Source organism: Lithobates pipiens, unplaced genomic scaffold (assembly GCF_037356315.1).
Source record: "Lithobates pipiens isolate NorthernLeopardFrog02 unplaced genomic scaffold, aLitPip1_a1.2 Scaffold_10, whole genome shotgun sequence".
Lineage (NCBI taxonomy): Eukaryota > Metazoa > Chordata > Amphibia > Anura > Ranidae > Lithobates > Lithobates pipiens.
Genome location: NW_027507686.1, coordinates 72,640,898 through 72,785,076, shown reverse-complemented (window position 1 = coordinate 72,785,076; position 144,179 = coordinate 72,640,898). Strand labels below are relative to the sequence as shown.

General features: G+C 44.4%; 1 protein-coding gene and 1 long non-coding RNA gene across 2 annotated transcripts; both read right to left on the bottom strand.

Annotated features, from left to right (window-relative positions):
• Positions 1 to 52,214: 52,214 nt before the first annotated feature.
• LOC143925464 (uncharacterized) lies at positions 52,215 to 94,876 on the bottom strand. Its single transcript, XM_077449995.1, has 7 exons — positions 94,792 to 94,876; positions 88,365 to 88,438; positions 80,678 to 80,750; positions 65,201 to 65,274; positions 61,624 to 61,696; positions 54,348 to 54,421; positions 52,215 to 52,259 (listed from the first exon to the last, which is right to left on the bottom strand). Exons 1-7 carry the CDS (start codon positions 94,874 to 94,876, stop codon positions 52,215 to 52,217), a joined length of 498 nt encoding a protein of 165 aa, XP_077306121.1.
• A 2,925-nt stretch (positions 94,877 to 97,801) lies between these two features.
• LOC143941869 (uncharacterized) lies at positions 97,802 to 128,876 on the bottom strand. Its single transcript, XR_013264499.1, has 4 exons — positions 128,801 to 128,876; positions 116,269 to 116,342; positions 114,025 to 114,097; positions 97,802 to 97,875 (listed from the first exon to the last, which is right to left on the bottom strand). It is a non-coding gene; the product is annotated as an uncharacterized LOC143941869 (long non-coding RNA).
• Between the last annotated feature and the right edge of the window lie 15,303 nt (positions 128,877 to 144,179).

Below are 144,179 nucleotides of genomic sequence, written 5' to 3'. Positions count from 1 at the left end.
AAATGGAGCAGGGGCAACAGATGTTGTGTGAGCAGGTTATTCTCCAAACCCTCAACATGGGTCTGTTGGGCCAAATGACACCAGAATCACACTTGTGTCATTTGGCCCATGCCCCTGCTCCTCCTCCTGCTCCTCCTTCTGCCACACCTCCAGCACCACAGCCACAGCCTGGAAGGAAGCGTGTAAGGAAGACCAGAGTGTGATGACCTGGGTTCAGTCTGGTCTGCCAGAAGATGCAGCCTATTGTAGTACCACAGCCTGGGAACATAGATGTCATCTGCTGCTGTTCCGGGTTTCATGGACTTCAGGACCAGACTTCTCTCCCTCAGATATGTACTCCTCAGGCCACCAATTTTTGCGTTGAAATATTTGATGTGTGCCCTGGGGGCCAAAGGCTTCACAAATCTCCCCAGTTTCAACATTGCTGCTTCCCTCTTTATCTGTTACTGACACCGAAATAAAGGTATTTTTTGTTTGGATGAAATACTTGCGTATGTGTTTTCCTTCCAAAAGGCCAGTTTATTTGTGAGCAGGCAGGTACATTTCCAAAAAACAAAGTTGAATAAATAACAAGGGGTGTTAACCCTAAACAACCTCCTGTAGATTAAAAAAGAAAAACAAAATCTCAAAAATCAAATAATGTTGTTGTTGTAAGTTTACCCAAAAGAAAAGAAAAAAATAAGGAGAAATGAGCAAAGTGTCTTTAAAGGAGATTTTTAGGCAATCCCCCCCCCCCCAAAAAAAAACATCCCAAAAATAAAAAAAACAAATCGTAGATGTGACGCAAACTAAAATTGTATTGCTGAAATTGTTAAAAAAGAGTAATGAAATCCGTTCGGGAGAAGTGTGTGTGACTATGAGCATCAAAAGAAGTTGGTTCTTGCAGCATTGTAAAGAACAAGAGAATGCGCTTGATGAATGATTTTTGAACATTGCAGCGTGACGAATGTGCTATATCGCTTACGAGCAGTAGTTTTACCTGGACGAGCGCTTCCGTGTCGGAATTTGAATGTGAGCATGCGTGGCACTTGGTCCGATGAAAATGCTCTACACATGATCGGATTAGGTCCGTCCGGCCCAGTTGGTCGGGAAATATTTCCAACATGTTGGAAAATTGGGTCGGACGGAGATTCGGACGGAATCAGTCCGATGCATACCACACACAGTCAGATTATCTGACGACACGGTCCGATAAGACGCATTCCGACAGATTCTCCGACCGTGTGTACAAGGGCTAAGAAACACAAAGTTAATTGGTGGAGATTAACAGCTAGCCAATTAAAATAACTTGGACTTTTTTAACAGAAGAACATTAATGGACTGCAGTTATCTATATATATATATTTCACATGTTGTTTTTTATCCTCACCTCTTTTTTATAATTTGTCACAGTGTCACTGTGCACAGATACTGTGTATTGGTGTATTTTATATGCATAATTTTTTACAAACTGATTTTTTTGCATTATTCTGCAGATATTTATTCTTGTAGGATATTTTAATTTTATTCTTATCACTGTGGATTTACTTTGATAACTTTAACTCCATTATAAATTTTTTCTTGTAAAACAGATATTTTATTTAACGAATATAGGTATTATACTGCCTAGTATGACAGCACCCCTACTACTCAACTGCCTCTGCATATAAAGCGGGTGCTGGCCCTGCATGCATCAGTAAACATATGGTAAAGAAAGTCCTGATGGCCGCACTCCAAATAAATCACCTTTATTGATCCATGTATAAAATGACAATCCATACAGCAATGAGGGTAAAAAAGTACAGCACAACTAATGCGTTTCACACCTTGTAGACAGTTTTCAATCCATGTACTTACCCTATGGTCCATGCTAACAGACTTTACTTTGTACAGTAAGCAATTATGGGGAACTGTGTCAAATGCTTGTACATCCTACACCATACACCATGTCTACGGCCTTCCTTTATCTAGATGACAGCTCACCTCCTCATAGAATGCTAATAGATTGGTTTGGCAAGAACTATTTTTCATGAATCTATACTGATTACTGCTAATGATACCGTTTTCATTACTAAAATCTTGTATATAGTCCCTTATCCTCCCCTCCAAGAGCTTGCATACTGTTGATATTAGGCTAACTGGTCTGTAATTCCCAGGGATGTATTTTGGCCCTTTTTTAAATATTGGAGCTACATTGGCTTTTTTCCAATTAGCTGGTACCATTCCAGTCAGTAGACTGTCAGTAAAAAATTAGGAACAATGGTCTGGCACTTACTTGACGAGTTCCCCCAGGACCCTCAGGTGCAAGCCATCTGGTCCCGGAGACTTATTAATGTTAGGTTTTCCAAGTCTATTTCTAATTCTGTCCTCTGTTAGCCATGAGGGTGCTTCCTGTGATGTGTCATGAGGCTAATCACTGCAGTTTTGGTTACTGAAGCCCCCTCATTCCCTTGTGAAGACTAATGAGAAGAATAAATGTAATACCTTCGCCATCTCCCCATCCTTTGTAACCAGATTTCCTTTCTCATTCTTTATGGGGCCAATATGGTCTGTCCTCCCTTTTTTTACTGTTTATATACTTAAAGAATTTCTTGGGATTTCTTTTGCTCTCCACTGCTGTGTGTCTTTCATGTTCTATCTTAGCCGCCCTAATTGCATCCTTACATTTCTTGTGTTTTTACATTGGAGTTAAGCTATCCAGGACTTTTGCTCGCTCTTTTACATTTATTTCTCAATGGGATGCACTGGCTAATGCCCCATCTCTCTGCCGTGTTCTTTTTTCCTAAGATTTTATCCCAATTTATATCTTCTAGCAAGGATCGTAGTTTAGGGAAGTTGGCTCTTTTGAAATTCAGTGTCCTGTTTTCTAAATTTCCCCTTATTTCCACATCCGTGATCAGGTCTGTATTGTTGGTAATCAGTAGGTCTAGCAAAAGGTTGTTTCTAGTTGGTACATCTACCATCTGACCCATGAAATTGTCCTGCAAGACATGTAGGAACTGGCGAGCCTTAGATGAATGTGTTGTTCCTTCTATGTCTGGTCAATTAAAATCCCTCACTATGATGACACTTCCCTTCCTTGCTGCTAATCCAAATTGTGATAGAATGTCCATCTCCCCCTCTTCCCTCAGGTTAGGGGGCCTATAGCATACTCCCAGTATTATTTTCCCCTTAGTTTCATCCATTTGGAGCTCTACCCATAAGGATTCCACCTCCTCACTAGCTCCCTTAGTCATGTCATCTCTCACATTCACGTATACATTATTCTTGATATACAGACATACCCCTCCCCCTTTTTTACCCTCTCTATCCCTGCGATAAAGGGAATACCCTTGAATGTTTGCTAGCCAATCATGAGAGCTGTTGAACCAAGTCTCTGAAAGTCCCACAAAATCTAAATCCTCCTTGTACAAAATTATCTCTAGTTCTCCCATCTTGTCTGCCAGGCTCCTGGAATTGGTGAACATGCCACACAGTTTAGACCGGTGGCATACTGTCCTCTTATTGTTTTTTTCTGAGATTGCAAATAGGACTTGTTACTATACTTACCTCGGGTTTATGTGCTTTAGCCAACCTACCACTAATGCCCTCAATACTATCCTCTGGAATATGCTCTGCGCAGACTAGCTCTACCTCTGGACCCCCTGTCTCCTAGTTTAAAAGCCCCTCTAACTTTTCAGCCATCTTCATTCCCAGCAGATCTGCACCCTCCTCATTTAGGTGCAGTCTGTCCCTTCTATAGAACTTGTGACTGACTGAGAAGTTTGCCGAGATCTCCAGGAACCCAAACCCCTTCTTACTACACCAGCTCCACAGCCACTTTACTTCCCTAATCTCCCTCTGCCTTTATGATGTGGCTCGAGGTACCAGTATATTTCTGAGAAAATTACCTTGGAGGTTATTTTCCTCAATTAGGTCCTAAGTCCCTAAAATCGTTCTTTAGAACACTCCATCTGACTCTGACTTTGTCATTGGTGCCAACGTTCACCATGACAGCTGGGTCTTCCCCAGCCCCTCCCAGTAATCTGTCCACCAGACCCCTGATGGGCCGAACCCGAGCGCTCGGTAGACAGCATACAGTTCGGCGCTCCAGGTCTTTGTCACAGATTGCCAGATTGCCCTAAACAGGCATCATCTGGGGAGGTCCCCATCTGATCCCCAGATGATGTCTGTTTAGGAGAAACGCGTAGGAAAGGGCTCGTTGATGCCACTGCGTTGCCAGATATTCTCAAGATATTGCACTTTGTCACCATATTGTTTCACTTATGGACTCTTAACACGTTTACCTTGGTGGATATACGTATATCAATTTTTTTTTGTATATTTGGATATAGTGTTGTCTAAAACATAGAATCATTAATAGTGTTAATTTATGCAGTTTTTTTCACTATTAAAGTTGATTATATTATTTACACTGGTAAAAGATTATATAGATATTGTCATAATCTAAGCGCTGCACCTTTTTTATTATTTCTCGTAAATATGAGATCTGGGGTCAATAAAGTCCTCAGACCTGATATTTGGACTAAAATGCAATAAAAAAAAGTGCCTTTAAGAGCTATGGGCGAAAGTGGCGTATTGACGTCGCTTTCGCCCTACTATGGTATGGAGACGGGTGGGGGCCATCTTAGCCTCACTCGTCTCCATACCCAGGCACGGAGAGAAATCGATCATCTCCGCCGCTGCCGATGGCTCCTGTAAGCGGAGGGCACAGGAGAGCGGCGTGGGGGCCGTATATGCACAGGAGCCGGTCAGCAAGTGGTTAAGATGTTTCATGCAAGCATACCTCCCAACATTTTGAGATGGGAATGAGGGACACCTACTAGGAAATGCATGTATGCATACGACGCGTCCCCTGACACACCACATATTGGCTTTTAAAATGTACAAATGCAGCAGTTTAGAAATCGGAGAAAAGGTTTAGCACTGGGAAACATTTTTTGAAAGATAAAAACTACTAGCAAATGTATGGAGGCATATGACACCCCCCTTGCCACACCCCCTTAAAGGAGCATTAACCCCCCAAAAAAGGTTAATTAAACCCACAAGTGCTTTTTTTACCACTACTATTCCTTTATATTGGCTTTTAAAATGTACAAATGCAGCAATTTAGAAATTGGATGAAAGGTTTAGCGCTGGGAAACATTTTTTTAAAGATAAAAAGTGCATTTTATATACAACTATATAGATCAGACCAAAATGAGGGACAAATGAGGAAGAATGAGGGACAGAGGGACATTGCTCCAAATCATAGACTGTCCCTCAAATTCAGGGACAGTTGGGAGATATGTGCAAGTACAGAAAAAAAGTATTTTGACTTACCTGTAAAATCTGTTTCTTGGAGTGGAGTAAAAAACACAAGCATAATCGTAAAAAACGAATGTAGATGATATTCTGCTATTTTTCAGGTGTCCATGTAACATCATGTAACCCAGGAGTCTACGACTATGCCTGTGCCCTGTACTATATGATCAAGACATAACTGTTTATTTTGCCAAAGTTCCAGAAGTGTCTTTGGAACCTCCTATGTGTTGAACTGATAAATCAAACCATCTTAATCGTATCAGTTATCCCACCCAGGGCCTTCTTTAAAGTGGTTGTAAACCCTTACAAACCACTTTGACCTACAGGTAAGCCTAGATTAAGGCTTACCTGTAGGTCAGAGAAATATCTCCTAAACCGTATATTTACCCGAAGACAGCATGCGCCGTAGACAGTGGCGCGCAGGTGCACTGGGCAGGCTGCAGCGATATGCCGCGAGTGTCAGCTCCCATGCGTGGGAGTGATATCTGTCATTCGCTGGAGCAGTGAGTCCCACCAAGAAGATAGACGCTCGGAACTACAGGGGACAGCGGTGACTTCGCTGGCTCCTGTGTCAGGTAAGTGACACATAATGGACTACTATGCGATGCATAGTAGTCCATTATGTTTTACCTTTGCAGGGAATCAAAGAGGAAGTAAACCCATCAGGGTTTACTTCCTCTTTAAGGCAGGGCAAAAGGGGCAGCTTGTTGTGGGGCCCAAAACAGCTGCCTATCCAGGTTTAAATTCCCTTGTCCCTTGAAGTTTTATTCCTGTGATGTGTCCCAATATCTCAGTGTGAAGTGCTGGTACTAATGCTGTCCAGCTCTTCCCTATTGTTGTGTGCAGATGACTCACCTGCAGACCCTGTGTTTACATGTAAATAACTGGCATTAGTATGTAAATAGGGGCGACAATACTAAGTAAATAGCTGTGGCTGGCGGCATTGATATGTAAATAAAGGCGGTATTCCTATGTATATCATGCTCCTCTGCTGTGAGGAGGTGATGTGCTGTAACCTCTAGCAACTAATCAGTGAGCCGTAATGTGTGCTGTAACCTCTAGCAACTAGTCAGTAAGCAGTAATGATATGCTTAACTGCTGGAAACCAATCTTAATTGCTGCCTGATACAGAAAACTGATTTTAAGTCTAGCTGCTATTTATTGTATGTCTCAGAGTAGGTGGAGAGGGAAATTGCATGGGGGGGGCCTCAAGAACATTTTTGCCCAGGGTCCAATCTATATTAAAGACGCCCCTTATCCCACCTACCTTCACCTTCCCAGCTGAACTTCAATAGAACATCTCCCAAAGTAATGGAGTGGATGATGAGTTGTAGTCTAAATCAGGAGAGCAGGTGACAACTATGGCTTCTTCCACAGGTTCTGTGGAGTGACTAAGCATAGCTACCTTAGAACAGCAAGTGTGGTGTTTACAGTATCACCAGGTGAAATTAAATGGGAAAAAAAGTCTGAGAAAGGGAATAATACAACCACCACATTGAAGGACTGGTAAAGCTGTAATATAATAAATTAGTTTTTGGGTTTATATATGCTTTAACTTTAATGTGGGAAAAATGGTGTTTAAAAGGCACAATAACTGAGAAACAAGTCAAACCTTACGACTATTCACAAGAAAAAGCCAATGCATTACCATAGGGAAACCAGATCTGAATGATTCCCAGGTCAAAGGTGGATTATCATGTTTCTCTGGAAAATGCACATTAGTATCCTGTCCTGTCTCATACATCCTGGTTGGAGTATCTAACTGTTTACAAAAAACAAATATGGTTTAAAAAGTGAAAATACCTTTATTATTGCAACTGAAAATATCAAAAATACTAAAATGGGTTACACTGTATGTGTCAGATTTATTTTAATCCACTCACGTAAACATATCAGTTATAAACATTTCTTTTTTCACCACTCTAAACCAAAAATAACATTTTCAATACAAGTCATATTAAAGGTAAATAATAAATTCAGACTAGACTCACTGTTTGTGATGTGATGCTTGCCCAAACAGGTGATGGCTTTGGTGCAACTAAAGACAAAAGATTATCTGATTATGTTATGATATAGAATCAATCAATAAATAATAAAAAATAAAAGTACAAAAATGGCCAAAACAAAACAAATCAGCTATGCACATCATTCATTTATAATACAGTTTTAAGCAATTTTCTTTAGTTCCTATAGTACCACTCCCCAATGGGTGTTTTAAAATTCAGACTCTTTTAGATTATGCATAGTGCCTTTCTAAATGTATTTAGTCAACACTGTCTCTAAAAAGAAAGCGTTACTGTCTTTCCTTAAGGTGCCTCCTCTGGGAATCTGCTCTGTATCCCCATACACACTATCAGTTTTGCTGCTGAGTTTTTCCTTCAGATTTACCAAAACCATATAATATGAGGTCAAACCTTAGGAGTTTCAATTTGTAAGCAATCAGGCAGGCCCTTGTACTACATGGTTTTGGTAAACCTGAAGGAAAAACTCAGCAGAAAAACTGATAGTGCTCATGGGGCTTTAGTTGTTGCATTTGTTTTTTTGTAATTTCTGTAAGTAACTTACAAATCTGCCTCTAAATGTGTTCTAATTCTGAAAAAAAAAAAACGAAATAAATAATAAAAAAATAAAAAAATAAAGTGTTAAATAACAGCTTCAATTCTTAGACCTTTTCACCCCCTATGAACCAGAGTAATTGTTACAATTCTGCTATGGACCTGCTGAAGAAGCCCATGAGGAGGTCGTAACGTGTATGGTTTGGAGGAGCCATTACCTGCGACGTCACTCACTATTCACCTTAGTATCAGCAAGGTGAGCTGAACACATGCTGTTTTACACATATTTATGTAAGTGTTTTTAGTCTTGTGATCGAATTTAAAAAAAATTGCAGCAGAGACCACTATGGTTTCTCCATTTTTATTTTTAGAGACTCAAGAAGTGGAGTAGTGGGACACAGGGATGCCAACTGAGGAGTGTTCCAGTACCATCCTGGGTACAGTTCATTGAGGCCTTTGTGACTCTGTGGTGGGGTCATACCTTGGAGGTGAGGTTTATCCAGAGATGGTGAGCACCAAACACATTGGATGTTTTTTTAGGACTGTCCTTTTAAGAATCTTGCTACAGTGGAATCCTGATATTGGGACTGTTACACTGTTGATATTACATTAGTTATTTGAGTTATGGGACATTGTTTATGTCTAATGTTTTATTTGTGATTGCGCTGCACTATTTTTGTATTGTTATTTCTTCTATGGACCTGTTTATTCAGCAATTTCTTCCTCAGGAGGAAGCTGAGGAAGTCCCGTAGGATATAATACGTAAAGGTGGAGCCTAATGACATCAGCATGCTGATTAAAATCCATTTGTGATCTCTGCAAAGGGGTACCTTGCAACACACACTGGCTGAGTATATTGTTGATTCTTCTGATTGCTGGATCCCTAAATGACTTTAACACACTGCATGGTGATCATTCTGTAAGTGTCCTATTTTGTGCTATAGCAGATGTAATAAATATTAGCAGTGAGCACCATCATTGTGGTCTTTGCTCTCTTTGCAATGTGAAGGTACAGTACATATTGAATATGTATGAATAGCAAAAAGGATCATCACAGCTCCAGGGGTAATACAGCAGAAATAGATAATAATTTAGGAGCCGGTATGGTAAAATCAATATCACCTATAGAATGTGACCCTTCAGAAACAAAGAGAACTGATAGGGGGATGTATCTTTCGCTCCCTTTTATGAACAGCTTAATTCCTGAAGTGACTTGAGGTTAAGCCTTTACTGCAACTATGTTCTGCTACATCTGAGTCTGGTTGTGGAAACCAGTATCTTCATCAAGGGCTGCTGGACCTCCTATAATACAAGGAGTCCATGCGTAAGGTGGGCAGTTTGAGCAGCACAAGGTGGAGGGAGAGCACTTGTCTAAGCACAGAGATGCCACGTACACACGATCGGAATTTTGGTCGGAAAAAGCTCTGATGGTTTTCCTGACTGAATTCCGACGAGATTTCACTCCAGCTGTCTTGCATACACAATAGAAACCTTTACCGTTGGAAAAATTGAGAACCTGCTCTCAATCTTTTGTGGGCAGAAATTTGGCCAGTAAAATTCAGATGGAGCATACACACGGTCGCATTTTCTGACGAAAAGCTCTCATCAGTCTTTTGCTGGCCAAAATTCCGACCGTGTGTATGTGGCAAAAGAGTGTTTTCAAGAAGATCACTTGTCTGTGCACAGCAAGAGTGCTCGAATGCCGTGTACATACGACCGGACTTCTCAACAGCAAAGTTCAGATGGAACAAATCCATTGGCAAATTGATCATGTGTGGGCTTCATCGTACCTTTTCTGTCGAAAAATGGCAGGGCGGCAAATACAAATGGACATACCTGTATGCCAGTTTGCCTGCTCGTGCCATTCTGTCAACGTACATCACCGTGCGCAGGTCGGGAAGTGGTTAATGTTATTATAGGTGAGGGAATAAGACAGAACAGAAAAGATTACACAGGCTGGGGGCAGAGCTGGAGAAGGAGAGCAGAAAAGAATACACAGGCTGGGGGCAGCTGGAGGGGGAGAACAGAAAATAATACACAGGCTGGGGGCAGAGCTGGAGGAGGAGAACAGAAAAGAATACAAAGGCTGGGGGCAGAGCTGGAGGAGGAGAGCAGAAAAGAATACACAGGCTGGAGGCAGAGCTGGAGGAGGAGAGCCGAGAAGAATACACAGGCTAGAAGCAGAGCTGGAGGAGGTGAGAAGAAAAGAATACACAGGCTGGGGGCAGAGCTGGAGGAAGAGAGCCGAGAAGAATACACAGGCTGGAGGCAGAGCTGGAGAAGGAGAGCCAAGAAGAATACACAGGCTGGAGGTGGTGAGCAGAAAAGAATACACAGGCTGGGGGCAGAGCTGGAGGAGGAGAACAGAAAAGAATACACAGGCTGGGGGCAGAGCTGGAGGAAGAGGGCAGAAAAGAATACACAGGCTGGGGGCAGAGCTGGAGGAGGAGAGCAGAAAAGAATACACAGGCTGGGGGCAGAGCTGGAGGAGGAGAACAGAAAAGTATACATAGGCTGGGGGCAGAGCTGGAGGAGGAGAGCCGAAAAAAATACACAGGCTGGGGGAAGAGCTGGAGGGGGAGAACAGGAAAGATTACACAGGCTGGGGGCAGAGCTGGAGGAGGAGAACAGAAAATAATACACAGGCTGGCGGCAGAGCTGGAGGAGAACAGAAAAGTATACACAGGCTGGGGGCAGAGCTGGAGCGGGAGAGCAGAAAAGAATACACAGGCTGGGGGCAGAGCTGGAGGAGGAGAGCAGAAAATAATACACAGGCTGGGGGCAGAGCTGGAGGAGGAGAACAGAAAAGAATACACAGGCTGGGGGCAGAGCTGGAGGAGGAGAACAGAAAAGAATACACAGGCTGGGGGCAGAGCTGGAGGAGAACAGAAAAGTATACACAGGCTGGGGGCAGAGCTGGAGCGGGAGAGCAAAAAAGAATACACAGGCTGGGGGCAGAGCTGGAGGAGGAGAGCAGAAAATAATACACAGGCTGGGGGCAGAGCTGGAGGAGGAGAACAGAAAAGAATACACAGGCTGGGGGCAGAGCTGGAGGAGGAGAACATAAAAGAATACACAGGCTGGGGGCAGAGCTGGAGGAGAACAGAAAAGAATACACAGGCTGGGGGCAGAGCTGGAGGAGGAGAACAGAAAAGAATACACAGGCTGTTGGCAGAGCTGGAGAAGGATAGCCGAAAAGAATACGCAGGCTGGGAGCAGAGCTGAAGGAGAACAGAAAAGTATACATAGGCTGGGGGCAGAGCTGGAGGAGGAGAGCCGAAAAGAATACATAGGCTGGGGGAAGAGCTGGAGGGGGAGAACAGAAAAGATTACAAAGGCTGGGGGCAGAGCTGGAGGAGGAGAACAGAAAAGAATACACAGGCTGGGGGCAGAGCTGGAGAAGGAGAGCCGAAAAGAATACACAGGCTGGGGGCAGAGCTGGAGGGGGAAAAAGAACAGAAAATATTACACAGGCTGGGGGCAGAGCTGGAGGAAGAGAGCAGAAAAGAATACACAGGCTGGGGGCAGAGCTGGAGGAGTAGGGCAGAAAAGAATACATAGGCTGTGGGCAGAGCTGGAGGAGGGTAGCCGAAAAGAATACACAGGCTGGGGGCAGAGCTGGAGGAGAACAGAAAAGAATACACAGGCTGGGGGCAGAGCTGGAGGGGATGAACAGAAAAGAATACACAGGCTGTGGCCAGAGCTGGAGGAGGATAGCCAAAAAGAATATACAGGCTGGGGGTAGAGCTGGAGGAGGAAAACAGAAAAGAATAGACAGGCTGTTGGCAGAGCTGGAGAAGGATAGCCGAAAAGAATACGCAGGCTGGGGGGAGAGCTGGAGGAGAACAGAAAAGTATACACAGGCTGGGGGCAGAGCTGGAGCGGGAGAGCAGAAAAGAATACACAGGCTGGGGGCAAATCTGGAGGAGGAGAGCCGAAAAGAATACACAGGCTATGGGCAGAGCTGGAGGGGGAGAACAGAAAAGATTACACAGGCTGGGGGCAGAGCTGGAGGAGATAGAGCAGAAAAGAATACACAGGCTGGGGGCAGAGCTGGAGGAGAACAGAAAAGAATACACAGGCTGGGGGCAGAGCTGGAGGAGGAGAACAGAAAAAAATACAAAGGCTGGGGGCAGAGCTGGAGGAGGAGAACAGAAAAGAATACACAAACTTATGGAGGTTGATAGAAGATAATGCAGGGAAGGAGAGCCGATAACAGAGCACTGAGCCATGCAGGGAGAGAATACCAGGAAGGATTGTCTGCTACACTTGAGAGACACTTGTCAGCTTCTGGGCCCCTTGATGTTCTTCCCGCCCACTAAACGCTGGTATTCTGCCGAAAACTTGGTTGTTTGTCTATGTACTGGGTTGTCTGACAAAGAGGGCAGAGCTCCGTATATCAGCCCCTCCCAGCACCGACATCAGAGTTTCAATTTGACAGTTCCACTCACTCTCTCTGCAACCATACGCCCCTGCCCCCAATCACTGTCTGCGCTGGTTCCATGGTCACGCTGCTGCATGTCCTGTTAGGCTGTCAGCAATAGGTATAGGAGCCACCCCTGAATCTGGGGACACAGAGGCTTCGGGGAAGGTGTCCTAAAAACAGGGACTGTCCCTGGAAACTGGGGACATCTGGTCACCCCACCTTAGTGGCTTTGGACTGCAATATTTTTTTGGCAATGGATTTTCTTGATGGATTGTATGGCACAGATTTTGAATGTTTGAGATAGAATGGTATACATTATTTTGCTATTTGCAAGTTATCATTAGTATATTTTGAATAGTGCTGCACTTTGTTCTTTGCTTTGATAGTTTTGGGTGTAAAACACTGTGGTCAGTGCTAGCTTAAGTGCTAGCTGGCTGTTCACCTATAACATACTGTATATACACAAATTAGCTGTATATACAGTTTTTTCTTGATTTAACAATCTGATGTATTATGCTGCGTACACATGAACGGACTTTGATGGACTTGGTCCGGCAGACAATCCGAGAGACTTTGCCGCTGAGGTCCGCCGGACTTTTAAATGAAGGGACTTGGCCAAACATGATCACTCCAAAAGTAAGACAGATTTGAACGTGATGACGTAAAATAAGTAAGTTCATAGCCAGTAGCCAATAGCTGCCCTAGCATCGGTTTTAGCACACAGATGACCGGATTTTTTCAACTGGACTCGAGTGCGATGGAAAGATATGAAGCAAGTTTTATTTCTAGGTCCGCCGGACTTTTGGGAAGAAAATGTCCGCTGGAGCCAACACACGATCGAATTGTCCGACGGATTCCAGTCCGCCGGACCAAGTCTGTTGAAAAGTCCGGTCGTGTGTACGCAGCATTAGAGTCACTGGCTTTCATAACTGACTGTGATGCCGCGTACACACTTCAGCGTAGGGACTTTTTGACAGCAAAGGTCCGACGGAACGAATCCATCGGACAATTCAATCGTGTGTGGGCTCCACCGGACCTTTGCTTGCCAAAAATCCGGTGGACTTTAGAAATAGAATATGTTTTAAATTTTCCCACTGGAACTCCGCCGGACTGAGAAATCCATTCGTGTGTATGCTTATCTGACGGACAAAAACCAACACTAAGGCAGTCCCGCTAGGTCGTACGTCATCACGTTCAAATCCGTTGGGTTTTGGTGTGATTGTGTGTGTCCAAGTCCATTCATTCATAAAGTCCGTCGGGAAGACTGTCGGACCTAGTCCGTCAAAAAGTCTGGTCGTGTGTACACGGCATCAGAGGTCATTCATAACTTCATTAAAAGTAAGATCTGCAATTACTGATAACAGCAGCTTTCCCTCTACAGTGTGTTACTGAACCAACCCCCACCTAATAACAAGATCTGCGGGGTGTGATATACAGTATCTCACAAAAGTGAGTATAGCCCTCACATTTTTTGTAAATATTTTATTATATCTTTTCATGTGAAGAAATTACACTTTGCTACAATGTAAAAAAGTGAGTGTACAGCTTGTATAACAGTGTAAATTTGCTGTCCCCTCAAAATAACTCAACACACAGCCATTAATGTCTAAACCGCTGGCAACAAAAGAAAGTACACCCCAAAGTGAAAATGTCCAAATTGGGCCCAAAGTCAATATTTTGTGTGGCACTGGCCACCATTATTTTACAGAACTGCCTTAACCCTCTTGGGTATGGAGTTCGTCAGAGCTTCACAGGTTGCCATTGGAGTCCTCTTTCACCCCTCCATGACGACATCACGGAGCTGGTGGATGTTAGAGACCTTGCTAGGAAGGGGGTAAAATCTTCCGGGGCTGACGTGCTTAATAACACATTGCTAGAACACCAAGTATGGACGCATTTCTTACAGCCCAAAGACAATACTGCTAAAACAGAAAAGATTTATCCTGCAGTGTTATCTTCCTATCCCCTGCTGAATAAGAAGAAAATAAGGCAGTGCGAATTTTTTCAGCTGTAATGTGCACCAGTAAACATCCCCTCCCTGAGGGAGTTTTGATTGACAGTCTTCCTATCTTCTTATAGCCTAGGACATCTTTATGTAGAGCAACAATTCTTTTTTTTTTTTTGATCCTCAGAGAGTTCTTTGCCATGAGGTGCCATGCTCAATTTTTAGTGAACTTTCAGTGACCAGTATGAGAGAGTGAGAGCGATAACACCACATTTAACACACCTGCTCCCCATTCACATCTGAGACCTTGTAACACTAATGGGTCACAATGGCTAATTGGGCCCAATTTGGCCATTTTTACATAAGGGTGTACTCACTTTTGTTGTCAGTGGTTTAGACATTAATTGCTGTGTGTTGAGTTGAGGGGACAGAAAATGTACGCTGTTATACAAGTTGTACACTCACTACTTTACATTGTAGCAAAGTGTAATTTCTTTAGTGTTGTCACATGAAAAGATATAATAGAATATTTAGAAAAATGTGAGGGGTGTACTCACTTTTGTGAGATACTGTAGGGGTGCTGATGTGTTATATTATATTTCAGCAGACACCCTGTTAATACAAGTCATTCTAGCTACATCTATATTTCCAGTTGATAGGGTTTTACAGTCTGACAACCAACACGTTATTGAATGGAATAAAATTACAATTTAAAAGACACCAAATATGATATAAATCCTATGTATGTTTTCCTGAGGAGATGTAATGTATCTCATCAGCATTTTGACGCTTGTAATATGTTTGGTACCTGATTATTATGTTCTTATACATCAGTAAAACAATGTTTTATGAAGGTACTGTATATTCATTACAGACTGAATTATATTTTCTTCCAAACTGTTTATGATGATGCTAGAAATTTACGAAAGCCTGCTTTGCTCTCAACAATCTCTGCTTTGTGTTACTGCTTCCAAGTTTTTTTTATGCAAGCTCAATTGGACAAGCTGAAGTTAGAAGCGGATTGACTGAACTGTGTCCTAGTGGGGCGGGGGGGGGTTACGTGGAATTTGTCACTTCTCCACCACAGTTATATTTAAAACGGGGTTCCACCCAAAAATTGAACTTCCAATTTAAGTCATGGTGATCAACTGACATGCCACAGTTGGCATGTCATTTTTTTGGGGGGAGCGGGTACCCTGTTTTTACAGGCACCCAGCTCCCACTTCCTCCCCTGGTGCTGGAAGGAAGATCACCTCTCCCCTCTGACTTCCTGTAATCTTCTGGGACATGTCACAGGTCCCAGAAGGTTGCCTGGCCACTGACAGCTAGCAGTGCGGCTCGCGCAGCCACAGTGCATGCCCAGCTGTGAAGCCACAGCCGTGCGACCACAGTTAGAATGCCGGCAGGAGAGGTGAGGGAGAGGAGCGGGGCTTCGTGCACCCGTATCGCTGGACCGTGGGACAGGTGAGTGTCTGATTTTTAAAAGTCAGCAGCTACACTTTTTGTTGCTGCTGACTTTTAAATGGATGGAACTCCACTTTAAAGCTGGCCTTTTGAGAAATAAGAGGGAACATTTAGTACTTCCAAATTTTGTCCACTCAGTTTGGGGTTTATCAAACCTCATTAGTGTCACACTATTTTCCACTAATCATCTGTTTTACTAGGATTCCACTGTGACATTTATCAAAGATATGAACAATGCTGGTGTCGTTTTTGGAGTAATTGCCATTTGCAAAAAAAAATTAGAACTGATTCACAAAGGTTTTACAGACTTGAATAAGATTCCATGGTCTCCACATTTGTGTACATGTGTACCCTTTAAGAAATGATAATGTTAAAAAAAACATACTTGGCAAAAATTCAGTATTTTCATTTTTTGCTGAACTTAGAAATGTGCAATGAAATGGGTCATTTGACGAAGATGAAATCTGGTACACCCTTTGTTCTGCACCTTGAGGTTCATTTACATGTATCAATTCATTATCTTTATTCTGATAGAGCACCTGAAATTAAAAAAACAGAAATGTACTATTGTTATTGTATGTTATGCTCCCCCTCATTCACAGATCATGTTACAGGCAGTAAAAGCAATGAAAGAACCTTTCTCAGCGGAGGAGGAGAGAGAGAAGAGAGCAGGTGCTCATAAATAATTTTTTCACAGCTGCTTCACAGAAAACCTGAAGCTAATAACCTCTGCATCAAAGAAAGTTCAGCAGTAGGAAGAGGACCGAGCATCCCTGCACAGAAGATTTATACAGGACATAGTCGCCTGCACAATGGGGTCATACTTCATTACGGGTACATTAGATCACTAAAGTTATAGAGATTTTTTTATGGCTAACTTTCAGTTTTATTTTCTTGCTACTATAATTGATTGTTAGGATTTGTATTGTACTCCTTTGTAAGTCTTTAGTTGTAAAGGCAGAAGGATTTTTATCTTAATGTATTCTATGCATTAAGATAAAAAACCTTCTGTGTGTAGCAGCCCCCCCAGCACCCCCCTAATTACCTACCTGAGCCCCTTCTCTCTCCAGCAATGTCCACGATCCCCTCAGCCATCCAGGACACTCCTCCTGATTGGCTGAGACAGAGCAGTGGCGCCATTGGCTCCTGCGGCTGTCACTCCAAGTCAGTCAGCCAATCAGGGGAGAGAGGGGGCGGGCCAGGTCAGGGCTCCATGTCTGAGTGGATACACGGAGCTCTGACTCAGGTTAGGTGCACCCTGTAGCAAACTGCTGGCTGAGGGACACTCAAAGGAGGGAGATGGACCCGAGAAGAGTAGGATCTGTGTTGCCCTGTGCAAAACCAACTGCACAGAGGAGATAAGTATAACATGATTGTTATTTTAAAAAAAAATGAGCCTTTACAATCACTTTAAGATTTACAAAATGCTGACATGCAAAAGATTAGCCCATCTAATGGTTACGGTGGGTCTAGCCTGTCCCTTTCCACCTTCTCTGTATAGGTTTTGACCCATGAATATGGTGGGTAACTCTCTAGCCGATGGTGAGGCACGGGGAGGCCAGATGGACAAAAGCCCTTTGCGCAATGAGCCAGTGCTAATAAGATACTGTATATTGGGCTTCGAGATACTTTATTAGTAGGGATGAGCCGAACACCCCCGGTTCGGTTCGTACCAGAACTTTCGAACGGACCCCACGTTCGTTACGAACGTTAGAACCCCATTGAAGTCTATGGGACTCGAACGTTCGAAATGGAAAGTGCTAATTTTAACGGCTAATATGCAAGATACTGTCCTAAAAAGGGTTTGGGGACCTGCCTCCTGCCCCAGGGGACATGGGTCAATGCCTAAAATGTTTTTAAAAATGGCCGTTTTGGCGGGAGCACTGATTTTACTGACAATGAAAGTGAAAAAAAAAAGTGAAATATTCCTTTAAATATGGTGCCTGGGGGGTGTCTGTAGTATGCCTGTGAAGTGCCACGTGTTTCCCGGGTTTAGAACAGTCCCTGCACAAAATTACATTAAACGGAAATAACACCATTTAAAACTGCTTGCGGTTTTAATGTTATATCTGGTTCCTGCAATATGGTTGAAAATCATTCAGAAAAATGGCATGGGTAGCCCTCCCTGCCCATTACCAGCCTATTTGGGTCTTGTACGCATATTAAGGGGAACCCTGTACCTATATTAAAAAAAGGAAATGTGTGTGGCCCCCAGGCCCTATATACTCAGAACAGCAGTATACAGGCGGTGCAAACAAGACAGGGACTGTGTAGGTTTGTTGTGTTAAGTTGAATCTGTTTGTAATTTTCAACTGGTACATTTTTAAAGTGTAGCTCCAGTCAAAAAAGCTATTTTTAAGCTTTTTGGAAAACATAGGGAAGGGTTATCACCCCTGTATAATTTGTTTTGTCGTCCATCTTTTTTCATCTCACTTGCTGCTGTCTCCTTGCGTTTGCAAGTAGGAGATGTTTGTAAGTTGGATGTTTGAAAGTAGGGGCCTGCCCTATATGCTCTGCAGAAATGGCGGAACAAGGTGTTGGTTTTGCCACAACATTGTAAGCCCTCAAAGTGACTCTTGGTGGGCGCTGGAGCGCCCTGCTGTGAACGATTATATCAAGAATTGTAATTACATGCCATTGTTGAACAGTGGTAGAAAAATTGACCTTTGGTGGTTGTGGTGCTGGTGCCACAACACTATAAGTCCTCACCGTTACTCTGGGTGGGCACAGGAAGGGGCCCTCCTGTGAAATATTATATCAAGAATTGTAATTACATGTCCCTGTTAAACAGGGGCAGAAAAATTTGGCCTTAGGCACTGCTGCTGGTGCCACCACACTGCAACCTCTTCCATATACTCTAGTTTTTTTGCTGGAATTAGCCCTGCTGCAAAGCATTGCATCAAAAATTGTACTTAAACGCCCCTGTTAAACAGGGGAAGAAAAATTGGGCCTTAGGCTGAGGTGAATATTGTGGTGTATACTGCGGTCAGGGCACGCAGACAATAACCAGAAAACAGCAGAGATAAAGGGGTATATACAGATGTATACTGTGCTGTGCTGGAGGCACATACAACTTCCAATAACTCCTGCAGATGGCAATTGGGCTCAAATAGAGAACAGCTATGTAGGTGGATTATAGCGGTATGTACTGGGTACAGAGCACGCAGACAGCACGCACTATCTCCTAACACTACTGACTGCAAGCTCTATTATTAAAGATAGATCACTAGCTATATAGGTGAGGTGAATATCGCGGTGTATACTGCGGTCAGGGCACGCAGACAATAACCAGAAAACAGCAGAGATAAAGGGGTATATACAGATGTATACTGTGCTGTGCTGGAGGCACACACAACTTCCAATAACTCCTGCAGATGGCAAGTGGGCTCAAATAGAGAAGAGCTATGTAGGTGGATTATAGCGGTATGTACTGGGTACAGAGCACGCAGACAGCACGCACTATCTCCTAACACTACTGACTGCAAGCTCTATTATTAAAGATAGATTACTAGCTATATAGGTGAGGTGAATATAGTGGTGTATACTGCGGTCAGGGCACAGACAATAACCACTACACAAGAGCAAGATAGGAAATCAGCCAAAAACGATCGGTGTGTACTGTGTTGAAGGTACACAGAACACCCACTGCTTCAGATGCCAACACACTACACGAGGCCGCCTCAATGGCGGCCTTATATAGTGTGGGGCGTGCACTACACAGCCTGAGCTATGATTGGCCACAGGCATCCTGCCTGTGGCCAATCATGGCTCTCCTCGCTGCTGGCGCTGCGATTGGCCAAGCATGCGGGGTCACAGTGCATGCTTGGCCAATCATGAGCCAGCAATGCACTGCGCCATCGCAGTGCATTGTGGGCCGTGAGCGCCACACGAATTTTGACGCGAACGGACCAAGAGTTCGGATTTCGCCGAACGGACGAACAGCCAATGTTCGAGTCGAACGTACGAAGCTCATCCCTATTTATTAGTCAAAAATCAACCAGAATTGGACCCGCAGCCAGTGACGCATGCTGGGCTTACATAAGAACTGCAAAGTGTTTCAGCACCAACCTCCCTTGTAGCTCCAAGATGTCATGTGGTGGAGCCAGGAGCCAAAAAAAGAGATGAGTGGAGTAATTTCAGTAGAAACTCCTCTTTGTGTTGATTAAGCAAAATTTGCTTGCATTTTCTCTCTTCATTCGAGGGTGTGGGTTTTTTGGTGTTGTTTATTTGACGAAGGGGTCTTTGTATAAAAAGTTCACTGTACAAATGTACCAAACATTAGCATAGCCCCAACAAAACCTGCGGTATTTCATATGAGATCATATGAGATAATTATTTTGCACGTTTGTCCTATTGTATAGCAAGGTGTTTGTACAGTACATAATGCTATTAGTAACAGTAGTTTTTCTTTAACTTTCTGTGAAAAAAACTTAAAGTAATAAAGCCTTTGAGGGGCCACATTTTGTCACAAGAACAGGTTCGGGATACTTGAAATGTGCTTCCAAAACCCTCAGGAGCTATTTAAAATGAAGTGCACTATAAGGAACCCCCATAAACTATCCTAATTTCATCTTCCAATTTGACTCTAATGCATTTTTAAAAAATGTTGAAATTTTTTCTGAAATCTCCCAATTTTGCAGAGATTTCTAGCCACAAAGGAAGCTGGTGCTGAAAAACATAAAAAGGTGTGTCTCAAACTATATTCTTTAGTCACACCCATCTTTCACCATGCCTACCAATCAGTGCAGCACCATGGCACACTTTACATGGTATATGCCCACAGAAGTCTGTTCCTTCCTGACAATTGGCTTCTAAGGCCTGAGGTCACATTCATTCCCATACCCAGAAGCCTCAATCCATGAGAACAATGAAGCATGGGCTCTGACAGAACTGGGAGCTGATGAAGAAGTATGGATAGTGAGCAGTGGCAGAACTACCAATGTTCGCAAAGGTCGCACTTGCGACTGGGCCCTGGCATTCTGCCACTGTCGGGGGGGGCCCCAGCAGGGTTGCTTGCCACAAGACTCTGCGCTAAGAGTGTCTCTCTCAACAGCTCAGAGCCTGCACTGACAGTTCCCCCTCCCCTCTGCCTTGCATGGATAGTGGAGAGAGCCAGCCTGCTCCTTCTCCTCCCGCCCTTCTCTTTCTGTGTGCACTGCAGGAAGTGTGAAGCTAAGCAGCTGAATTTGAGAATAATTTTGGGCTTCACAATTCCCACAGTGCACACAGGAGGAGAGGGGCAGGATGAGAAAGAGCAGATCAGCTCTCTTCTCTCCCATCCGTGCGAGGGAGGAGGGAGGGGGAACTGTTAGCACAGGCTCTGAGCTATATGGGAGAGATGCTCTCAGCTCAGAGTCCTGCTGAGAAGGCACTGTTATGCCCTGTACACACGGTCGGAAATTCTGCCGGAAAAGGTCAGATAGGATTATATTGTCAGAAAATCCGATCGTATGTGGGCTCTATCGGACTTTTTCCTTCGGAAATTCAGACAGAAAAAATTTTCAGACAAAAAAATCCGATCTGACTTTTTCCAATCGTTTGTAGAGAATTCTGACGGACAAAGATCAAATTACAAGACCCAAGCTATTGGCTACTAGCCTCTATGTAGTCCCGTCGTACGCAACAAACGTCACCACGTTCTGAACGATCAGATTTTCCGACAACTTTGTCCGACCGTGTGTATGCAACACCAGTTTTCGGACAAAATCAGTCGGAAAAAATTTGACGGATTTTGTGGTCGAAATGTCCGACCGTGTGTACAAGGCATTAGGCTGCACTGTTGGACTACACTGATGAGCACTGATAGGTGGCACTGATAGGTACTGATATGCGGCATTGATGAGCACTGATAGGTGACACTGATGGGTGTTGATGAGTACCGATAGGCAGCACTGATAAGCTGCACTGATGGGCACTGGTAGGTGGCATTGATGAGCACTGATAGGTGTCATTGATGAGCACTAATAGGTGGCACTGATAGGTGGTACTGATGAGTACTGATAGGTGAAATTGATTGCCCTGATTGTAAACAATGTACTGAAAGTCTTGCCGGTTAACGGCTCTCTTTTCCTCATACAGACACAGCGTGAGAAGAAAGGACTGCCGATAACCAGCAAGTCTGGTTAAATGTGATCAGCTGATCACATTATAAAGGGCCACTGTGATTGGCCCTTTACCGTGATCTGTGATCAGCTGTATCCGAAGGGGGCACGTGGGAGGCAGGGTTCTGGGAGGATGTCCATGGACGCCCTCCTAAAATTAAAAGACTAGGGCTCGGGTGGAAGAAGGGGGGTCTGGGGGGGGCCTTCATGGTTTCTTGCACTGGAGCCCCGAAGATTCTAGTTATGCTTCTGACAGTGAGTATAGCTTTCTGGGGTGGGGAGACACTGGGGTTGATTTATTAAAGAAGAGGAGCATATTCACTTTGCCAAGTGAATTTTAATTTTTCTAAATTCATTTTCACTTAGCTAAGTGGATACCCAATCATGTGTAAGGGAAAAAAAAATTTTGCTCATGCATAATTGGATGCTTGAAGTCATCATAGCTTTATTTAATTTACTGAACTAAAGCTGGCCATACATTATACCATTTACTTATTTGATTTCCTTTAGATTTACTTTCAAATATGTAGTGCAAGGGCCTGCCTGATTACATACAATTTGAAAGTGTTTAGGTTTCACCTCATATTTTATGGTTTTGGTAAATCTAAATGAAAATTGTACATTGTATGGCCAGCGTTAGAGAATGATAATGTTTGGGGTCAATTTTACTTTATATTCTGAAACTGATGTCTTAAATCTCTATTTAGATAAAATATCGGTTTCACAAGAAACCATTTAAAATGGAGTGCATTGATGACACAGCTTGCTAAAATCTGAAAGCATTTTCAATTTTCTCAAGAGAGAACATTGCAGAAGCTGTTTGCATTGAGGTTGGAGGGGGGAGGCGGTACTTCCAACTTTTCACTTGACCTTTTGCTACAGATTTTTCTAAAAACAGTACATCTATTAAAGTAGAACAAAAGGCAAACAATGTTTCATTTTGGACAGAGTAGGGGAGGTTTATAACTTCTGTCATGTTTGTTTTTTTTTGCCATCTGTGTCCTATTGTGGAGATTTCCTTTTACCCTATCTTATCCAATAGCCAAAGCAGGTAGTGAGAGGAAATCCCTCCAAAGTGTCAAAATGAGGGAATCCTGGAGTGTCACCAGGGTCAGCAGGACTAGTGTCCCTATTGGAAGATTTTCCCTCTATTCCTGTTCTGGTGTCAACCCAAATTTGTATGATTTCCTTTTACATTCACATTCGATGATAACAGTATATAGCTGAATCTCCATAATGTGGCACAGACAGCAATTACAGTTGTTCTAAATCCTCTCCAACAAAGTCCAAAAAAAATAGAAAAAGATAGCAAGTGCGCTGATCAGAAAAAAGTTCCTCTGGCTGGCTGATACTGGTAGTTTCATTGAGAATGATGTATCATAAGCTGACAGTATGCTGTAGCTCTCTATAATTCCTCTGGATGGCAGAAACATATGTAGACAAAAAACAAAAAACTCACATCTGCCCTATTGTAACACAGCTTTAATACACAATTCAATAAAAATAGGATTTTTGTACTGTAAAATCCTTTTCTCTGAAGTTCATTGACGGACACAGCTCCATTAATTTTGACTGTAGGGTTATTACGCCACCTTCAGGAGAGGACTAGGCAGAACATGTAATACATGTGAAAAACAACAGAACTGTTCTGTTCCGCCCAGGGGGTGGTCCCTCTGGCAATAACCCCTCAGCCTGCTTCCTGCAGCTCAGTATATCAACAAGCAGTATAACGTAAACTAATAGGAGGGGTGGGTGCTGTGTCCGTCAATGAACGTCAGAGAAAAGAATTTTACGGTGAGTACAAAAATCCTATTTTCTCTTTCCTTCATTGATGGACACAGCTCCATTAATCTTGACCGTAGAGACGTCCCCAAGCAGTGTCATAACGAGGGGCTAGAACAGAATACATAACTTCACCCACAAGCAGAGGTGCTTCCCAACGGAGGAGACACCATCTGAACCAAACTCATGAGAACTTGCGGCCAACATATGCATCAGAATGCATTGATAATCAAAATGTAACTTTCTCTAACAAGAAGAAAGAGTGTAAATTGCAACAATACACGGCCACCTGCAAAATTTTGCGGCCAAAGCAAGCATCAGAAGATGCACTTACATCAACTTTGTAGAACTTTGTGAAGGTGTGAACGGACAACCAAGTTGCCACCTTACACACCTGGGAGACTGACGCTTGATGCCGGAAAGCCCAAAAGGTCCCAACTGCCCTGGTGGAATAGGCCGTGACAGGAAAGTGGGGCACCTGCCCCTTCAGAGCGTAAGCCTGGACCATGATCTGTCTGATCCACCATGAGATGGTGGTCGACGAGAGCCCTTTTTCGGACCAGCTACCGAAACAAACAGAGAATCTGACTTCCGGAAAGGAGCCCTTAGGGCCAAGACCACGTCTAGGGAATGGAGGGCCACTAGGGTGTCGGTTTAGGACACAGAGATGGTAACACAATGTCCTGAGATGGAAGGACGGAACCACCTTCAGCAGAAAAGAAGGTTGCGGACACAACACCACCTTATTCTTGTGGATAACCATATAGGGCGACTTGCAAGACAGGGCCGCCAGCTCAGAAACCCTCCTGGCAGATGTAATAGCCACTAAGAAGACCACTTTCTGAGAAAGAGTCAACAAGGGAATTTCCCTGATGTTCACAAACGGCGGCTTCTGGACCGCCGATAGCACCAGGTTCAGATCCCATGGAGGTAGGGGGTGGTCGCAACTACATGCTGAACCCCTTGCACAAAGGTGCTCACTAATGAGTGAGATGCCAGCAGTCATTGGAAAAAAACAGCCAAGGCTGATATCTGTCCCTTGATGGTGCTCAAGGCCAGCTTCTGGTCCACTCCTCGCTGTAAGAACAGCTGGATCCTGGAAACGGAATAGGTGCGTGGACGCCACCCCATCTTCTCACACATGGAGATAAAAGCCTTTCACGTACGATGGTATATCTTCAGAGAAAAAGATTTTTAGGCCCTCAGCATAGTGGAGATTACTGAGTTCAACAGACCTTGGTTCCTTAGCACCTGGCTTTCAACAGCCATGCCGTTAAAACCATCGATGGTAAAGCAGGTTGGAGTATCGGACCTTGCGATAGGAGGTCTTTTCTCATCGGCAACCGCCAAGGTTCATCCGCCGCCAGGCATACTAGGTCGGCGTACCAAGGACACCGAGGCCAATCTGGGGCAATCAGTATTACTGGAATCCCCTCAGCCTCCACTCTGCAGAGAAAACATGGTAACAGTTTGAGTGGAGGGAAGGCGTAAATCAGCTGGTTCTGCTCCCATGGAGCCACCAATGCGTCTGACGCGTCCGCCCAAGGATCTCTTGTCCTGGACACGAACCTCTGCACCATTCGATTGAGACGAGAGGCCAGGAGATCCACATCTGGTGTGCCCCACTGCAGGCAAAGAAGCCTGAACACCTCTAGATGCCACAACCATTCTCCTGGGCCCAGCATCTGGTGACTTAGATAGTCCACCTGCCAGCGAAGGATGTGAGCGACCTCTCGTGTTGCAGCCGAGCTTCTTATTCCTCCTTGATAGTTGACATATGCCACGGCCATCGCGTTGTCTGACTGGATTCTGATTGGATGCCCTTGTAGTCTCATTGACCATGTGGAGAGGCATATCTTGATCGCTCAAAGCTTGAGCACATTGATCTGTAACTGGGATTACTCCCTCAACCAGAGGCCCTGGGTCGATTGTAGACCCAGTACTCCACCCCAGCCGGTCAGGCTTGCATCCGTTGTGATCATCGTCCAATGAAGAGGCAGGAACAATTTCCCGGACCGAAGGGCCAGAGATCTCAGCCACCAGAGAAGAGAGTCCCTGACTAACTGGCTCACTCAAATCTGCCGATCCAGGGATAACGGAGATCTGTCCCATTTGGACAATATCTCCCTCTGCAAAACTCTGGTGTGAAATTGGGCGTACGGTACTGCCTCGAAGGAGGCTACCATGAGGCCCAGAACTTGCATGCAGAAACGCAGCGACGACCACCTGCGGTTCATCAACAGCTTCACCGTGGCTCTGAGAGTCTACAGTTTGTTTGAATGGAGAAAGACTCTCGCCTCCACGGAGTCCAACAGTAAGCCTAGGTACTCCAGGTGCTGAGTCGGCACTAGTACCGACTTTTTGAGGTTCAACACCCACCCAAACTCCCATAGAGTTTGCATGGTGATTGTCACATTCCCCCTTAATTCTGAGGCGGAAGCTGCTCTCAGAAGGAGATCATCCAGATACCCCATGATTGCGACCCTATGTTGTCGCAACAACGCCAAAATTGGAGCCAATACTTTGGTAAAGACTTGGGGTGCTGAAGCCAGGCCAAAGGGGAGAGCCACAAACTGGTAGTGCTCTTCTCCCACTGCAAATCACAGAAACCTCTGATGTCTGAGGCATACGGGTATATGCAAGTACGCGTCCTGGATGTCCAAAGATGCCAGGGAGTCCCCCTGATGGAGTGTAGCTACTACGGAGTGAACTGATTACATCCTGAACTTTTTTACTTTCACAAAGCAATTGAGGGCTTTTAGATCCACGACTGGACGTACCCCTTCCTTTTTGGGGACTACAAACAGATTGGAGTAGAATCCCTGAAAACTTTCTGGTTTTGGAACAGGCACTATCACCCCGCAACTGAGCAGGTCCCTTACTGCACCAAACAGTTCCTCTGGGCGAGCCAAGAGTAAGGGTATGCTGGAGGTGGCCAAGAGAGGAACTCTAAAGCCCCGTACACACGAGCGGACTTTTCAACATCCAAAGTCCGTCAGACCGAGTCCGTCAGACTATCCGATCGTGTGTGGGCTGCAACGGACTTTAGCTTCGCAAAAGTCTGACGGACTTTAGAAATGAAGCATGCTTCAAATTTTCCCGACGGAACTCCGCCGGACCCGGTCCCCTTCGAAAAATCCGCTCGTGTGTATGCTACTCCGACGGACTAAAACCGACGCTAGGGCAGCTATTGGCTACTGGCTATGAACTTCCTTATTCGAGTCGGGTCGTACGTCATCACGTTCGAATCCGTCGGAGTTTAGTGTGATCGTGTGTGGCCAAGTCCGTTTGGCCGAAAAGTCTGTCAGAACTCCGGCGGAACTCCGGCGGAACTCCGGCGGAAGTCTGTCGGACATAAGTCCTCTCGTGTGTACGGGGCTTATCTTGTAGCCCGATTAAATCAGTTTGCAGACCCATTGGTTGGACAGCTAGGAGGCCCACCGAGCTGCAAACTCCCGAAGATGACCCCCCCACCCATGTGTTGGGTGGGGGCAAACCTTCATGGGGTAGTACTTTCGCTTGCAGGCTTGCTGGGCTTGTGAGACCAAGGACGCTTTTGTCCCTCTGCAGTCGTCCTCTGGGACTGGGAGCACTTACCTCAAGCCCCGGGTGGACAAAAAAGCCTCTTTTGAGTAGAAAAGGAGGGCCTTTGCCTGCGGCGTGGCTCCTTGCCCTTCTTGGACTGGGGGAGCCAGATTAGGCGCTGTAGGACCACTGCAGATACCAATGCTCTGGAGAGTAGTGGGAGTGTATCCAGGGCCGCATCACAGACGTACTTAAGGCCGTGCACCAACTGGTCTGCTAGTTCTATGCAGACTGGAGGGCAATGTTGCTTCTCCAATTCACGGTGCAATAGTTTTGCCCACTCAGTAAGGGTCTGCGACACTAATGCCGTGGCCAGTAGCGTTCGTAGCGTTGACCCCACCACTGTAAACATGGACCAGGCCACTGCCTCGGCCCTCCTGTCGGTAGGGTCCTTAAATGCTGGAGCCCCTTCTACCGGAATCGTAGTTACTTTATTTAACCTGGTTACTGGGGAGTCCACGACCGGGGGAGCAGACCATTTTTTAAGGAGGCTCTCTTCAAAGGAGTACTGCACCGCCATTCTTTTTGGGACCGAATAGGTCAGTTGCAGGCGTCCCCATTCCTTGTATATGAACTTATCAAAATAAGTCAGATACGGAAACACCTTAGGTGCACGGGCTGGCTTACAGGACCCAAAAGGGACCACCACCTCAGCAGAGGATCCTGCTGCATCCTGTATTTTCAGGGTATCACGCAGAGCAGTGCACAGCAGTGATAAGTGCTCCAACTAGCGCTTTTTCCTGCAGGGACCCGGACATGGAATCATCCTCACTGTCCGATCAGTCCTCTGACACATAAGAACAGGGACCGCCAGTCACCGTGGGGCCCGAGTCTGAATCAGAGCTTTCCCCGGAGGATGGGGGGCAGGGGCCGTTTTTTACCCCCCTTGTGCCCGCACGCCACCTCCACCCTGGCAATGAACGTTTCAAGGACCGCCGACAGAACATCCAAAGGCACTTCACTGTTTGCAGGTGAGCCGGTTGCAATTGCAGGGAGATCTGGGGAAGAAATGCCAGCTTCTGACGCCATGCTGACCCACCCTGTCTGCCACCCTTGGGGACTTCGGACAGGATGCTCAATCCCACCCTCCTAGCTGCTAACAGACTGAGGGGCCCCCCCGCAGGACTCACCACCCCGACCGAGTGCTGCGCCATGCTATCGCTTATCGCTGTGTCCTGCGTCAGCTCACAAGTGTCCAGGAACAAAAACTAGCTGTTCTGAGGCACAGGAACCAGCGATGGAGAGAAAAACCACACTGAGGCTACAAGAAAATGGCAGTCGGCCGTCCTTGTGTAGAAAAAGGCACAGGGAAAATGGCCAGTGGACTCCGAGAAAATGGCAGATGACCATGCTGTACACAGAGAGAACACTGAAAATGGCGGCGGTCAGCGCTATGGCGGCAGCACATGCAAAGCCCACAGACACCAGCAAAGAGACAGATGACAGCACAGGGACACAGTCAGCGCAGCCCGCAATTAAGGATCAGAGCCCCCCGGAGGACCCCAGGCCCAGGTACACACACTGCAGTACAGCCCAGTCATGCAGCATTCCCTATGGGGGGGAATACAGGGGCAGGGAGAGAGGAAAGGGAGAAGTTGACCTCCCAGGGAATGCCCAGCTGCTCTGTCCTACCGAGGCAGGGAGAGCTGTACTTACTGTCAGGACGAGCTGGAGGCATCCCATCACAGACTCACACCCGAGCAGTACGGGGTGGCTTCGGGCCATGGCACACTGTGACAAAGACATCCATAGTCCAGTCATATGTGTTCCCCGGAGCATTGAGCTCACCGGCCAACCTTGGAGCCTGAGGGGCATGTCGTGGCCAACCCAGCACGTAGCTAGGGCCTGCACACGCTCGATGGCCAGGCTGGGGGGACTACAAGGATCTATATTATCCAGCCTGTCACCCAACCAGCTGTTGATAGAAGATCAAAGGATCAAAATCTTGCGCAAAAGCAAAAATCCAGAAAAAACCCCAGGCCAGATTGTCCCGCAGGGAGCCTAGGTCCTTCTCCTTCACTAGGAAGAAAAAAACTGAGCTGCAAGAAGCAGGCTAAGGGGTTATTGCCAGAGGGACCGCCCCCTGGGTGGAACTGTACAGTTCTGTTGTGTTTCATTTTTTTTTTTTCATGTATTACATGTTCTGCCTAGTCCTCTCCTGAAGGTGGCGTAATAACCCTACGGTCAAGATTAATGGAGCTGTATCCGTCAATGAACAAAAGAAAAAAGACTACAACTATTCTACACACATTTTACAGAAGATAAAATCAGCACATAAAAATCTCTCTGGCTGCTCTCCTGCTTTCGCCGCTGTAAGATCCAAAGAGGGGGAGGAAGACCGCCAACCTCACTGGCTGGCTGCCCGAGTTTTGACAGCAGACACTTGACTGACTTGATAAAGGTGGCCATGCCTCTAAAACACCTGACATGATAAAGAAGGCAACGGCTCTAAAATGCATCATCATGGCAACGGCTTGTCATCAGCTCTCTCCCCCCTCCCCTCCTTGTATCGGTTTACATTGATGGTGCGTGGTGCTGGCTGGACCACTTTCACCTAGCAGCAATAGGGTCACTGACTCAAATATTGATCACAACACCATCTGCCTGGAGCTTGCACATTCTCCCTGTGCCCGCGTGGGCTTCCTCCAGGCACCCCGGCCTCCTCCCACACTCCAAAGACGTGCTGGTAGGTTAATTAGACCTTGTCTAAAAAAAATTGGCCTTAATATGTGTCTGTGTATGTCAATGTTGTATGTGTTTGTAAGCATGTCAGGACCTTACGGGGTAAAAGGGCAACACAAAGCCGCAGATGGTGGCACAAGAAAAAGCACCCTGAGGCAATTCAGTTTGCATAGGTAGCGCTATACAAGTCACTCACTCACACTTTATTGGGCCCTAAAATAGCTTTGGATAGGCTATGAGCTTTGTTATCCCCAACTACCTCAGTAAAGGATTTTTGTTTGTTTACTTGCTTTGCCTGGTCTGAAATCTCTTAAAGGGGTGTATGCACAAGGTATCAAAGAACAGAACTTGTGTGCTGATATATGCTTAATGATCGGCCCTTAGTTCCCATTGGCTCCATGGTTACGCATACTGCTCTCAGGAGTCATCCCTATTCCAGGTAGATCTCTGTGTTTATTGAATTTGCCAACTGGGGAAATGTACCTTTATTTTATTTTAAACTGTTTTATACTTTTCAATAAAAATGTATTACACACACACAAAAAAAGAACAGAACTTGCAACACAACAGGAGGAGCAAGTTAGTGGAAGATATCGAACATGAGTCTAAAACACAGAGTACTATCCAGAGGAAGTTAATGCGTTGTTGCTAAGGACTACAATGTCTGTGTCACATGCCAAGCAGCCAATCAGCCAGGAGAGGGGTGACATGGCAAAGGTGAGGCTAACTCTGGTAGTGGAGGGGGGTAAGTGCTTGGAACCTTCACTAGCGGCAGATTCCCCACTTTGTGACCAGACCCACGGCATAGAGTGCCTAGGGACCCAGCCTGGAGTCGCGGGAGAGAGAGATACAAAGGGGCCTCAGCAAAATGAGAGCAAGCACAGAGACTGGAAGGAGAGAATGTTCCTTATGTCCTGTATCCCATAGCAACCATAGGATTAGTCACTGGGAGATAGGTGACATGAATTGCTGGATTGGGGGTGACTGGTACAGGCTCAGCGGTACAAGTCCCTAAATGTTCCCTAAGGAGAGAAGTGTCATGTATAAACACCATGGAACAAGAGTGTTAACTATGCAAGTGCTACCCACTTTTAAGTTGGCATACCGTCCTAATGTTGATTTCACATAAAAGTGGCTCTGGGGCCGGTCGCTTTCCTCCTTTATCTAGCTCCAATGTCTCTGATGTGATATAAACACTCCGTCTTAATTCATTCACTTAATGCAACCAAAGCATGCATCTCCCTGTATTGGAAGCAACCTATGGCTCCACTAATTAGCTTATGGCTGACAAAGATTAAATACATTTATATGAGGGAGGAATTAATGGCCGTGATCCAAAATGTAGAAAAACGATTTTTTGGTCCTACTGGACTGATTTTACGTTCTCCACAGACTACCAGTCATTAGAGTCTTTCCAGAGTTAGATGCAGATCCTGCACTCCAGTTGCTGCTGGGACTTTCCTCTAGTTGAGAGTTGGGCGCTCTCCTCTTCTTGTATTTCTTCCCTCTCAGATTTTTCCCCTTGTTTCCATATACAGCTAAATACATTAATCATACCCATAAGATCATGATATTTCCTCACTTGAGGTGTTTTGTTGTTGGATTGGGAAACTGAAAGTCCTGTACATTTAATATGTACCATTCTCATGCTCTGACCCATTTTCTGCTTGAGCCCCTTAATTTGCTTTATTGAATTGTAAAGTTTATATTTTTTGTAATCCACCTCTAGCTTCCATGCTAGAGATGTCCAATCGTTGATGTCCGATTGAAAAAAAAAAAAAAAAAAAACACTTTAGTTATACTTTTATGATTGTCTGGTAAGCACAGGAAAAGAGCTGGAAGCTCTATCTTCTGGCTGGCTGGAAATGTCATTAGGAAATATTTATATGAAATATTAAAAAAAAATTCTAAGAAAATATAAAATATATACAAAATATTATACAAAATAAACCAAGCTTTTATTATTTTATTCGTCTTCTGTGTCATTGAGTGTCAATTCATCTCCTGTCCTATAGACACAGGAGAGGAGCGAATCTCCCTAATGGGGACACAGACAGCAATAAAAACCTGACAGAGTTTTTAACTCCTTAAAGTGGAGTTCCACCCAAGAGTGGAACATTCACTTTAAGTACTCCTCCTCGCCCCCTTACATGCCAAATCTGGCATGTCATTTTTTTGGGGGTAGGGGGGGTACCTAGTTTTTCATGGTTAAAAAAGGGGCAGCACAAGAGAAGGAGGGGTAAAATCTAACCCTGATATTTTACTGTGGCATTCAATGCCTCATGCCGTCCAGGGCAACCAGATACCGTCAAACTTTTTGGGACACTTTCTATTGAGATAAGTTATTTTATAAAGCGGTAAGGCCTTATGATATCCTCCCATAGAGTCACTGTGGGGGGAGATGTAGAATTCCATTTAAGGAGAATAGTTTTTTTGGCATAGTAGGAGAGTGATCAGAAGTTTAGTATAACGTGGCCTCTGGTCATCCTCCTGTATTCCAAGCATCGCTGAACCAATGACAGCCCAAGGCGTTCATTAATGGCTTCAAACACTGCGGCCCAGAATCGGGTCACCTCAGAACAGCTCCAGAACATGTGATAGTATGTCCCCACCTCTTGTTGACATCTATTACAGAGGGGATCTTTCAAAGGGTACAGTCTGTTCAGCCACTGCGGGGTGTAATACACCCTATGTAGAAACTTAGTTTGTATCACCTTATCTCTAGAAGAGATAGCGAGCCCTGAGCTATCCTCAAAACAGTCATTCCAATCCTCCCTTTGCAGTGTGGGGATATCGGTCTTCCACGCCTCCCACAGCCTCTCCAACCTAGGAGAGTACAAACTGAGCAATGACATATAAAGGGAGGAGAGAGGCTTGGAAAGCGATTCACGAGCCAAAAGCTCCTCTATGGGGTCCATAGAGAGGGTAATTGGGCCCGGAAACTGCGCCCTTGCTGCATGTCGCAATTGGTAATAGCGAAAGTACATCCATCTGGGCAAATTAAATTTGGTTGAGAGGTCTTTATATGACAGTAGCATTCCTGTCGGCATAATATCACCAAGGGTCCTCACACCATACTTTGCCCAGACTTGTGGGTCCGCGATTGTACGGAAGTGTGGGAGGTTAGCATTGCCCCGCAGAGGTTGGAAAGGTGACCATACATTTGGCTTGTGAAACAGCCTCCCAGCGGCCACCCACACCCTAAGTGTTGTCTTAGTCGGATGCGGGAGACTGTCGTATGCCCCAGCGCCCCTACAATAGATTCCCCAAATCCCAGAGGGAGCCCAAACAGGCCGCCTCGAGGCATACCGCTGCATTTGCTCTAGATCGAACGAACCACCAGCGGACCAACACTAAAACGGCAGCGCAGTAGTACACCCGAAAATTGGGCAAAGCCAATCCCCCGTATCTCACAGGAAGACATAAGGTGAACCGTGCCAAACGGGGAGTGGAGCCCCCCCCCCCCCACACACACACACACACAAAGGTCCATATACAGCTATCTAGTTCCTTAAAGAATGTACCTGGAATCCACACCAGGGAATTCCTAAATAGGTAATTGAATTTTGGGAGAAACACCATTTTAATTAGGTTGATACGTCCTTACAAATTAAGTGGCAGAGTTCCCCAGGAGGCACACCTAGCCTTCAGTTGCAGCAGCAAGGGGTGCAGATTAAGTTCATAGAAGTCAGAGGGATCACGATTTACCTGAACTCCCAGGTATTTAAAACCCGCAACCCATTGCAGCTGGGTGGTGGCCGCAGCAGCCCTCGCCCCGGGGGCTAAGGGAAAAAGAACCGATTTCGTCCAATTTATTTTAACCCCCGAAAAATGGCCAAACTCATCAGAGCAGCCCGCAAGGAGGAGTCCACATCATGTAGAAACAATAGGCGGCACAGTGGTGTAGTGGTTAGCACTCTCGCCTAGCAGTAAGAAGGGTCACTTCTTCGAATCCCAATGACACTACCTGCCTGGAGCTTGCATGTTCTCCCTGTGCTTGCGTGGGTTTCCTCTGGGTACTCCAGTTTCCTCCCGCACTCCAAAGACATGCAGGTAGGTTAATTGGCTTCTGTGCAAACTTGGCCCTAGTATAAGAATGGGGACCTTGGATTGTGGGCTCTTTGAGGGTAGGGACTGATGTGAGTGTGCAATGTACAGGGACAATTGTAGACACTCACTCAGGTTGAACTGGATGGACTGAATGAATGAAATACTTGTATAGCGCACAATGCGAACTTAATCGCCTCAAGGTGCTGTGGCGAGCTTTGATCATCAGCTAGAAGAGGAAGGTCTTAAGTTTTTTCCTAAAAGCCAGGTGATTTTCTTCCAGGTGGATGTTGATTGGTAGAGCATTCCATAGCCGAGGACCTTGGACAGCGAATCTCCAATCCCCCTTGGATTTATACCGGGATTTGGTCACGACGAGGAGGTTTTTGTTGGCTGATCGAAGACTGCGGTTTGGTGTGTAATGATTTATTTTCTCCATTAGGTATTGCGGAGCATCTCTATGCACGCATTTGTGGGTGAGGCAAAGGGTCTTGAACGTGATCCGATTTTTTATGGTTAGCCAATGTAAGCTCCTCAGCAAAGGAGCGATGGATTCCCAGGGTTTTTTTCCCGTTATCAGCCTTGCCGCCATATTTTGGATCAGTTGTAATCGCGCAAGTTGATATTGTGGTAACCCTATGTAAATCGAGTTTGCGTAGTCCAGTCGTGAATTAATGATTGTTCCAACTACCACTGCTTTGTCATTCTTTGGGATAAAAGGGATGAGTCTGCGAAGTATGCGTAGCAGATGGTGAGATCCACTGACTACTGCTCCTATTTGCGCATCCATTGACATTTGTGCGTCTAAAATAACCCCGAGACTCTTGGCCTTGGTCTTTGGGGAGATAGTCTGCCCAAAGACGGTGGGTGGAGACCAGGAGGTTTTGGTTACGGGAATATGATTTGGGTGTAAGATAAGAAGCTCTGTCTTTGATTCGTTGAGTTGGAGGGAGTTAGTGGTCATCCAGTCCTCTATTGATTTGAGGCAGTTTTCAAGTTGTTGTTGGTGATCTTTTTTCCATTGATCCGGAAATAAAGTTGCGTGTCGTCAGCGTAAGAGTGGAAGCAAAGGTCTGAGCATCTGATGATTCGGAGGAGTGGGCAGATGTAAATGTTGAAGAGAACAAGTGACAAAGGAGAGCCTTGAGGGACTCCGCAGTTGACTGCCCGAGATTCAGAGAGGAATTTTCCTAGTTTCACTGTCTGTGAACGATTTCCTAGGAAGGACGTGAACCATTGGAGATCTACGTCTTGGACTGGTGTCTTTATTCAACCTTACTAACTATGAAACTATGAAACAGGGTGTAATCGGCGTATAATGACACCTTCACCTCCAATGGGCCGATCCGCAGCCCCTCCACCCTCGGAGATGCCCAAAGTCGGATGGCCAGGGGTTCCAATGCCACAGCAAAAAGGGAAGGGGAAAGAGGGCATCCCTGACATGTGCCACGTTGTAGCAAAAACCTCTCAGAGAGCCTGCCGTTGGTCCGTATACAAGCCGAAGGGTTTTGATAGAGTAGCTGCAGCCATCTCAGAAATTGGGGGCCAAAACCATATCTACCCAGTACTTCCCATAGGTAGCCCCACTCAACTGAGTCAAACGCCTTTTTAACATCTAAAGAGGCAATGACTCTGGATCCAGCGTTATTGTGGGGAATGAACAAATTGAGATGGGGCCTTCTCAGATTAATGTCGGTACCCTTGCCGGTCATGAACCCCGTCTGGTCCACATGGATGAGCTCTTCCAGGACCTGCAACAACTGGTTAGCCAGTATCTTGGCCAGCAGCTTTGCGTCCACATTAATTAATGAAATCAGTCTGTATGACGCCAGGGCCGCTGATAGGGCAGTACAACCAGCCCCATTGTACGGGGCCCGCCCACATCAGCTACACAGTGGGGCCCGGTCATCTTACAGTTTGTTACTGCATTTAAAAAAAAAAGGTTTCCTAAATTCCTCTCCCACTCCTACTTGCTTACGGGGGGGGTATATAATTTTCCAGGAGGGGAGTGCAGGCGCAGCAGAGAGACTATTTCTTTATTTTCGAGCACATGTACATCATGCCGCCTCACTATTCTATTAGTCCCGGCTGGCGGAGTGATACAGTGATTCTCCGTTCGTCTCCCGGCTGCATTCCTCATGAGATATATAGAAGTTGACTGGCTGACAGGGGAGAGCAGGAGGACAGCGTGGCTGCACTGGGCACAGTGAGTGGGGAATAGAGGTTAGAATACTCACTGTGTCCTATCATGTATCTCACAGCACAGCAGGTTATCAGCATTACAATTATCACAGGTAGCACAATAAGCAGGTGCTCTGTCATGGCTCTATCATGGCTCTAGGTCACATTGCTTTTGGGGGCTGACTGTGTTATGGCTGTGCTTTGTTACAGTCTGTTACATACAGTACAGCCATAAGTTAACACAGTGAGCACCCAAAAGCAATGTGACCTAGAGCCATGATAGAGCCATGACAGAGCACCTGCTTATTGTGCTACCTGTGTGATAATTGTAATGCTGATGATCATAGTAGAGATGCTACTTTACACTTCATTTGGGGGAGCAGTAAACATGCAGCAGAGCTAAATTTTTACGGCTCCCCAAACCAATCCCCTTTAACTGCTTCCCATCCAGCAATGTACCAGTAAATCGCTGGGATAGAAGGATGATATCTTGGTCCCAGCAATTCTGCACAAAGTAAAGTAATCCTAATGGCTAAGAAGCCACTGGATTACTTTTACAGGCAGTGGAAGGGGATCCCATCACCACCTTTACTGCTTTTAAGATGTGACCAGTAGCATCCGGTTCCGGGGACACAGTGAGAGGGATGGATACTGTTCTTCCCACTGTGTGATGTCAGAAACCGGAAGTGACAAGGATGTTGTCACTGCCGGTTATGTAAAGAAGCCATCACTGGCTTGAACAAGCATCCTAATCAAACTGATCTTAGTTTGATCAGATGCTTTGGAGGCCAGAGGACAGATATGGGGTCTAAAAGACCTCATATCTCTCCATAAAGAGGACCTGTCATGGCTCATGCTATCACAAGGAATGTAAAGATGCAGTGTAAGATTTTTTTTTTATTTGTACTAAAATACAATTTTAAATAATTTTAAACCCCCCCTTCGTGCTTATTAATTGCAAAGCATGCATTGGCTCCACACCGGGGTCAGGGGTGGGGTCGGGGTGGTTGAAGGGGGCCCCGTCAGGTAGGCTGTACGGGGCCCCATGATTTCTAACAGCTGCCCTGTATGACGCACAGTCCTTGGGGTCCTTTCCCGGCTTGGGAACCAGCACAATCACAGCTTCAGACATGGACTCCGGGAACGATCCTATTTTGTTAAACTGAGCAAATAGCGCCGTGAGCCTGGGAGCAAGGAGTTCCTGGTATGTGGAATATAATTCAATCGGAATTCCATCCGTGCCAGGGGTTTTCCCAGGTTGCATCTGGGCCATAGCAGTCTGGACCTTCTCCAGGGAAATATCCCATTCCAGGCTCTCACTGGCCCCCCGATAGAGGGCGGGAAAATCCACCCCATCCAGGTAGGCCCAGAGAACTGCCATTCTATAGTTCACATTACTGGAGTATAGGGAGCTATAATAGCGTATAAATCTAGCAAGAATTTCATCAGGGTTTGTAAGGGGAACACCTCCCTCATCTTGTATGCTGCCAATATGATTACTGGTGAGTCGCCCTCGGGATAACCACGCTAACAATTTGCAATTTTTATCCCAGTGTTCAAAAATTCTTTGGGCCGTACTGAGCATAGATTTTTTAGTCATGTCTAGCCTATGCAGTTCAACTGCCCTTGAGCACATATTGCCACTCCCCATAGTTAAGAGGGGTAGGAGCAGCAACATATCTAGCCTCTTTGTCACTGAGATCGCCCTCCAACTCCTCCAGTGACCGCACAGACTGCTTATGGCTGTTGGTAATACGGGATATGAATTCCCCCCTCAGCCAGCCCTTAAATGCGTACCAAACCGCCAATGGCTCCGCAGAGTCAGTATTTTCAAGCCAATAGTGACATAAAGCCTCCTGCATGTCCTCCTGAACCGCTAGGATCCGCTATCCAGTGCCCAGACAACCTCCACAGCCTTCACCCGGAAGGGGGCCCCAGGAGAGCAATGATCATAAGAGGGGCATGATCGGAGATGCCTCTGGGGAGAATTTGTACCTTCGATACCTGCTGTAGCATTGCCCGTGTGACAAACGGGTACCTAGTTTTGATAGGTACCCAGTTCCCACTTCCTGCTCTCATCGCCTAGGCAATTCCTCCTCTCCCCCTAGGTGTCTCCTCCTCGAATCCCCCTCTCTGCAATCTTCTGGGACACCTCACAGGTCCCAGAAACTTGCCTGGCCACTAAGAGAGCGCGTCTCACGCATGCGAAGTGCGCACCCAGCTGTGAAGTCACAAGCTGCCACAGCCGGGTGCCCATACTTGCAATGCTGGAGCTGCAGAGAGGCGTGGGAGAGGAGCGAGGCTTCGGGAGGCCGTATTGCTGGACCGTGGGACAGGTGAGTGTCTGTTTATTAAAAGTCAGCAGCTACACTCTTTGTAGCGGTTGTCTTTAAATAAACTTACAAACAAGTGGAACGCCACTTTAACAAAGCTATGCAAAACAAAAGTGATTGACTCTCGCTGCATGTATTAGAATGCCTACTAACTCTATACATGAATGTGTAATATGCTGTCAGGCTGCTGTCATAGTTCACATTGTTCAGACAGGAATTTGGCTTGGAAACGGGCTTGACAGGAGGGTGAGGGGTAGGGTGACCACATTTCTGCCATTCAGGGTAAATTTTGCCAAGAACCTGGGGGGGGTGTTGAATGTAGTCTTGGTGTTGACCGGGATTTCAGGGGTGAGTGATTTGTCAGGTGAATGGCTGGTTTTAGCACTTGCATTATCCCAACACCCTGCTTGATATGGTGTCAGGATGATCAAATCATATTATTTCTATTACTACATTACTACATTGTAAAATATAATCAAATAGTTTAACTCACCATAATACAGAATCATTGGGAACCCTGAGCTTGTCGCTTGCCACCAGATGCAGTATGCCACCATCGCACGCTACCAGATGTAGTGTGTCACTTGCCACCGTCACCTGTTACTAGATGCAGCGTGTCACTTGCCACCGTGGCAGTGCAGCCCGGGGACCTGTTTTAAAGCAAGCTGGAGTAGACCCAGAAAAGATAGAGGAGGTGGGTGGCAGTGGCTTCGTTAGGGTTGGTGTCACCCCACCGGTGCGGTAAAACATGGTGTCGCCCCCCCTGCCAAGTAAAGTCCCCCCTCAGTACAGACCCCCCTTCATTTAATATATAGATCCCCTCTGTAAGGATTAAGGTATATGTTGAAACAAAATGGTTGACCTTATGTCTTACTAATTACTTGTATTTCTCTCTGTAAAATAAGGATTCGTCATCTATTGTCACGTACTCATCAAGAAGAGGCCGCATCAGCCCTAAAAAGCAGTCTACGCCCAGAAGATTGTCTTATCAGCTGATAACACCCGGAGAATTGTCTTTACTTTGAAAATGTTGTTTTTTTTACATTTGCTGATGTTTGCCCTTTTCTGTCTATAAAAGATGTAATAAACAAGCCTCAGAGCCACAGTCAGTCAGAGACAGTTAGAGTTAACGACGGACTTCTGAGCAGAAATACTGAATAATATCTCTTTGTCTCTTTGCTTGGATAAGAACTCTAACTAATAATTGGGAAACGGTAACATAACCTGACAAATAGGTGACTTGTTGAGGTCACACCTAACATTTCTGGCGCCCGAACAGGGACTCGCTGAAGAAACTACAAGAGGCGAACGAACATAAGGACGGAACCAAATGGTCGGGCACATCAAAGAACCACAGACAAATCCTGCGCAGGTAAGAAAAGCTTTATTTTCTTATAAACTCTGTGCTTCTTAGATTTGTGCCCACCTGATCTGTCTGAATTGTTCTTCAGGTAAACACCAACCTCTGTAGTAAGTGGGTCTTGAACTTAATATTTTGGCTTATGTTACCGTTGTTTCTTGTCTGTCTACTTGTCATCTGTCTGTTGTGACTGAGATAAGCTCTGTTTGTATGGTGTGAATTGAAACATATATCATCCCAATGGGTAACGGAATGCGCCCTTAACTCGTAAGAGTACTTTGGGGGTCCGACACTTAAGTTTGATATACGCTTTTTGATTCATGAGCCTAAAAACGGGTTGAAAGTATAAGTCCTGACTGCCTCAATAAAGCAGGAATAAGAAACGAATGCTGAGAGATTCCATGGTAATGGGAAGGAAATAAGGTCTCCACAAAGTCCCGGAGACCTAGTCATATGTGTTTGGCCACCAAAAGGGAATGCTTGTATATGTTGTAGCTGTCAGTCTGGTCATAATATTTGTCAGTTGGCTAGCATATAAGGTAATTCGATTTCAGAAATCTCATCTAGGAGAGGTTTTTAGTATTTTGGCACCCTAGGAGGAGAAGGCAACGAGACACTTAGTAAAGTGATCCAAACGCCACCTAGGCAGGACTGTCAAAATGGGCCAGACACATGGTAAACCCCAGGAGGAATCTCAGAAATGTTATGCTGTTAAAGACATAATTACAATGTTGTATGGGAAGGATAAGGCACAGGGCACAAATAGGATTCTCAAGAAATTGGGGATGGATGGAGAAAATGGATTAAGTGTAGAAGGTTGGGAAGAAATAAAGAAAGACAGACAGGGAGAGATATTGCAGAACAGATGGGTATCACAAATACAATGTTTAATTAAGGTTTCCAACAGGGCTGAAGAGGAGGGATGGGAGTATTGTCAGGAAAAGGGTGGATGGGATATGAAGGTCCGACACAAAAGTCTTCCTTCTGCTCCCGGCGATAGGGTAAATACGGGAGATACTCCACCTCCTTATAACACTACCACACCAGGTAATGAAAGACCAAAACTTTATCCTTCCTTAAGAGGAAGAGGATGGGTATGCCGAGTATGCGGTATCCAGAACCCAGACTGGGCACAGGAATGTGTACATTGCGGCGCTCAAAGACCAGAGCCCGTAGCTCCAGTCCATAGTCGGACTAGGGTAATACAAGTAAATAATCCAAATGCGGGTCAAGCAGGACAGCCACCTACAGTGACCCGACAAGTCGTTCTGAGGACATGGACACCTTGGTCGGCTGACACTCTTATGGCATTAATACAGAATGCTCCTGATCCCGTAGCAAAACCTGCCGCATTCTGTAGATTCGTGACACAATTACTAGACACACATGAAGCGACTTGGCAAGATGGGGAAGATATATGTAGACATAAAATGACACTAACGATGTTTAATCAATTTATGAATGAAATTGCTCCACATAGACCACAAGGGGATCCAGCGGCAGATCCACCAGGAGTACACCCTCGTCATATAGACTCTAGACCCCTGTTTATTGCTCAGTTACGAGAATTTTGCCAAGGGAAACAGCAGGAAAGGGGTTCGACAGCGCCCATAAAACAGGCCCCAGGTCAGACTGTTACAGAATTTTACCTCAACATGGAAAGCATGATGGCTGACGAAGGTCTAGATTTAGCCTTACCCGTCACCATTAGGGCTTTCAATCTACAGTTTATGGAAGGACTAGTACCCCAAGTAGGTGACAAACTGAAGGCATGTACTCCCGAATGGAGAGCCATACGGGACAGAGGAACATTGTTGCAGAAAGCACAAGGCATAGAGGCTGATTTAGCAGAAACTAAACCCAGAAGGACACCGGGAGTTAACACTGTTGCCCGGGTCAATGAAGGAGGGAATTCCTCCCGTAAACCTCTTACCTGTTATTACTGCAACAAGGTGGGACATATAAAAAGAGACTGTAGGAAAAGGATAAAAGACGAACAGGAAGGAAACACGGACAGAGACACGAGGGACTACAGACAGAGGCGTACCAATGATAGGGATGATCCGACCGCATGACTTGCCCCAGTCCTAGCTGAATCAGAGAACAAAATGCTCCACATGTTGATGAAGGTGGAAGGTAAACATATTCCTTGTTTGGTTGACACAGGAGCGTCACGCAGTCTGTTGTCTGATTCAGTAGTCCCTCCACACATGACGTCCTGTGACACCATACCCATAAGTGGTTATGACGGTCTTTTGTCCGATGCCCCACTGACTAAACCTTAAAAAGTAAAAATAGGGAGAATGGCTACCACCTGACACTTGTGTATTGTTGCAATATGTAGATGACCTATTGTTATGTTGTCCGGATAACGATACTTGTTTAAAAGCCACTCTCTCATTGTTACAATTCCTGGCTGAAAAAGGGTGCAAGGTGAATAGAACTAAGTTACAGGTATGTCAGAAAAAGGTTGTCTTTTTGGGCCACTGTATATCCCAGGGTACTCGACATCTCACTGAAGACCGAGTCCAGGCCATAAGACAAATGAATATCCCACGCAATTTTAAGCAACTTCGTATGTTTCTGGGAATGGTATCATATTGTAGACAATGGATACCACATGCCAGTTCTCTGATGCAGCCATTATATGATTGCTTGAAAATAGTACCCTATGTACTCACAGAAGCAGGTCATGAATCTTTTAGCACCTTAAAAAGGTTACTGATTTCGGCACCTGCGATCGGGATCCCTGATTATACCAAAACATTTCATTTGTACATTGCTGAAATCACGGGACACGCAACAGGGGTGTTGACACAACAACACATCAAACAAAGGCCGGTAGCATACTTCTCGGCGGCTCTCGATCCTGTCTCTAGAGGATCACCGTCCTGTGTACGAGCAGTTGCAGCAGTGTCAATTATCATTGACAAATCCTCAGAAATTGTCTTAGACAATCCTGTAGTGGTACATACCACACATGACATACACGCCATCTTATCACAGGTCCAACCAAAACACATATCAATGGCAAGGCAGCTGCGTCTACAATGCACTTTGCTCCTACCCCCCAATGTTACCTTTCAGCGATGCACTTCTTTTAACTTAGCACAGCTTTTACCATTACAGACAGATTTGACAGGGGGGAGTAATGATGATAATGGTGTAGATACAGCACAAGATACTCAGGATTCTGACACACTTTCATTTCATGACATAACATCTGATGAACACGATTGTTTTCAACTTATGGAACAAGAAACCACGGGGTTCCCACATGTCACAGACATACCCATTGCAAATGCAGAACACACACTGTACATAGATGGTAGTAGATTTGCCGATGACAAAGGTAAATATCACACAGGTTATGCTGTGGTAACGGACACACAGGTAATTGAGGCAAAGTCACTACCAGCACACATGTCGGCACAAGAAGCGGAACTAACCGCTCTAGAGAAAGCCCTAGAACACTTGGAGGGACAAGAAGGGAACATTTACACTGATTCCGCATACGCCTACGGTGTGGCACATGATTATGGCCACATATGGAAAGCTAGAGGTTACCTTACAGCAGCAGGCACACCTGTTAAACATGGTGAAGGAATCAAAAGAGTCCTGAACAATCTTCAAAAGGTTATAAGAGTAGCCATCATGAAGATAGCGGCACACACGAGCGCAAAAACAACTGAGGCAAAAGGAAACGCATTTGCAGATTTAACTGCAAAGAAGGCAGCTCTAGGGGAAGTAAGCCCTGAGACCTTAGCCACGGTACAGGTGAGTATGCCCGAAACCACATGGCAGCAGCTAATGGAACTACAGGAACAAGCAGGGGCTATTGAGAAGGACCGTTGGGTTAAAGAGGGAGCTGCACCAGGCCTTGACAATGTATGGAGAGAAGGAGACAAAATATGTCTACCCGGTTCTCTATACCCCGCAATGGCAGCGGCTGTTCACTTACCCACTCATGTCAGCTCCAATTCTATGTATAGGATTGTAAGCCAAGGATGGCTAGCCCCTGGATTCAGTAGTACTGCAAGGAACTACTGTGCTGCATGCCAAATCTGTCTGATTAATAACCCAGGACAGAGAGTGAAAACCCCACGTAAACATCAGGTCCGGGCCCAATATCCCTTTCAGAGACTGCAGATTGACTACATACAAATGCCTAAGAGCGGCCCCTTTGAATTTGTTCTCGTGTGCATCTGCCTATTTTTCAGGCTGGCCCGAAAGTTATCCTGTGAAATCAGCTACGGCAAAAGCCACCGCCAAGAAACTGATTACTGAGCTGATACCTAGGTTTGGTCTCCCAGAAACAATAGAATCAGATAGGGGGACACATTTCACGGGAGAAATAATGCAAAATGTGATGGCAATGTTAGGGGTTCAACAAAGTTTTCATACTCCTTACCATCCACAGAGTTCAGGATCAGTAGAAAGAGTAAATGGTACAATCAAGCTGAAAATACAAAAAGCTATGCAGGAGTTGAACAAACCATGGCCTGAGTGCCTACCCTTAGCTTTGTTCTCTATTAGGTACACCCCAACAGGAAAAACTGGGTTATCCCCATATGAAATACTGTTTGGAAGTGCACCTAGATTAGGTTTATATTTTCCTCAAAGTATGCAATTACAATGTGATAGTTTAACTACGTATGTAATACAGTTGCAACAACGTCTGACTAAAATCCACAAGAGTGTGTATTCTTCTCTTCCAGACCCTAATTCTGTCACAGGTACACACGATCTACAACCAGGAGACTATGTGTATGTAAAGAAACATACCAGAAAGACACTGGAACCAAGGTTTGAAGGTCCTTTCCAGGTGCTATTGATTACAGCAACCTCAGTGAAATTGGAAGGGAAACCTACCTGGATCCACGCTTCTCATTGTAAAAAGGAGCCAGTTGGCAAATGACAACATGTATCTTTTTATTGTTTCAGTAATTCTGGCTAATAGTTTGGTTACCTCACAGAATAAAATACACAAGGATGAAGGATTTTCTAAAAAAATGTTATTACTGAAGTTTAAATATGCTTATGCCCAGAAGTCAGGATATGAGAAATGTTGGATTTGTAGCAAATTACACCCCAGCACAGCAAGTATACCACTGATGGCAGTTCCTATAAACTATACTGATCTTGCTAACAGTAGCATTAACATAATTAAAACAAATACCAGTGAGACAGTAATGTTTAAGTCAAATGGTCTCGCCTTTTTCCCTGATTGGTGTTTCAACTTAGGGAACACAACGGGAGGAAATGGAGAATGCCAAGACAGCAAGTTTAATTTGTCCATTGTCGTATTAAATGGAAGCTTCTATCCCAGTAATTCCAGCACACACCAGACATTATCTGACTTCCTCACTAACATTGTGGATAATAATGTTAGGTGGTTAGTATCCAACTTATCCCTCTATGGATACACCTCTCGTTATAGAAATGATATCAGTTCAAGATCAGTAGCACTGGGAAATAATATATACATCTGTTGTGAGGATAAATGTTATACTTGGATACCTAGAAGAGCTCAGGGATGGTGCTACCTCGCAAGTTTAGTACCAGTAATGGGAGTAGTAGGTGATGAACGAGGTGATCACCTATTAGAAGCTAGCATGCATCCTAGATATCCCCTCAGGTATCGTAGTAAAAGAGAAATATTCCTGAAGAAGGACATGGCATAGGCTTGGTTCCCGTCCTGGACAGGATGGGGTATAGACTTAATGAAACGACTAAATAACTATACAGGAATTATTAATGATGTTTTGGAGAAAAACTCTGATGACATTACTAAGTTAAATCTGGAGACCAGAGCCATCAGACAACAATTAGAATTACATGAATTAGCAATTGAAAGTATGAGTGCAGCACTGACAGGACTCTGTGAAACTACTGAGGACTATGAGTGCTGTACTTGGATACATAATACCAGTATTGAGGTACCTGACTATTATGACATCATTGCACAACACCGTACGGAAGTAAAGAATTTACAAGAGAAGGCCCGAAATATTGGTCGCGACTGGGATCCGTTTGGTGGAACTTTTAGTTTCTCAGGGTTATTCTCTTGGGTTAAGAAGGCAGCAATGACGATTATAGTGGTGCTCTTATTCGTATTTTTCTTTTATGCATGCTTTAAGTTGTTTATGTGCTTTTGCAAGAAAGCCAAGGTAAATGATGCGGAAAAGATGGAACTTTTGTGAAGATAGGTAGATTTAGATTCTTGACATCACCCATCTGTCAGAAAAGCCACTCTTCCTGAATTTTAGATGTTGGTACTGTCCAGGGGGATGGGTGTATACACCTCTGACAACTCGCGGTCAGGGAGAGTACTCTGGATATAGGCTGACTAGAACTTGTTCAGGTGGACCCAGGGCAAGAGGGAGGGGTGATGTCAAAGGGGGAAATGTAAGGATTAAGGTATATGTTGAAACAAAATGGTTGACCTTATGTCTTACTAATTACTTGTATTTCTCTCTGTAAAATAAGGATTCGTCATCTATTGTCACGTACTCATCAAGAAGAGGCCGCATCAGCCCTAAAAAGCAGTCTACGCCCAGAAGATTGTCTTATCAGCTGATAACACCCGGAGAATTGTCTTTACTTTGAAAATGTTGTTTTTTTTACATTTGCTGATGTTTGCCCTTTTCTGTCTATAAAAGATGTAATAAACAAGCCTCAGAGCCACAGTCAGTCAGAGACAGTTAGAGTTAACGACGGACTTCTGAGCAGAAATACTGAATAATATCTCTGTGTCTCTTTGCTTGGATAAGAACTCTAACTAATAATTGGGAAACGGTAACATAACCTGACAAATAGGTGACTTGTTGAGGTCACACCTAACACCTCCTTCAGTATAGATCCCCCTCCCTCAGTACAGACCCCCCTCCCTCAGTATAGATCCCCCTTCCTCAGTAGAGAACCCCCTCCCCACTAAGTACAGATCCCCCCCACTAAGTACAGACCCCCCTCCCTCAGTACAGACTCCCCCAATGTCACTTGCTTACAGAGTGGGTAAATTGTTTTCCTGGGCCTCATCTGGTCAATGCAGGGGCTCAGGAGGGGAGCACAACAGAGGGACTATTTCTTTATTTTCGGGGCGCATATACATTATGCCGCCCCACTATTTTATTAGTCCCGGCTGGCGGAGTGATATTGTGATTCTCAGTTCGGCTCCCGGCTGCAATCCTCCCCAGATGTGAAGAAGTTGAATGGCTGACAGGGAAGAGCAGGAGGAGATCGTGGCTGCACTGGACACAGTGAGTGGGAAATAGAGGAAAGAATACTCACTGTGTCCTATTATATATCTCACAGCAGGGTACAATCATCACACAGGCAGCACAGCAGGGTCTTCTGTCATGGCTCTGTGTTACATTGCTTTTGGGTGCTGACTTTATTATGGTTGTACTGTTACAGTCGGTTATATGCAATACAGCCATAAGTTAACTAAGCCAGCACTCAACAGCCATGTGACATAAAGTCATGATACATTCATGTCATGATAGAGCCCCTGTTTACTGTGATGCCTGTGTGATAATTGTAACCTGATGATAATAAGAAACATGCTACTTTAAAAACTAATTTGGAGGAGCAGTAAACGTGCAGCGGAGCTGCATTTTTACTGCCCCCCAAACCAATCCCCTTTAATTGCTTCCCATCGTTGCTGGATTGGAAGGTTGATGATATCTCAATATCATCAATGATATGCTCAATCATCACGATATGCTCTTGAACAAGCATATGATCAAACTGATCTTAGCTTGAGCAGATGCTTTGGAGGCCAGAGGACAGATATGGGGTCTAAAAGACCTCATATCTCCCTATAAAGAGGACCTGTTATGGCCCTTGCTATCACAAGGAATGTTGTCCATCCCCTGTGAAAGCAAAAATGACAATAAAAATGAAAAGAAATGTAAACTGCCCCCTGCTCCTTCATGCTTACTAATTGCAAACATGTTTTGGCTTCACACGCATATGTAAACGGCACAAACCTGCATTTCACTTCAAGTCGAGGTCAGGGGTGGGGGCAAGGGCGTGGTTGAAGGGGGCCCTGTCAGGTAGGCTGTACGGGGCCCCATGATTTCTAACAGCGACCCTGTGTATAGACCCAGGTCTGGTGCAAGGATTTTTGACACCCTAGGCGAAACCTAATTTTACTCCACCTCCTTTGCCCTTCCCATATATACACCCCCTTTTTAGTGAAGCGCCCATCAAATGCAGCCTCACCAGCACCCATCAAATGCAGCCACACCAGCACCAATCAAATGCAGCCTCACCAGCGCCCATCATAGCAGCCTCAACAGCGCCCATCAAATGCAGCCTCAACAACGCCCATCAAATGCAGCCTCACCAGCGCCCATCAAATGCAGCCTTTACCAGCACCCATCAAATGCAGCCTCACCAGCGCCCATCAAATGCAGCCTTTACCAGCACCCATCAAATGCAGCCTCACCAGCACCCATCAAATGCAGCCTCACCAAAGCCCATCAAATGCAGCCTACCAGCGCAAATCAATGCAGCCTACCAGTGCCCATCAATGAATGTTTGCTTGCTTCCATTCATTCGGGAGTGGGGACACAGACACAGTCCTCCACTGCTGCTGCGCCTCTGACACTATGTGCAAATGGAGCAGTGGCTGCCTGCTGATGCTGAGACTAAGTTGCTTGCTGCAGAGAGAATAGAGTAGAAACACCAGTGCCTGGGTGCCCTAGGCAGCAGTGCTCCCTAAGCGGCTGCCTAGTTTGCCTAGTGGTAGCACCAGCCCTGTATAGACCCCCCAATAAATACAGACCCCCCTCAGTACAGCCCAACCCGCTAAGTACAGACCCCCTTCAGTACAGACCCCCCTCCCTCAGTATAAATCCCCCTCAATCAGTATGGACTCCCCCAATATGTATAGATCCCCCAATAAGTATAGACCTTCCTCAGTATAGACCCCCTCAGTACAGACCCCCCGCTAAGTACAGACTCCCCTCAGTAAGACCCCCCGCTAAGTACAGACTCCCCTCAGTACAGACCCCCTTGCTAAGTACAGATCCCCGCTAGTACAGAAGCCCCCACAAAAGTACAGACCCCCCTCAGTACAGACCCCCTCAGTACAGAACCCCCCACTAAGTACAGAACCCCTTACTCTCAGGTGGGGGCAGTCTCAGCTGCCCTCGGCTCAGGCGAGCTTAGCTGTGCTCGGGCGGGGGGCGGTCTCAGCTCCCCTCGGCTCAGGCGGGCTTGGCTGTGCTCAGGCGGGGGAGTGGACACCGCTGCCCTCGGCTCGGGCGGGCTCGGCTGTGCTCAGGCGGGGGGGCTGTCTCAGCTCCCCTCGGCTCAGGCAGGCTCGGCTGTGCTCAGGTGGGGGGGCGGTCTCAGCTCCCCTCGGCTGGAGGCAGATGGAGCTGGAGGCAGAGCAAGCGCCAGCGCTATAGCAGGGTTTGCTTGCTCTGTCAATTTCATTCCGGCACACTGTATTGTCCTGGAATGAAGGTGCCCGGGACAGACCTGCTAATTGCGGGAATGCCCTGAGCAATCCGGGACACGTGGGCACCCTAGTGAGGGGGCGCTATGTGCGCCGCATTACTATTCTCTTTGGAGTGCCCAAATCTGTCCCAGGTCTGTTACAATCTTATAGTGTACATTAAAACAAAAAATATGGGCGGAAAGGCAGGAGCAAATTGCCTCCTCCTTTTTGACCATGCGACTTCACAAATATGGCAATAAAGCGGGCAAGCTTCTATCCCGGTTATGTGCGGGCTTCAAAAGGCCCACCCATATCCATGCCCTGAAACACACCGATGGATCCATTGTTACCTCCCCTAAGACGATTAGCAAACTATTGACCGACTACTACACATCCCTATACGCGGAAGACCCCATAGACCTCTCAGTCGCTGACCAGCTACTTTCAAGGGTAAGCTTACCACAATTGACCGGACCACAATTAGACGCTATCAATGCTCCCATCACCCTGGAGGACATTAGGTCTACGATAAAATTGATGTCCCCTTCTAAAGCACCAGGCCCCGATGGTTACTCCGCTGAATTCTATAAACTTACCCGAGACTTTATACCCGCTACTCTCTCCAAAGTGTTCACCGCCCTCTGGGACGGTGGGTCCTACCCCCCTACGGGTTCACAGGCCCACATTAAGTTAATCACCAAACATGGCAAAGACCCCTTATACCCAGGTTCGTATAGGCCCATTTCCCTTATAAATGTTGATGTTAAGATACTATCCAAAATTATAGCTTCACGCCTAGCCACCATTCTCCCCACTCTCCTGCACCAGGCCCAATCAGGATTCACAACTGGCAGATCAGCGACTTTAAATATCCGCAAAGTGCTCCTGGCATTGGAAAGAGCGAAACTATGCCCAGAACAAGATTTAGCCATCATATCCATTGACGCCGAAAAGGCTTTTGATAACATTAGTTTTGCCTGGCTATTTAAAGTATTGCAAGCCTTTGGCTTTTCGGGCCCGGTTACGCACTTCCTATGTCAAATGTACGATGCCCCGACTGCCAGATTAGTTACACCGGACTTTGTTTCACCCACTATCCCTCTCACCAAAGGGACGAGACAAGGGTGTCCCTTGTCCCCCCTTTTGTTCAATCTAGCGATTGAACCTTTATCTAGACTTTTAAATTCCCCTGACGGTGTCAGCGGAATTGCGTTTGGGGACCAGAATCTTCAGTCTGCGCTTTTTGCGGACGATATTTAACTTTTCTCGTCCAACCCTCCGGCTGATTTTGATAAACTTCTTGACCTATTCGCGGCGTATCGCCTATGCTCGGGATTTAGAATCAATTTTGATAAGAGTGAGGTCCTCTCCTTAAATCCGCGAAAAGCCATGTCCTGGCAATCATCTTCACCCTTTGCAATGGCACGACACCATATCACTTACCTGGGAGTGCGCATAGGTCGGGAACCCTCTTCTCTTTATACCCTCAATTACCCACCCTTGATTGCTAAGATTGTGCAGGAGTTGGAAGCTTGGGCAGGCCTGCCGTTATCACTCTTTGGAAGATGTCATCTCTTCAAGATGGTCTCCTTTGCGAGGCTACTCTACCCGATGCAAACCATCCCACTCCTTCTTAAACACTCTGATGTGCAGAGGATACACAGAGCCCTGTCCATTTTTCTCTGGGCCAATAAGAAACCTCGCATTGCCCTTCAGAAACTATGCCTTCCGAAGCCTGACGGGGGTGCAGTCCTGCCAAATCTCTGTTTCTATAATCTCTCGTGCCTATTGAGACAGGGCCTTGACTGGATAGCGGGTAAATCAAGATACTCCAATCATAACCTTGAGAAGGCATTGGTACATCCATACACGCTTTCTGCGGTTCTTCATTCCAACATTCACACTCTACCGACTCATCTTAAGTACAACATCCTTATTCGGGACACAGTGGTGGCTTGGAGGGAAATTAGGAGGCTCCTAGGATTACCTGCTAACATTTCCACTCATCTACCCATCCAAGGCAACCCTATGTTTCCACCCTCTACCATTCACTCGGCCTTTGATCACTGGGGGAAACGGGGTTTACTCAAAGTGGCCTCCCTATACGAGCCTGGGCGTGGAACACTCAAATCCTTCCAAACCCTGTCTCAGGAATTCTCACTCCCTTCTCACCATGTGTTTCATCACCACCAACTATTGAGTTACCTGAAAACGATAGGAGGGTTACGCCCGGATTGCCTCCGCAAGTCGCAACTGGATGCTGTGCTTCAACAAGGTGATTACTCCATCTCTACCCTCTACTCCCACCTAATCAGCTACCAGGCGGACAAGTACCACATTGCCCCTTTTAAGCAATGGGCCTCTATATTTAATGACATGAACCTACCGGAAAGAATCCTGCAAGGATACAGACTTGTTCACAAACTTGTTATCTCGGAGAAATGGAGGGAAACTCAATTTAAGATCACTCATAGAGCTTACTACCCCTTCCGCACCAACACTGAGGATCCCTCGCAAGCCAAATGTCCATGGTGCTCCATGGATCGCCCCACCCTACTGCACCGTTTCTGGGACTGCTCCTCAATATCGACATTTTGGGACTCAGTCCTGGACTATATCCTGCACATTACCAAGACACCTGTACCTAAGGACCCGCTGACCTGCCTGTTTAGCTGTGACCCTCCACCCCTGTCGCAAAAAATATTTGCTGTGCGCCGCTAAAGTGTTCAGGTTTGGCTTGAAAAAAAGTGGCAACCCTAGTTGTAATCTAAATTAGGAGAGCAATCTGGGTGACCACCATGTATTCCTCTACCTTATCGCAAACATACTGCAGGCAATACTCTATTGTTTGCCACCAGTGCCCACCCGGAACCCTTGGTGCGCAGTATCCCGTTTGCACAGTTTCTGCGATTGCGCAGAAATTGCAGCCTGGATACTGACTTTAAAACCCAGGCCGATGCATTACGTGGTCGTTTACTAGCGAGGTGTTATTCTCCCACTAGCTTGAGGAAAGCTTTTACTAAAGCTGTGTTGCGTCCGAGAAACACATTATTGCATCAACGGCCTAAAACGACAAGTAATGAGTCGCGGAGGTTTATCACAACATACTCTGCTCACCATAAAATACTCTGCAATATCCTTACCAAAAATTGACATCTCCTTACGGAGCATCATATCCTAGCCAAACATGTACGCTCTACCCCTGAATTGGTTTTTCGGAGAGCATTTTCTCTTCGAGATCGTTTAACACATAGCCATTATACATCTACCAATCCCATACATAATCTTCCTAGAGGTACATTTAGATGCAATAACTGCCCTCGTTGCCCATGGGTTTTTGAGGGTAAGCAATTTATTTTACCTAATGGAGAACTATTTTTACCACGTACATTCTCCGATTGTAGCACTAAAGGTGTTATATATATAATGATTTGTAGATGTAAAGCCTTCTATATTGGAAAGACCACCCGTGAGTTTAGACAGAGAATTGGTGACCACCTCTATTACTCGAAAAGTGGTAAACTCACCACAATTGGTAGACATATTGGCTTTCATCATCGCTTTGACACCTCGGTGGTCCAATTCTTTGTCCTCGAAGTGGTCTTTCCATTTTTCGTTTATTTAATATTGTTTCTAATGATATTTTATTTACTTGATGTCATGTGCATTGTATATTTTTAACTTTAATGTATAGGGAATCACGCTTGATCCCTATATTTGAGGGACAATTCTTTTGCGGGCAGGAATCTGGGTGTCCTTTTCTTGATTCCCCTTCGGCGGACATGTGTTCCCCCTGGTTAGGACAACATATATTTTCGCCCTGACTTGCAGGGGTTAACGCCTGGATCTATTGATCCATTAGTGTTGTTTTCCTCTGCGCACTCGCGCAGTAGCGACCTAGTGTTGCACCTGCGCAGTGCGGATGAACAGACCACATGACGTCAGACGCCGCCGGGGTTCGGCGTGCGTCGGACGTGGTGTGTGTTGGGGAGCCTAATTAGCGGTCTAATCGACCGCTGAACAGGCAGGTTGCACGGACTCCTCCAGGGCTTTATACGGGATTGTCTGACTGACAGGTAATTACTTATACCGGATCTATTTGCTGGGAACTTTGCTTATATCCTTTTGGCATCCTGGCTTTATGGTGCTTGTTGCCTCTTGTTTTTTACAGATTTAAACGTCTTATCCTACCTCTTGCAGCACTGTTGGTCATTAGGCTCATTAGCCGCAGACCCAACGCTGACATTCAGAAGTCAATACAATATCCCTACAAGTTTGACTATACTGTCTTTAATCTTGGCGCCCTGTTTGTGTGGTACTGACTGGCTTCTTGGTAAGCCGGTTTGTCCTTACTTTATTTCCTTTTGTAGCCAAGGGTGTTTACTCCGGTGGCAAGTCTTTTCCCCTCCTCCCCCCCTTATATTCCTCTTTTTATGCTTACTCACCTTCCACCCCTCCTTTTTAATGATTGTATTTTGGTACTATGGTGTTAACTGGCTCCTTAAAAATCTTTCTTGCTAACTCTAATAAACAGGGTCTATATTGATGGTGAGTCCTTATATTCCCTCATATATATTTATTTATTCTCTTAGTGCTTATCTACTCCTCTTTTCCACAATTCTAGGGTGATATTTGTTTATATGGGCTACACCTTGTTTCTGCTCCTGTAATCAATCTCATTAGGTATAATGGATACACTACCATCTTTTCCCTCCTACTCTCCTTCTCACCATCTGGATTCCATTTGGTCCATTTCAAAACACCTATTATATTAAGGTTAAACTTTTTTTAATGAATTCAATATATAATTTTGTTTATTAGAGCCGGCTTCACCAATCCCCCGTGTTCGCCGCGGGGAGAATTTATGGACCCCCCCTGCCTGCAATTTGTTCCTTGAGTTAGAGAAAATATATTATTGAAACGGGTTATATTTGTCTGATTTTTTTTTAGTCCACGCACATAAACGTATCAGTTATAAACATTTTTTTTTACTACTTTCTAAAATAAAAGTAACATTTTCAATAAAAGTCTAATGCCGCATACACACGACCGGATTTTCCGTCGGGAAATGTTCGATCTGAGCTTGTTGTTGGAAAGTCCGATCATGTGTACGTATTACTATAGGTAAACAATAAATCCAGACTAGACTCACTGTGTGCGGTGTGATGCTTGGCATAACATTTGCTGGTAAAATGCTTCTCAAGACAGGTGATGGCTTTGGTGCAACTAAAGACAGAAGATTATCTGCTTATGTCATGACACAGAATTAAGCAATAAATAAAAATAATTACAAAAATACCTAAACAGAACAAACTGTACAAAAAAAGTTGCAACCACCCTAAACTATACCTGGCATTTCCAGCAAAGTGGGAAGGGCATTGCACATCACAAACAAATAGACATGTGCACACTGAAATATTTTGTTTCGGAATTTCGTTTTCATCCAAAAAATAAATGCGTTTTTATTTATTTTGTTTCGTTAAAAAAATGCATTCGTCTGAAAATTCTAAATAATTAAGGTCGAATCTGTCAGTTAGGTTAGGCACATTCAACCTTTTTTGTTATTGTCTCTATAATGTTGAATCTTTTCTCTCTATGTCAAATCTTTTCTCTCTATGTAGAATAATCTTGGACTAATAGAGCTAAGGTTAGGCACAATCGACCACAGGTTCGATGGACACAGATTGCTATTGTCAGTGTCATGTTGAATCTCCTATCTATATCGAACTGTTGTCACAACGAAAATAAAAATAAAGCATTTTATGTTAGATCTTTTGGTTTTCGGATTCTGCACATTCGTTATCATTTGTTTAAATGATAACGAAAATGCCCGAAATTCGGATGAAAATGCATTCGGACGAAAATGAATGCACATGTCTACAAACAAAAGGTTTCCCATTAACACTTACCAGCCAGCCTTCAAAACAACCAAATTGGCCCTCTCTAACTGTTTTAATTAAAAACATAAATTTTAGAGTTAAGATCACAGTATATACAGAGGTCCCTTAGCATGGGCCCTACACCTTAAGCATATATTTGCAAATGTGTGCAAACAAAACCCTCTGTCTTTAACGTAAACTGTTAGACAGGGCCAATTTTGGTTATTTTGCTGGCTAAACAGAACAAACCAGCTCTGCACAGCTTTCTTTAATAACACAATTTACAAAATATCCATGTTTTTCTATAGCAGTACACTCCGATGAGTGTTTTAAAAGCTTGACCCTTTTAAATTATGCATAATGCCCTTCTAAGTTTATTTAGTCAACAAAGTATTTAAAGAGAAAGTCCTTCTTTGATGTGACTCCTCTGGGAATCTGCTCTGTGTTGTTACATTTCTTTTTTTGTAATTTCAGTAAGTAACTGACAAATCTGCCTCTAAATGTGTTTTTTAGAAATCTGAAAAAAACGAAATAAAGAATAATAAAAAAAAGAATGTGTTAAATAACCGTTTCCCCTCTCATTCCATTTCACCCCCTAAGGACCAGAGTAATTTTTACAATTCTGTTATGGACCTGTTTATTCAGCAATATCTTCCTCAGAAGGAAGCTGAGGCAGTCCCATAGGAGGTAATGCGCAAAGGTGGCGCCTAATGACATCAGCAAGCTGACTAATATATACCGCTTGTAAACTCTGCAGAGTAAAGCAAATTCCTTGGAACACACACTGACTGAGTATATTGTTGATTCTTCTGATTGCTGGACCTTTAAATGCTTTTAACACACTGCATGCTGATCACTCTTTAAGTGTCCTATTTTGTGCTATAGCGGATGTAACAAATGCTAGCAGTGAGCATTATTGTTGTGGTCCTTGCTCTCTTTCGAATGTGAAGGTGCAGTACATATTGAACGTGTATGAATAGCAAAAAGGATCATCACAGCTAAGACTCCTAGGGAAAATACATTAGATAATGATAATACATCAAGAGCCAGAATTGTAAAATTGACATCACCCATAGAATGTGACCCTTCAGCAACAAAGAAAACTGTTAAGGGGGGGGGGGGTCTTTGCTCCCTTTTATGAATGGCTTGATTCCTGAAGTGGCTTGAGATTAACCCTTTACTGCAACTGTGTTCTGCTATATCTGAGCCTGGTTGTGGAAGCTGTTAACCTGTACCTTCATCAAGCGCTACTAGACCTCCTATAATACAATCTATGCTTAAGGTGAGCAGTTTGAGTAACACAAGGTGGAAGGAGGACACTTGTCTAAGCACAGAAAGAGTGTTTTAAAGAAGATCACTTGCCTGGGCACAGCAAGAGTGTTCTAAGAAGGTCACTTGTATAACATATATCATATATTGACATTAGTGGCTTTGGACCGCACTATTTGTTTGGCACTGGATTTTCTTGAGGGATTCTATGGCACACATTTTGAACCTTTAAGATAGGATGGTATATGTTATTTTGCTCTTTGCACATTAGCATTAGTATATTTTGAACAGGGCTGTACTTTGTTCTTTATTTTTAGAATTTTGACATTAACATGCATATTACATTGTAGCTGCATATACAGCAGCTTTTTGTTGACCCTCTACAGTGTGTTACTGAACCAAACCCCCTCCCAATCACAAAATCTGTGGGGTATGTTATAGAGGTGCTGATGCTTTATATTATAGTTCAGCAGACACTCTGTTAATGCCACTTATTCTAGCTACATCTATATTTCAAAGTGACAGGGTTTTACAGTCTGAGAACTAATATGTTATTAAACGTAGTGAAATTACAATTTGATAGACACCAAATGTAATATGAATCCTATGCGTGTCTTTCTGAGATGTAATGTATCTAATTGGCCTTCTGACCCTCGTAATATGTTTGGTGTCTGATTGTTATGTTTTTATACATCAGTAAAACATAAAGGTATATCGATTACAGACTGAATTATGAAATATGAACCAGAGGTGGAATTTGATAGTTAACCACTACAATACAGGGCACTTTCGCCCCCTTCCTTCCCAGCCCAATTTTCAGCTTTCATCGCTCTAGCGCTTTCAGTGACAATTGCGCGGTCATGCTACACTGTACCCAAATGAAATTGTTATCATTTTGTTCGCACAAATAGAGCTTTATTTTGGTGTTATTTATTCACGACTCCATTTTTTTTTTGCGATATAAGCGCAAAAAACGCGGAAATTTGGAAAAAAAACAATATTTTCTTTTTTTTATTCGAAAAGAAATCCAATAAAATCTAATTTTGTCATAAATTTAAGCCAAAATGTATTCTGCTACATGTTTTTGGTAAAAAAAATTCCGTTATGTGTATAATAATTGGTTTGTGTGATCACGGACATATGTACGCAAATGATCATGTACATATGTGTGCAGGTGATCACGTACATATGTGTGCAGATAATCATTGGGACATGTGATTTTAGTGGGACATATGTGGGGGACATGTTTTTATTATTAGGGACATGTGTTTTTATTATTTGGGGACATGTATGTTTTGGGGACATGTGTGTTTTGGGGACATATGTGGGGACTGTGTTTGTACTGTGTGGTGTGTTGTGTGTTGACACTACACTGATGATCAGTGAGTAAAAAGCTGTAAAAAGCAGCCCATACTCACTGATCATCAGCCGGCTGCAGCGTTCTGCTCTCCTCTCCTCAGCGATGACTTCCGTGTGAGGAGAGGAGAGCCGATTGCCTAGCAACCGGCTGTTTGTTTACATCACATGACGGCCGTGATTGGACACGGCCGTCATGTGATCAGGAGGGCCAATCACAGAGCCCTCCTGCCGATCCGAGATGTGCCGTGTTCGGGTGACACGATCACATCGGGATCGCGCCGCTGCGCGGGCACGCGCGCGCGCGATCCCGCTACTTCTTAAGGACGTTCCTGAACGTCCTATCAGGAGTAGACGGCTCCCACCCGGCCGTATATATGCATTGGCCGGGTGGGAAGTGGTTAAAAAACTCATCCCAGAATGTGTATTTTCTTTTAAAAAACAGGTTATTTACAACAGGGCTGCATTAAGAGGCTTTGCAGACTCTTCTAAGTACTATGTGATGCTGTATCCTGCTTTGCTTACAAACAGAATATAACAGAATATGTAAAAAGGAAATTGAGGTCGCAAAAATTCAAAATGAACGACAAATTTCAAAAGATAGCAGGACAAACCCTACAGAATTCTTCAAATATATTAATAGTAAAAAGGTCAGGTCTGAGCATGTAGGCCCTTTACAAAATTATCTGGATTGGGTGACTGGGGACAAAGAGAATGCAAATTTATTAAATACATTCTTCAGCTCTATTTATACAAATGAGCATGGGGGAGCTCCTGTCCATAATGGGGTGGTAGTGACACAGCCCCAAATGATCCATAATGTTTAAAAGTGATATAGTCTAGAAATATTTAAACAGAATAAAGGTGGATAAAGCACCAGATGGCATCCACCCACTGATCCAAAAAGTGTGATTTGTCATTTCAAAGTCATTATTTATAATTTTTAGGGACTCATTAATGACTGGAATAGTACCACTGGATTGGCATAGGGCCAATGTGGTGCCTAGATTTAAAAAGGGTTCAAAGTCTTTACCAAATAACTATAGACCTGTTAGTTTAACTTCTATAGTCAGGAAGATACTGAAGAGTTTAATAAAAGATCACATAGATGAGTTCTTGCTGGAAAAAAATATTTTAAGCAACAGACAGCATGGATTCATCAAAGACAGAAGTTGTCAAACAAACCTGATTTCTTTTTATGAAGTGGTAAGTAAAACAATGGACAGAGGGGTGGCTGTGGACATGGTTCACTTGAATTTTGCAAAAGTGTTTGACACAGTTCCCCACACATGGCTAATGTGTAAGGTAAAGTCTACAGGCTTGAAAAGATCAGTTTGAAAATATATAGAAAACTGGCTAAAAGACAGAATTCAGAGAGTAGTGATTAATGATTCTTACTCTGAATGGTCTAAGATTATCAGTGGTGTACCCCAAGGTTCAGTGTTGGGACCCTTATGCCTCGTACACACGACCAGACTTTTCAACATCAAAAGTCTGACGGAATGATTCCGGCAGACTATTCGAACGTGTGTGGGCTGCAGCGGACTTTTGATTTGCAAAAGTCTGACAGACTTTAGAAATGGAACATGTTTCAAATTTTTCCAACAGAACTCAGCCGGACCCAGTTCCTACTGAGAAATCCGCTTGTGTGTCTGCTAGTCCGACGGACAAAAACCGACGCTAGGGCAGCTATTGGCTACTGGCTATGAACTTCCTTATTCTAGTCCAGTTGTACGTCATCACGTTCGAATCCGTCGGACTTTGGTGTGATTGTGTGTGGCCAAGTCCGTTCATTCGGAAAGTCCGTCAGAACTCTGTCAGAACTCCGTAAGAACTCCGTCGAAAGTCTGTCAGACTTAGTCCCTCGAAAAGTCTGGTCGTGTGTACGCGGCATTACTTTTCAATATCTTTATAAATGATATAGGGTGTGGGATTAGAAGTACCATTTCAGTCTTTGCAGATGGCACCAAGCTATGCAGTGGAATATCATCCTTACAAGATGTCTCCAATTTATAAGCCGACCTCAATGCACTGTTTCATTGGGAAACTATGGGACAAATGAGGTTTAATGTTAATAAATGTAAAGTTATGCATTTGAGGGCTAAGAATATGCATGCATCATACATGCTAGGGGGAATACAACTGGGGGAATCCATAGTGGAGAGGATGGGATATCCCAGAGGCATTCGGGGGGTTGGTTCGGGACACGGGACCAGCCAAGGTAGAGGCAGTAGCTAACTGGCCCACACCCCATACTAAGACCCAGGTATTAGCCTTCTTTGGGACTGCAGGGTACTACCGATGTTTTGTCCCTGATTATAGTGCTATCGCCAAACCCCTGACTGACCTGACAAAAAAGAATTTGCCTAGGCAAGCCCTGTGGTCTCCAGCTTGTGAAGCCGCGTTTCTAGCCCCCAAGCAAGCACTTGTAAATGCCCCAGTCTTCGCTGCCCCAGTACCTAGCAAAACGTTTCCTTGTCCACACAGACGCTTCCATGTTTGGACTGGGGGCTGTAATGAGCCAAATCGGGGAGGATGGAAGAGAACACCCTGTCGCATACCTGAGCAGAAAGCTATTACCCCGGGAAGTGAGCTATGCGGCAGTGGAGAAGGAGTGCTTGGCCCTGGTCTGGGCCCTTAAAAAGTTGAACCCTTATTTGTACAGACAGGATTTTTTATTAGTCACCAACCACAACCCATTGGTCTGGCTTAACCGGGGCTCAGGAGACAATAGCAGGTTGCTGAGGTGGAGTTTAGCCCTGTAACCATAAAACTTCACCATCAGCTACCGACCCAGGAAGCAAAATGGCAATGCTGATAGGTTGTCCCGGCAAACAGACGTCACTCCGGCCTCCTAGTACCAGACATCCCCAAGTTGACCCGAGAAGGATCAAGATGGGTCTGCCGGAGTGTCCCACAAGGAGGGAGTCATGTGACGGGAGTCACTTTTGGGCGCAGGGTGACCAAGAAAATAATGAACCCTGTATCTACCATATTAGAAATAGTGGCTGATTCATAATGCTGGGACAAATACTGTTGCTGATGTCAATTCCAGCCACCTGTCTCTGTCTGTGTCTGCTATAATGTAAATGAGTCTAGTGTGGCTTCTCTTTCAGCCATTGTTGTCTGGGCTAATTAACCCTGCAATTGTATGAAGGAGTTCTGTATTGAGATGTATGATAATGTGTATTGTATAGTTGGTGAGCTAGGAGACGTGAAGTCTGTTCTAAAGGTCATGTCTCTAAATCACCTAGGCTGTCTAAAGGATTAGATAATTAGCTCATGTTAATTAGGTTTCTGGTGAGAGGTTGTACTTTCATCCTGCTGTATATATTTGTGTAAGATCTCAAAATAAAAAATTATTGTTTGAACCTCAATACAGAGCCTTGTCTCGTACTTGGGGGAGAATTATTTGTATAGTTTCTTGTTCAGCTGATTGAAGTGTTCGGTAGCTGGAAATGGAATGCCCTAATCGGCTTTAACCCCTTTCATACTTGGGGTGTCGTTACAATGTCCTTTAACTATACATTATAGTAAATACTTACCTTTTTTTACCACAATGTCTGACCGTTTTCTCTGGTACCAGTAAAGTCCGCTAGTTTTTGCTTTTTTCTTGGTCATGTTATTCATGGATGAGGTACCCTATTTATAGCTGGTTTCTTCTTTTATAATTGTTTATCAAACCTCATTATTGTAACATTGCATTCCACTAATAATCTCTTATTTCTATACTAGGATTCCACTATGGTATTTATCAAAGATGTGAACAATGCTCATGTGGTGTTAGTGGTGTACTTTTGGGGAAATTGCAACTTGTAAAGAAAATTAGGATTTATCCACTAAAGATTCACAGATTTAAAAAAGATTCTATGGTCTTCACACCCATTGACTTATGTCCCTTTTAAGAAACTAAAAAAAACATACTTGCTAAAAATCCAGTATTTTCATTTTTTGCTGAACTTGTGCAATGAAATGGGTCATTTGCAGAAGATGAAATCTGAAATTATAAAGCAGAAATATACTATAATTATTGCACGTGATGCTATTATTATTAAAGCTAATAGTTAGATAAAAAACATTATCTAGAATTTTAGTGAGATAACTTACTTGTAAAGAAGTAAATCTCACATTGTTTTAGGCAGCTTGATTCTTTATAAATCTTCTGTGCAGGGTGTCCAGCTCTCTTCTTGCCTCTGAACTTCCAGCACCATGGGAGTTAAAAACTTCAGGTCTTCTGTGCAGCTGCTATAAAAAAAAGTTCCTGAGGAGCACCCGCCCTCTCCTCCTCCACTGAAAAAACTTCATTAATTGCTTTCACTGCCTGTAATACAATCTGTGAATGGCGGAAAGTTTGATGAGTCGTAGGATTCTCCTCCTCATTCACAGATCATGGAAGAGGAAGAAGAAGGGAACAGGTGCTTATCAGGATGCCTTTTTCAAAGCTGCTTCACAGAAGACCTGATGCTATTAACCTCCACATCAATGAAAGTTCAGCAACAGAAAGAGGACTGAGTGTCCATGCACAGACGATTTATACAGGATATACAGTAGCTGCCTGCACAATGTGGGACATACTTCATTACAGGTAAGTTAGCTCACTAAAGCTATAGTAGTGACACATGCTGGGCTTACATACTGTAACATCTGGAAAGGATGTATCAGAATCTCCGAATGACAATAGTAACAAATTTGAATGTTGAAATTCATCTAGTTTTTGTTTATTCACTTTCTAGCAAATTCCAAATTTTTAGAACAATTCTAATTCAGATCGGTCTAAAATGACCGAAGAATAGAACGTTAAGGAGTTGACTGAGAACCTGGCCGTCGCATTCTTAAAGTAGTTGTAAACCCTTATAAACCCGCCTTAATCTAGGCTTACCTGTAGGTCCAAGAAATATCTCCTAAACCTATACGGTTTAGGAGATATTTACAAAAAGACAGCCACCGCTGTCTACGGCACATGCGCCGTAGACAGCGGCGCAGGCGCACTGGGCTGGCCGCAGATCGCGGCGATATGCCGTTCATGTCGGCTCCCGTGCGCATGCACGGGAGTGACGTCATCGCGGCTCCGGCGAAGCACAGCGCCGGAGCAGCGAGACCCGGAAGTCACTCCAGGATACATGGCAGCGGCGAACATGAAGACGGAGGACCGCTTCGGGGGCTTCGTTCTCAGGTAAGTTATTCATAATGAGCTAGTATGCTATGCATACTAGCTAATTATGCCTTTGCCTTGCAGGTTGCGTTCTTTTTTTTTTAACTGCCTTTACTTCCTCTTTAACAACCTATGACTCATAAGCTGTCAACAGGTTTCCCCACTGACAGCTGAATGTAAACAGAATTGCCGACACATAAAAATTCAGAAAAAGAAATAGCGTTAGGATCCCCCCCTATCCATACCAGGCCCTCTGTGTCTGAAATGGATTTTAAAGGGAACCCCACACCAAAATTTAGAACAATTCTAATTCAGATCGGTCTAAAATGACCAAAGAATAGCTGGTTAAGGAGTTGACTGAGAACCTGGCCGCCGCATCCTTAAAGTGGTTGTAAACCCTTAGGCCGCGTACACACGGGCGGACTGTTCGCTCAACTTTGTCCGCTGAACAGTGTTTCAGCGGACAGTCCGCTCGTGTGTGGGGCTTCAGCGGACAGTTTCAGCGGACAGTTTGACGAACAAAGTTTTTCGGAAATTCCGAAAAACTGTCCGCTGAAACATGGTATATGTCACAAAGGTTGGTCACATGGGTTGATGTCACATGGGGACTATGACATCGTAAGGGGGCGGGGTCACCATGTGACCAACCCATGTGACATATACCATGTGACACCGCCCCATTGTCACTATATAAGTGGCCACACAGCGCGGCTCTGGCATTCCGGCCGGAGAGAGCGACGTGTCAACATCTCCTGGAGAAGAAGAAGAAGAACAAGAAGAAGAACAGAAGGCGACCGGAAGGCGACAGCGGCGACAGAAGACCGGGCCACCGCCTGCAAAAGAGCTATAAGAAGGCGCGGTGGCCCGGCAGAAGAACCAAAGAGGGGGACAAGACCCCCGAAGTCGGGAGAAGAGGCCGGCGGCGGGGAGGAAGAAAGCCGGACTCCTCCGCTAGCAAAAGAGCTACACGAAGATAGCGGAGGAGTCCGGCGAGAAGACCCCCGAAGACGGAAGACCCCCGGAGCTGTGCAATAAAATATTTTATCTCGTGTGTTGTGTTTTTTTTTTTGGGTACTTTTATTTTACAGGTGAATGGGTAGGGGTACATTGTACCCCATACTCATTCACATAGGGTGGGGGGCCGGTATCCGGGGGCCCCCTTATTAAAGGGGGCTCCTGGATTCCGATAAGCCCCCCGCCCGCAGACCCCGACAACCAACGGCCAGGGTTGTCGGGAAGAGGCCCTTGTCCTCATCAACATGGGGACAAGGTGCTTTGGGGTGGGGGGGCCGCGCGGCCCCCCCTTCCCCAAGGCACCCCCCACGTTGAGTGCACGCGGCCTGGTACGGCTCGGGAGGGGGGGCGCGCGCGCTCGCTCGCCCCCCTTTTCTGGCCGGCCGGGTAGCGTGCTCGGACAAGGGTCTGTTGTGGACTTTGGGGGGGACCCCCACGCCGATTTTTTTCGGCGTTGGGGTTCCCCTTTAAGTTCATTCCAGGCGGCGGAGCCCGCGACGTCTCCGTCGCGGGCCCCGCCTACCTGCACACGCGCTTGAAATGAGCGGACTGTTGCCTCGTGTGTGCGCGAGTCCGTTCATTTCAAAAGTTGCGCGGACTTAGTACGACGAACAAAGTTTGCCGTATTTGTCCGCTCAAAAAGTGCCGTGTGTGGGCGTGTTCGCTCATTCAAAAGTTTGAGCGGACTGTTTGACGAACTTAGTTTCGGCAGACAGTCCGCCCGTGTGTACGCGGCCTTACAAACCACTTTAACCTACAGGTAAGCCTAGATTAAGGCTTACCTGTAGTTCCAAGAAATATCTAGATATTTACAAAAAGACAGCCACTGCTGTGGCGCACTGGGCTGGCTGCAGATCGCGGTGATATGCCGCTCGTGTCGGCTCCTTTGCGCATGCGCGGGAGTGACATCATTGCGGCTGCGGCGTATCACAGCGCCAGAGCAGGTTAAAGGTGGACAATCTTGTTTCTCTGGAAAATGTACATTAGTATCCGGTCTTGTCTCATACATCCTGGTTAACTGTTTCCAAAAAACATATATGTTTTAAAAAGCAAAGAGAAAATATATTATTGAAACTGAAAATATCAAAAATACTAGTTTAAAATGGGTTAAATTTGTCAGATTTTTTTTAGTCCGCACGTAAACATATCAGTTCTAAACATTTTTTTTTTTTTACCACTTTCTAAAATAAAAGTAACATTTTCAATACAAGTCTAATGCCGCATATACACGGCCGGATTTTCCGTCAGGAAATGTTCGATCTGAGCTTGTTGTTGGAAAGTCCGATCATGTGTACGCATTACTATAGGTAAACAATAAATCCAGACTAGACTCACTGTGTGCGGTGTGATGCTTGGCATAACATTTGCTGGTAAAATGCTTCTCAAGGCAGGTGATGGCTTTGGTGTAACTAAAGACAGAAGATTATCTGCTTATATCATGACACAGAATTAAGCAATAAATAAAAAAAATTACAAAAATACCTAAACAGAACAAACTGTACAAAAAAGTTGCAACCACCCTAAACTATACCTGGCATTTGCAGCAAAGTGGGAAGGGCATTGCACATCACAAACAAATAGACATGTGCACACTGAAATATTTTGTTTCGGAATTTCGTTTTCGTCCAAAAAATAAATGATTTTAGTTACTCCCGAAATTAGTTTTTATTTATTTTGTTTCGTTAAAAAATGCATTCGTCTGAAAATCCAAAATAATTAAGGTCGAATCTGTCATTGAAGGCTTATGGTGTCTGTCGAATTTTCTAAGAAGATTTGACGAAGCAGCTAAACTGTATGGCGCCGCAATCATACATTTCCGGTCAAATGTTCCACCTACAAGCTATAGTACAATTCTAATGTTGTATTACACTAGTAATAATTATATTTATTAATTATTATTACTAGTCAACCAACATTAGAATTTGTCTATAGCCTATGGGCAGAGCATTTGACCATAAATGTCCGCTCGCAGCGACTGCTTCGTCGAATCTTCATGTTGAATCTTTTTTCTCTATATGTCGAATAATCTTGGACTAATACAGTTAGGTTAGGCACATTCAACCTTTTTTGTTATTGTCTCTATAATGTTGAATCTTTTCTCTCTATGTCGAATCTTTTCTCTCTATGTAGAATAATCTTAGGCACATTCGACCACAGGTTCGATGGACACAGATTGCTATTGTCAGTGTCATGTTGAATCTCCTATCTATATCGAACTGTTGTCACAACGAAAACGAAAATAAAGCATTATTTTATGTCAGATCTTTTGGTTTTCGGATTCTGCACATTCGTTATCGTTTGTTTAAATGATAAAGAAAATACCCAAAATTCGGATGAAAATGCATTCGGACGAAAATGAATGCACATGTCTACAAACAAAAGGTTTCCCATTAACACTTACCAGCCAGCCTTCAAAACAACCAAATTGGCCCTCTCTAACTGTTTTAATTAAAAACATAAATTTTAGAGTTAAGATCGCAGTATATACAAAGGTCCCTTAGCATGGGCCCTGCACCTTAAGCATATATTTGCAAATGTGTGCAAACAAAACCCTCTGTCTTTAACGTAAACTGTTAGACAGGGCCAATTTGGTTATTTTGCTGGTTAACAGAACAAACCAGCTCTGCACAGCTTTCTTTAATAACACAATTTACGAAATATCCATGTTTTTCTATAGCAGTACACTCCGACAGGGCCGCTGATAGAAATCATGGGGCCCCGTACAGCCTACCTGACAGGGGCCCCTTCAGCCTCCCCCCTGGTCCCTCCTTCAGCCCCACACCTGGCCCCGCCCCTCCTCTACAGAGAGGCTAGGGTATACATAAAGGCTAAATTGTGGGCGTGGCTAATTTAAAAATATGCGCTACGCGGAGCTGGAAAATGGACATGGTTTAAATTACGCTTAATTATTAGGTGTGGTTAGTCTAAGATAACTGTGTAGGATGCAGATGATACTGTGCTGCGTTCATAACTGCACTGTCCAATTTGTCACAGTCAAACAGTTCTACATGAAAAAGAAGAAGATGCCATGTCAGCTAAGCCCATTTTAACCACTTCAGCCCCGGCCTATAGACATATGACACCCACAGATTGGATCTCCCATCGCTCGGGACCCGGTGCGTGTGCCCGGCGGCCGCGATGTCCGCCGGGCACCTGCGATTGCCCAGGAACACAGCAGGACCGTGGATCTGTGTATGTAAACACACAGATCCATGTCCTGTCAGAGGAGAGGCGACCGATGGTGTGTTCACAGTACAGAGGAACACCGATCGGTCTCCTCCCCTTGTGAGTCCCCTCCCCTACAGTTAGAGTCACTCCCATAGGGAACATATTAACCCCTGCAGCGCCCCCTGGTGTTAACCCCTTCCCTGCCAGTCACATTACACAGTAATCAGTGCAATTTTATAGCACTGATCGCTGTGTAAATGTGAATGGTCCCAAAAATGTGTCAAAAGTGTCCAATGTGTCCGCCATAATGTCGCAGTCATAAAAAAAAAAAAAAAACGCAGATCGGCACCATTACTAGTAAACAAAAATGAAAAAAAATGCCATAAATCTATCCCCTATTTTGTAGATGCTATAACTTTTGCACAAACCAATCAATATATTCGCTAATTGTGATTTTTTTTTACCAAAAATATGTAGAAGAATACGTATCGGCCTAAACTGAGGGAATTTTTTTTTTTTTTAATGGGATATTTATTATAGCAAAAAGTAAAAAATATTGTGTTTTTTTTCAAATTTGTCGCTCTTTTTTTGTTTATAGCGCAAAAAATAAAAACCGCAGAGGTGATCAAATGCCACCAAAATAAATCTCTATTTGTGGGAAAAAAAGGACGTCAATTTTGTTTGGGTGCAATGTCGCACGACTGCGCAATTGTCAGTTAAAGCGACGCAGTGCCAAATCGCACAATGTGCTCTGGTAAGGAAGGGGGTAAAATCCTCTGGGGCTGAAGTGGTTAAAAAAAAAATCGAAACTTTTAAAGAGAAGTAATATGTCTAAGGGAGCGGTTCACACCATGGCTGCATCTGAATTGCGAAGAAATGTGCTGTGGATTCCTGTAAAATTCAACCTGCACTCCAAGGCATCCCTGGCCAAGTGGAAATCTCTGAGGTTGTCGCTGCTATCGCAACACTAAAAATGACCATTCTACCCAAACTTCTGTATCTTTTTGAGAAATTGCCCACCCCTGTCCCTACCTCGTTTTTAAAAAAACTCCAGGGTGATCTTCTAAATTTTTTCTGGAACTATAAGAGACATCGGATCAGCAAATCAGTTCTGTACGCCCCCCCGCACCCAGGGCGGCCTTGCGTTTCCCAATTTAGCCAAGTATTACTTGGCTGCCCAGTTGCGCCCTGTGGCCTCCTGGTGTACTCTCCACGCCTTTAATCGCTGGACGCAAATTGAGAAATTGTGGTTAGCCCCCGCCCATCCGAACTCCATGCTTTGGAGCTCCGATATAACACATGGGGGGCGCACCTCCTGGACCCCATGGCGTTACTGCGCACGCTTTGGCGACGTGCGAAACTGTCATATCCGCTTACTACTACCTCTTCCCTGGTGACCTCATTTCTGTTCACGCCTAATATCCCGGACAGCTTGACCTCACAGATGTCCCACTTCTGGATGGAAAGAGACCTATTCCACTATGGCCACCTGATAGACCCCAGAACTAGATTTTTGAAATCCTTCCAGGACCTGCAAAACACTTTTAATTTACCCAGACAGGCCTTCTTTAGTTATCTGCAACTACGGCACTATGCGCAATCTTTTGTGGCCAACCTTCGCTTTTCCCCTTTAACTGAATTCGAAAAAATATGTTTGGAGGGCTCCTCCTCAAAGGGTATGATCTCCCACACCTATCAGCTTCTGATCGTGTCCCCGTCACGGGACAGGCCACGACATGCCAATATGGGCAAGTGGGAGCAGGCCCTGGGTGAAACTATACCTCTAAGCACGTGGCAGCGTATCTGGTTGCAGGCTTCCAGAAGCTCCATCTGCACGCTCTACAAGGAGAACCAATACAAGATTTTATTCTATTGGTATCAGACCCGGACCTGCTCCACTCCATATACCCCTTGACTGACTCTCGCTGCTGGCGATGCCATAAAGATAGGGGAACGCTATTCCATATTTATTGGACTTGCCCCTACTTCTCCCATACTGGCTGATGGTGCAATCATTGCTCCGATCCATCTTGGGCGCTGAGGTGCCCTTAGATTACAAAATGTATCTGTTAGGTCTACCACCCATCTACTTCACTAAAATGTCACAGAAACTACTGTCGCATGTGTTAACTGCAGCATGCTGCCTGGTGGCCCTAAAGTGGAAACAGACGGACCCCCCCTCCTTATTGGAACTGCACACCAGGATCAGAGATATTAAGAGAATGGAATACCTGACAGCCTCCCTGAATGACACCCTTGAAAAGCACGATAGAATATGGGAATCTTGGGTCCTATTGGAGACTCCCCCAGCCTTATGACCCGCGGCTCTCTCCACACAGGGCCTAATGCTGCCTGAGGTGGCTGTCTTTGGGACAATACTGGGCCCCTGGGGCGGGCGGCTGCCTTAACCCTCTTCCACTCTATTTCTTATCTTTCTTTCCTTTTCTTGACTTAGCTTTTCCCATCTCTACTGCTCCTATTTCTATTTGTTGAAGAGACCTAGTACAGGAGGTTCGCTATTGCGGCCCTTTTATTATATCGTAGCTCAGTATGATGTCAGGGGTCGTAAACTTCATGAACCGGCAGCAAGCCCTACCCTTGGCTGTGATGTTGGATCAACTGGCAATCTGATGTTGTGATTATTATTGTACTATGTATCCTCCTGTGCTATTTATTGGAAATGCTTTGTTCTCTTTTTCTTTTTTGTTGATGCCCTCTTATTTCTGTTCCCCTTTCTTTTTTTTTAAATTAATAAAATTGTCAGTTTTCAAAAAAATTCAACCTGCACGCAAAATGCACTGCTTTTGTGATCTGCACCAGGTGTCAATAAAAAGTCAATGAAACCTCAAACGCAGGTTTGCAAACGTAGTGTGTTTGCCCTGCCAGCCCTGGATCATGTGATCTGGTTGCATCGCATTTTAAAAAGTAGTGTATACGCTACTTTTGGTGCATTGCAATTTTTGCCCATTCAAAATGAATGAGCTTGAAATTGCACTGCACAGACCTGCATGTGAATTGCACAGGAATGCACAGTGCGTTCCTGTGTGATTCAGCTCCAGGCATGGTGTGATCCAGTGATCTAAATAGAATAAAAAGTGGGGTTTGCTGACATTGATGGCATCTCCTTTTTCATGCAGCACTTCTGTGAGAAATATGGCAGTGCAGTATAAAACCCCCCTCACAGTCAGGGCAGCTGTGCTACATGAAAAACAGACATTAGACTTTAAATTGCAGTTAATGTGACTGGGCTAACCTGCTGTCCCCTGAGAATCCAGATCCACTGCCACCATAATGCAGCTCATGTGTGCACAACAGGAGAAGCCAGGAACGATCATCCTCGAAGCCGGCCACACCCCCTCCCGCCCACTCAAACTACAAGATCTCACAGTCAGGCTCCACCTTTCTGCCTCTGAGATGTTTAGCCCGAGTGGGTTCTCATTGAGAGCAGTTGAACATCTGCTGAGGGAGGAGCGGAGGGGGAGTTGGAGAAAGACTTTTTTTTTCTTTCTTCTGCAATCTGTTCAGATTGCTCGCCCCCCCCCCCTGGTGGCCGGGCCCGGTATAACAGGGCCAGTTGTGCTGGCTTATCAGCGGCCCTGCACTCTGATGAGTGTTTTAAAAACTTGACCCTTTTAAATTATGCATAGTGCCCTTCTAAGTGTATTTAGTCAACAAAGTATTTGAAGAGAAAGTCCTTCTTTGATGTGCCTCCTCTGGGAATCTGCTCTGTGTTGTTACATTTCTTTTTTTTGTAATTTCAGTAAGTAACGGACAAATCTGCCTCTAAATGTGTTTTTTAGAAATCTGAAAAAAACTAAAGAATAATAAAAAAAAGAATGTGTTAAATAACTGCTTCCCCTCTCATTCCTTTTCACCCCCTATGGGCCAGAGTAATTTTTACAATTCTGCTATGGACCTGTTTATTCGGCAATATCTTCCTCAGAAGGAAGCTGAGGCAGTCCCATAGGAGGTAATGCATAAAGGTGGTCGCCTAATGACATCAGCATACTGACTAATATATACCGCTTGTAAACTCTGCAGAGTGAAGCAAATTCCTTGGAACACAAACTGACTAAGTATATTGTTGATTCTTCTGATTGCTGGACCTTTAAATGCCTTTAACACACTGCATGCTGATCACTCTTTAAGTGTCCTATTTTGTGCTATAGCGGATGTAACAAATGCTAGCAGTGAGCATTATTGTTGTGGTCTTTGCTCTCTTTTGAACGTGAAGGTACAGTACATATTGAACGTGTATGAATAGCAAAAAGGATCATCACAGCTAAGACTCCTAGGGGAAACACATTAGATAATGATAATACATCAAGAGCCAGAATTGTAAAATTGACATCACCCATAGAATGTGACCCTTCAGCAACAAAGAAAACTGTTAAGGGGGGGCAGGGTCTTTGCTCTCCTTTTATAAATGGCTTGATTCCTGAAGTGGCTTGAGATTAACCCTTTACTGCAACTGTGTTCTGCTATATCTGAGCCTGGTTGTGGAAGCTGTTAACCTGTACCTTCATCAAGCGCTACTAGACCTCCTATAATACAATCTATGCTTAAGGTGAGCAGTTTGAGTAACACAAGGTGGAAGGAGGACACTTGTCTAAGCACAGAAAGAGTGTTTTAAAGAAGATCACTTGCCTGGGCACAGCAAGAGTGTTCTAAGAAGGTCACTTGTATAACATATATCATATATTGACATTAGTGGCTTTGGACCGCACTATTTGTTTGGCACTGGATTTTCTTGAGGGATTCTATGGCACACATTTTGAACCTTTAAGATAGGATGGTATACGTTATTTTGCTCTTTGCACATTAGCATTAGTATATTTTGAACAGGGCTGTACTTTGTTCTTTATTTTTAGAATTTTGACATTAACATGCATATTACATTGTAGCTGCATATACAGCAGCTTTTTGTTGACCCTCTACAGTGTGTTACTGAACCAAACCCCCACCCAATCACAAGATCTGTGGGGTATGTTATAGAGGTGCTGATGCTTTATATTATAGTTCAGCAGACACTCTGTTACTGCCAGTTATTCTAGCTACATCTATATTTCAAAGTGACAGGGTTTTACAGTCTGAGAACTAATAGGTTATTGAACGGAATGAAATTACAATTTGATAGACACCAAATGTAATGTGAATCCTATGCGTGTCTTCCTGAGATGTAATGTATCTAATCAGCCTTCTGACCCTTGTAATATGTTTGGTGTCTGATTGTTATGTTCTTATACATCAGTAAAACATGAAGGTATATCGATTACAGACTGAATTATGAAATATGAACCAGAGGTGGAATTTGATAGTTAAAAAACTCATCCCAGAATGTGTATTTTCTTTTAAAAAACAGGTTATTTCCAACAGGGCTGCATTAAGAGGCTTTGTAGACTCTTCTAAGTATTATGTGATGCTGTATCCTGCTTTGCTTACAAACAGAATATAACAGAATATGTAAAAAAGGAAAATGAGGTCGCAAAAATTCAAAATGAACGACAGATTGCAAAAGATAGTAGGACAAACCCTACAAAATTCTTCAACTATATTAATAGTAAAAAGGTCAGGTCTGAGCATGTAGGCCCTTTACAAAATTATCTGGAATGGGTGACTGGGGACAAAGAGAATGCAAATTTATTAAATACTTTCTTCAGCTCTATCTATACACAAATGAGCATGGGGGAGCTCCTGTCCATAATGGGGTGGTAGTGACACCGCCCCAAATGATCCATAATGTTTAAAAGTGATATAGTCTAGAAATATTTAGACAGTATAAAGGTGGATAAAGCACCAGATGGCATCCACCCACTGATCCAAAAAGAATTGCGCTTTGTCATTTCAAAGTAATTGTTTATAATTTTTAGGGACTCATTAATGACTGGAATAGTACCACTGGATTGGCATAGGACCAATGTGGTTAGATTTAAAAAGGGTTTAAAGTCTTTACCAAATAACTATAGACCTGTTAGTTTAACTTCTATACCTAGGAAGATGTTGAAGAGTTTAATAAAAGACCACATAGATGAGTTCTTGCTGGAAAAAAATATTTTAAGCAACAGACAGCATGGATTCATCAAAGACAGAAGTTGTCAAACAAACCTGATTTCTTTTTATGAAGTGGTAAGTAAAACAATGGACAGAGGGGTGGCTGTGGACTTGGTATACTTGGATTTTGCAAAAGTGTTTGACACAGTTCCCCACACATGGCTAATGTGTAAGGTAAAGTCTACAGGCTTGAAAAGATCAGTGTGAAAATATATAGAAAACTGGCTAAAAGACAGAATTCAGAGAGTAGTGATGAATGATTCTTACTCTGAATGGTCTAAGATTATCAGTAGTGTACTCCAAGGTTCAGTGTCGGTACCCTTACTTTTCAATATCTTTATAAATGATATAGGGTCTGGGATTAAAAGTACCATTTCAGTCTTTGCAGATGACACCAAGCTATGCAGTGGAATATCGTCCTTACAAGATGTCTCCAATTTATAAGCCGACCTCAATGCACTGTTTCATTGGGCAAATGAGGTTTAATGTTAATAAATGTAAAGTTATGCACTTGAGGGCTAAGAATATGCATGCATCATACATGCTAGGGGGAATACAACTGGGGGAATTCATAGTGGAGAAGGATGTAGGGGTTTTGGTAGATCATAAGCCTAATAATAGCAGCAATGCCAAGCTGCAGTTTCCAAAGCAAGCAAAGTACTTTCTTGTATTAAGAGAGGCATGGACTGCAGAGAGAGGGATATCATTTTGCCCCTGTACAAATCATTAGTAAGACCTCATCTGGAATATGCATTTCAGTTTTGGGCACCAGTTCCCAAAAAGGATATCAGGGAACTGGAGAAAGTGCAGAGATGTGCAACCAAACTGATAAGAGGCATGGAGGAGCTCAGCTATGAGGAAAGATTAGAGGAACTCAATTTATTCTCTTTTAAGAAGAGGAGATTAAGGGGGGATATGGTCAACATGTACAAATACATTAGTGCTCCATATAGTGAACTTGGTGTTGAGTTATTCACTTTAAGGTCATCACAAAGGACAAGGGGGCACTCTTTACGTCTAGAGGAAAAGAGATTTAATCTCCAAATATGGAAAGGTTTATTCACAGTAATGCTGTGAAAATGTGAAATAGACCCCCTCCAGAGGTGGTTCTGGCCAGCTCAATAGGTTGCTTTAAAAAAGGCCTGGATTCACGCAGGTGCTGCATATTTCTGTGATGGACTGTCACGTTGTTGCTGGCACATAATAAGTAGATGCATTGTTGAAAAAGCTAATATTTTGGAGAATCAGATATATCTTTTGTGGCTTTGATGTAACAACATATATATACAGTGGTGTGAAAAAGTGTTTGCCCCCTTCCTCATTTCCTGTTCCTTTGCATGTTTGTCACACTTAAGTGTTTCGGAACATCAAACCAATTTAAACAATAGTCAAGGACAACACAAGTAAACACAAAATGCAATTTGTAAATGAAGGTGTTTATTATTAAAGATGAAAAAAAATCCAAACCATCATGGCCCTGTGTGAAAAAGTGATTGCCCCCCTTGTTAAAACATACTATAACTGTGGTTGTCCACACCTGAGTTCAATTTCTCTAGCCACACCCAGGCCTGATTATTGCCACACCTGTTCACAATCAAGGCATCACTTAAATAGGAGCTGCTTGACACAGTAAGGTCCACCAGAAGATCCTTAAAAGCTACACATCATGCCGAGACCCAAAGAAATTCAGGAACAATTGAGAAAGAAAGTAATTGAGATCTATCAGTCTGGAAAGGGTTATAAAGCCATTTCCAAAGCTTTGGGAATCCAGCGAACCACAGTGAGAGCCATTATCTACAAATGGCGAAGACATGGAACAGTGGTGAACCTTCCCAGGAGTGGCCGGCCGCCCAAAATTACCCCAAGAGTGCAGCGACGACTCATCCAAGAGGTCACAAAAGACCCCACAACAACGTCCAAGGAACTGCAGGCCTCACTTGCCTCAGTTAGGGTCAGCGTTCATGCCTCCACCATCAGGAAAAGACTGGGCAAAAATGGCCTGCATGGCAGAGTTCCAAGGAGAAAACCACTGCTGAGCAAAAAGAACATCAAAGCTCGTCTCAATTTCTCCACAACACATCTTGATGATCCCCAAGACTTTTGGGACAACATTCTGTGGACCGATGAGACAAAAGTGGAACTCTTTGGAAGGTGTGTGTCCAAGTATATCTGGCGTAGAAGGAACACTGCATTTCATAAAAAGAACATTATACCAACAGTAAAATATGGTGGTGGTAGTGTGATGGTCTGGGGCTGTTTTTCTGCTTCAGGACCTGGAAGACTTGCCGTGATAAAAGGAACTATGAATTCTGCTGTCTACCAAGAGATCCTGAAGGAGAATGTCCGACCATCTGTTTGTGTACTCAAGCTGAAACGAACTTGGGTTCTGCAGCAGGACAATGATCCTAAACACATCAGCAAGTGCACCACCGAATGGCTGAAGAAAAACAAAATGAAGACTTTGGAGTGGCCTAGCCAAAGTCCTGACCTGAATCCTATTGAGATGTTGTGGTATGACCTTAAAAAGGCCGTTCATGCTCGAAAACCCTCTAATGTAACTGAATTAGGACAATTCTGCAAAGATGAGTGGGCCAAAATTCCTCCAGGACGCTGTAAAAGCCTCATTGCACGTTATCGCAAACGCTTGGTTGCAGTTGTTGCTGCTAAGGGTGGCCCAACCAGTTATTAGGTTTAGGGGGCAATCACTTTTTCACACAGGGCCATGATGGTTTGGATTTTTTTTCACCTTTAATAATAAACACCTTCATTTACAAATTGCATTTTGTGTTTACTTGTGTTGTCCTTGACTATTGTTTAAATTGGTTTGATGTTCCGAAACACTTAAGTGTGACAAACATGTAAAGGAACAGGAAATGAGGAAGGGGGCAAACACTTTTTCACACCACTGTATATATGTACGTGGCACTGCTTCACTGGAGGATAGGATATTCTATACATGAGATCTTATCTCCCTCTGCCATGCACAGTGAGGTGATCCACACTTAAGGCTATTGTTGTATGCCAATTTGGCCACACTGTCATGGGCACTTGTTTTGTGCCGGGCATAGTACCACCATCCCTGCATTTGAACTCTTAGGGTGACATGCCAACATTCTTTGCTATTAAGGCAATGAGGTCCTGAGGAAGTAGTTAGATGGTTAGTTAGGGAGTCGACCTCTTGGAGTAAAAAAGCAAAGAGCTACTGTTGTTGTTGATTGTATGGCTTGTGTCATCCAATTTGAGCACTCTTTTCATGTTTTATGTTGTCTGTGACGGGAGTCACTTTTGGGCACAGGATGACCAAGAAAATAATGAACCCTGTATCTACCATATTAGAAATAGTGGCTGATTCATAATGCTGGGAAAAATACTGTTAGGAGATGCTGATGTCAATTCCAGCCACCTGTCTCTGTCTGTGTCTGCTATAATGTAAATAAGTCTAGTGTAGCTTCTCTTTCAGCCATTGTTGTCTGGGCTAATTAACCCTGCAATTGTATGATGGAGTAGTGTATTGAGATGTATGATTATGTTTATTGTTTAGTTGGTGAGCTAGGATCTGTCCTAAAGGTCATGTCTCTGAGTCACCTAGGCTGTCTAAAGGATTAGATAATTAGCTCATGTTAATTAGGTTTCTGGTGAGAGGTAGTACTTTTATCCTGCTGTATATATTTGTGTGAGATCTCAAAATAAAAATTCATTCCTGTGTGAACCTCAATACAGAGCCTCGTCTCATACTTAAGGGAGAATTATTCGTATGGTTTCTTGTTCGCCTGATTGAAGTGTTCGGTAGCTGCCTTTGGGTTCAGAAATGGGATGTCCTAAATGGCTTTAACTCCTTTCATACTCTGGGTGTCGTTAGAACTGGTGGCAAGCAGCAGGATCATTCCACAGCCCAGAAGGACAGCTACAAGAAGACACTTACTGAAGACTTACTGGAGAACCGGGGGTTACCGGCCAACAACCGCAAGAAGAGGGACATTATCGCAGAACTAGTCAAAATGGATACAGCCGAAAGACCCAACACAACCGAAAGGCCCAGCGTAACAGACAGGACACCCGAAGAAGCAAGTTTTCATTGGGCTGTTAACATAAGACTGGCACATTATGGCCCTAACCCTACAGCGGCCATCATAGACCGAGTTATAGCAACTGTGGAGGCAAATTGGCTACAGCAAGAGATGCTGCAGCAGCAGGAGTCACAGTAGCACCAACTGAAAGGTACATTTTACTGCTTTTAAAAATATAATCGAAGCAGAAGGGGAGATTGATGAGTACCTTGCCGATTTTGAACAGCAATGTGGCCTACACCGGGTACCCACAGAGGAATGGGTTACCAGTTTGTCTGGGAAATTGTCCAGCCGGGCCAGTGAAGTGTTGAGGGCCATTCCAGACAAGGGGATTATGAACTATGGGCTGGTAAAAGAAGCACATTTGGCCAGGTATGCCATCACACCGGAGGCATACCAGAGGCGGTTCCGAGAGACGAGCAAGCAGACTGCAGACTCATATACCGAGTGGGCATGCTGCCTACACCACACGCCATCCCATTGGGTCGCTGGATGCCAAGCAGTATCTGGCAAAGAGGCGCTGCAGCTGTTCCTGCTGGAGCACTTCTTTGACAAGCTGTCCCCGGAAGTCAGAGAGTGGGTCCGGGACCGAAAACCTTTCACCTTGCCTGAAGCAGCTCGTTTGGTGGACGAATACACAGATGCCCGCAAGCTGCATAACCCTGTGGTCAAGACAACAGCTCGGGTGGATTATTGATCAGCGGCACCCCCTCCAGCTGGCACCTACCAACCACAGTTGTAGCGCCCTACAGCACCACCTCCAGCGGCCACAGGTTCAACTCCCAGGACTACTCACAACCCATCAGGTGTTTCGGGTGTAAACAGCTAGGGCACAAAAAAGCCAGACTGTCCGTTGAATCCAGCTAGGCAGTCCAAGGCGTGGAGAAAGCCAGCAGGGAGGAATCCCTGCACATCCATGCCTGCAGCTCACTGCACTGAGGAGGAAGAATATTGGGGCGTCCTGAAAGAGGCTGATCCAGTACAAACAGCTAACCAGGACAACAGGCAGAAACACAGACAGACTGTCCAGGTTAATGGAAAGGTAGCCAATGGCCTACTTGATAATGGCACCACCATAACCCTATTACAGAAGAACCTCATCCCAGAGAGATAACACACTGGAAACTCTGTAAACATAAGGATTGCAGAAGGCTACCTATTGCCCGTGTTCACCTGGATTGGGTTGGTTCGGGACACGGGACCAGCCAAGGTAAAGGCAGTAGCTAACTGGCCCACACCCCATACTAAGACCCAGGTATTAGCCTTCTTGGGGACTGCAGGGTACTACCGATGTTTTGTCCCTGATTATAGTGCTATCGCCAAGCCCCTGACTGACCTGACAAAAAATAACTTGCCTAGGTAAGCCCTGTGGTCTCCAGCTTGTGAAGCCGCACTTCTAGCCCCCAAGCAAGCACTTGTAAATGCCCCTGTCTTCGCTGCCCCAGTACCTGGCAAAACGTTTCCTTGTCCACACAGACGCTTCCATGTTTGGACTGGGGGCTGTACTGAGCCAAATCAGGGAGGATGGAAGAGAACACCCTGTCGCATACCTGAGCAGAAAGCTATTACCCTGGGAAGTGAGCTATGCGGCAGTGGAGGAGTGCTTGGCCCTGGTCTGGGCCCTTAAAAAGTTGAACCCTTATTTGTACAGACAGGAATTTTTAGTCACCAACCACAACCCATTGGTCTGGCTTAACCGGGTCTCAGGAGACAATGACAAGTTGCTGAGGCGGAGTTTAGCCCTGTAACCATAAAACTTCACCATCAGCTACCGATCCAGTAAGCAAAATGGCAATGCTGATAGGTTGTCCCGGCAAACAGACATCACTCCGGCCTCCTAGTAACGGACATCCCCAAGTTGACCCGAGAAGGATCAAGCTGGATCTGCCGGAGTGTCCCACAAGGAGGGAGTCATGTGACGGGAGTCACTTTTGGGCGCAGGGTGACCAAGAAAATAATGAACCCTGGATCTACCATATTAAAAATAGTGGCTGATTCATAATGCTGGGACAAATATTGTTGCTGATGTCAATTCCAGCCACCTGTCTCTGTCTGTGTCTGCTATAATGTAAATGAGTCTAGTGTGGCTTCTCTTTCAGCCATTGTTGTCTGGGCTAATTAACCCTGCAATTGTATGAAGGATGTCATGGTTATGCAGTGATCTTCCTGTGTTTGCTTACCTCCCCTCATGTCTTCAGACTAAGAGGCCAGCCACTTCCACCTGGTGGTTTTTATAACCTCTCCTCTAAGCATGGCTCCACCCCAGGCCCTATCAGGAAGTCCTATATTAACCTGTGCACTGCAGGCCATCAGTGCTGATCAACCATTGTGTATTCCTTTGTGTGTTAGCTTCCTGTTTCCTGCCGTGTGCTCTGCTACTGTTTTCCGTTACCGACATTGGCTTGTCTTGACTATCCTTGTTTGCCTGTGATCCTGACCTTTTGGCGTGTACCCGACTATTCTTGTCTGCTTGTGGCCCCGACCTTAGCTTTGTCCCTCACCATTCCTATCCTCCTGTTGCCTACTGTGGGTGTGAGCTGGGGGACCCTGGGGGTCGTGACCTGGAGCCAGTTGCAGCCAAGTCCATCCTCACCACCAGAGGCGCTGGTGAACACCTGCTGGCTCTTAGACTCCGCGCCCCAGGGAATCTTATGCTCTAACCCCAGTGGGATCTGTCCCCCGTCTGCAGCAGTCAGCCGTAGGGTCCACAACCCTGCGGTGCACTCCTGATCCCTCGCTTCAAGGTGACCTGACAAAGGAGTTCTGTATTGAGATGTATGATAATGTGTATTGAATAGTTGGTGAGCTTGGAGACGTGAAGTCTGTTCTAAAGGTCATGTCTCTAAATCACCTAGGCTGTCTAAAGGATTAGATAATTAGCTCATGTTAATTAAGTTTCCGGTGAGAGGTTGTACTTTCATCCTGCTGTATATATTTGTGTAAGATATCAAAATAAAAAATTCTTGTTTGAACCTCAATACAGAGCCTTGTCTCGTACTTGGGGGATAATTATTCATATAGTTTCTTGTTCCGCTGATTGAAGTGTTCAGTAGCTGGAAATGGAATGCCCTAATCGGCTTTAACCCCTTTCATACTCGGGGTGTCGTTACAATGTCTTTTAACTATACATTATAGTAAATACTTACCTTTTTTTACCACAATGTCTGACCGTTTTCTCTGGTACCAGTAAAGTCCGCTAGTTTTTGCTTTTTTCTTGGTCGTGTTATTCATGGATGAGGTACCCTATTTATAGCCGGTTTCTTCTTTTATAATTGTTTATCAAACCTTATTATTGTAACATTGCATTCGCCTAATAATCTCTTATTTCTATACTAGGATTCCACTGTGGTATTTATCAAAGATGTGAACAATGCTCATGTGGTGTTAGTGGTGTACTTTTGGGGAAATTGCAACTTGTAAAGAAAATTAGGATTTATCCACTAAAGATTCACAGATTTAAAAAAGATTCTATGGTCTTCACACCCATTGACTTATGTCCCTTTTAAGAAATGAAAAAAAAACATACTTGCCAAAAATCCAGTATTTTCATTTTTTGCTGAACTTGTGCAATGAAATGGGTCATTTGGAGAAGATGAAATCTGAAATTATAAAGCGGAAATATACTATAATTATTGCACGTGATGCTATTATTATTAAAGCTAATGGTTAGATAAAAAACATTAATCTAGAATTTTAGTGAGATAACTTACTTGTAAAGAAGTAAATCTCACATTGTTTCAGGCAGCTTGATTCTTTATAAATCTTCTGTGCAGGGTGTCCAGCTCTCTTCTTGCCTCTGAACTTCCAGCACCATGGGGGTTAATAACTTCAGGTCTTCTGTGCAGCTGCTATAAAAAAGTTCCTGAGGAGCACCCACCCTCTCCTCCACTGAAAAAACTTCATTCATTGTTTTTACTGCCTGTAACACAATCTGTGAATGGCGGAAAGTCTGATGAGTTGTAGGATTCTCCTCCTCATTCGCAGATCATGGAAGAGGAAGAAGAAGGGAACAGGTGCTCATCAGAAACCATTTTCACAGCTGCTTCGCAGAAGACCTGATGCTATTAACCTCCACATCAATGAAAGTTCAACAACAGAAAGAGGACTGAGTGTCCATGCACAGACGATTTATACAGTAGTTGCCTGCACAATGTGGGACATACTTCATTACAGGTAAGTTAGCTCACTAAAGCTATAGTAGTGACACATGCTGGGCTTACATACTGTAACATCTCTAATTCAGATCGGTCTAAAATTACCGAAGAATAGCTGGTTAAGAAGTTGACTGAGAACCTGGCCACCGCATCCTTAAAGTGGTTGTAAACCCTTACAAACCACTTTGGCCTACAGGTAAACCTAGATTAAGGCTTACCTGTAGGTCCAAGAAATATCTTGATATTTACAAAAAGACAGCCACCGCTGTGGCGCACTGGGCTGGCCACAGTTCGCGGCGATATGTCGCTCATGTCGGCTCCCGTGCGCATGCGCGGGAGTGATGTCATTGTGGCTCCAGCGAATCACAGCGCCGAAGCAGGTTAAAGGTGGACAATCTTGTTTCTCTGGAAAATGTACATTAGTATCTGGTCTTGTCTCATACATCCTGGTTAACTGTTTACAAAAAACATATATGTTTTAAAAAACAAAGAGAAAATATATTATTGAAACTGAAAATAAACGTCATCAGACACGATTGATGATGCAGAAACTGAAAGCTGATGTTGTTTTCCTGCAGGAAACCCATTTTTGCTCTAAATCTACCCCTAAATTATCCAATCACACCTTCCCAGTGGAATTTCACGCAACATGTCCCACTTCTAAAAGCAAAGGAGTCTCTACACTTCTCTCCAAACACTTCGACTTCCAGATTCTAGACACTCTAGCAGATACGAATGGCAGATTCCTATTTCTCAAGGGTACATTTAAAAAGAGGAAGATTACGCTAGCGAACATATACAGCCCTAACACCTCCCAAGTAACCTTTTTCCGGAGTATAATGCATCAACTTAGCTCTTTCTCTGAAGGGATGCTGATTCTTGGAGGCGACTTTAACGCCCCCTTAGACCCCCCTGTTGGACACGTCCTCCGGGACCTCCAGCTTACCGTTCCGTGCACTCAAACAGATCAGGAAAAGCCTTCATCAACTGTTACTACATGACGCGTGGCGAACGCTTCATCCTAGAGATAAAGATTTCACCTTCTACTCTGCCCCTCACAACAGGTACTCACGTATCGATTACCTCATGGTCTCCCAGCAGGACTTACACCATCTATCCAAAGCCTCTATAGAACCCATGACGATTTCTGACCATCATCCGATCACGGCTCTATTTACTTTTCCTGAAAGGCTTGAACGAACCTCTATATGGAGACTAGATGCAAATATTCTAACAGACGAACTTAGAGTTAAGGAAATTAGAGACTGTCTATCCCACTATTTCATAGACAATGACACCCCAGACGTTTCCCCCCTCACGCAATGGGAGGCACATAAATGCGTGGTTAGGGGCAAACTTATCTCCCTTGCCTCTGCCCGCAAGAAAGAGAGAGCGGCCACACTGACAACCCTATTTGCGAAACTCAGATCCCTTGAAACGAAACACAAAAGAACCCTAGCAGAGGACGCCCATTCCGACCTAATAGATACCCGCACCCAGATCCAAGACATATTAGGCTACCAGACGAGGAAATCCTTTGCCCTCTCACAGAAGTTCTTTTATGAACATGGCAACAAATCAGGCCGCTTACTGGCGCGCATGCTTAAATCAAAAAAGGCCAAACAGACGATACACCGTATCCACTCTCCTACCGGCTCCACCCTTGAAACGAATGCAGAAATAGCACGGGAATTCGAACGCTATTATACCTCCCTATATAACCTTAACTCCGACTGCCCGCACCCTCCAGACCCCCAAAAACGTCTACACGACTTTCATACGTACCTTTCAAGACTTCCTCTTCAAAAAGTTCCATCTGACGCCCTCCAGTCGTTGGAAGCACCAATTTCGGCGGCGGAATGGCTTCAAGCAGTCAAACAAATGAAACCGGGCAAGAGCCCTGGACCCGACGGCCTGACTTCAGCTTATTACAAATTATTTGCCGAGACACTTCAGTCCCCCTTTCTTAAGGCCTTCAACTCTGTCCCAACATCCAAATCCCTCCCCCGAGGAATCTTAGAAGCTCATATCACCGTTATACCCAAACCAGATAAGGACCCAACAACCACGAGCAGTTATAGACCAATTTCCCTACTCAATGTAGACGTCAAACTTTTTGCCAAAATATTAGCCAACAGACTCCTTCCGTTCATCCCAACCCTCATCTCCCCAGACCAGGTAGGCTTTGTTCCCGGACGCGAAGCCAGGGACAACACCCTGAAATCCATTAATATCCACCACATGATAACACAAACTGAACAGCAGGCCTTCTTCCTGTCTCTTGATGCGGAGAAGGCGTTTGACAGAGTGGCATGGGACTACATGGAAGCAGTGCTCCATAATCTGGGCCTTGGTCCTCACATGATGTCCATGATCATGTCTTTATATTCTACCCCTTCTGCAAGGGTCCGGGTCAATGGTACTCTGTCAGACGCCTTCCCCATCGGAAACGGTACGAGGCAAGGGTGTCCCCTTTCCCCGATCCTATTCATTCTAACCCTAGAACCCCTCCTCCAAACCATTTCACTAAACAATGATATTAAGGGCATTCTTACCCCACTTAAAGAATGTAAATATGCGGCTTTCGCAGACGACATATTGATGTTCCTCACGAGCCCTATTACTACGCTCCCAATTGTTCTATCAGAGTTTAAGAAATTTCAAGCCATTTCTAACCTTAAAATCAATTTTTCCAAGTCTTACGCCCTGAACATCTCTCTACCTGAGGAGATCCAAGCACAATGTGAAGCGAACTTCCCCTTCTGCTGGAAGAGTGACTCCATTACCTACCTGGGCACACAAATTACTAGAAAGTTAACTGACCTATATGCTAAAAACCATCTCCCCATCCTCCAAACTATTACGGACGATCTTAAACGTTGGAACAAACATTCTCTCTCTTGGTTCGGCAGAATCGCGGTCCTCAAGATGAATGTCCTGCCTCGCCTACTATATATTCTCCAAACAGTCCCTATACAAGTCCCCCAAACGTTCTTTAAAACGTACAACTCCATCTGTTCGAAGTTCTTGTGGGGAGGCCGAACGCCTAGAATTTCCCTCCGGACCCTATCACGCCCTAAACTCCTTGGGGGTCTGGGCTTCCCAAACATACTCAACTATTATAGGGCAGTCCATTTAACTAGAATAGTTGACTGGAATGTTCGCGACCCTCACAAAGAATGGGTCTCTCTAGAGGCCTCTTTCTCCTCTCGCCCACTCGCCTCTTTGCCTTGGATGAAACCGTCTCATGTACCCATCACGGCCACCCTCCACCCCCTTATACACCCGACACTGAAATGCTTCCAACACATCTGTACTCACACGAAAGTCTCGTCAATTCCGGGACCCCTATCCCCGATTAAATGCAACCCAGACTTTCCGCCTGGCATATCCCCAGATTTCCTGACAGACAACTGGCCAAGAGACACGTTGAACGCTTGCCACTTTTTTGAGAAAGGGTCACTCATCCCAGCCTCGACCATCGCTAATAACATGGATAGACCACCCATCCCTCCTTGGACCTACCTATTGATCGCTCATTACCTACGATCGCTAGACACAAATTCGCAATGCTCTAGGGCACTTACTCCGTTCGAAATCCTGTGCACCCAATCCACCCCCCAAAGGCATCTCATTGCGCTTACCCATAACTTGCTTTTTGATGGGGAGCGTCCCGGCTCCACCTTAGCATGCAAACGTTGGGAGGAAGACCTTGCCTTATCGATAAGTGATGAACAGTGGAACGCCATTTTTCAAACCATTCATAAAGGATCATTGAATGTTAGCACCCAAGAAAACGGCTATAAAATACAATCCCGTTGGTACCGTACCCCCTCTCTACTATACAAATTTGCCCCAAATGCCACTGACACCTGCTGGAGGTGCAACCAAGACAGGGGTACACCACTTCATATTTGGTGGTCCTGTCCCTCAATACATAATTTCTGGAGAGAAGTGTGCAGTCTCGTTTCCCAAATTACCACCTATAACATTGCCCCAACCCCAGCCCAATGCCTTCTCCACCTTTCGCCTCTACCGAGACGAACTTACCATGGCTCTCTAGCTATGCACATGCTCAACGCAGCCAAACAGTGCATACCTATTCACTGGGGCACCTCCGAAATTCCCTCCCTGAAAGAGTGGTTCTCCAGAATCAACAAAATAGCTGAAATGGAAGAATTGATTCATATATCCAGAGATACCCCTTCCAAATTTAGCACAAAATGGGCCTGTTGGAAACACTTCCAGACCACTGCCGATTACTTGAATGTGCGATGAGGGGGACATTTTACATTTTACATTTTACATTTTACTTTTTTTTTTTTCACATTTTTTACATTCCACACTTTGCATTTGGCACTTTCCATCACAGGCTTTCTACTCAGACTTCTTTACCCTAGTACTTGCTAACCTTGAGGTCGCTGAAATGCAAAAGCAAACAAAAAGTTGTTCTACATGTTACTCTATATGCTTCGGGGGGCCTTGGGAAAGGGGACTCCAGACAGCTCCAATCCACCCTGTACCTTTGCTCCCCCCATCTGCCTCTACTCCATACTCCCCATTGCCCTCCTTCTCCTCCCCTCTCCTTTCTACCGCTTTCTCTCTCTTCTCTTCTACATCCTCCCTCCGGTCCCCCCCTCCCCTGTAAGACTCCTAATCCCAGATGCTTCGACCTAGGCACACACACCTTCCGCTATACAGTGGTGTGAAAAAGTGTTTGCCCCCTTCCTCATTTCCTGTTCCTTTGCATGTTTGTCACACTTAAGTGTTTCGGAACATCAAACCAATTTAAACAATAGTCAAGGACAAGACAAGTAAACACAAAATGCAATTTGTAAATGAAGGTGTTTATTATTAAAGGTGAAAAAAAATCCAAACCATCATGGCCCTGTGTGAAAAAGTGATTGCCCCCTAAACCTAATAACTGGTTGGGCCACCCTTAGCAGCAACAACTGCAACCAAGCGTTTGCGATAACGTGCAATGAGGCTTTTACAGCGTCCTGGAGGAATTTTGGCCCACTCATCTTTGCAGAATTGTCCTAATTCAGTTACATTAGAGGGTTTTCGAGCATGAACGGCCTTTTTAAGGTCATACCACAACATCTCAATAGGATTCAGGTCAGGACTTTGGCTAGGCCACTCCAAAGTCTTCATTTTGTTTTTCTTCAGCCATTCGGTGGTGGACTTGCTGGTGTGTTTAGGATCATTGTCCTGCTGCAGAACCCAAGTTCGTTTCAGCTTGAGTACACGAACAGATGGTCGGACATTCTCCTTCAGGATCTCTTGGTAGACAGCAGAATTCATAGTTCCTTTTATCACGGCAAGTCTTCCAGGTCCTGAAGCAGCAAAACAGCCCCAGACCATCACACTACCACCACCATATTTTACTGTTGGTATAATGTTCTTTTTATGAAATGCAGTGTTCCTTCTACGCCAGATATACTTGGACACACACCTTCCAAAGAGTTCCACTTTTGTCTCATCGGTCCACAGAATGTTGTCCCAAAAGTCTTGGGGATCATCAAGATGTGTTGTGGAGAAATTGAGACGAGCTTTGATGTTCTTTTTGCTCAGCAGTGGTTTTCTCCTTGGAACTCTGCCATGCAGGCCATTTGTGCCCAGTCTTTTCCTGATGGTGGAGGCATGAACGCTGACCTTAACTGAGGCAAGTGAGGCCTGCAGTTCCTTGGACGTTGTTGTGGGGTCTTTTGTGACCTCTTGGATGAGTCGTCGCTGCGCTCTTGGGGTCATTTTGGGCGGCCGGCCACTCCTGGGAAGGTTCACCACTGTTCCATGTCTTCGCCATTTGTGGATAATGGCTCTCACTGTGGTTCGCTGGATTCCCAAAGCTTTGGAAATGGCTTTATAACCCTTTCCAGACTGATAGATCTCAATTACTTTCTTTCTCAATTGTTCCTGAATTTCTTTGGGTCTCGGCATGATGTGTAGCTTTTAAGGATCTTCTGGTGGACCTTACTGTGTCAAGCAGCTCCTATTTAAGTGATGCCTTGATTGTGAACAGGTGTGGCAATAATCAGGCCTGGGTGTGGCTAGAGAAATTGAACTCAGGTGTGGACAACCACAGTTATAGTATATTTTAACAAGGGGGGCAATCACTTTTTCACACAGGGCCATGATGGTTTGGATTTTTTTTCACCTTTAATAATAAACACCTTCATTTACAAATTGCATTTTGTGTTTACTTGTGTTGTCCTTGACTATTGTTTAAATTGGTTTGATGTTCCGAAACACTTAAGTGTGACAAACATGCAAAGGAACAGAAAATGAGGAAGGGGGCAAACACTTTTTCACACCACTGTATCTCACGGACACGAACCCCCAACACTCTACCAATGCAGACCCTACCCAGGCCACTCTATCTAGCTACCGCACGATACTACCTAAGAAACTCATTACCTGACTTGTCCTACCAGTTACCCCTAGACTCTTTTTGGAAAGGATCCACCTCCTCGCTCCTTGGGCCCAGCCTGTATCCCCCAGATGGATTTCCTTACCTGCCCAAGGCAGCTATCTTCCGAGCTTCAAGTTGCGGACAATTCCAAACCCCTCTTATGCCCTTCTTAATGCCTACTCACCCCCCCTCAATTAGGGTCTTTCTATATGCATTGCCTTATCAAACTCATTGCTTGTTTCATTTGATATGTTATCTGTACGTCTGTTGACATCTTAACTCTCCAATTGTTGGGGATCTCTCTTTGTACGTTTCCGCATTTATACTTTTGTGCCTACTATTTCTCTTCAATAAAATTGTCGTTTAAAAAAAAAAAAAAAAAAGAAACTGAAAATATCAAAAATACTAGTTTAAAATGGGTTATATTTGTCAGATTTTTTTTAGTCCACGCACGTAAACATATCAGTTATAAACTTTTTTTTTTTACCACTTTCTAAAATAAAAGTAACATTTTCAATAAAAGTCTAATGCCGCATACACACGGCCGGATTTTCCATCGGGAAATGTTCGATCTGAGCTTGTTGTTGGAAAGTCCGATCATGTGTACGCATTACTATAGGTAAACAATAAATCCAGACTAGACTCACTGTGTGCGGTGTGATGCTTGGCATAACATTTGCTGGTGAAATGCTTCTCAAGACAGGTGATGGCTTTGGTGCAACTAAAGACAGAAGATTATCTGCTTATGTCATGAAATAGAACTAAGCAATAAATAACAAAAATTACAAAAATACCTAAACAGAACAAACTGTACAAAAAAGTTGCAACCACCCTAAACTATACCTGGCATTTGCAGCAAAGTGGGAAGGGCATTGCACATCACAAACAAATAGACATGTGCACACTGAAATATTTTGTTTCGGAATTTCGTTTTCGTCCAAAAAAAAATGTTTTTAGTTACTCCCGAAATTCGTTTTCATTTATTTTCTTTCGTTAAAGAAATGCATTCGTCTGAAAATCCAAAATAATTAAGGTCGAATCTGTCATTGAAGGCTTATGGTGTCTGTCGAATGTTCTAAGAAGATTCGACGAAGCAGCTAAACTGTATGACGCCGCAATCATACATTTCAGGTCAAATGTTCCACCTACAAGCTATAGTACAATTCTAATGTTGTATTACACTAGTAATAATTATATTTATTAATTATTATTACTAGTCAACCAACATTAGAATTCATCTATAGCCTATGGGCAGAGCATTTGACCATAAATGTCCACTCGCATCGACTGCTTCGTCGAATCTTCATGTTGAATCTTTTTTCTCTATATGTCGAATAATCTTGGACTAATACAGTTAGGTTAGGCACATTCAACCTTTTTTGTTATTGTCTCTATAATGTTGAATCTTTTCTCTCTATGTAGAATAATCTTGGACTAATAGAGCTAAGGTTAGGCACATTCGACCACAGGTTCGATGGACACAGATTGCTATTGTCAGTGTCATGTTGAATCTCCTATCTATATCGAATTGTTGTCACAACAAAAACGAAAATAAAGCATTATTTTATGTCAGATCTTTTGGTTTTCGGATTCTGCACATTCGTTATCGTTTGCTTAAATGATAACGAAAATACCCGAAATTCGGATGAAAATGCATTCGGACGAAAATGAATGCACATGTCTACAAACAAAAGGTTTCCAATTAACACTTACCAGCCAGCCTTCAAAAAAACCAAATTGGCCCTCTCTAACTGTTTTAATTAAAAACATAAATTTTAGAGTTAAGATTAGGGATGGCCGAACAGTTCGCCCGGCGGTCGTTTCGCAGCGAATTTCGGCTGTTCGCCGTCCGCCTAATCGGCGGACTATTGCCGCCGTTCGCCCGGCGGACTTCCGTGTTTACTGTGTAAAAGAAATTTGACCTATGATGACACATCCATCATAGGGTACAGGACAGCCAATTGAGACATTACAGCACATGGACACTTGGACATTCCCCCTAACTTATAAATAGACCCGATCCGGCGGCCATTTTACATTCTTTCTTCTGTCACTATAGGGAGAGGTTGCTGTGTGGAGCAGGGAGAGATTGCAGTGACCCAAATCGCTAGCTATTTGGTCCACAAAAGTTCTTTTCAGGACTGGTATAGGTGTTAGGTGTAGTTCAGGATATAGGTTTGAGGCAGTGCTGTGCTACTGATTGTTGCAGCAGCCTGTCTCTTGTCAGTGTAGAGAAAGGGACAGGACGCTGTGTGCTGCAGGGACAGTCAGTTTAGTCATTAGCTGTTACTATTAGGTCCACAAAAGTGCTATTCAAGTTATTGTTCCAGCAGCCTCTGTTTTGTCAGTTTAAATAGGGACAGGCAGGAAGCTGTGTGTGAGGCAGCGAGGGACAGTCAGTTTAATCAGTAGCTGTTACTATTAGGTCCACAAAGGTTCTTTTCAGGACTGGTATGGTAATAGGCTTGTACACGTATAATATTCTTTCTTCCAAATATAGAAAGAATATTACACTTGACTGCTGCCCTTCTGCTGCAGTAGTCCTTTATCGGTATAGGGACTGAGGTACAGTCTGCTAATCATTCACAACCTACTTGTTCCACAAAGGTCCTTATAAGGACTGGTAAGGTCTAGGGTGCTACAGTACATAGGGTTGAGTGAGGTACAGTCTGCTATTCCTTAAGGACTGGTATAGGTCCACAATACATAGGGTTGAAGTGCACTACTGCTGAGTCTGACTGCTGCCCTATACTGCAGCAGTCCTTTATCAGTATAGGGACTGAGGTACAGTCTGCTAATCATTCACAACCTACTTTTTCCACAAAGGTCCTTATAAGGACTGGTAAGGTCTAGGGTGCTACAGTACATAGGGTTGAGTGAGGTACAGTCTGCTATTCCTTAAGGACTGGTATAGGTCCACAATACATAGGGTTGAGGTGCACAACTGCTGAGTCTGACTGCAGCCCTATACTGCAGCAGTCCTTTATCAGTATAGGGACTGAGGTACAGTCTGCTAATCATTCACAACCTACTTGTTCCACAAAGGTCCTTATAAGGACTGGTAAGGTCTAGGGTGCTACAGTACATAGGGTTGAGTGAGGTACAGTCTGCTATTCCTTAAGGACTGGTATAGGTCCACAATACATAGGGTTGAGGTGCACTACTGCTGACTGCTGCCCTATACTGCAGCAGTCCTTTATCAGTATAGGGACTGAGAGTTTTGTCACAGGGTCATTTAAAAAATGACAGGCAGAGGAAGAGACAGGCCCTTCCGCAGGGGTGGTAGGGGTAGGGCAGGAGCAACAGGCTTGAGCCAAAGTGGGAAGTTGCAGAAGGTACGTTCAATTACTTTAAAGGACGCACCAGACTTGGTTGAGTGGCTCACACAGCCTTACTCTTCTGCACCCTCTTCATCCTCTCGATCTGCACCCTCTTCTTCACTCTCTGCTATGTGCACCCCCAAAGACACTACCACCAACAACACCCCCACCACCACATACCTTCCGCTTGAGTCACAAGAATTATTTTCCGATCCATATCAAGACATTTCTGATGCGCAGCCACTCTTGGTATTGGATCAGGAAGAAGAGGTAGCTACAACCCCTACTCAGTAGTCTGACGACAGTACCCAGATCAGCCCAAGGAGGAGGTTGGTCCCCGGTGTTGCTGCCTACTCCGAGATCTCTACTTATAGTGGTGGGAAAGGTGACGTCGATGATGACGTGTCTAGTGATGTCACGTGGGTGCCTACAAGAGAGGAAGAGGAGGGGAGTTCAGAGGGAGATATGGACCAGCAGATAGGGAGGAGAAGCAGGAATAACTTACATTGCACAGGAGGGACAAAGCACACTGCAAATGTATCAGGAGCGAGTCATCGACCATGTACGGTCACATCTGGCGCTCCCAGGACACTGGCACATGGCTCCGCAGTGTGAGCTTTTTTTAACGTGTCCGCTGCTGACAATAGCGTTGCCATCTGCAATCTTTGCAGTCAACGCATTAGTCGCGGTAAGCCCAACACTCACCTAGGGACGACCGCCTTAAGAAGGCACATGAGCAGCCATCACCGAGCCCAGTGGGAGCAACGGAACACACAAAGCCACACTCCAGGCTCTCACCGTCCAACCTCGTTTTCTACTTCTCCTTCTCCTCTCTCCTCACAATTATCCTCCACTCCACCTTCCATCACGCCAAGCTCACGTTTTTCTGCAAAAAGGCAGGCTTCCGTGGGCCTAATGTTCAAGTGTAAAAAAATGATGATGCCGGATAACCCTCTTGCCCAACGGTTGACGGCTGGCTTGTCAGAACTGATAGCCCGCCAACTACTGCCATATAAACTGGTGGACTCGGAGGCCTTTCGAAAATTTGTGGCCATTGGAACACCACAATGGAAGGTCCCAGGAAGGAAGTATTTCTCAGAGAAGGGCATCCCAGAGCTATATGGCCATGTTCAGCGGCAAGTGAATGTATCTCTGGCACACAGTGCGGTGCCAAGATACATCTGACCACAGACACGTGGTCTAGCAAACACGGGCAGGGAAGGTATATCACTTTTACTGCCCACTGGGTGAACCTTCTGACGGCCGTCAAGCATGTAACCCGTGGCACCCGTGTAGATTTGGTTTAACCGCCACGGATTGCATGCAGGCAGAGCTCACCTTACCACCCCCAGACTAATGGTCTCTGCGAGTGCTTTAGCGGTACCCTCAAGCAAATGCTGAGGACCTTTTTGGAAGCTTGCAGAGACTGGGAGAAATTCCTGCCTCACTTGTTATTTGCGTACAGAGAGGTACCCCAGGAATCTACTGGGTTCTCTCCCTTCGAGTTAATCTATGGGAGAAGGGTCTGCGGACCCCTCAATCTCATTAGAGGACACTGGGAGGGAGAGATAGAGTGGGAGGGGACCCCCGTAGTGCCCTATGTTCTGGAACTCAGGGACCACATGGAGCAAATGTCTCTGATAGTAAGGGAGAATCTCCAGGTGGCCCAGGGGAGACAGAAGAGGTGGTACGATCGGGGGGCCAGACAGCGTATCTTCCAGGTTGGGCAGTAGATCTTAGTACTTAAGCCTGTGAAGACCGCCAAGATGCAGGCATCTTGGCAGGGCCCGTATAAAGTAGTAGCCCAGGTATGTGATCCAGCGAACCTTTCATGTGAACATCCTAAAGGAGTATCAGGAATGGCAGGAGGATGTTGCTGCAGTATGTACCCCCAGACTGGCCTCATTAGCCTCGTACAGCTAGGAGACCGGTTAAGCCCCACAAAGAAGGAACAGGCTAAGCGGCTTCTGTGGAAGAAACGGGCGACTTTCTCCCAAAAACTGGGCTACACGATCCTGGCTGTGCATCAGGTAGAGACCCCTGGACAAGCACCCCTTCGACAGCCCCCTGATCATATCCCTGAAGCAGTCTGAGAAGGAATGCGGAAGGATATACAACAGATGATTCAGTTAGGAGTCATTGAGCCCTCTGACAGCCCTTGGGTCTCTCCTGTAATGGAATTCAATTAGAAGACCACCACTGACGCCTACTCGATGCCCTGGGTAGACAAACTGCTAGATCATATAGCCAGAGGACGTTATGTAACTACAATAGACCTGTGTAAGGGCTATTGGCAGATTCCCCTGGCCGAGGATGCTATCCCCAAGTAGGCATTTGTTACCCCGTTTGGCCTGTACCAGTCTAAGGTCATGATATTCAGGATTAAAAATGCCCCGGCTACCTTCCAACGCATGGTGGATAGGCTGATCGATGACTTTCAGGATTTTGCATGTGAATACCTGGATGACATTGCGATCTACAGTGGGTCTTGTGAGGAGTCCCTGGTTCACGTAGGGGTGGCTCTGTTCAAGATTCGGGCCACAGGCCTGACCTTGAAACCAGACAATTGCCATCTAGGTATAATGGAGGTGCAGTACCTGGGACACTGAGTAGGGTGTGGGGACCAGAGCCAGCCAAGGTAGAGGCAGTAGCTAACTGGCCCACACCCCATACTAAGACCCAGGTATTAGCCTTCTTGGGGACTGCAGGGTACTACCGATGTTTTGCCCCTGATTATAGTGCTATCGCCAAGCCCCTGACTGACCTGACAAAAAAGAATTTGCCTAGGCAAGCCCTGTGGTCTGCAGCTTGTGAAGGCGCGTTTCGAGCCGCCAAGCAAGCACTTGTAAATGCCCCTGTCTTCGCTGCCCCAGTACCTAGCAAAACATTTCCTTGTCCACACAGATGCTACCATGTTTGGACTGGGGGCTGTACTGAGCCAAATCGGGGAGGATGGAAGAGAACACCCTGTCGCATACCTGAGCAGAAAGCTATTACCCCGGGAAGTGAGCTATGCGGCAGTGGGTTCAGGTTGTCCCGGCAAACAGACATCACTCCGGCCTCCTAGTAACGGACATCCCCAAGTTGACCCAAGAAGGATCAAGCTGGGTCTGCCAGAGTGTCCCACAAGGAGGGAGTCATGTGATGGGAGTCACTTTTGGGCGCAGGGTGACCAAGAAAATAATGAACCCTGTATCTACCATATTAGAAATAGTGGCTGATTCATAATGCTGGGACAAATACTGTTGCTGATGTCAATTCCAGCCACCTGTCTCTGTCTGTGTCTGCTATAATGTAAATGAGTCTAGTGTGGCTTCTCTTTCAGCCATTGTTGTCTGGGCTAATTAACCCTGCAATTGTATGAAGGAGTTTTGTATTGAGATTTATGATAATGTGTATTGTATAGTTGGTGAGCTAGGAGACGTGAAGTCTGTTCTAAAGGTCATGTCTCTAAATCACCTAGGCTGTCTAAAGGATTAGATAATTAGCTCATGTTAATTAGGTTTCTGGTGAGAGGTTGTACTTTCATCCTGCTGTATATATTTGTGTAAGATCTCAAAATAAAAAATTCTTGTTTGAACCTCAATACAGAGCCTTGTCTCGTACTTGGGGGAGAATTATTTGTATAGTTTCTTGTTAAGCTGATTGAAGTGTTCGGTAGCTGGAAATGGAATGCCCTAATCGGCTTTAACCCCTTTCATACTTGGGGTGTCGTTACAATGTCTTTTAACTATACATTATAGTAAATACTTACCTTTTTTTACCACAATGTCTGACCGTTTTCTCTGGTACCAGTAAATTCCGCTAGTTTTTGCTTTTTTCTTCATCACGTTATTCATGGATGAGGTACCCTATTTATAGCCGGTTTCTTCTTTTATAATTGTTTATCAAACCTCATTATTGTAACATTGCATTCCACTAATAACCTCTTATTTCTATACTAGGATTCCACTGTGGTATTTATCAAAGATGTGAACAATGCTCATGTGGTGTTAGTGGTGTACTTTTGGGGAAATTGCATCTTGTAAAGAAAATTAGGATTTATCCACTAAGGATTCACAGACTTGAAAAAGATTCTATGGTCTTCACACCCATTGACTTATGTCCCTTTTAAGAAACGAAAAAAAACATACTTGCCAAAAATCCAGTATTTTCATTTCTTGCTGAACTTGTGCAATGAAATGGGTCATTTGGAGAAGATGAAATCTGAAATTATAAAGCAGAAATATACTATAATTATTGCACGTGATGCTATTATTATTAAAGCTAATGGTTAGATAAAAAACATTAATCTAGAATTTTAGAGAGATAACTTACTTGTAAAGAAGTAAATCTCACATTGTTTTAGGCAGCTTGATTCTTTATAAGGCTGGGTTCACACTGCTGCGGGGGGAGATCCGGATGTGATTCGCACAGCAAATCACATCCGATCTCCGTAGCACTGCGAGTTCAGCCATACAGATAGTATGGCTGAACTCGCAGCTGTCCCGCAGCAAACTCGCACAGGACCCTTTTTTGGGTCCGCAACGGAATCGGATCGCATGGGGGTTCACACCATGCGATCCGATTCCTGTGCGAGTCGGCAGATCGCACTGCGATATGCCGACGGATCTGGGGGTGTCATTAACATAACATTGACACCCCCAGCCGTCCGCATAGGGCAGTGTGAACTGCCGGCGGGAGGTATGCGATGCGGGAAAACGCCGCGGATTCGCAGCGTTCCCGCATCGCAATAGTGTGAACCTAGCCTTAATCTTCTGTGCAGGGTGTCCAGCTCTCTTCTTGCCTCTGAACTTCCAGCACCATGGGGGTTAATAACTTCAGGTCTTCTGTGCAGCTGCTATAAAAAAAGTTCCTGAGGAGCACCCGCCCTCTCCTCCTCCACTGAAAAAACTTCATTCATTGCTTTCACTGCCTGTAACACAATCTGTGAATGGCGGAAAGTCTGATGAGTCATAGGATTCTCCTTCTCATTCGCAGATCATGGAAGAGGAAGAAGAAGGGAACAGGTGCTCATCAGGAACCATTTTCACAGCTGCTTTGCAGAAGACCTGATGCTATTAACCTCCACATCAATGAAAGTTCAGCAACAGAAAGAGGACTGAGTGTCCATGCACAGACGATTTATACTGGATATACAGTAGTTGCCTGCACAATGTGGGACATACTTCATTACAGGTAAGTTAGCTCACTAAAGCTATAGTAGTGACACATGCTGGGCTTACATACTGTAACATCTGGAAAGGATGTATTAGAATCTCCGAATGCCAATAGTAACAAATTTGAATGTTGAAATTCATCTAGTTTTGTTTATTCACTTTCTAGCAAATTCCAAATTTTTAGAACAATTCTAATTCAGATCGGTGTAAAATGACCGAAGAATAGCTAGTTAAGAAGTTGACTGAGAACCTGGCCACCACATCCTTAAAGTGGTTGTAAACCCTTACAAACCACTTTGACCTACAGGTAAACCTAGATTAAGGCTTACCTGTAGGTCCAAGAAATATCTCCTAAACCTATACGGTTTAGGAGATATTTACAAAAAGACAGCCACTGCTGTCTATGACGCATGCGCCGTAGACAGCGGCGCGCAGGCGCACTGGGCTGGCCGCAGATCGTGGCGATATGCCGCTCATGTCGGCACCCTTGTGCATGCGCGGGAGTGACGTCATCGCGGCTCCGGCAAATCACAGCGCCGGAGCAGTGAGACCCGGAAGTCACGCCGGGATACATGGCAGTGGCGAACATGAAGACGGAGGACCGCTTCGGGGGCTTCTTTCTCAGGTAAGTTATTTATAATGAACTAGTATGTTATGCATACTAGCTCATTATGCCTTTGCCTTGCAGGTTGCTTTTTTTTTTTTTCAACTGCCTTTACTTCCTCTTTAATAACCAATGACTCATCAGCTGTCAGCAGGTTTCCCCACTGACAGCTGAATGTAAACAGAATTGCCGACACATAAAAATTCTGAAAAAAAATAGAGTCAGGATCCCCCCCCCCCCCTATCCATACCAGGCCCTCTGGGTCTGAAATGGATTTTAAAGGGAATCCCACACCAAAATTTAAAACAATTCTAATTCAGATCGGTCTAAAATGACCGAAGAATAGCTGGTTAAGGAGTTGACTGAGAACCTGGCCGCCGCATCCTTAAAGTGGTTGTAAACCCTTACAAATCACTTTGACCTACAGGTAAGTCTAGATTAAGGCTTGCCTGTAGGTCCAAGAAATATCTAGATATTTACAAAAAGACAGCCACCGCTGTGGCGTACTGGGCTGGCCGCAGATCGCGGCGATATGCCGCTCGTGTCGGCTCCTGTGCGCATGCGCGGGAGTGATGTCATTGCGGCTCCGGCGAATCACAGCGCCGAAGCAGGTTAAAGGTGGACAATCTTGTTTCTCTGGAAAATGTACATTAGTATCTGGTCTTGTCTCATACATCCTGGTTAACTGTTTACAAAAAACATATATGTTTTAAAAAGCAAAGAGAAAATATATTATTGAAACTGAAAATATCAAAAATACTAGTTTAAAATGGGTTATATTTGTCAGATTTTTTTTAGTCCACGCACGTAAACATATCAGTTATAAACTTTTTTTTTTTACCACTTTCTAAAATAAAAGTAACATTTTCAATACAAGTCTAATGCCGCATACACACGGCCGGATTTTCCATCGGGAAATGTTCGATCTGAGCTTGTTGTTGGAAAGTCCGATCACGTGTACGCATTACTATAGGTAAACAATAAATCCAGACTAGACTCACTGTGTGCGGTGTGATGCTTGGCATAACATTTGCTGGTGAAATGCTTCTCAAGACAGGTGATGGCTTTGGTGCAACTAAAGATAGAAGATTATCTGCTTATGTCATGAAATAGAACTAAGCAGTAAATAAAAAAAATTACAAAAATACCTAAACAGAACAAACTGTACAAAAAAAGTTGCAACCACCCTAAACTATACCTGGCATTTGCAGCAAAGTGGGAAGGGCATTGCACATCACAAACAAATAGACATGTGCACACTGAAATATTTTGTTTCGGAATTTCGTTTTCGTCCAAAAAAAAAATGTTTTTAGTTACTCCCGAAATTCGTTTTTTATTTATTTTGTTTCGTTAAAGAAATGCATTCGTCTGAAAATCCAAAATAATTAAGGTCGAATCTGTCATTGAAGGCTTATGGTGTCTGTCGAATGTTCTAAGAAGATTCGACGAAGCAGCTAAACTGTATGACGCCGCAATCATACATTTCCGGTCAAATGTTCCGCCTACAAGCTATAGTACAATTCTAATGTTGTATTACACTAGTAATAATTATATTTATTAATTATTATTACTAGTCAACCAACATTAGAATTCATCTATAGCCTATGGGCAGAGCATTTGACCATAAATGTCCGCTCGCAGCGACTGCTTCGTCGAATCTTCATGTTGAATCTTTTTTCTCTATATGTCGAATAATCTTGGACTAATACAGTTAGGTTAGGCACATTCAACCTTTTTTGTTATTGTCTCTATAATGTTGAATCTTTTCTCTCTATGTAGAATAATCTTGGACTAATAGAGCTAAGGTTAGGCACATTCGACCATAGGTTCGATGGACACAGATTGCTATTGTCAGTGTCATGTTGAATCTCCTATCTATATCGAATTGTTGTCACAACAAAAACGAAAATAAAGCATTATTTTATGTCAGATCTTTTGGTTTTCGGATTCTGCACATTCGTTATCGTTTGCTTAAATGATAACGAAAATACCCGAAATTCGGATGAAAATGCATTCGGACGAAAATGAATGCACATGTCTACAAACAAAAGGTTTCCAATTAACACTTACCAGCCAGCCTTCAAAACAACCCAATTGGCCCTCTCTAACTAGTGAAAAAGGAATGGTGTTGCGCTCCACACAAAATTAATTAAATCAAATAACAGTAAATAAATAATCGCATACAAAATCTAAAAGATGCACCTATGCGATTAAAATTAATTTAAATTATATCTATATCCTATATGCATAAAATCATTCAAAGTGACTGATGGGGTATTCAGAATATACACATATTCCTAGTGTCATTCATACTACAAATAAAGAAATTCAAATAGTCTATGTAATCGTAATAAAGTGCAAGTAAAGCAATAAAAAGCAAAAACGCAGGTACTAATAATACCAATGTGAAATCCAAAATGTGTCTTAATCCATAAAAGTGCATCCAAGTGCAGACGTATGTAAAAAATTGGTGTAAAAGTAAAATCCAGCAAATAAATAAACAGACAAGTGTATAAATAAGAGGGCCAGTATGGTGGCCCGTAATTATGGGAGGAGCCCGGAGGGTATATAATCAGACCACCCACAACGGTCTGTGTCGGTTCCAGTGCAAGGTACTGCACATCAAGGGGCTGACTCTTCTCAGCTCCCTCACGGTCGTCTATCTGTGTGTCCAATCGTAGGTGCACTTCGGCTTCTTCATTCGTGGTCTTCGTCGGCGGTTCCCGCTCATGGTCGCAGATAAGTAGTATCCGAATCTTTTCATATCATGTGCAAACTTGCGGCTTATCATCCTTACTATCCTGCACCCCTTTTGCAAAACCTACCTCTGAGTTGTTGACACTCATGTCCCGACGTTGTTCGGCACAGCCGAGTCGCTATCAGTTGTTCCTCGTTATCACTCGCCATAGGCTTCACTGGTTATAAAATTCACTGTTCTCATCCTTTTTTGAGATAAACAGGTATTGTTTGTATGGGTTTCTGTGGCTGATTGAGGTGTAATTAAACCCACCTGATGTCTTACCTGCACTTGACTAGCCTGGGGGGATGGGTGGTTGATAGGTGTTTGGTTTCACAGTAAGGAAGGGCATACACTCTACAACCAATTCGTATCAGATACTCCTTACTGCCAATTTATATCAGATTCATCTCATACATTTTTGAGCTGATTCGTGTCAAATGCATTGCAGAGGCTGACTCTGCCAACTCACTGCATGTCCACGTAGTTGTACCTTCGAGATCGGTCGTATATCTTCATTGATTGTCCCACGCTCGGACCGCTACACACTCGCTGTCGCAGGTAGGACTTTGTTGTTACCGCTCTTCTAAACTCCAATAGTTACCTTATCATGTTCGTTTTGCAAAGTCGCACTTGCGCCACCGTAAGTCTATGTCATCTTTCATGTATTTCATCCTTTCTACCCAACGCGGGTTTACTCGAGCCGATCACTTCACGGTCGATGCGGTCAAATCCGACATTCAAGCTTCTTACTCACCTCGCATCTACGGCCGATTCGAAATCTAGTCGCAACTTTGCTTCTATGTTTCGGATCCTCGGCAATCACAAGCCCCTTCAACCGCCATCACCATTTAGTCGATTCAAACCCAGCCATATCATCTGCAATACGGTCAGATCTGTTATACGAGCCCCGTAGTCCCCTCATATCTACGGCCGATTTGAAATCTAGTCGCAACTTCGCTTCTATGTTTCGGATCCTTGGCAGTCACAAGCCCCTTCAACCGCCATCACCATTTAGTCGATTCAAACCCAGCCATATCATCTGCAACACGGGCAGATCTGTCATACGAGCCCTGTAGTCACCTCGCATCTACGGCCGTTTCGAATCTAGTCGCAACTTCGCTTCTATGTTTCGGATCATTGACAATCCCCAGCCCCTTCAACCACCATCACAATTCAATCAATCCGAACCCAGCCATATCCTCAGCGATACGGTCGGATCCCATATACGAGCCTCTCAGTCGCATCTACGGAGGATTCGAGTTTAGTCGCAGCGTCGGCGCAACGATTCCAGTCCTTGCCAAACGCAACTCTAACAACCAAGCCGAATCCTGTTGCATCACCGACTCATTTGAGTCGAATCTTTCGCAGACTATTCCATAGCTATAGCCCAGTTCAAACTAGTCACATCGACTGTACGAATTCAGCAGTACTTACATTTGATCTTCTCAGTCTATCCATACATGATCGTACACAATTCTCTCCACCAATTTGCTCAGTATTGCGCACGGTCATTCCTACATAATCACATTTCCTCTATAACCTTTCTTTCGCCTTTCAACAAAGCTGCGTTCTTGCAATCGCTGCAAGTCTTTTCGGCATTTGGCTCAAAACTGCCAATCGTTTCCAGTAGCAACACTGCTGTTCACCTCATACCTACACACTTATAAATCCGCAAAACATTGCTTTCACCTTTCAAATCTCATCTCTAGTAGAAAAACGGCTGCTCTCCTCATTCCTACACACTTATAATTAAATTTATAGATTCAAATAAAGCTGCTTTCTTGCAAATCGCTGCAAGCATCTCTGCAATAGCTTAATACGGCCACTCATCGTCTCCAGTAGCAACACAGCTGTTCACCTCATTCATTCATTCATTCATTCTCACCTCATAATTCAATTTATAATTCAAATAAGGCCGCTTCCTTGCAATCGCTGCAAGCATTTCAGCGAATGGCTCAAACTGCCACTCATCGTCTCCAGTAGCAACACGGCTGCTCATCGTTTTCTCTGTCGCTTTCCCCTTTTAGGCCAGTTAGAACACCAGTTAGTCCACCCTGCACCAGGTTTGGACAGTATCTCCCAAAAAAATAAAAAAAAATAAAAAAAAAAATAAAAAAAAAAAAAAAACCATTGTCGAGGGCTTGCATCTTCACCAGGGGGCCAGCTTTGCCCCAAACAGCTCTTTGCAATCCCCATCGTCAAAACGAAATTCTCATGTCACCTTACTACAGGCTCCCGGTCAACTCAGTTCTCGACCACCAACCAGTCGACTTCACAACTAGGGCATAAAGTCAGGTGTGTAGTTCAATGGGATTCCCCCTTTCTCTTAAACACTCTTTCACTACATATTTTTACTTCACATACAGAATTTGACCTGCTCCTGAGGCGTTAGCAACTGTCACATACTTCTGTGCACTTCACTCTGTTTTCGAAGCACAAGCCTTCAATACGCAGACAAGGTCGCCTAATCTCCATACTTGCTGGCAGTGCAAGCATTAGTAGACCGAACCCACGTCAATTAACTACAGATCGCAACATTCCTACTTAGTATACCAGACTTCAACTACCCACCCCAGTCCGCCCTGGGGCGCTCTGGTTCATTAGTCTGTGCCGAGCACAGACTGACACCCGAGCTATCGGTTACCTAGCCAGTCACCTCCTGGCTCACCTCGGTTGTTACGCATTCTTTTGAGTTTTCTAAAGTCACACTCAACAGCGCTCGAGCGCAAACCAACTGTCACTATGGCTGTCGTTCCTTGTCCTATTCTTCTTGTTTCCTTCCGCCTTTCATCTTATCTACCCAACGCAACTATCCGCTCCTACCTTTGCAACTTACCTCAAACATACCCCCCCTTGCTTTTAGTTGATGCCATGTCGCAGGCAGACAGTGAGGACTTTGCCTCAGCCCTGCCATCACCCTTTACGGGCTCAGCAAGCGGCGGTTTAGTCTCACAAGAGCTTGGACCAATAAAAAACAAATAAACAAAACAAAAAACAAAAAAACAAAAAAATAAATAAAAATAAAATATAAACTCATAACAGAACGGTGTCACGGGAGTAAATCCTACCCTGCTGCAGCCAGGAAACCAAGCCTTTAGGCTACTGTTTCCACCACCAGTGGCAGCCCTTCCAGGCACCACTTCAGTCTATCTTCTTTGCGACTACTCAGCTGCACTCCTGGGTAACCACACTGTCAGCAGCAGTCCCTGAAGTCCAAGCAGAGTGACAGCCCTGGAGGTACGCCCAGCCATGCCCCTACCAGCTCCAGTCACCACCGTCATTCCCGTACCTTCACTTACAGATGCACCATTGTCTTCCCTGCACACCTTGTCCTAGCAGGGCATCTAGGAGGACATCTTGGATGACAACGACGTTAACTTAGCATCCCTCCTCATAGCAGTACACAACTTGGCCTAGAACAAATCATATTCGCAGGGAGATGTCTCCATCATCCTGAAGACCAGAGACCCTTTACTTAATCGCAAGCTCACTGTCACAGAGTTTGTGCGGGCCTTGGGGACAGTCAGAGACATGCTAGGCAGAGCAACCCCAACAGGAGGGTAGAATTGGACCTGTATCTGCACGCAGCAGGTCACAAGTACGCAGGGTGCCCATCCTTTGACTATCACTGCTCATTTTCAGCCAAGGCAGCAGCCAGACTCAAGGGGATCTTTTACCTCCCATCTTTTAGTGTTTCTCTTCCAGGCAAAGACCCTGACTAAATCCTTAAATTAAGATGTGCCAGCTATAGCAGATCTGCCCATGAGAGTCGAATTTCTCACAAATTGGAATGGCATGCCAATGTGTATTCCTTCAGCATCTCTCTCTTCATCTCAGGTAGTCATGGTCACCGCAGCCTCCACAGGTCCTCGCCTCAATTTTGGTCAAATTGGGTTTATAGGGCCATGGCCGTCAGAAATCCTCTTGATTCCTGGGTTCAGTTAGTCCTCCTCTTTGTTCGACCTCTACCCCATTGTCGCAGCAGCTCAAGTCTGGTGCAACAACTGGGCAGGACAAACAGTGGCGTTCGCCACAGACAACCAAGCCAATAAACCAATAAAGGAGGTCCTAGTAGCTGGCCATCGTGGCCTTCCTGTGCAGGCTGGTGCCACTATCCCCACAGCACCAATCTAACGTCCTATGCGTCCACATCCCAGACAAATGCAATAATCTGGCCGACGCACTACCCGTTAACTTTGCTTCGTTATTTTTTGCAGGAACCTGGAACCGATCCGACCATGTCTCTTATCCCACACTGGTCGTAGCTAACCTCGGATTCAAACAACACTTTCACGACGCTACCTGCCTTATTAATCTTTCACTATCTCACAACACCCTGAAGGCCTACCAGGCAGCCTAGAGGTTCTATGTCAGGTTACTAGCCTCAAACCCCAGAGCAATACCAAGAGTTCTCCATCACATCCCGGTCTTCATATTATGCCACCGCACACAGTTGGCATTGTCACACAATACCTTAGATCCCACTCAGCTGACATCCAGTATTTCATCCCCTTATGAGATCCTAACAAACCGTCTTGTTCGCCGCCCATACGGTCAAGACCATGTTGTGTGGTATTCACAGGCAATGACCCCAAATCAGTATCAAACGGCTACCCGTCACCAGCGCCATATTCCGAGACATGTCTTTCATCCTGTCACATTCCCCTTTTGGCTAAATTCAGCCTGGTCCTTCAAGCAGCCATCTACCTGGCTTTCTACAGCTTCTTACGCCCCAGTGAATACTGTCACCATCCCAGTTGTAAAGTGTTACATAGACACCACCTCACACGCCATCAGACTTCATCTTGCTCCTCAGCGTGTCCAAAACACAATAGTCCGGTCCAGGGGTTGACCTAAAACCTTTCCAAACTCTCAAAGCCTGGTGCCCCGTGTCCATCCTAGATCAATTTTTGGCCCATATGTTTGATCCCTCGCAGGACAGCCCATTACTACCGTTCTCGATTAGTACCCCAGGCAGCAACCAGTTCATTAGTCACGTCAGGTTCCTTTTGAGCACATTAGGCCAGGACCTTGGTCATTTTCTTGGACATTCTTTCGCATTGGAGCAGCATCAGCAGCCTCACGAAACGGGGTCCCAGTCCACGCGATCAAAGATGGGCAGGCGGGAATCCACCTGCTTTACTCGATACATCTCCAATCCACAAGTGGAAATGTCCTGAGCCTTCAGAAACTTTGCCCCGCAGTGTCTTGCTGTACATAAATTAATAATTACCTCCCTACACCAAATCTTTTGCGGCCTTCTCTTGGCATATCGCCCAGCAGAGCAGGGCTCACCGCCCAGCTCACCAGGGCTTACCTTACAGCAGACCAAGGGCACAATTCAGGTCTATTTTATGTTGTTAGTCTTGTGACGTGTTTATGTGTTCTTTCATATCTCTTACAGCGGAGGGCTCCAACCATAAATAAGAGGGCCAGTATGGTGGCCCGTAATTATGGGAGGAGCCCGGAGGGTATATAATCAGACCACCCACAACGGTCTGTGTCGGTTCCAGTGCAAGGTACCCACCCACCCATTTCCCTTCTTAGAGTACTTCACTTAAAACACGTTTCTCTACAGAAACATCCATTTACTTTCTTAAGGTATGCGGCCTTCTCTTGGCATATCGCCCAGCAGAGCAGGGCTCACCGCCCAGCTCACCAGGGCTTACCTTACAGCAGACCAAGGGCACAATTCAGGTCTATTTTATGTTGTTAGTCTTGTGACGTGTTTATGTGTTCTTTCATATCTCTTACAGCGGAGGGCTCCAACCATAAATAAAAATATACCACAAATTATAAATATAGAGCTAGATATAGGCCACAGTCCAAAGGACTACGCGTATCGTCATTGATCACGTGACTTCATCAGGGTGAAGTCACTTGATCAATGACGATACGCGTAGGATTTGCCTAGGAGGATACCGGAAGCGACGTCCGGGGTACGAACGAGGAGGCCGTTCGTTGTTTTAGCTGTAACGTTTTAATTGTGCTACTTAAATGTGAGTACCCAGGACTTTGTCCTTTTTATAATAAAGAATTTGTGTGACATTACTTCACTATCGGAGCCCCTCTTCTTTTTTCCGGGTTTGATCTGTGATCCATGGCTGAGTACCTGGAGGGAACCATCTGGGGTGCCTGTATCAACTGAGGATATACACCTTAAACCTATATCAACTGAGGATATACACCTTAATTATTGGAGCATATTGCTGTCTAACTGACAGCAGTGAGGTAAGGTACCCACTGCACTCAGTGTGTGAGCACCCACTTTGAGGAATTGTAAGATCACTGGTGGAACTACCCCGTGTTTGTTCACAGAATCAACCTTTTACACAGCACAGTGTGGATTCACTTATTTTGCATGATCTGATATGGATTGCTAGTCTTTTGACAATTAGAGACACTTTAAGAAATTCCTTTGGACTGTGGCCTATATCTAGCTCTATATTTATAATTTTTGGTATATTTTTATATATACACTTGTCTGTTTATTTATTTGCTGGATTTTACTTTTACACCAATTTTTTACATACGTCTGCACTTGGATGCACTTTTATGGATTTAGGCCGCGTACACACGCGGGGACTGTTCGCCCAACTTTGTCCGCTGAACAGTGTTTCGGCGGACAGTCCGCCCATGTGTGGGCTTTCAGCGGACAGTTTCAGCGAACAGTCTGCTGAACAAAGTTTTTCGGAAATTCCGAAAAACTGTCCGCTGAAACTTGGTTTCAGCGAACAGTCCCCTCGTGTGTAGGCTTGTTCGTCAAACTAAGTTCCGCGCATGCTCAGAAAGGATTTACATGCCGAAAGTTGTAATGCAGTGTATAGGACGTCGTATTTTCCGTCCCGTCGTACGTGCCGTTCACGTCATCGCGCACGGTTTCAGCAAACTGTTCGTTCGTCGTGTGTGGGCAAGTCCGTCCATGCTAATTTTGAGCGGACTGTTTGCTGAAACTGTTTGACGGACAAAGTTGAGCGAACAGTCCCTGCGTGTGTACGCGGCCTAAGACACATTTTGGATTTCACATTGGTATTATTAGTACCTGCGTTTTTGCTTTTTATTGCTTCACTTGCACTTTATTACGATTACATAGACTATTTGAATTTCTTTATTTGTAGTATGAATGACACTAAGAATATGTGTATATTCTGAATACCCCATCAGTCACTTTGAATGATTTTATGCATATAGGATATAGATATAATTTAAATTAATTTTAATCGCATAGGTGCGTCTTTTAGATTTTGTATGCGATTATTTATTTACTGTTATTTGATTTAATTAATTTTGTGTGGAGCGCAACACCATTCTTTTTTCACTAGTATCACTTGAGGGGAGGGTCTGCACCTCTGTCGGTGGTTTGCTGCAACCATATTAGTTTTTTTTGCTTTACCATTGTAGCGCGAGGATAACCAACAATTACCATTTTGGCCCTCTCTAACTGTTTTAATTAAAAACATAAATTTTAGAGTTAAGATTAGGGATGGCCGAACGGTTCGCCCGGCGGTCGTTTCGCCGTTTCGCCGTTCGTGCGGCGGACTTCCGTGTTTACTGTGTAAAAGAACTTTGACCTATGATGACACATCCATCATAGGGTACAGGACAGCCAATTGAGACATTACAGCACATGGACACTTGGACATTCCCCCTAACTTATAAATAGACCCGATCCGGTGGCCATTTTACATTCTTTCTTCTGTCACTATAGGGAGAGGTTGCTGTGTGGAGCAGGGAGAGATTGCAGTGACCCAAATCGCTAGCTATTTGGTCCACAAAAGTTCTTTTCAGGACTGGTATAGGTGTTAGGTGTAGTTCAGGATATAGGTTTGAGGCAGTGCTGTGCTACTGATTGTTGCAGCAGCCTGTCTCTTGTCAGTGTAGAGAAAGGGACAGGACGCTGTGTGCTGCAGGGACAGTCAGTTTAATCATTAGCTGTTACTATTAGGTCCACAAAAGTGCTATTCAAGTTATTGTTCCAGCAGCCTCTGTTTTGTCAGTTTAAATAGGGACAGGCAGGAAGTTGTGTGTGAGGCAGCGAGGGACAGTCAGTTTAATCAGTAGCTGTTGCTATTAGGTCCACAAAGGTTCTTTTCAGGACTGGTATGGTAATAGGCTTGTACACGTATAATATTCTTTCTTCCAAATATAGAAAGAATATTACACTTGACTGCTGTCCTTCTGCTGCAGTAGTCCTTTATCGGTATAGGGACTGAGGTACAGTCTGCTAATCAATCACAACCTACTTGTTCCACAAAGGTCCTTATAAGGACTGGTAAGGTCTAGGGTGCTACAGTACATAGGGTTGAGTGAGGTACAGTCTGCTATTCCTTAAGGACTGGTATAGGTCCACAATACATAGGGTTGAGGTGCACTACTGCTGAGTCTGACTGCTGCCCTATACTGCAGCAGTCCTTTATCAATATAGGGACTGAGGTACAGTCTGCTAATCATTCACAACCTACTTGTTCCACAAAGGTCCTTATAAGGACTGGTAAGGTCTAGGGTGCTACAGTACATAGGGTTGAGTGAGGTACAGTCTGCTATTCCTTAAGGACTGATATAGGTCCACAATACATAGGGTTGAGGTGCACTACTGCTGAGTCTGACTGCTGCCCTATACTGCAGCAGTCCTTTATCAGTATAGGGACTGAGGTACAGTCTGCTAATCATTCACAACCTACTTGTTCCACAAAGGTCCTTATAAGGACTGGTAAGGTCTAGGGTGCTACAGTACATAGAGTTGAGTGAGGTACAGTCTGCTATTCCTTAAGGACTGGTATAGGTCCACAATACATAGGGTTGAGGTGCACTACTGCGGACTGCTGCCCTATACTGCAGCAGTCCTTTATCAGTATAGGGACTGAGAGTTTTGTCACAGGGTCATTTAAAAAATGACAGGCAGAGGAAGAGGCAGGCCCTTCCGCAGGGGTGGTAGGGGTAGGGCAGGAGCAACAGGCTTGAGCCAAAGTGGGAAGTTGCAGAAGGTGCGTTCAATTACTTTAAAGGACGCACCAGACTTGGTTGAGTGGCTCACTCAGCCTTACTCTTCTGCACCCTCTTCATCCTCTCGATCTGCACCCTCTTCTTCACTCTCTGCTATGTGCACCCCCAAAGACACTACCACCAACAACACCCCCACCACCACATACCTTCCGCTTGAGTCACAAGAATTATTATTATTATTTTCCGATCCATATCAAGACATTTCTGATGCGCATCCACTCTTGGTATTGGATCAGGAAGAGGAGGTAGCAACAACCGCTACTCAGCAGTCTGATGACAGTACCCAGATCAGCCCAAGGAGGAGGTTGGTCCCCGGTGTTGCTGCCTACTCCGAGATCTCTACTTATAGCGGTGGGGAAGGTGACGTCGATGATGACGTGTCTAGTGATGTCACGTGGGTGCCCACAAGAGAGGAAGAGGAGGGGAGTTCAGAGGGAGATATGGACCAGCAGATAGGGAGGAGAAGCAGGAATAACTTACATTGCACAGGAGGGACAAAGCAGACTGCAAATGTATCAGGAGCGAGTCATCAACCATGTACGGTCACATCTGGCGCTCCCAGGACACCAAAACATGGCTCCGCAGTGTGGGCTTTTTTTAACGTGTCCACTGCTGACAATAGCGTTGTCATCTGCAATCTTTGCAGTCAACGCATTAGTCGCGGTAAGCCCAACACTCACCTAGGGACGACCGCCTTAAGAAGGCACATGAGCAGCCATCACCGAGCCCAGTGGGAGCAACGGAACACACAAAGCCACACTCCAGGCTCTCACCGTCCAACCTCGTCTTCTACTTCTCCTTATCCTCTCTCCTCACAATTATCCTCCACTCCACCTTCCATCACGCCAAGCTCACGTTTTTCTGCAAAAAGGCAGGCTTCCGTGGGCCTAATGTTCGAGTGTAAAAAAATGATGATGCCGGATAACCCTCTTGCCCAACGGTTGACGGCTGGCTTGTCAGAACTGATAGCCCGCCAACTACTGCCATATAAACTGGTGGACTCGGAGGCCTTTCGAAAATTTGTGGCCATTGGAATACCACAATGGAAGGTCCCAGGAAGGAAGTATTTCTCAGAGAAGGGCATCCCAGAGCTATATGGCCATGTTCAGCGGCAAGTGAATGTATCTCTGGCACACAGTGTCGGTGCCAAGATACATCTGACCACAGACACGTGGTCTAGCAAACACGGGCAGGGAAGGTATATCACTTTTACTGCCCACTGAGTGAACCTTCTGACGGCCGTCAAGCATGTAACCCGTGGCACCTGTGTAGATTTGGTTTAACCGCCACGGATTGCATGCAGGCAGAGCTCACCTTACCACCCCCAGACTAATGGTCTCTGCGAGTGCTTTAGCGGTACCCTCAAGCAAATGCTGAGGACCTTTTTGGAAGCTTGCAGAGACTGGGAGAAATTCCTGCCTCACCTGTTATTTGCGTACAGAGAGGTACCCCAGGAATCTACTGGGTTCTCTCCCTTCGAGTTACTCTATGGGAGAAGGGTCTGCGGACCCCTCAATCTCATTAGAGGACACTGGGAGGGAGAGATAGAGTGGGAGGGGACCCCCGTAGTGCCCTATGTTCTGGAACTCAGGGACCACATGGAGCAACTGTCTCTGATAGTAAGGGAGAATCTCCAGGTGGCCCAGGGGAGACAGACGAGGTGGTACGATCGGGGGGCCAGACAGCGTATCTTCCAGGTTGGGCAGTAGATCTTAGTACTTAAGCCTGTGAAGACCGCCAAGATGCAGGCATCTTGGCAGGGCCCGTATAAAGTAGTAGCCCAGGTATGTGATCCAGCGAACCTTTCATGTGAACATCCTAAAGGAGTATCAGGAATGGCAGGAGGATGTTGCTGCAGTATGTACCCCCAGACTGGCCTCATTAGCCTCGTACAGCTAGGAGACCGGTTAAGCCCCACAAAGAAGGAACAGGCTAAGCGCCTTCTGTGGAAGAAACGGGCGACTTTCTCCCAAAAACTGGGCTACACGATCCTGGCTGTGCATCAGGTAGAGACCCCTGGACAAGCACCCCTTTGACAGCCCCCTGATCATATCCCTGAACCAGTCTGAGAAGGAATGCGGAAGGATATACAACAGATGATTCAGTTAGGAGTCATTGAGCCCTCTGACAGCCCTTGGGTCTCTCCTGTAATGGAATTCAATTAGAAGACCACCACTGACGCCTACTCGATGCCCTGGGTAGACAAACTGCTAGATCATATAGCCAGAGGACGTTATGTAACTACAATAGACCTGTGTAAGGGCTATTGGCAGATTCCCCTGGCCGAGGATGCTATCCCCAAGTAGGCATTTGTTACCCCGTTTGGCCTGTACCAGTCTAAGTTCATGCTATTCAGGATTAAAAATGCCCCGGCTACCTTCCAACGCATGGTGGATAGGCTGATCGATGACTTTCAGGATTTTGCATGCGCATACCTGGATGACATTGCGATCTACAGTGGGTCTTGTGAGGAGTCCCTGGTTCACGTAGGGGTGGCTCTGTTCAAGATTCGGGCCACAGGCCTGACCTTGAAACCAGACAATTGCCATCTAGGTATAATTGAGGTGCAGTACCTGGGACACTGAGTAGGGTGTGGGGACCAGAGCCAGCCAAGGTAGAGGCAGTAGCTAACTGGCCCACACCCCATACTAAGACCCAGGTATTAGCCTTCTTGGGGACTGCAGGGTACTACCAATGTTTTGCCCCTGATTATAGTGCTATCGCCAAGCCCCTGACTGACCTGACAAAAAAGAATTTGCCTAGGCAAGCCCTGTGGTCTCCAGCTTGCGAAGCCGCGTTTCTAGCCCCCAAGCAAGCACTTGTAAATGCCCCTGTCTTCGCTGCCCCAGTACCTAGCAAAACATTTCCTTGTCCACACAGACGCTACCATGTTTGGACTGGGGGCTGTACTGAGCCAAATCGGGGAGGATGGAAGAGAACACCCTGTCGCATACCTGAGCAGAAAGCTATTACCCCGGGAAGTGAGCTATGCGGCAGTGGAGAAGGAGGGCTTGGCCCTGGTCTGGGCCCTTAAAAAGTTGAACCCTTATTTGTACAGACAGGAATTTTTATTAGTCACCAACCACAACCCATTGGTCTGGCTTAACCGGGTCTCAGGAGACAATGGCAAGTTGCTGAGGTGGAGTTAAGCCCTGTAACCATAAAACGTCACCATCAGATACCGACCCAGGAAGCAAAATGGCAATGCTGATAGGTTGTCCCGGCAAACAGACATCACTCCGGCCTCCTAGTAACGGACATCCCCAAGTTGACCCAAGAAGGATCAAGCTGGGTCTGCCGGAGTGTCCCACAAGGAGGGAGTCATGTGATGGGAGTCACTTTTGGGCGCAGGGTGACCAAGAAAATAATGAACCCTGTATCTACCATATTAGAAATAGTGGCTGATTCATAATGCTGGGACAAATACTGTTGCTGATGTCAATTCCAGCCACCTGTCTCTGTCTGTGTCTGCTATAATGTAAATGAGTCTAGTGTGGCTTCTCTTTCAGCCATTGTTGTCTGGGCTAATTAACCCTGCAATTGTATGAAGGAGTTTTGTATTGAGATGTATGATAATGTGTATTGTATAGTTGGTGAGCTAGGAGACGTGAAGTCTGTTCTAAAGGTCATGTCTCTAAATCACCTAGGCTGTCTAAAGCAGGGGTTGACAAATTTGCTTGGAATCTAGGAGCCAGCTTAAAAAGTTAGAAGCCAGGTCCGTGACGGCAATCCGGACCTGTCCCTGGCCTGACATGGAGACGAGTGAGGGGAAGATAGCAGCGCCGTCGCCGCCCCCCCCGTCTCCAAGTCATTGCCCATAGCTCTTAGAGGGACATTTTATTTATTTTTTTCAAATGACAATTTTTTTTTCAATTGCATTTTAGTGTAAATATGAGATCCGAGGTCTCTCTGACCCCCCCGATCTCATATATAAGAGGACCTGTCATGCTTTTTCTATTACAAGGGATTTTTACATTCCTTGTAATAAGAATAAAAGTGACACAACATTTTTTTTAAAAGAACAGTGGAAAAAAAAAAAGTTAAAATAAGCAGAAAAAATAATAATTTTTAAACGCGCCCTGTCCTGCCCGCATATAAAATCGGTGTTCGAACCACACATAGGAGGTAGCGCCGTGATCGGTAGAGCGAGAGCAATAATTCTAGCCCCAGACCTCCTCTGTAACTCAAAACGTGCAACCTGTAGAATTTTTTTAAACGTCGCCTATGGAGATTTTAAAGGGTAAAAGTTTGTCGCCATTCCATGAGCGGGTGCAATTTTGAAGCGTGACATGTTGGGTATCAATTTACTCGGCGTAACATTATCTTTCACAATATAAAAAATAATTGGGCTAACTTTACTGTTCTCTTATTTTTTTATTAACTAAATTATTTTTCCCAACAAAAGTGCGCTTGTAAGTCCGCTGCACAAATACGGTGTGACAGACAGTATTGCAACAACCACCATTTTATTCTCTAGGGTGTTAGAATAAAAAATATATATAATGTTTAGTGGGTTCTAAATAAAGGGAAGAAGAGGCAGGTAATATAAAACAGGCAGAGGAAGCTTCATTAGCATTGCTGGTTTGTCATACCAACGGCGACCACAAGAGGGCGCCAGATTCCATAAGGAATCATAGGACCGCAGAAGGCCTCAAAGCCGCGGCCTAAATTTTCGGCCGCCGGCGGAACGCCCCGACGCGATCACGCTGGGGGGGTCCACAGAGACAGGATACCCCCAGCTCTGCTGCCCCAGGCGCGAGGTCGCTATTTCTAGTCGCCAATGCGACCTGGCGCCCGGGTTTTGTCGAGCCCTGGTCTAAAGGATTAGATAATTAGCTCATGCTAATTAGGTTTCTGGTGAGAGGTTGTACTTTCATCCTGCTGTATATATTTGTGTAAGATCTCAAAATAAAAAATTCTTGTTTGAACCTCAATACAGAGCCTTGTCTCGCACTTGGGGGAGAATTATTTGTATAGTTTCTTGTGAAGCTGATTGAAGTGTTCGGTAGCTGGAAATGGAATGCCCTAATCGACTTTAACCCCTTTCATACTTGGGGTGTCGTTACAATGTCTTTTAACTATACATTATAGTAAATACTTACCTTTTTTTACCACAATGTCTGACCGTTTTCTCTGGTACCAGTAAATTCCGCTAGTTTTTGCTTTTTACTTCATCACGTTATTCATGGGTGAGGTACCCTATTTATAGCCGGTTTCTTCTTTTATAATTGTTTATCAAACCTCATTATTGTAACATTGCATTCCACTAATAATCTCTTATTTCTATACTAGGATTCCACTGTGGTATTTATCAAAGATGTGAACAATGCTCATGTGGTGTTAGTGGTGTACTTTTGGGGAAATTGCATCTTGTAAAGAAAATTAGGATTTATCCACTAAGGATTCACAGACTTGAAAAAGATTCTATGGTTTTCACACCCATTGACTTATGTCCCTTTTAAGAAACGAAAAAAAACATACTTGCCAAAAATCCAGTATTTTCATTTTTTGCTGAACTTGTGCAATGAAATGGGTCATTTGGAGAAGATGAAATCTGAAATTATAAAGCAGAAATATACTATAATTATTGCACGTGATGCTATTATTATTAAAGCTAATGGTTAGATAAAAAACATTAATCTAGAATTTTAGAGAGATAACTTACTTGTAAAGAAGTAAATCTCACATTGTTTCAGGCAGCTTGATTCTTTATAAATCTTCTGTGCAGGGTGTCCAGCTCTCTTCTTGCCTCTGAACTTCCAGCACCATGGGGGTTAATAACTTCAGGTCTTCTGTGCAGCTACTATAAAAAAGTTCCTGAGGAGCACCCGCCCTCTCCTCCTCCACTGAAAAAACTTCATTCATTGCTTTCACTGCCTATAACACAATCTGTGAATGGCGGAAAGTCTGATGAGTCATAGGATTCTCCTCCTCATTCGCAGATCATGGAAGAGGAAGAAGAAGGGAACAGGTGCTCATCAGGAACCATTTTCACAGCTGCTTCGCAGAAGACCTGATGCTATTAACCTCCACATCAATGAAAGTTCAGCAACAGAAAGAGGACTGAGTGTCCATGCACAGACGATTTATACTGGATATACAGTAGTTGCCTGCACAATGTGGGACATACTTCATTACAGGTAAGTTAGCTCACTAAAGCTATAGTAGTGACACATGCTGGGCTTACATACTGTAACATCTGGAAAGGATGTATTAGAATCTCCAAATGCCAATATTAACAAATTTGAATGTTGAAATTCATCCAGTTTTGTTTATTCACTTTCTAGCAAATTCCAAATTTTTAGAACAATTCTAATTCAGATCGGTCTAAAATGACCGAAGAATAGCTAGTTAAGAAGTTGACTGAGAACCTGGCCACCACATCCTTAAAGTGGTTGTAAACCCTTACAAACCACTTTGACCTACAGGTAAACCTAGATTAAGGCTTACCTGTAGGTCCAAGAAATATCTCCTAAACCTATACGGTTTAGGAGATATTTACAAAAAGACAGCCACTGCTGTCTATGACGCATGCGCCGTAGACAGCGGCGTGCAGGCGCACTGGGCTGGCCGCAGATCGTGGCGATATGCCGCTCGTGTCGGCACCCTTGTGCATGCGCGGGAGTGACGTCATCGCGACTCCGGCAAATCACAGCGCCGGAGCAGTGAGACCCGGAAGTCACGCCGGGATACATGGCAGCGGTGAACATGAAGACGGAGGACCGCTTCGGGGGCTTCTTTCTCAGGTAAGTTATTTATAATGAACTAGTATGCTATGCATACTAGCTCATTATGCCTTTGCCTTGCAGGTTGCTTTTTTTTTTTCAACTGCCTTTACTTCCTCTTTAATAACCGATGACTCATCAGCTGTCAGCAGGTTTCCCCACTGACAGCTGAATGTAAACAGAATTGCCGACACATAAAAATTCTGAAAAAAAATAGCGTCAGGATCCCCCCCCCCCCCCCCATCCATACCAGGCCCTCTGGGTCTGAAATGGATTTTAAAGGTAATCCCACACCAAAATTTAAAACAATTCTAATTCAGATCGGTCTAAAATGACCGAAGAATAGCTGGTTAAGGAGTTGACTGAGAACCTGGCCGCCGCATCCTTAAAGTGGTTGTAAACCCTTACAAACCACTTTGACCTACAGGTAAGTCTAGATTAAGGCTTGCTTGTAGGTCCAAGAAATATCTAGATATTTACAAAAAGACAGCCACCGCTGTGGCGCACTGGGCTGGCCGCAGATCGCGGCGATATGCCGCTCGTGTCGGCTCCTGTGCGCATGCGCGGGAGTGATGTCATTGCGGCTCCGGCGAATCACATCGCCGAAGCAGGTTAAGGGTGGACAATCTTGTTTCTCTGGAAAATGTACATTAGTATCTAGTTTTGTCTCATACATCCTGGTTAACTGTTTACAAAAAACATATATGTTTTAAAAAGCAAAGAGAAAATATATTATTGAAACTGAAAATATCAAAAATACTAGTTTAAAATGGGTTATATTTGTCAGATTTTTTTAGTCCACGCACGTAAACATATCAGTTATAAACTTTTTTTTTTGACCACTTTCTAAAATAAAAGTAACATTTTCAATACAAGTCTAATGCCGCATACACACGGCCAGATTTTCCATCGGGAAATGTTCGATCTGAGCTTTTTGTTGGAAAGTCCGATCATGTGTACGCATTACTATAGGTAAACAATAAATCCAGACTAGACTCACTGTGTGCGGTGTGATGCTTGGCATAACATTTGCTGGTGAAATGCTTCTCAAGACAGGTGATGGCTTTGGTGCAACTAAAGACAGAAGATTATCTGCTTATGTCATGAAATAGAACTAAGCAATAAATAAAAAAAATTACAAAAATACCTAAACAGAACAAATTGTACAAAAAAAGTTGCAACCACCCTAAACTATACCTGGCATTTGCAGCAAAGTGGGAAGGGCATTGTACATCACAAACAAATAGACATGTGCACACTGAAATATTTTGTTTCGGAATTTCGTTTTCGTCCAAAAAAAAAAATGTTTTTAGTTACTCCCGAAATTCGTTTTTATTTATTTTGTTTCGTTAAAGAAATGCATTCGTCTGAAAATCCAAAATAATTAAGGTCGAATCTGTCATTGAAGGCTTATGGTGTCTGTCGAATGTTCTAAGAAGATTCGACGAAGCAGCTAAACTGTATGACGCCGCAATCATACATTTCCGGTCAACTGTTCCGCCTACAAGCTATAGTACAATTCTAATGTTGTATTACACTAGTAATAATTATATTTATTAATTATTATTACTAGTCAACCAACATTAGAATTCATCTATAGCCTATGGGCAGAGCATTTGACCATAAATGTCCACTCGCAGCGACTGCTTCGTCGAATCTTCATGTTGAATCTTTTTTCTCTATATGTCGAATAATCTTGGACTAATACAGTTAGGTTAGGCACATTCAACCTTTTTTGTTATTGTCTCTATAATGTTGAATCTTTTCTCTCTATGTAGAATAATCTTGGACTAATAGAGCTAAGGTTAGGCACATTCGACCACAGGTTCGATGGACACAGATTGCTATTGTCAGTGTCATGTTGAATCTCCTATCTATATCGAATTGTTGTCACAACAAAAACGAAAATAAAGCATTATTTTATGTCAGATCTTTTGGTTTTCGGAATCTGCACATTCGTTATCGTTTGTTTAAATGATAACGAAAATACCCGAAATTCGGAGGAAAATGCATTCGGACGAAAATGAATGCATATGTCTACAAACAAAAGGTTTCCAATTAACACTTACCAGCCAGCCTTCAAAACAACCAAATTGGCCCTCTCTAACTGTTTTAATTAAAAACATAAATTTTAGAGTTAAGATCGCAGTACATACAGAGGTCCCTTAGCATGGGCCCTGCACCTTAAGCATATATTTGCAAATGTGTGCAAACAAAACCCTCTGTCTTTAACGTAAACTGTTAGACAGGGCCAATTTGGTTATTTTGCTGGTTAACAGAACAAACCAGCTCTGCACAGCTATCTCTAATAACACAATTTACGAAATATCCATGTTTTTCTATAGCAGTACACTCCGACAGGGCCGCTGATAGAAATCATGAGGCCCCGTACAGCCTACCTGACAGGGGCCCCTTCAGCCTCCCCCCGGTCCCTCCTTCAGCCCCACACTTGGCCCCGCCCCTCCTCTACAGAGAGGCTAGGGTATACATAAAGGCTAAATTGTGGGCGTGGCTAATTTAAAAAATATGCGCTACGCGGAGCTGGAAAATGGACATGGTTTAAATTACGCTTAATTATTAGGTGTGGTTAGTCTAAGATAACTGTGTAGGATGCAGATGATACTGTGCTGCGTTCATAACTGCACTGTCCAATTTGTCACAGTCAAACAGTTCTACATGAAAAAGAAGAAGATGCCATGTCAGCTAAGCCCATTTTAACCACTTCAGCCCCGGCCTATAGACATATGACACCCACAGATTGGATCTCCCATCGCTCGGGACCCGGTGCGTGTGTCCGGCGGCCGCGATGTCCGCCGGGCACCTGCGATTGCCCAGGAACACAGCAGGACCGTGGATCTGTGTATGTAAACACACAGATCCACGTCCTGTCAGAGGAGAGGCGACCGATGGTGTGTTCACAATACAGAGGAACACCGATCGGTCTCCTCCCCTTGTGAGTCCCCTCCCCTACAGTTAGAATCACTCCCATAGGGAATATATTAACCCCTGCAGCGCCCCCTGGTGTTAATCCCTTCCCTGCCAGTCACATTACACAGTAATCAGTGCAATTTTATAGCACTGATCGCTGTGTAAATGTGAATGGTCCCAAAAATGTGTCAAAAGTGTCCAATGTGTCCGCCATAATGTCGCAGTCATAAAAAAAAAAAAACGCAGATCGCCACCATTACTAGTAAACAAAAATGAAAAAAAAATGCCATAAATCTATCCCCTATTTTGTAGATGCTATAACTTTTGCACAAACCAATCAATATATTCGCTAATTGTGATTTTTTTTTACCAAAAATATGTAGAAGAATACGTATCGGCCTAAACTGAGGGAAATTTTTTTTTTTTAAATGGGATATTTATTATAGCAAAAAGTAAAAAATATTGTGTTTTTTTTCAAATTTGTCGCTCTTTTTTTGTTTATAGCGCAAAAAATAAAAACCGCAGAGGTGATCAAATGCCACCAAAATAAAGCTCTATTTGTGGGAAAAAAAGGACGTCAATTTTGTTTGGGTGCAATGTCGCACGACCGCACAATTGTCAGTTAAAGCGACGCAGTGCCAAATCGCACAATGTGCTCTGGTAAGGAAGGGGGTAAAATCCCCTGGGGCTGAAGTGGTTAAAAAGAAAATCGAAACTTTTAATGAGAAGTAATATGTCTAAGGGAGCGGTTCACACCATGGCTGCATCTGAATTGCGAAGAAATGTGCTGTGGATTCCTGTAAAATTCAACCTGCACTCCAAGGCATCCCTGGCCAAGTGGAAATCTCTGAGGTTGTCGCTGCTTGGTCGTCTCGCAACACTAAAAATGACCATTCTACCCAAACTTCTGTATCTTTTTGAGACATTGCCCACCCCTGTCCCTACCTCGTTTTTTAAAAAAACTCCAGGGTGATCTTCTAAATTTTTTCTGGAACTATAAGAGACATCGGATCAGCAAATCAGTTCTGTACGCCCCCCGCACCCAGGGCGGCCTTGCGTTTCCCAATTTAGCCAAGTATTACTTGGCTGCCCAGTTGCGCCCTGTGGCCTCCTGGTGTACTCTCCACGCCTTTAATCGCTGGATGCAAATTGAGAAATTGTGGTTAGCCCCCGCCCATCCGAACTCCATGCTTTGGAGCTCCGATATAACACATGGGGGGCACACCTCCTGGACCCCATGGCGTTACTGCGCACGCTTTGGCGACGTGCGAAACTGTCATATCCGCTTACTACTACCTCTTCCCTGGTGACCTCATTTCTGTTCACGCCTAATATCCCAGACAGCTTGACCTCACAGATGTCCCACTTCTGGATGGAAAGAGACCTATTCCACTATGGCCACCTGATAGACCCCAGAACTAGATTTTTGAAATCCTTCCAGGACCTGCAAAACACTTTTAATTTACCCAGACAGGCCTTCTTTAGTTATCTGCAACTACGGCACTATGCGCAATCTTTTGTGGCCAACCTTCGCTTTTCCCCTTTAACTGAATTCGAAAAAATATGTTTGGAGGGCTCCTCCTCAAAGGGTATGATCTCCCACACCTATCAGCTTCTGATCGTGTCCCCGTCACGGGACAAGCCACGACATGCCAATATAGGCAAGTGGGAGCAGGCCCTGCGTGAAACTATACCTCTAAGCACGTGGCAGCGTATCTGGTTGCAGGCTTCCAGAAGCTCCATCTGCACGCTCTACAGGGAGAACCAATACAAGATTTTATTCTATTGGTATCAGACCCGGACCTGCTCCACTCCATATACCCCTTGACAGACTCTCGCTGCTGGCGATGCCATAAAGATAGGGGAACGCTATTCCATATTTATTGGACTTGCCCCTACTTCTCCCATACTGGCTGATGGTGCAATCATTGCTCCGATCCATCTTGGGCGCTGAGGTGCCCTTAGATCCCAAAATTTATCTGTTAGGTCTACCACCCACCTCCTTCACTAAAATGTCACAGAAACTACTGTCGCATGTGTTAACTGCAGCATGCTGCCTGGTGGCTCTAAAGTGGAAACAGATGGACCCCCCCCTCCTTATTTGAACTGCACGCCAGGATCAGAGATGTTAAGAGAATGGAATACCTGACAGCCTCCCTGAATGACACCCTTGAAAAGCACGATAGAATATGGGAATCTTGGGTCCTATTGGAGACTCCTCCAGCCTTATGACCCGCTGCTCTCTCCACACGGGGCCTAATGCTGCCTGAGGTGGCTGTCTTTGGGACAATACTGGGCCCCTGGGGCGGGCGGCTGCCTTAACCCTCTTCCACTCTATTTCTTATCTTTCTTTCCTTTTCTTGACTTAGCTTTTCCCATCTCTACTGCTCCTATTTCTATTTGTTGAAGAGACCTAGTACAGGAGGTTCGCTATTGCGGCCCTTTTATTATATCGTAGCTCAGTATGATGTCAGGGGTCGTAAACTACATGAACCGGCAGCAAGCCCTACCCTTGGCTGTGATGTTGGATCAACTGGCAATCTGATGTTGTGATTATTATTGTACTATGTATCCTCCTGTGCTATTTATTGGAAATGCTTTGTTCTCTTTTTCTTTTTTGTTGATGCCCTCTTATTTCTGTTCCCCTTTCTTTTTTTTTTAATTAATAAAATTGTCAGTTTTCAAAAAAATTCAACCTGCACACAAAATGCACTGCTTTTGTGATCTGCACCAGGTGTCAATAAAAAGTCAATTAAACCTCAAACGCAGGTTTGCAAACATAGTGTGTTTGCCCTGCCAGCCCTGGATCATGTGATCTGGTTGCATCACATTTTAAAAAGTAGTGTATACGCTACTTTTGGTGCATTGCAATTTTTGCCCATTCAAAATGAATGAGCTTGAAATTGCGCTGCACAGACCTGCATGTGAATTGCACAGGAATGCACAGTGCGTTCCTGTGTGATTCAGCTCCAGGCATGGTGTGATCCAGTGATCTAAATAGAATAAAAAGTGGGGTTTGCTGACATTGATGGCATCTCCTTTTTCATGCAGCACTTCTGTGAGAAATATGACAGTGCAGTATAAAACCCAATTTCTCACAGTCAGGGCAGCTGTGCTACATGAAAAACAGACATTAGACTTTAAATTGCAGTTAATGTGACTGGGCTAACCTGCTGTCCCCTGAGAATCCAGATCCACTGCCACCATAATGCAGCTCATGTGTGCACAACAGGAGAAGCCAGGAACGATCATCCTCGAAGCCGGCCACACCCCCTCCTGCCCACTCAAACTACAAGATCTCACAGTCAGGCTCCACCTTTCTGCCTCTGAGATGTTTAGCCCGAGTGGGTTCTCATTGAGAGCAGTTGAATATCTGCCTGGCCCCCCCCCGGAGGCCAGGCCCGGTATAACAGGGCCAGTTGTGCTGGCTTATCAGCGGCCCTGCACTCTGATGAGTGTTTTAAAAACTTGACCCTTTTAAATTATGCATAGTGCCCTTATAAGTGTATTTAGTCAGCAAAGTATTTGAAGAGAAAGTCCTTCTTTGATGTGCCTCCTCTGGGAATCTGCTCTGTGTTGTTACATTTCTTTTTTTTGTAATTTCAGTAAGTAACGGACAAATCTGCCTCTAAATGTGTTTTTTAGAAATCTGAAAAAAACTAAAGAATAATAAAAAAAAGAATGTGTTAAATAACTGCTTCCCCTCTCATTCCTTTTCACCCCCTATGGGCCAGAGTAATTTTTACAATTCTGCTATGGACCTGTTTATTCGGCAATATCTTCCTCAGAAAGAAGCTGAGGCAGTCCCATAGGAGGTAATGCATAAAGGTGGCGCCTAATGACATCAGCATGCTGACTAATATATACCGCTTGTAAACTCTGCAGAGTGAAGCAAATTCCTTGGAACACACACTGACTAAGTATATTGTTGATTCTTCTGATTGCTGGACCTTTAAATGCCTTTAACACACTGCATGCTGATCACTCTTTAAGTGTCCTATTTTGTGCTATAGCGGATGTAACAAATGCTAGCAGTGAGCATTATTGTTGTGGTCTTTGCTCTCTTTTGAACGTGAAGGTACAGTACATATTGAACGTGTATGAATAGCAAAAAGGATCATCACAGCTAAGACTCCTAGGGGAAACACATTAGATAATGATAATACATCAAGAGCCAGAATTGTAAAATTGACATCACCCATAGAATGTGACCCTTCAGCAACAAAGAAAACTGTTAAGGGGGGGCAGGGTCTTTGCTCCCTTTTATGAATGGCTTGATTCCTGAAGTGGCTTGAGATTAACCCTTTACTGCAACTGTGTTCTGCTATATCTGAGCCTGGTTGTGGAAGCTGTTAACCTGTACCTTCATCAAGCGCTACTAGACCTCCTATAATACAATCTATGCTTAAGGTGAGCAGTTTGAGTAACACAAGGTGGAAGGAGGACACTTGTCTAAGCACAGAAAGAGTGTTTTCAAGAAGATCACTTGCCTGGGCACAGCAAGAGTGTTCTAAGAAGGTCACTTGTATAACATATATCATATATTGACATTAGTGGCTTTGGATCGCACTATTTGTTTGGCACTGGATTTTCTTGAGGGATTCTATGGCACACATTTTGAACCTTTAAGATAGGATGGTATACGTTATTTTGCTCTTTGCACATTAGCATTAGTATATTTTGAACAGGGCTGTACTTTGTTCTTTATTTTTAGAATTTTGACATTAACATGCATATTACATTGTAGCTGCATATACAGCAGCTTTTTGTTGACCCTCTACAGTGTGTTACTGAACCAAACCCCCACCCAATCACAAGATCTGTGGGGTATGTTATAGAGGTGCTGATGCTTTATATTATAGTTTAGCAGACACTCTGTTAATGCCAGTTATTCTAGCTACATCTATATTTCAAAGTGACAGGGTTTTACAGTCTGAGAACTAATAGGTTATTGAACGGAATGAAATTACAATTTGATAGACACCAAATGTAATATGAATCCTATGCGTGTCTTCCTGAGATGTAATGTATCTAATCAGCCTTCTGACCCTCGTAATATGTTTGGTGTCTGATTGTTATGTTCTTATACATCAGTAAAACATGAAGGTATATCGATTACAGACTGAATTATGAAATATGAACCAGAGGTGGAATTTGATAGTTAAAAAACTCATCCCAGAATGTGTATTTTCTTTTAAAAAACAGGTTATTTACAACAGGGCTGCATTAAGAGGCTTTGTAGACTCTTCTAAGTACTATGTGATGCTGTATCCTGCTTTGCTTACAAACAGAATAAAACAGAATATGTAAAGGAAAATGAGGTCGCAAAAATTCAAAATGAACGACAGATTGCAAAAGATAGTAGGACAAACCCTACAAAATTCTTCAAATATATTAATAGTAAAAAGGTCAGGTCTGAGCATGTAGGCCCTTTACAAAATTATCTGGAATGGGTAACTGGGGACAAAGAGAATGCAAATTTATTAAATACTTTCTTCAGCTCTATCTATACACAAATGAGCATGGGGGAGCTCCTGTCCATAATGGGGTGGTAGTGACACAGCCCCAAATGATCCATAATGTTTAAAAGTGATATAGTCTAGAAATATTTAGACAGAATAAAGGTGGATAAAGCACCAGGTGACATCCACCCACTGATCCAAAAAGAATTGCGCTTTGTCATTTCAAAGTAATTGTTTATAATTTTTAGGGATTCATTAATGACTGGAATAGTACCACTGGATTGGCATAGGGCCAATGTGGTTAGATTTAAAAAGGGTTCAAAGTCTTTACCAAATAACTATAGACCTGTTAGTTTAACTTCTATACTCAGGAAGATGTTGAAGAGTTTAATAAAAGACCACACAGATGAGTTCTTGCTGGAAAAAAATATTTTAAGCAACAGACAGCATGGATTCATCAAAGACAGAAGTTGTCAAACAAACCTGATTTCTTTTTATGAAGTGGTAAGTAAAACAATGGACAGAGGGGTGGCTGTGGACTTGGTATACTTGGATTTTGCAAAAGTGTTTGACACAGTTCCCCACACATGGCTAATGTGTAAGGTAAAGTCTACAGGCTTGAAAAGATCAGTGTGAAAATATATAGTAGTGATTAATGATTCTTACTCTGAATGGTCTAAGATTATCAGTGGTGTACTCCAAGGTTCAGTGTCGGTACCCTTACTTTTCAATATCTTTATAAATGATATAGGGTCTGGGATTAAAAGTACCATTTCAGTCATCCAATTTGAGCACTCTTTTCATGTTTTATGTTGTGTGTGACGGGAGTCACTTTTGGGCACAGGATGACCAAGAAAATAATGAACCCTGTATCTACCATATTAGAAATAGTGGCTGATTCATAATGCTGGGAAAAATACTGTTAGGAAATGCTGATGTCAATTCCAGCCACCTGTCTCTGTCTGTGTCTGCTATAATGTAAATAAGTCTAGTGTGGCTTCTCTTTCAGCCATTGTTGTCTGGGCTAATTAACCCTGCAATTGTATGATGAAGTAGTGTATTGAGATGTATGATTATGTGTATTGTTTAGTTGGTGAGCTAGGATCTGTCCTAAAGGTCATGTCTCTGAGTCACCTAGGCTGTCTAAAGGATTAGATAATTAGCTCATGTTAATTAGGTTTCTGGTGAGAGGTAGTACTTTTATCCTGCTATATATATTTGTGTGAGATCTCAAAATAAAAATTCATTCCTGTGTGAACCTCAATACAGAGCCTCGTCTCGTACTTAAGTGAGAATTATTCCTATGGTTTCTTGTTCTCCTGATTGAAGTGTTCGGTAGCTGCCTTTGGGTTCAGAAATGGGATGTCCTAAATGGCTTTAACTCCTTTCATACTCTGGGTGTCGTTAGAACTGGTGGCAAGCAGCAGGATCATTCCACAGCCCAGAAGGACAGCTACAAGAAGACACTTACTGGAGACTTACTGGAGAACCGGGGGTTACCGGCCAACAACCGCAAGAAGAGGGACATTATCGCAGAACTAGTCAAAATGGATACAGCCGAAAGACCCAACACAACCGAAAGGCCCAGCGTAACAGACAGGACACCCGAAGAAGCAAGTTTTCATTGGGCTGTTAACATAAGACTGGCACATTATGGCCCTAACCCTACAGCGGCCATCATAGACTGAGTTATAGCAACTGTGGAGGCAAATTGGCTACAGCAAGAGATGCTGCAGCAGCAGGAGTCACAGTAGCACCAACTGAAAGGTACATTTTGCTGCTTTTAAAAATATAATCGAAGCAGAAGGGGAGATTGATGAGTACCTTGCCGATTTTGGACAGCAATGTGGCCTACACCAGGTACCCACAGAGGAATGGGTTACCATTTTGTCTGGGAAATTGTCCGGCCGGGCCAGTGAAGTGTTGAGGGCCATTCCAGACAAGGGGATTATGAACTATGGGCTGGTAAAAGAAGCACATTTGGCCAGGTATGCCATCACACCGGAGGCATACCGGAGGCGGTTCCAAGAGACGAGCAAGCAGACTGCAGACTCATATACCGAGTGGGCATGCTGCCTACACCACACGCCATCCCATTGGGTCGCTGGATGCCAAGCAGTATCTGGCAAAGAGGTGCTGCAGCTGTTCCTGCTGGAGCACTTCTTTGACAAGCTGTCCCCGGAAGTCAGAGAGTGGGTCCGGGACCGAAAACCTTTCACCTTGCCTGAAGCAGCTCGCTTGGTGGACGAATACACAGATGCCCGCAAACTGCATAACCCTGTGGTCAAGACAACAGCTCGGGTGGATTATTGATCAGCGGCACCCCCTCCAGCTGGCACCTACCAACCACAGTTGTAGCGCCCTACAGCACCACCTCCAGCGGCCACAGGTTCAACTCCCAGGACTACTCACAACCCATCAGGTGTTTCGGGTGTAAACAGCTAGGGCACAAAAAAGCCAGACTGTCCGTTGAATCCAGCTAGGCAGTCCAAGGCGTGGAGAAAGCCAGCAGGGAGGAATCCCTGCACATCCATGCCTGCAGCTCACTGCGCTGAGGAGGAAGAATATTGGGGCGTCCTTAAAGAGGCTGATCCAGTACAAACAGCTAACCAGGACAACAGGCAGAAACACAGACAGACTGTCCAGGTTAATGGAAAGGTAGCCAATGGCCTACTTGATACTGGCACCACCATAACCCTATTACAGAAGAACCTCATCCCAGAGAGCCAACCTACCGGAAACTCTGTAAACATAAGGATTGCAGAAGGCACCGTTTTCTGGCTACCTATTGCCCGTGTTCACCTGGATTGGGGGGTTGGTTCGGGACACGGGACCAGCCAAGGTAAAGGCAGTAGCTAACTGGCCCACACCCCATACTAAGACCCAGGTATTAGCCTTCTTGGGGACTGCAGGGTACTACCGATGTTTTGTCCCTGATTATAGTGCTATCGCCAAGCCCCTGACTGACCTGACAAAAAAGAACTTGCCTAGGTAAGCCCTGTGGTCTCCAGCTTGTGAAGCCGCATTTCTAGCCCCCAAGCAAGCACTTGTAAATGCCCCTGTCTTCGCTGTAACGTTTCCTTGTCCACACAGACGCTTCCATGTTTGGACTGGGAGCTGTGCTGAGCCAAATCAGGGAGGATGGAAGAGAACACCCTGTCGCATACCTGAGCAGAAAGCTATTACCCTGGGAAGTGAGCTATGCGGCAGTGGAGGAGTGCTTGGCCCTGGTCTGGGCCCTTAAAAAGTTGAACCCTTATTTGTACAGACAGGAATTTTTAGTCACCAACCACAACCCATTGGTCTGGCTTAACCGGGTCTCAGGAGACAATGGCAAGTTGCTGAGGCGGAGTTTAGCCCTGTAACCATAAAACTTCACCATCAGCTACCGACCCAGTAAGCAAAATGGCAATGCTGATAGGTTGTCCCGGCAAACAGACATCACTTCGGCCTCCTAGTAATGGACATCCCCAAGTTGACCCGAGAAGGATCAAGCTGGATCTGCCGGAGTGTCCCACAAGGAGGGAGTCATGTGACGGGAGTCACTTTTGGGCGCAGGGTGACCAAGAAAATAATGAACCCTGTATCTACCATATTAGAAATAGTGGCTGATTCATAATGCTGGGACAAATATTGTTGCTGATGTCAATTCCAGCCACCTGTCTCTGTCTGTGTCTGCTATAATGTAAATGAGTCTAGTGTGGCTTCTCTTTCAGCCATTGTTGTCTGGGCTAATTAACCCTACAATTGTATGAAGGATGTCATGGTTATGCAGTGATCTTCCTGTGTTTGCTTACCTCCCCTCATGTCTTCAGACTAAGAGGCCAGCCACTTCCACCTGGTGGTTTTTATAACCTCTCCTCTAAGCATGGCTCCGCCCCAGGCCCTATCAGGGAGCCCTATATTAACCTGTGCACTGCAGGCCATCAGTGCTGATCAACCATTGTGTATTCCTTTGTGTGTTAGCTTCCTGTTTCCTGCCGTGTGCTCTGCTACTGTTTTCCATTACCGACATTGGCGTGTCTTGACTATCCTTGTTTGCCTGTGATCCTGACCTTTTGGCGTGTACCCGACTATTCTTGTCTGCTTGTGGCCCCGACCTTGGCTTTGTCCCTCACCATCCCTATCCTCCTGTTGCCTACTGTGGGTGTGAGCTGGGGGACCCTGGGGGTCGCGACCTGGAGCCAGTTGCAGCCAAGTCCATCCTCACCACCAGAGGCGCTGGTGAACACCTGCTGGCTCTTAGACTCCGCGCCCCAGGGAATTTTACGCTCTAACCCCAGTGGGATCTGTCCCCCGTCTGCAGCAGTCAGCCGTAGGGTCCACAACCTTGTGGTGCACTCCTGATCCCTCGCCTCAAGGTGACCTGACAAAGGAGTTCTGTATTGAGATGTATGATAATGTGTATTGTATAGTTGGTGAGCTAGGAGACGTGAAGTCTGTTCTAAAGGTCATGTCTCTAAATCACCTAGGCTGTCTAAAGGATTAGATAATTAGCTCATGTTAATTAAGTTTACGGTGAGAGGTTGTACTTTCATCCTGCTGTATATATTTGTGTAAGATATCAAAATAAAAAATTCTTGTTTGAACCTCAATACAGAGCCTTGTCTCGTACTTGGGGGATAATTATTCATATAGTTTCTTGTTCAGCTGATTGAAGTGTTCAGTAGCTGGAAATGGAATGCCCTAATCGGCTTTAACCCCTTTCATACTCGGGGTGTCGTTACAATGTCTTTTAACTATACATTATAGTAAATACTTACCTTTTTTTACCACAATGTCTGACCGTTTTCTCTGGTACCAGTAAAGTCCGCTAGTTTTTGCTTTTTTCTTGGTCGTGTTATTCATGGATGAGGTACCCTATTTATAGCCGGTTTCTTCTTTTATAATTGTTTATCAAACCTTATTATTGTAACATTGCATTCGACTAATAATCTCTTATTTCTATACTAGGATTCCACTGTGGTATTTATCAAAGATGTGAACAATGCTCATGTGGTGTTAGTGGTGTACTTTTGGGGAAATTGCAACTTATAAAGAAAATTAGGATTTATCCACTAAAGATTCACAGATTTAAAAAAGATTCTATGGTCTTCACACCCATTGACTTATGTCCCTTTTAAGAAACGAAAAAAAACATACTTGCCAAAAATCCAGTATTTTCATTTTTTGCTGAACTTGTGCAATGAAATGGGTCATTTGGAGAAGATGAAATCTGAAATTATAAAGCGGAAATATACTATAATTATTGCACGTGATGCTATTATTATTAAAGTTAATGGTTAGATCCAGCACCATGGGGGTTAATAACTTCAGGTCTTCTGTGCAGCTGCTATAAAAAAGTTCCTGGGGAGCACCCGCCCTCTCCTCCTCCACTGAAAAAACTTCATTCATTGCTTTCACTGCCTGTAACACAATCTGTGAATGGCGGAAAGTCTGATGAGTCGTAGGATTCTCCTCCTCATTCGCAGATCATGGAAGAGGAAGAAGAAGGGAACAGGTGCTCATCAGGAACCTTTTTCACAGCTGCTTCGCAGAAGACCTGATGCTATTAACCTCCACATCAATGAAAGTTCAGCAACAGAAGAGGACTGAGTGTCCATGCACAGACGATTTATACAGGATATACAGTAGTTGCCTGCACAATGTGGGACATACTTCATTACAGGTAAGTTAGCTCACTAAAGCTATAGTAGTGACACATGCTGGGCTTACATACTGTAACATCTGGAAAGGATGTATCAGAATCTCCGAATGACAATAGTAACAAATTTGAATGTTGAAATTCATCTAGTTTTGTTTATTCACTTTCTAGCAAATTCCAAATTTTTGAAAAAATTCTAATTCAGATTGGTCTAAAATGACCGAAGAATAGCTGGTTAAGGAGTTGACTGAGAACCTGGCTGCCGCATCCTTAAAGTGGTTGTAAACCCTTACAAACCACTTTGACCAACAGGTAAGCCTAGATTAAGGCTTACCTGTAGGTCCAAGAAATATCTCCTAAACCTATACGGTTTAGGAGATATTTACAAAAAGACAGCCACCGCTGTCTATGGCGCATGCGCCGTAGACAGCGGCGTGCAGGCGCACTGGGCTGGCTGCAGATCGTGGCGATATGCCACTTGTGTCGGCTCCCGTGCGCATGTGTGGGAGTAACGTCATGGCGGCTCCGGCGAATCACAGCGCCAGAGCAGCGAGACCCGGAAGTCACTCCGGGATACATGGCAGCGGCGAACATGAAGACAGGGGACCGCTTCGGGGGCTTCGTTCTCAGGTAAGTTATTCATAATGAGCTGGTATGCTATGCATACCAGCTCATTATGCCTTTGCCTTGCAGGTTGCTGGTTTTTTTTTTCAACTGCCTTTACTTCCTCTTTAACAACCGATGACTCATCAGCTGTCAGCAGGTTTCCCCACTGACAGCTTAATATAAACAGAATTGCCGACACATAAAAATTCAGGATCCCCCCTATCCATACCAGGCCCTCTGGGTCTGAAATGGATTTTAAAGGGAACCCCACACCAAAATTTAAAAAAGAAATGGTGCGGGGTCCCCCCAAAATCCATACTAGACCCTTACCTGAACATGGAGCCTGGCAGGCCAGGAAAGGTGGGGGGACAAGCAAGCGCCTCCTGAACCATGCCCTCAACATGGGGGCTGCTTTGGGATGGGGGGGCTCAAATATTTAAAAATACACTTACAGTGTTAAGGATAAAAATAGCAAATAGCCGACTGGCTGTACATAAAAACGCCCGTCCACTGGACACTTGTACGTGCCCCAGACGACGTCATTATTTGACGAAACATACGTTGGGAGGAGTTGACATGCTGACATCATCGCATACAAGTGTCCAGTGGACGGGTGTTTTATGCACATCCGGCTGGCTTTTTGCTATTTTTATCCTTATCACTAAGTGTATTTTTAAATATTTGAGCCCCCCATCCCAAAGCAGACCCCATGTAGCTTGCTATTTGGTAAGCGTGCATTTCTTATGGTGTCCACAGTCTGGTTACGGTGGTGGATCTGTCACTATTTTTACATTTTTTTAACACTTGATTTATTACCTTGAATTGTCGTTTCAGTGAAGAATTCAATTTATATCTTTCAATATAAGACTTTTCAATATAAGACTTTTATATCCATTTTTTCATTAACAGGTTTTTCAATAATTTGGTTTCAGAATTTGGTTTATATTTGATCAATGTTTTGGGTGATCTGATTATATCTGTGTTTTGGTAATACCCATCACAGGGTTATTAATTCACTCACTAGCGCTGCTACATCTTTTTATATGTGCTTTATGTGTGTATCTCACTTTTAGTAGCTGCTTATATAGTTAGTTTTATTATTTGTCACAGCGCAGTATTTCACCTTTTTACTTATTATTTGTTTTGTTTACACTCTACTGTCAGCGAGGACTCCTGCACAGCAGATAAGTCATGGTTGTTAACCACTTGCCAACCGCGTCACGCAGATATACTGCTGCACAATGGCACTCCTGGGCGAACTCCCGTACTGGTACGTCCTACCCGTTTCCACCAGAGGGCGTGTGCACACCACCTGATGCACAGTGGGGAAACCAATTTGTGTGGCCAGTGCGCATGATTGACACTGGCCACGTGCAATCACATGCACGAGCACCAGCACAGAGATTTGTGTGTGTAAACACACAAATCCCTGTGCTGTCAGAGGAGAGGAGCCACATAGTTTCTTTCTTCTAAGTAGGAAAAATCACATGGCTCCTCTCCTAGTCACTCCCATCCCCACACAGAGGGAACACACATTTAACCCCTTGATCGCCCCCTAGTGTTGACCCCTTCCCTGCCAGTGACATTTACACAGTAATCAGTGCATTTTTATAGCTCTGATTGCTGTATAAATGCCAATGGTCCCAAAAAAGTGTCAAAAGTCTCCAATCTGTCCGTTATAATGTTTCAGTGCTGCTAAAAATCGCAGATCCCCACCATAACTAGTAAAAAAAAAAAAAATAATAAAAATGCCATAAAGCTTTACCATAGTTTGCAGACGGTATGGCTTTTGCGCAAACCAATCAATATATGCTTATTGTGAGTTTTTTTACCAAAAAAAAATGTAGGAGAATATCAAAGAAATTTTCTTTTTTTTTTTACTTTTGGGGATGTTTATTATAAAAAATATTGTTGTTTTTTTTTTTCAAAATTTACGTTTTTTTTTTGTTTATAGCGCAAAAAATAAAAACCGCAGAGGTGATCAAATAACACCAAAAGAAAGCTCTATTTTTGTGAAAAAAGGACGCAAGTTTTGTTTGGGCACAGTGTCGAATGACCACGCAATTGTCAGTTAAAGTGATGCAGTGCCAAATTGTAAAAAGTGTTCTGATCAAGAAGGGTGTAAAATCTTCCGGGGGTGAAGCGGTTAAGGAAGACAGCGGCCGCTCATTCCTTAACAACCAGCTATTCTGATCTCTGAATATACAAAATAAATGCCGAAGATATGAAGTTAATTCAGAAATTCTGAAAACAAATTGGTCCAATATTGCATCAATGGACCAATTCGTTTTCGAAAATTCGGTTTCCGTTTTGTATTTTTAGTATTGTTTATTCAGAATAGTATTAACCACTTGCCGACCACCGCACGACGATGTACGTCGACAGAATGGCACGGGCAGGCATATGGGCGTACCTGTACATCCCTGCCTTCCCGCGGATGGGGGGCCCGATCGGGCCCCCCCCCCCGGTGCCTGCGGCGGTTGGTATTCGTTCGGGAGCGATCCGGGATGAGGGGGCGGCCATTCATTCATGGCCACCCCCTCGCGATCGCTCCCGACGAATGAAAATGCTCCGTGACAACACTTCCTCTCCTGTAATGTAAACACAGGAGAGGAAGTGATGTAATCTCTCCTCCGTGTCGGTATTTTTCGTTCCGACACCGAGGAGAGAGGATCGGTGAGTTGCACCAACACGACACTACACAGTAGAACATGCCAGGCACACTCACACCCCCCCGATCACCCCCCCAATTACCCCTGCCCCCCCAGTCACAGTGACACCAATGTCATTTTTTTTTTTTTTTTTGCATTGGTGTCATTTGTGACTGTAATAACTGTTAGGGCAGTTAGGGTTAGCCCCCTTTAGTTCTAATGTAACCCCCTAACCCCCCCAATAAAGGTTTAACCCCGTGATCACCCCCCGTCGCCAGTGTCACTAAGGCTGGGGTTCACATTGCAGCGGTTTATGAGAACGAATGTGATTCGCACCGCACTGCAGTGCAAATCACATCCGATCTCTGTGCGATTCGAGTTCAGCCATACAGATAGTATGGCTGAATTCGCGCCGCACCCGCCGCAAATTCGCACGGGACCCTTTTTTTGGTCCACAGCAGAATCGGATCGCATGGGTGTTCACACCATGCGATCCGAGTTTGCAGATCGCACTGCGATATGCGAACTGATCTGGGGGTGTCATTAACATTTCACTGACACTCCCAGCAGTTCGCATAGGGCAGTGTGAACTGCCGCCGGGAGGCATGCGATGCGGGAACCCGCTGCGGATTCGTGGCGTTCCTGCATCGCTCCAGTGTGAACCCAGCCTAATAAGCGATCATTTTTCTGATCGCTGTATTAGGCCGCGTACACACGCGGGGACTGTTCGCCCAACTTTGTCCGCTGAACAGTGTTTCGGCGGACAGTCCGCCCGTGTGTGGGCTTTCAGCGGACAGTTTCAGCGAACAGTTTGCTGAACAAGGTTTTTCGGAATTTCTGAAAAACTGTCCGCTGAAACTTGGTTTCAGCGAACAGTCCCCTCGTGTGTAGGCTTGTTCGTCAAACTAAGTTCCGCGCATGCTCAGAAAGGATTTACACGCCGAAAGTTGTAATGCAGTGTATAGGACGTTGTATTTTCCGTCCCGTCGTACGTGCCGTTCACGTCATCGCGCACGGTTTCAGCAAACTGTTCGTTCGTCGTGTGTGGGCAAGTCCGTCCATGCTAATTTTGAGCGGACTGTTTGCTGAAACTGTTTGACGGACAAAGTTGAGCGAACAGTCCCCGCGTGTGTACGCGGCCTTAGTGTCACAGGTGACGCTAGTTAGGCAGGTAGGTATTTAGGTTCGCCGCAGCTTTTTATAGCGCCAGGGACCCCCATATACTACCGCATAAAGCCCCCTGATTGCCCCCTAGTTAACCCTTTCACCAGTGATCACCATATAACTGTTACAGGTGACGCTGGTTGGTTAGTTATTTTTTTATAGTTTCAGGGCACCCGCCATTTATTACCTAGTCTCACTAGTGTACCCCTAAATTTAGGGGTGTCTACTTTCCAAAATGGGGTCATTTGGGGGGGTTTGTGCCATCTTGGCATTTTATGGCCTTCAAAACTGTAACGCCCTTAGAAAGCCTGAAGGCGGTGCTTGGTTTTCGGGGCCCCGTACGCGGCTAGACTCCCAAAAAGTCCCACATATGTGGTATCCCCGTACTCAGGAGAAGCAGCAGAATTTATTTTGGGGTGTCATTTCACATATGCCCATGGCATGTGTGAGCAATATATCATTTAGTGACAACTTTGTGAAAAAAAAATAAAAAAAAATTTAAGTTTGTAATTTTCCCGCAACTTGTGGCAAAATATAAAATATTCCATGGACTCAACATGCCTCTCAGCAAATAGCTTGGGGTGTCTACTTTCTAAAATGGGGTCATTTGTGGGGGTTTTGTGCCATCTTGGCATTTTATGGCCTTCAAAACTGTAATAGGTAGTGAGGAGTGAAGTCAAATATTTACGCCCTTAGAAAACCTGAAGGCAGTTCTTGGCTTTCGGGGCCCCGTACGCGGCTAGGCTCCCAAAAAATCCCACACATGTGGTATCCCCGTACTCAGGAGAAGCAGCAGAATTTATTTTGGGGTGTCATTTCACATATGCCCATAGCATGTGTGAGCAATATATCATTTAGTGACAACTTTGTGAAAAAAAAATAAAAAAAAATTAAAGTTTGTAATTTTCCCGCAACTTGTGGCAAAATATAAAATATTCCATGGACTCAACATGCCTCTCAGCAAATAGCTTGGGGTGTCTACTTTCTAAAATGGGGTCATTTGTGGGGGTTTTGTGCCATCTTGGCATTTTATGGCCTTCAAAACTGTAATAGGTAGTGAGAAGTGAAATCAAAAATTTACGCCCTTAGAAAGCCTGAAGGCGGTGCTTGGTTTTCGGGGCCCCGTACGCGGCTAGGCTCCCAAAAAGTCCCACATATGTGGTATCCCCGTACTCAGGAGAAGCAGCAGAATTTATTTTGGGGTGTCATTTCACATATGCCCATAGCATGTGTGAGCAATATATCATTTAGTGACAACTTTGTGTAAAAAAAAAAAAAATTTTTTTTTTGTCATTATTCAATCGCTTGAGGCAAAAAACTAAAATATTCAATGGGCTCAACATGCCACTTATCAATTTCCTTAGGGGGTCTACTTTCCAAAATGGGGTCATTTGGGGGGGTTTTGTACTGCCCTGCCATTTTAGCACCTCAAGAAATGAGATAGGCAGTCGTAAACTAAAAGCTTCGTAAATTCCAGAAAACGTACCTTAGTTTGTAGATGTGACAACTTTTGCGCAAACCAATAAATATACAGTTATTGACTTTTTTTTACCAAAGACATGTGGCTGAATACATTTTGGCCTAAATGTATGACTAAAATTGAGTTTATTGGATTTTTCTAATAACAAAAAGTAGAAAATATCATTTTTTTTCAAAATTTGCGGTCTTTTTACATTTATATCGCAAAAAATAAAAATCGCAGAGGCAATTAAATACCATCAAAAGAAAGCTCTATTTGTGGGAAGAAAAGGACGCAAATTTTGTTTGGTTACAACATTGCATGACCGCGCAATTACCAGTTAAAGCAGCGCAGTGCCAAATTGTAAAAAGACCTCTGGTCATTTACCAGCAAAATGGTCCGGTCTGAAAGTGGTTAAACAGGGTTGTGGTGAAGAGGCCCTTGTCCCCAAACTCACTCATCCATGACTTTATGGACCTTTTTTGTTCACTGGTGTGCAGTCATGTTGGAACAGGAAGGGTCCCATCCCCAAACTGTTCCCACAAAGTTGGGAGCATGAACTTGTCCAAAATGTCTTGGCATGCTGGCGCCTTAAAAGTTCCCTTCACTAAAACTAAGGGGCCAAGCCAAACCCCTGAAAAACAAACCCACACCATAATCCCCCCTCCACCAAATTATTTGGACCAGTGCACAAAGCAAGGTCCATAAAGACATGGATGAGCAAGTTTGAGGTCCTGACCACAACCAGATAGAACACCTTTGGGATGAATTAGAGTGGAGACTGCGAGCCAGGCCTTCTCGTCCACATCAGTGCCTGACCTCACAAACATTCCCATAGATGCACTCCTAAACCTTGTCCGCCTTCCCAAAAGAGTTGAAGCTGTTATAGCTGCAAAGTGTGGGCCAACTGAAAAATTGAACCCTACAGACTAAGACTGGGATGCCATTAAAGTTCATGCGTGTAAAGGCAGGGTCCCCAATACTTTTGGTAATATAGATCAGGTTAGTCATAGATCTCGGATTCCAGTAAATTCCTATTCAAAACTGATAAAATGTGCAATTCAGATACGTTCCCATAGAACTCGAGCCTGGAATTTGCATCTGAACTGCACCACAGTGTTAAAAAAACGCACAGGGCTCTTTTTAAATTTGCAGGAAATTCACACTGCCGCTGCACCGCACATATGTGAACCAGCTTCATAGGAAGCCGGCTTGATTTACATGTCATGGAAATCGAACGCAGTTCAAAACGCATCCAATTCACATATATGTGAACAGAGCTTTAAAGATAAGTTCAACTTTAAGAACATGTTATGTTATGTTACACCTAATGTTTGGGTGCAATAATGAACATACTCTTATGCACCTGTCTCCTGCCACCAGACCTCCACTCTTTATGACAGTGGGTGAGAGACCTTCTCCCCCCATCCACTGTCCAATTTTGAAAACAGCGAGTCTGTGCGGGGCTTTGCCCACAGAGTCCTGCCATTCATTCACAGGAATCCACAACTGTAGCATCAATGAACTGCTAGCACATTGATCAGTACTTTCATTCCCATTATCTCATTCATTCACACCATCTAAAGCTCAGGAACTGTCTGTTTGTACAGAGGTGTGGGCAGAGAGCTGTAGGCAGTGTGTGCCAGGGCCTAATAATCATACTTACCAATGAGCTTAAATCATTTGGATCAGAATAAGAAAACCCTTCCATTTCCAGGTTTTGATTATTAATCAGTACGTAGGTGTTCTCATCAGTGCTTTTACACAGTTTTTGGTCAGATTTTCATCTTTAATATTTGCAACAATTTCCTTCAATTAAAACTAAAATGAAAAAAAGATAGTCAGTATTGTTAATGTATACACTTAACGTTTGTTTAATATATTTTGAGCATATATAAAGCCAAAAACAAAAATGTTATATATTGCAATTTATCAATCTATAGATGTGGTGGCTGCTTTAGTTTTCTGGTTTTAGGCTTTTTTGTTGATGTTATCTTACCTAGGGATTTGCCCAGTGCATTATCTGTGGCTGTTTTTCCCTAGATTAATATATATATGTACAGTATCTAACAAAAGTGATTACACCCCTTACACCCCGTAAATATTTTATTATATCTTTTCATGAACACTGAAGAAATTACACTTTGCTACAATGTAAAGTAGTGAGTGTACAGCTTGAATAACAGTGTAAATTTGCTGTCCCCTGAAAATAATTCAACGCACAGACATTAATGTCTATACAACTGGCAACAAAAGTGAGTGAAAATGTTCAAATTGGGCCCAATTAGCCATTTTCCATCCCGAATGTCATGTGACTTATTAGTGTTACAAGGTCTCAGGTGTGAATGGGGAGCAGGTGTGTTAAATTTGGTGTTATCGATCTCACTCTCTCATACTGGTCGCTGGAAGTTCAACATGGCACCTCATGAGGATCTGAAAAAAAAAGAATTGTTGCTCTTAGGGCTGTTACTGATTAAAAATGTTGTGCTTGATTAATAGATTTTTTTTGTAATCGATTAATCTACTAATTTCGATTAATTATAACGCCCATACAGATCCAACTACTTTTAGCTGATCTCCTTGCATTGCAACTCTGCATACGTCAGTGGTAAATGTGGTATACACTATATACAATCACCTGACACTAGTTAGTTTCCACAATCCATGACTTAACTTCACAGTTCACACAAACGTTTTCAATTCAAACTGTAGCACTGACGTAAGTCATTTTTTTTCCCACAGTAGCGTGACAATCCCTCCACCTCTGGTCTAACTAATCACTCTCACCTTATGGCATGGACCCCTGTGCAAACAGATGGTCATGCATGTGGGTATCAAAAGGGTTAACATGGACCATATACTTCTCTCACAATCTCAGGTCATGGGTAGAAAGAAAAGATCAAAGTGCTCACCGCTTAAGTATAAGATTAAATTTTTGTGTTCAAACACAAACCACTCACATAAAGATGATAAAAACACAGCATGTAAAGCCGACAATCGTGTTAGTTCCGTAGGGCAGCAGCGGGTGTACACGTTACGCTCAATCAGAAACTTCAATGTCACCGGACTCCTCCCCCCTTCCCTTCGTTAGCAGATGGAGGCACTTGGGGAAGGGGGAGGAGTCCGGTGACATCACCGGATCTCCAGCGGAACTCCCTGAAGACCCGGGAAGTCAGCGGAGTGGAGAGTACCAGTCAAAATAATTTTGATCGATCAAAAAAATTAACGATTAATCTAGGAATTAATCGCAAATTGTTTGCTCAATTCAAGCAGACTAAGGACATGGATTACGGGAACCATGTCCTGTGGTCTGATGAGACTAAGATAAACTTTTTTGGTTCAGATGGTGTCAAGCCTGTGTGGCCGCAACCAGGTGAGGAGTACAAAGACAAGTGTGTATTGCCTACAGTCAAGCATGGTAGTGGGAGTGTCATGGTCCGGGGCTGCATATGTGCTGCTAGCACTGGGAGCTGCAATTCATTGAGGGAACAATGAATGCCAACATGTACTGTGACATGCTGAAACAGAGCATGATCCCCTCCCTTCAGAGACTGGGTCACAGGGCAGTATTCCAACATGATAACGACCCCAAACACACCTTCAATATGACATTGACCACTGCCTTGCTAAAGATGCTGAGGGTAAAGGTGATGGACTGGCCAAGCGTGTCTCCAGACCTAAACCCTATTGAGCATATGTGGGGCATAAATAAATAAAATAAATAAACAGAGGATGATGGTCCTGGGGTATTTAGTCAAGTGTTAAAAAAAAATTGGGGGGCAGTTCCCTTTAAAACTACTATGCCTACTTCAAGCAAGCATTTCCGCCAGTTTTGTTAATATTACTGAAAAAGTACTACATCCACTTTATCAACCTGTCTCCGAATAACTATTCAGTGCATGTTTGGGCATATTTACCACTACCTCCTATGAGATAATAGAGGTATTCTTTCTACTTATCTCCACTTTATCAGCAGATTAAATAGCGTTTTGGATACAACATTGCAACCAAATGGACAGTTTGTGATGGTGAGGCCCCTTTCACACGGGCTTTCTGATCAGGTCCGCCTGTCAGTTTTTCAGTGGATGTCAACAGTGACATGTCCGCTTACACCTGTTGCTATCCGATCCGATTCTGTCTGTGAAATCCAGATGGATGGAGACCCTATTTTCCATCCATCCAGCGGATCGTATGGGATGGGATCAGTTGAAAATGGACAGGCGATCCGTTTTCATCCGCTCTCCCCATAGAGGAGAGCAGGACTCTGACAGGTCCGTCTCTGCACAGGGAGCGGAGACGGACCTGTCATCCGCCTGATCAGCGTGGATCAGCAGATTGATCCCCCGCTGAGAAAAGCGGAGTCCGCCAGGCGATCTGCTTGACCTAACACAAGTCTGCCTAAATCAGCCAATATGACTGTGCTTATTACATACATATACTGTACAGTATGAAGAGAAGTCTAAGCAATAGTGTTAAAAGGATAGGCAATGTGCGACAATCCTCAGCTTTATACCTGAGCAAGAAGATTCCATAACAGCATGCACAGAAAGAACATTAATACACAGATCTCACATGCAAATGGAACAAATGACAGATTATACTGCAGGCAAAAACCCTTTTCCCATACAATAGGAGCCAAATTCTTTAACTAATTCAATACAGGGCACATTTACCCCCTTCCTGCCCAGACCAGTTTTCAGCTTTCCGTGCTCTCTCACTTTGAATGACAATTACTTAGTCATGCTACACTGTACCCAAACAAAAATTAGTTAATTCAATAAGTATTTTTTGAGATCATGTGAAATAAACATAATACAAAAAAAAAAAAAAAAAAAGACTAAAGAAGATAATATGAAAACAAAAGGGGATAGGCATGCAGAGCAAATTTTTTTAAAACAGAGATCAGTCTGTAAGTACATTTGCCAAAACATAGGAATAGTGTAAAGGCTGTGACAAGCATATATATTTTTTTAATTTATTTCAATATTAAGAGCTGCGCAAACTGTTGCCGTATATAAATCCTGTAGAATAATAATAATAATAATAATAATAATAATAATAAATAATAATGTAGAATCAACACAATAAAAAAAAAGAGTAAAGAAGATAAAATGAAAACAAAAAGAGGTAACATTTTAGATTTTTTTTCACACAAATAGAGCTTTCTTTCAGTAGTATTTAATCAGCACTGGGGTTTTAATTTTTTGCGATAGAAGTGAAAAAAGAGCAAAAAAATTTGAAAAAAAATTAAATTACATTTTTTAGTTTCTATTATAAAATTCTGCAAATAAGTAATTTTTGGTAAAAATTTGGGCCAAAATTTATACTGCTCCATATCTTTGGTAAAAAAAATAAAAAAAAATAACCCAAATTAGTGTATATTATTAAGCCTGTGTGAAAGTTATAGAGTACAAGCTATGGTACCAATCATAGAAAATTGATTACACCTGATGTACTGAGTCCCTGAAATGTCAGGGCAGTACACATGACCCCTTTTTGGAAAGTAGACAGTCCAAGGTATTTAGTAAGAAGCATGGTGAGGTTTTGACCCCTTTCACACTGGGGCGTTTTTCAGGCGTTTTTCAGGCGCTTTAGCGTTAAAAAAACCACCTGTAAAGCGCTTGAAAGAAGCCTCATCTGCAGTCCCAATGTGAAAGCCCAAGTGCTTTAAGAACCCTTTCACAATGTCAGCGCCCGAAAAACGCTCGTAAAGCGCCGCTTAAACTAGCAGCACTTTACCAGCGTTTTTCGAGCGTTATTGGGGCGCTTTTAACCCCTGCTAGTGGCCAAATAAAGGGTTAAAAGCGAAACGCTGCTGCCAATAGCGTTTTTCAGGCGTTTTACAGGCGCTTCCCATTGATTTCAATGGGAAGGGGCGCTTTATTCACCGCTCCAAAAGCGCTGCAAAGAAGCTGCTTGCAGGACTTTTTTTGACGCCCTGCCAGCGCAGCGCCTTGGTGTGAAAGCACTCGGGCGTTTACATTGGGATTGCAGTTGCAGCTTCCTTCAGGCGTATTTTTTAACGCTGAAGCGCCTGAAAAATGCTCCAGTATGAAAGGGATCTCGGTGTGAAAGCACTCGGGCTTTTACATTGGGATTGCAGTTGCGGCTTCTTTCAGGCGTATTTTTTAACGCTAAAGCGCATAAAAAACGCCTGAAAAACGCCACAGTGTGAAAGGGGTCTTTTTGAAGTTGTAATTTTTTCCCCCAATTCTTGGGAAAACAAGGAAGTTTTTTTTTTTTTTTTTTTTACACAAAATTGTAAAGAGTATGGCAATGCCACATGTGTGAGAGTTTTTCACAGCCTGGCCACATACAGAGGCCCAACATCCAAGTAGCACCTCCAGACGTTCTAGGAGCACAAATTACACATATAATTTCCTGATTACCTATCACAATTTTGAAGGCCCTGGAGCACCAGGACAATGGAAACGTCCTCAAAATGACCCCATTTTGGAAAGCAAACACCCCAACGTATATTCTATGAGGCATTATGAGTCTTTTGAACGTGTCATTTTTTTCACAAGTTTTTGGAAAATGTGGAAAGCAAATGAACATGTATTCTTTTTTACACAAAGTTGCCAATTTATAAGATATTTATAACACATAGCATTTACATAGCAAAAATTACACCCCAAAATACATTCTACTACACCTCCTGAGTATGGCGATACCACATGTGTGAGACTTTTTCACAGCCTGGCCACAAACAGAGGCCAACATGCAAGGAGCACCATCGGGTAATTCTAGGGACATAAATTGCACATCTAATTACCTGACAACCCATCATTTTTGAAGGCCCTTCATATTTCCAACACATAGCATGTACATACCAAGAATTACACCCCAAAATACATTCTGCTGAGCAAAGGATAACCAAAAGATTACCTGTGGTTTTAGTAGTGCAGTTGTCCACAGAGGAGAGCATTGGTCCAGGCAGCAGGCAGGGACCTGGTCAGCAACAACAAAAGTAATTGTCCAGGCAGTAGGCAGGAATATTGTCTATCCACTTAAGGACCGCCGCATGGCAATGTATGTCGGTGCAATAGCACCGACAGGCACAAGCACGTACATGTATGTGCTTGCCTTCCAGCGGGTGGGGGGTCCGATCGGACCCCCTCCCGCTGGATGCGGCGGTCCGTTTTGCTGCAGGAGCGATCCGGGATGAGGGGATGGCGGTTGGTTTCTGGCCATCCCCTCTCGTTCGCTCCTGGCGAATGAGAAGCTTCCTCCCACTGTGTATAGTAAACACAGGCAGGGAGGAAGTGATGTCATTCTCCTCGGGGCGGTCTTATTGACCGGACTACGAGGAGAGGACACAGTAAGTGTGCGCCAACACTACACTAACACATAGGCACACACAGGCACACAACCCCCCCCCCCCCCGATCACCCCCCCCGATCGCTCCCCGATCCCCCCCGCCCCCCCAGTCACAGTGTCACTGATTGCATTGATCATTTATTTACTGATCACTGCATTCAGTGTCAGTTGTGACAGTAAAAACTGTCAGGGCAGTTAGTGTTAGGTCCAGGGTAGCCCCCTACCACCCCCCAATAAAGGTTAAACCCCCTGATTGCCCCTAGAGTTAACCCTTTCACCCCCTTTTGCCACTGTCACTAAGCAATAATTTTTCTGATCGCTGCATTAGTGTCGCTAGGTAGCTAGTTATTTTTTTAGGTTCACCGCCAGGTTTTTATAGCGCTAGGCAGGGGAGGGCTGGGCCAGGGGGCAGGGATGCAATTGCCCCCTGGGCTGCTCTGATATGCGGTGGCAAAGGCTGCTGTGTCGTCAGCTCAAAACCGCAACACGCACAGTTCTTGAGCTGGCCGAGTCCAGTACTGTGAGCCAGCGATGTCTTCATGTCAGGGCTGACAGTCTGTGTTACACAGCACAGCCCTGCCCAGCCCCTCCCTACTCCACACCATTGGCTGGCAGAGGCTGGACCTGCTCTCTGCTCAATCTGAGCAGTTGGCTGGAATCCAGTGAGGCTCCTGGGAGGCTGGGACCATCCAAGTAAGTGAGCTCCTCCTCTCTCCTCCTCTCTGCAGCCAAATAGTTTTTTTCTAGCAGCCTGTGCCAGTACCTTGCCCTCCTAGGGCTAGGTGGTATGATGTGGGCTCTCACTGACATGCTGCAGTTTGGCTGCAGTGCTGGTGTACTGGCAGTCATCCTGCATGTTGCCCCTGGGACATAGAGGATGCACATTTTTACTGCATGTTCTGAAAGTGCATAAAACGTCCTGCATGCTGCATGTTTGGTGCACTTTCAGAACATGCAGCAACAATGAGTAATCTAAAAGAAGTCTGAGGGGGTGTGACACCCGCCAGTACACCCGCACTGCAGCCAAACCACAGCACACCAGTGTGAGCCTAAATGCTTGTATTCACTTGCAGCAGCCACTGCCACTCCTCTGAAAAGTGATCCATGCTCAGGTCACTTTTCAGAGGCATTTGACAGGCAGTGAATAGTTGATATCACATTTCATCCCTGCCTGCTTTAACCCCCCTAAATGCCAATCCCTGCAGGTAATGACACAGTTCACTTTGAACTCCACCTTATTTCCATTACTCTCTGTAGGTACTAGATGTGGTCTCACCTTTTTGTTTGCACATCTAATACCAAAGGGTACTTTCACACTGGGGCGATGTGGGCGGTAGTGGTACAGCGCTGCTCGTTTTAGTGGCGCTTTATCATTGTTTTAGTGGCGCTAGCGGGGCACTTTTAACCCCCGGCACAAAAGGTAAACTGCGCTATTCAAACAAAAAAATGTTTTAACAAATCCTATAAGCAGCAACCCTAATCGTAATACTCCGATATCAAACTAAATAGGTGAACAAAGTGAGCTGCGCTAAAAACAAAAAATATTACTAAAACCTAATCAAAAACCATATCAATAACCATTAGAAAAAAACTATTTTTTGTGACAAAAATGCAAGTAATGAAATTCAAATAATAAATTATATATGTGAATAATATTTTGTCATCATATAAGTGAAA

Bases quoted from the DNA above. Each gene is read 5' to 3' on its own strand.
- LOC143925464 (XM_077449995.1), bottom strand. From the start codon at position 94,876: ATGAATAACGTGATGAAGAAAAAAGCAAAAACTAGCGGAATTTACTGG. The intron at 88,439-94,791 runs GTAAGTATTTAC...TTCTGTCTTTAG, and splicing joins AGACATTGTGGTAAAAAAAG to TTGCACCAAAGCCATCACCT. The intron at 61,697-65,200 runs GTGAGTCTAGTC...TTATAATTTCAG, and splicing joins CAAGCATCACACCGCACACA to ATTTCATCTTCTGCAAATGA.